Consider the following 142,833-nt stretch of genomic DNA (forward strand, 5'->3'; position numbering starts at 1 on the left):
TTATTTATTTTTGGTCATTTTTTAATACACAAAAATATGGTAAAAAAACAAACAAACAAAAACTATAAAATAAAAGTAAAATATCCACATTTAAATAATATGCAAAATAATAATAATAATAATAATTGTGGAAACGTTGATTAAATGTTTTACAAAACAGATATTGCTTGAATTATTCTGATGAGATACATTAATTTTAAAATACAATGGTAAAAAAAGGTCATACGACAGACAGAGGATTATTAAACGACTCCATAACCAAGATTCACCTGATTTCTTTCATACAAAAGTTCTTATTGAGAATTAACAGGTTTAGATTTGTACTGAAAATAATAAAGTTTGACATTACCATGATGGAGGTCAGTGTTTGCTTTAGTTGGGCTCTCGACTCTTGAGTTTGCTTGACAAGTTGTTTCTTTTGCAGTTGTGACTCTGCATTTCTGAAGCACATTTGTTATGGCAAAATAGTTGAAGAAACTCTCACTGGAAGAAGTAGACTTCATGTTGTGGTTGTTTCACAGTCTGGTCTGTGATTACTCTGTTATGTGTTGAGTTGTGATGATTTGAAAAATGTAATAAAGACATGTAGAAAATATTCTGACGGTGTATTTGAGGCACACACAGACATCAAGCATCAGTGTATGAATCTCAGCAATGGTGACAAAATATTCAGATCAACTCTGAACATCACAGAACAAGCTTTTTAAAGATTGTCACCACTGTTGAGATTCTTACGCTGATTCTTGATGTCTCTGTGCATCTAAATCGCACAGCCTTAAAATCTGAACTTCATGATGGTACAATGTTTCTCAATTTTTTGGTCTGAAAGTTACGGTACAATATTTCTACCATAAAAATGCAGCCTTTCATTTCATATAGCATTAATAATTCACAAAGCTGACCTCTTCATGATGTATTCTTAATGGCTACTTGCTGATGACTACAGCATCACCTGACGTAACTTTTCCTTGCATTTGTCACTTTAACAAACATACTTTAAAAGCACAGAGTTAAAGCAGCCAGAGAAAAACAGAGAAAAAGCACTTTAATCAAGGCTTAAGAGCGCAACTAAAGCAAACACTGATCTATATCATGGTGACATGTTTTTAATAAAACATCAACATCTGAAACTCTGTCATTCTTAAAATGAACTTTTGCATGAAATAATGTTTGACTGGTTTGTAATTAATGAAGATGTTCAGATTTGAGAGATCTGATAAAGTTTATTATTCTATTGCTGCAAGTCATATGAGTTTATTTATTTATTTATTTATACAGTAGAGGTGTTTGCTCATAATAGTTCACGAAATATCTGTAAATAACAGTGTTTGTTAAATTTTAAATACATTTTTTGCACTTTAAGTTAGAATATTTTACTTGAATTTTACAATTTTTTTTAGACAGTTGCTCCTGCCAGTCATGTGATCTTTACTGCTTTGTTGTTGTTGTTGTTGTTTTAATAGTGTGAGAAATGGTGCCATTTGCACCATCTGGTGGTGATTTCATATATTATTATCACCTTTATTTTCGGCATTTTAAATACATTTCTATTAAATTTAAGAAAAAAAGAGATATTAACTCTTTTTTTTTCTTTTGTTTGACATATTAACTCTTTTGTTAAATTGTTACAAATCTTAATAATTTTACAGTTTTGCATAAAATTTAAAATGACTGGGGAAATGACTGTTTATTTTGAAAATATATAAATTATGAATTGTTAAAAAATATATTTATACATTCAAAATATATTGTAAAAATAATATATATATATATATATATATATATATATAAATGGTCAAGAAATTTATTTGCTAAAATATGTTTCAAAATATATTTACATAAATATATTTACTACTGATGTATTTTTGTATATTTTTGAAAATATATTTCTACATTTAAAATATATTTTGAAAATATACAAAAAAATTGCCAAAAATATATTTGCTAAAATATATTTACGTAAATATATTTCTACCAATATATTTTTGGCCACATATAAATATATTTTAAGAAAATGTCTTTAAAAAATATAGTTTGACCTCTGTATGTTTCAGTCCAAAAAACGCATTTTCTTGCCACAGAAATACATTTAGAAATATATTTTAGTATACGATGGTTGATGTGAAACACATTTACTATTTCAAAAATATATTTCATTGAGCTTTACTGTGTGCAACATATATTTAGCATATATTTCAAGTATATTTTGGCCACAAAAATATATATTTTTTTTTACCATATGGGGGTTTTAGAGGGGTTTTGGCCAAAACCAGCAAAGGACCAGCATAAACCAGCTAAGACCAGCCGACCAGTTTTATTTTTCAGCAGGGTTTGCCACTGATTTTGCAGTGGTCCTTTGCTGACCTCTGCTGTAATAACCCTGGTGAAAAAAGCTGGTTCTTGACCAGCTAAGGACCAAAATAAACCAGCATCAAAACATACCTACCAGCATAGGCTGTTTTTTTCGACCAAAGTTCAGAGACTCACAGATCATATGAGACGAAACTGTAATGCTTGTGATACCGATGAGAGTCATCTTGTGATTTTACTAAGATCATCTAGGGATTTTTGACAGTGGTGTTGTAATATCACCGTCCTTGACCGGTGTTTGTTTGCTTCAGTCCAAACTTTCAACACTGAAATGTCAACACAAAGGAGATTTTGCGCACGCTTCGGTTTACTGGCGCACAATCAACAGTTTCTTTTTTACTATTTAGCTTGTTTCATTTCTGGGATTTTGGAGACTGACAGCACACATCTACAGTCTGTAAGTTAAAATGCTTTTTGTATAATCTCTGTCGTGTTAAATCTCTGCTGAAGCCTTAATGAATACAGAAATCAATCCTGAGTTATTAATTTGAATATTTATAACCTGACAAAAAAAAATGTAAATAGACATATATCTGTGTTCATGATTAAAATGTAAATGCAACAATACACACAGAAAAATAAGAAGTAAAAAAAGGTACAAAGATGTCCTATTGCTCCAGCGACAAGCTGTTGTCCCCCAAAAGGTACAATTGTGACCCCTTAGTTTTCTGTGTGTAGCCTGAATCATTTTAAAATGCATTTTCAAAGCAGTTTTTGCCAACCGCATTATAATCGTGGTGTAAGTGGAAAGATTAAAAGCAGACCGGTGAATTATCAGACATCAGTCTTCAGGAATTCGGTTACACAACCCAGGTATGAAACTTCTTCTGTTTGTGATAACAACATTGAAATCACTTGAAATGTAAGAGCTGTTGTACAGTACGACGAGACACTGCAATTACAGCGGATGTCATTTTAGGTTAGAACAGACGCTCTGCGGCACAGAAAAGCGATACGCAGGTGCAGTGACCCGACTGGCCTAATATCGCGTGCGGTCTCTCTTCTGGTGTCGGCAGGGGGCGCCAGAGCGACAATAACGGCACAGACGTTCTGAGAAAATCCGCGAACAATGAACGTTTTTGTTAGTTGGTTTTTCGGTAACACTTAAATTAAACGGTTGGCTACCTAGAAAACAAGTCCATTTATTCAAATGCGGAAACACAGCTGAAAATACATAACGACCTATTGGCTCTTGCACTGTTAAAATGATTGTAAGTGTAATTACTGAAAGTTGTCATAAAGTGGTACTCGTTTTTAAAACAGGAGAGGGAATGTTAGTACACGGGACTAGATATCCGACTTTAAGAAACTGTGTTAGATAACTTCATCTTTAACAGTCGCCTCTCTGGTTTTCTGAATATTTAACGTCACTGAGTGCCATAAAAAGATTGCATGGCATGGCATGTTTTTTTTTTTTGTTTTTTTTTTTTTTTTTTTTTTTTTTGCGTCGGTGATGGAAATTTTAAGGAGATAAAGGGGGATTTTTAGAGAAGCTCTTCTGGGAGAAGTAGACGCGGTTTCTACAGAAGCGAGAAACAGACCGCAAGGTTTTTTACCATTTCATTCTCTTCAAACGAAAATAGAGAGACAGAATGAAAAAGGAAACCCTTTATCTCCAAAACCCTGAGTAAATCAGTGATCTGAAATTTTTCTTGTGGTGAGATGAAGACAGCAGGTTAGTGCGTTCATTCATTTATATATCGGCTCTTCTGCCGTCGGTTAAAAGGTCAAGATTGTCAGAAGAAATGTTCAAGTTCATGCTCAAGACAAGCGCTGCAGCCTCAGACTGATGATGATGGTGTTTGATTAGATGATGGAAAAACAGCAAAGGACAGAGAGAAGGATGTGACAGCTAAGGTGTGACTGATGGAGGATGTAGCGGCTCTTTTTTCTCGTAAACACACTAAAATATATATGTGTGTGCGCGCGCGCGTGTGTGTGTGGTTTAGATATTTTGTGGTTCCAAGAAGAAACGAGATAACAGCTCTCTTGGACAATTATTCGCCTCATCAGTTGCTTTACTGTTTTGTATTTTTCAATAAATAATTAATAATCACCAATAGTTGATGCGTTCGCTGATAGCTGTTGTCGGTGTGTGTGTGTGTGTGTGTGTGTGTGTGTGTGTTCTTATGTTAGAGCCGTGGTAAAACCACAAATGTTTTTTTTTTTCCGACCTCGATCAGTAGATCACCAGTATCCATCCTGTTTTACTTTAGGCCTGCTAATCTTTATCTGAATCTCTTTCGCTTGTGGTTGATAAAGAGGTTATTTGGGGTTTGACTTCTTGTCAGAAGTTAAACTGGTTTAGTGTAATTGGAATTTGCGCCCGTTTGGTTTGCCAGCGGTCGTTACGAATGTTTTTGAGGTAACCAGAAACGCTTTTAGTGGCAGCAGAAACACACGCACACACACTAGGGTTTGAATCAGATGGACCTGATCAATAAACCAGACTAAACCAAACTAAACCACTCAGTCCTGCAGTGATGGAGGAAGCGAGAACAGCGCAGATCACCTGCTGCCCAGAACTTACTAAACGAAAGAATTTCTGCCTAAATCACACTGGAGTCACGGGCTCGTGTTTGTAGTTTTGCGCTTTTGAGTTTTCGGCGCATCTCTGTTGAATGACTGACTTTAATTGTGATTTAGTGATTTGTACTCGAGCTGAAAGGCAGTTGTGAAAAGATGTGAAAGTTTCTCTGGTTTCAGTTTCGCCGAAATCTGCGAGTTCGGGTCTCAAGTTTGAAATTGGCCGAAATAAATGAAAATAGCCCAACGAAACTGCGTGACCTACGTTCATATGTTCAATATTACAATAACTTCTTCACCATGTTGTTATGCAAATGCTTTTTATAAATGGACGCTCCTAAACTGGTTTATTTCTGCACTAACAGAGTTCGACTTTTCAACAGAATCACTGGAGAATCTAAACTGATTGTTAACGTTTTCATTGGTTTGATTTCTGTCACACGTCTGACTTTGACTTGCTGAGGCAAGTCTGTTAATTAACTAGCATTTATGTGTCATAACTTGACGAAAAAGTACAGCTTAACTGAAATGACACTTAAAAATGTTCCGTTTCAGTGATAGTCACCTCAATTTTGTCTGAAGCTCTTTACCAATGTTGTTTTCCAGGTAAAAGAAGCCCACTTGCTTCTAAAAAAAACCTGATTTAGTGATAAGCGGTTTTGATGTTACAGATTAAAATAATTTGTACAGGTTTTACGACCTGATCTGGCAAAAATGTACCCACACTGTATAACTAACTAGCTGACTCACTAGAGTAAGGTAGTAACAGCAAACGTACTGGTCATTTTCTGCTAGGGCATTTTCATTTTACCGACTTTCCATTAACCCTAAAACACAATGCAATGAAGCTCAAAATTCAAAACAGGTAAACACCTGTAAAAAATTGGAAATTGGAAAATTCCCTCATATTCATACAGCTCATTTTGCTGATTTTATTTACAGCTTATGTCAGGGGAAAACCACTAGATTCAGATATTATGAAAGAAAGTAACGTGACTCTTGGATTCAGTAGGACCACATCAGCGCTGGACAAATCATCATCACAACACGATCAGCTGCTCGCTGCATTCACACACTTTCACTCATGGCCGTGCACAGACTTTTTGAGAGGCATGTGCTGAAACTCCCCATTTTTTTGGTCACATATTAATGACAGACTAATTAACACAAAATAATAGTAGTCTCAAAGGCTTTAGATTTATTCACTATTAATAACCATAATAATAAGCCAGCAATGAAAAAATTATTACAATTTTGTGAAAAGTACAGTTGCAGTGAAAAGTTTACAGTGTACCAGAGCTCCGCTCCTAATCCTATATATATATATACAGGCTATACACAGAATATTACAATATTACAATATAAAGATTTCACTGTGATCTGATTTTGTAATGTTTTTTTTTTTTTTTTTTTTTTTTAAGTTATGAAAACATTACTTAAAACCATGTTTTACTACGTTTATTCATGTAAAGACGAGCAGGGAGTATAGAATACTAGACTATGAATTGAGCTAGCTAGAGAACACCTGCATCTTAGTGTAAACTATAAAAATATGGTTTAAATGGTAATAAATTAAGTGTATCAGCAATCATAAATCAAAGAAGAATTTTGTTTAGAAATATATTTAGGTGACGAGGATCACTCGGTCGCTTTGTGTCAAACTCAGATGCAGTTACGGGGTTTTTGACCAGCGAATGTGTGCGCATTTTGTCCTTCATCACATTACGTTTTACAAACAGGTTACAAAGTTTGTTGTAGCTATGGGTGCTCAGCTTTTTCTGTTGAAAATACATTTGGCCAAAATCTCATTTTGAGATTATTACACTATTTAAGTATTTTGGCTATAGACTAGATGGCAAATGCTAGCCCTTTCTCTCCGGTCCCACACGTCAGACCTCAAATACTTAAAATATGAGACTTTATAGACATAGTGTTTCTTGCCTAAAGAACGCGCTGTACTCATTTAAACAACAAGATCTTTATTTACCCTTGCAAGACTTTGGGGAACCTTGTTCATTCCATCAAGATAGAGGGGGTGGAGTTATGAGGTTTGACTGACAGTTTGAGCAGATCCAACCAGATTTAGTCATATGCTCATTTTAATAGCTCTCACTGGCTAAATATTTCTAAAACAGGCAGACAACGTAAAGGGTGACCAGTAGGCATTGATTTATTGAAGGAAAAAAACACTGCCACCAAAAAAAGGGCACTTCGGAGTGTAAGGAAAAAAAAGAAAATGTGCTCTGCACAGGTTGAGCTTTCACTGCTTTCACTGTCCTGCATTGTAACTGTAGTGTGTGTGTTTTCTCTCATGTCCACTCTCATCTTTTGACTCTTGATGATCAAACTCACAGTTTCTTTATTCCAGAGAGCATGTTGTTGTTTGGCTGTTTCTGGGCTTCATTGCCCTTTAAGACATGTTTCAAACTTTATTCACACACACACAATCAAAGCTTTCACACACACTATTAAACTCTCTCTTGCAATCTTGCAAACTACTAAATCATTCACACATGTGCTATCAAACTCTCACATGGTACATTTTGATACATTTTTTTTTCCAGTTTGAAATTAAATTAGAAGAAACAAGAAAACGGCCCCTTTATTAGTTTTTTCATTTGTTCAGAAAAACGAAAATACGAGATTTCAGCTAGATTTTTTTTTTTTTTTTTTTTGGTTCACGGGTAGAAAATGGATAAACGCCAAAATTTGCTTTCCACAAGTGGGTGACGTCATCAGCTGTTCCTCTGTTCCGTTTAACAAAATAATAGTCCTTTATTTATGTATTTTTATTCTTTTTTTAATTGCAATCTTTAAAACAACGAACATACAAGGGTGATAACATAAATTACATAAAAATAAACAAACACATATAAAAGCATTATAATAAATAAGGGAAAGCAATAAGAAAATCACATGTCCATAACAAGTACAAATAGTTACAAATTATTCAAGCAATAGATTTAAGGCTTTAAAATAAATTACAGCTTTTGTCACTTTATTTCTTGTTTCTTTAACGTATACAGGTAGTGACCTGTTTCTATTTAAAAATTGATATTTTTTTTCCCAACAAAATGATAGTCCTCTGACTGGGCTTTCTTCTGTGCAACCTAATGCATTTCACAGAAATATTTATTTCAGATATATTAATTTGCACACAGCCTGTTTTATTTTGCTGTATGGATTTAAATCTGGGTGGTGACACTGCTCTACCCACTAGACAGCGCAGAGAAGCACAGATCAATGTTCAGTCAAGTGTAAATACACAGCAGTCATAGCTTTTAGACATCATGCTCAGTTTTGGACAAGCGATGGTAAGTGCAAATACTGTAATACCAATCAGCTGAAGGTACCGAGGATGGAGAGTTTAATTTGTACTTTTCTGTATTTCATAGACATGGAAATATTTCATTTGGCCAAGCCCTAATCAACCACAAAAATATTCATGAACTAGCTAGATTTTTGCCAAAATAAAAATTCACAAATAGAATCATTTTTATTTTATTTTATTTTATTTTTCTTGTCTATTTGATTTTTAAATGTTTTCAATGACTTTTGGACTTTAGGCCTTCTTTTACCTCAGTTACATGTATTGTGTGAGTTTTGGATAGATTTATTTAACTGAGAAATAAAGTTGAGCAGAAATAAACATGGGCACTTAATAGTGATGAAAACAAAAGAAAATATTGCATATAAAATTATATTAAAGCATAAACTAACTTGTGCAATAGAGTAAATATTCTTACACTGCCCTAAATCAGTGAAAAAAAGTGTGCTGTCTCAATCACCCAAATGTTACAAAAAAAAAAACCAAAAAAAAAAAAAACCTTTTGGGCTCAGTTTACAGAAAAGTGTATGCCACACACTCAGGCCCCACCGTTCGGCATGTAATTAGCAGATTAATATGCCAATTTACACGTTCAGTCTATTTAAAGCAGCAAGAAGAAGAAAAGAATCAGAACTCAATTCATTACACGCGCTGTTCTTGCGCGCACAAGCGCAGAGACGCGTTTCAGCGCAGCATTCTGAGTTGATTCCTACATAGCTACGCTTGGGGGTTATGTCGCAATATTGGAAATATTTCTGTTTTAAACCACGAAGGTGAGCCAATGGATATCACACAAGCAACGTGCAAACTTTGCGCACTAGTTATGCCGGCAAAGGTCTTAACTTCAGTTAGTTCACTATACACACGATACATATTTCTATATTTCTAATGATGCATTAATGGCACATATTCTCTCAGAGACGACAAGAGACGAATCTATTTCAACATATGCTGATAACGGTGTACAACCGTCTAAAATTAGCGTACACATTAGAAGAAACAAGAAATAAGCTGTAAATTATTTTAATGTCATCACCCTTGTATGTTCGTTGTTTTAAAGACTGCAATAAAAAAGAATAAAAATAAATAAGTAAAGGACTATTATTTTGTTGAATGGAACAGAGGAACAGTTGATGACGACACGGGGACCGCACACGTGGAAAATAAAATTTTGTCGTTTGTCCATTTTCTACTCGTGAGCCAAAAAAAGAAAAAAAAAAAGAAACAAGAAAAATCCAGCCGAAATTTAAAAGCCAAAAAAGAGTATGAAATACCCGTTTAAATTTCATATATAGTTTTAATTATATTTTCAAGAGGTCTTAAAGTTGGGGAAAGTTACGGATTAAATGCGCTAGTCGTTTGAAGCGCTCGGATCACAGCTCAAACAGTTTACTAGAGCAGATGCGTTTACTCGCGAGCACTAAACAGCGCCGTGAGATTCGGACTGAAGCGCTTGAATTCGGTGAACAACACAATGACTCGGCCCCCGGACGGACCCCTCTAGTGGGATACACATCCACCCACCACTGTCTCACAAAATCTTACCATGTGACCATGTTGTGAGCCCCCACCCACCACCTTTAGCCCCTGATGTTTTGCTGCAGGCCCAGATGTTTTCAATCCTACAACTGTCCATGATCATAAACAAACTAAACTGGATGTGTGTCAGTATAAAGGTGCATGTATTGCTTTAATAATGTCACTCAGGGCTCTGCATTAAGTAACTCTTTGCTTTGGGTATTTGTGTATATTTACTGAAGAAGGTGCTACATGATCTTGATAAGCAGGTTGACAACATTGCAGTAAATATTTTGGTGCATCAAAAATCATGCTTATTAAAATACCAACAGACATGCTAATCTGGCACAAAGTCACCAAAGTGAAGTATTTAAACCTCATATTTAAACACAAAATGGGTGGGAACTAACATAAAGGTCCACTTTTTGAAAAAAAAAAAAAAAAGAGTCTGCTAGTATTAGAAAGCAGAAATCACACTTAGTCACACTGTTGATGTGTCATCTGAAGATCATAATCTGATGAAGGGAGACATTTAGCATGCGGTGTGGATGAACCCTGAAATATATGATTCCGTTGCATCATCACTTACAGATTGTAAAATAAATGTAAGCTCATTCTGTGCTGTTATAGTTTAACTACAGCATGTTTGTATGAAATAGAAATTATCAAGTTGAGCTGCCCGCTATACGTCGTTTCTTCTTCATGGCATCCATTCGGTGTGGTTTTAAATTTGACCTTTTAAGGCAATAACATGATGGTCAGAATGGAAAAATTTAAGAAACAGGCACTTGACTATTTCTTAGTTTATCCTCTGGATTACTTCACCCACATCCTGAAACAACCTATATGATGCCATCCTGTTAGTCACCTTTATTCCTGCAGCGCTTTTTATAATACAGATTGTGTCAGTGAGCTTGACAGTGACAAACACAACCAATTATAGAAACTCAGCTATGGAAACCGATGGTGTTGTAAACAGGGCCGTAACCAGGGTCTGAAGATGACTGAGGTCTGGGGTTCTGTCAAGAATTGTAATTCAATAACACCTACAAAAAAACAAACCTAATTTTACTCTTTTTAAAATAGAAACAGGAACCTGTACACATTCAAAGAAACAAGAAATAACAAAGCGACAAAAGCTGTAAATTATTTTAAAACCTTAAATCTATTGCTTGAATAATTTGTGACTATTTGTACTTGTTATCGACAGGTGATTTTCTTATTGCCTATTTTCTTATTATTTTTTAAATTGTCTTTGTTTATTATATTTTTTTGTAATTTATGTTATCACCCTTGTATGTTCGTTGTTCTAAAGATTGCAGTTAAAAAAAAGAATAAAAAAAAACGAAATAAAAGACTATTATTTTGTTGAACGGAACAGAGGAACAGCTGATGACGTTAAGAATTGTGCTTTAATAACACCTACAAATTCAACTTATTATTTACACTACATATAGAGTTTGGAAGAGACAGACATGTAGATGTGTGTAAAAGATGTTTTCTGTTTTAAAGGAATGCGCATTGTAAAATCAGACCTAATTTTATATATATAATATATAATATATATTATATTATATCACATTATATATATAATATATATATATATACATATATATATATATATATATATATATATATATGTTAATACTTTACTATAGGTTAGGGTGGATAGTTCTATTTTCTGGGTTTGTTTTTTTGTTTTTTTGTTTTTAATTCATGCTACAGTACTATAATAGCTTTCATTAGTAAGCATTGCTATATGAAACAGCACTTTTTTTTAAGTTTTCTCCAAAGTTTGCATGCCGGTAACTTAAGAAATTTTAATGGTATTTTAATGCGCTTTTAGATATTTGGTCTTAACAAATTTTCCTTTTGGCATCTTCATTTTTAAGGCCCTGTATGGTTCGGTTCCAGAGATATTGGAATTTCAATATGGCTCCAGGAGTAAATTGTTAAAATTTACACATTTTCAGTGGTCAAAAACCAAATGTGGGTGAGTTTGAAAAAATGTGATACTTACTTTCTTTAAAGAGCAATGTCTGAAGAACAAATAATGTTAAAACTAGAGATGTGTCTCATTTCCTTCTGACAAGACAATTGCATTGAACATGCCTGCCTGAGTGCCATAAATATTCTTTTTCCAAAGTTTGCGTGCCAATAACTCAAGAAGTACTAAAGATACCCTAATATGATTTTAGATTCTAGTTCTTCACGAACATTTTTTGGAATCTTAAAGGAGTAGTCCACTTCCAGAACAACAATTCACAAATAATTTACTCACCCCCTTGTCATCCAAGATGTTCATGTCTTTTTGTCCTAAGTCGTGAAGAAATTATGGTTTTTGAGGAAAACATTTCAGGACTTCATTAATGCCCCGAATTTGAACTTCCAAAATGTAGTTTAAATACAGCTTCAAAGGCTCTAACAATCCCAGCCGAGGAACTTATCCAGCACAGTCTTATCTACTGAAACAATCTGATTTTTTTTGGAAAACACAATTTTGTAGACTTTTTAAGCACAAAAGCTGGTGTAGCACAGGCTCTGGGATGCGCGTTCACGAAGCTATGTACTATTGAATCTCGTCAAAAGGTCATGTGGAACTACAGACCCAGTGTTTACAAGATTAAGAAAGACTAAGAAAGTGCAAGTAAGTCAAATGCTGTTTACAACAAACAAAACGGTACAACGATGTCCTCCTCTCAAGTTGTAGGAGAAAACAAGATGGAGTTTTTCACCACACTCAGTACACAGACGATGAACTTAGACATGATTCGTAGTAGTGATGGAAAGTTCTGATCATTTTACCGACTCGGACCTTTGAGTCTCGTTCAGCAAAAAGAAAATGAATCTTTTTTCTAACACATCTACTGCTTACACAAACGTTGATCACACTACAAACAAGAAACAGAAAAGATTCATTCATTGTTTACCTGGGTCTTCAGTCTATGATTAGCTCACCTCACCTCTTATCTGACAAGTTTTCGGGTTTGAGTCGTTCTTTCATCACGTGACGCCCCATAAGGTGAACGAACGACTCAAAAACCCGAAGACTACAAACAGGTGAACTAACTCCAGTACAGAACCTAACAGGATGTTGCGCATGCGCGACTGAACGAATCACGGTGGAGGCTGCGCCCGCGCCCACACTCACAACTCTCTCCAGCTCCATCGCATGAATCGCTCTCCATCATTTTCACACCACGGACGCTGAACAGTCTAAACGTTCTAAATTGAATTATACATGCAGACATTCATAGGAGGAGTTTGAAATGGACAATAAATCATTCAGAGTACTTCATATTTAACAGAGGTTCAGACCTTGGTGACCTCCTGGCTACGGCTGTGGCTGTAAAGCAGCTCTAAAAGACAATAATGTTATTATTCAGACCAAGTCAGTTCAGCGTTGGTTCAGTTCAAATCAAGTTGATTGAATTCAGTTCAGCGATGAGCTGTGTTGATGAGTAACTAGTTACTTGTAATGGAATTACGTCATTTAATTACAAAATAAATGTTAACTCTAATTAGTTACAGTTACTGAGAAAAAATCTGTAATTAAATTACAGTTTCTTTTGAAAATGTTAATGATCACAAAGGGGGTTACATCTGAATTTTTTCACACACACATACAGATTTAATTGACTTCTTTCATAAATTGCATTGACTGCTCTAAAATCAAACACCAATGTTTCAGGAGTTTAGGACAGAGAATAGCACACATGCTTATTCAATAACTCGCATGCGGGCGGATCCATCTGCATAACTTGACTAGACATGGTCAAAAAACAGGCAGGGTCAGACACGGGCAAACAGGTACGTAAGAGCAAGACAAAAGAGGAATCGGTAAACAGGTGAGGGTCGATCAATGGCAAACGTATTCCGGGGGGCTAGGCAAAAAGGGGGAAATCCGATAAGACATGCGAGAGATCCAAAGGCCAGGCAGCGAAACAGACAAAACGAGATAACCAGGCGAGAATACCAAAACTCAGAGAACTACACAGGTAGCTAGGGAAGGCTCCGTACTAGGGATGCACGATATTATCGGACTGATATCGGAATCGGCCGATAATGACTTCAAATGTAAATATCGGCATCGGCCCGATATGAAAAATTATGCCGATATGTTTTGCCGATAAGATGAATATGTTAACTCACATGTGCTAAGGGTGTGCTAGGGATTAGATCACGTCAGCAGTGTGGCTCATTCTTGAAGCAAAGTTTTGACTGAATGAGGAGTAGATTCACTGTTTTGGATCGCTGCATTTAAACTGAGAATACACATACAAAATGATGCATAGCAATAGCACCTGCAGTGGCAGCAGTGGCTGTAGGAGAAAACGCGCCATTGTTCCATTTGGGATAATTTACTGTTGCCTGTTTCATATCCATTCACTAGATCGCTAAATGCACATTTTAAATGATTTTATGGTGCTCTTTGTTGTATTTTGAAACCCAATGGCTGTGTTTGCACATGACATGATCTGCATTTAAAATAAAAAGTAATTACTGCGCGCGGTCAGTGAATTCTCTTTCTTCGGCGGCGCAACGGCAAAACACACTGTTGCTCATATGAAACATTTTTCGTGAATATGACACAAGTGAGGTACAAAGCATTCTTTATAAGTTAAATAATTGGTTAGCAGGCAAATGTTAGTAGCGACCATACTTTTGGATTCATGCCGTTTGAGCCAATACATTTAAAGCCATAAGCGGCTGTGTGTCCTGTTTTCCCGGTTGGTCACGAATTGCCACAAACTTAATAATATTTATAGTTTCTTTTCACAAATCATCACCGTCTCACCCTTTAATTTCGCAGGTTTGTTTTCTTGTCATTTACTTTTAATCCATGTTGTCGTATCATTTATGCGGGTAAACTGCGTGTGGGAAATAAAAGATTTCGTGGCAATAAATTAAGAATTCGTTAATACGACTTTTTAATTCGTTCCCTTATTTTACAAATTAATAAATTAATAAAACGTAGGAACGAATCAACAAGTTGTAGGAAATAATTATGTTCGTGTCCCGCAGCCCTATAAAATAATTAGAAATTATAATTAAACATGACTTAGTGACTACATTTCTATTACTTTCTTTCCATGTTGAATGCCTTTGTACTGCAGGGCTCTAGACTGATCAAAACTGTCACTTTTTTTTTTTTTTGTAAATGTGCAAGTTAAAATTTGACGTGGTCGCACTGCTCCATACAGCGCGGGTTACAGAGTTACAAAGCCGTGGCATATTCAGGATTTCACTGATCACGCGAAGAGTAGTTTTCGTTGTGAGCGCTTCGGGTGTAGAGCCTGGTTTGTATTTGTAGTGTCAGCACGAGCCAGGTGGTGACGGCAAAAAGGACGCGACTATTCTGGAAACGATGGCGGACGGAGGATTTGGTTTTCGAGTAGGGTAAAAGACCGCTTGTTAAACCAGAGAAGGTAAACATGTTGGTATTCTTGTGCAAAAAAAGTGTACTGTTTTGCCAGTTGGTCACGAATTGCGACATAACTTAATATTTTTATTTTCCCAAATCGTCACCGTCTCACCCTTTAATTTCTTAGGTTTATTTTCTTGTCATTCACTTTTAATCCATGTTTTCGTATCTCTTACTGTGATAAATTGCGGGTGGGAAATAAAATATTTCGTAATAAATGGAATAAATTAACAATTCGTTAATACTACATATTAATTCATTCCCTCATTTTACAAATTAATAAATTAATAAATCATAGGAACGAATTAAGAAATTGTAGCAATGAATTATGTCCTGTTTTTCCATGTCCCGCAAAGCACCCTCACAGTCACCCAGTTTAGTTCTATTTTTCTGTTTTCGTTTTGAAATGTTGTATTCAGATTGCGAATTCGAAAGTGAAAGCATCCGAAGTTCGGCTTATAACATAGCAAAAGTGAACTTAATTTACAAAATTCAGATCATAAATAATGCTAGTCTACTGATGAAAAAGAAGGGATTGAATGTAAACCACTCATTACTATTTATTTAATCCTAACGAATAAGTTATTGTTAAAAACTAACTTTCCAAATAAAATGATATATCGGTATCGGTTTGGCCAAAATTAGATGAAAAAAATATCGGCATATCGGATATCGGCAAAAATCCAATATCGTGCATCTCGACTCCGTACGAATGTAAACACAATACAATACAATACTCGGCGACATGCAAGAGGAAGTCCAAGGCTTATACAAAGTCTCTGATTGGATGCAGGTGATCAGCGCAACGGATGATGGGGAACATAGTCCGGGGTGTGGTGCAACAGTCTGTGTAATGTGAATGGCGACATCCGATGGTGAGCGGACCAAAGGTCACCGGCCAGATTCGTGCCAGCAACTGATTTCTTCATGAAAGCTTTGCGTTTAAATATTTCAACTCAGATCAGTGTTTTGTGTCTAATTATTTACTTTTGTGGCAAGCAGCTGTGTAATAAGTGAGATAATGTACATCCAGCCAGTTGTTATCGCAAAATAAAGATGTATATTATCCCTTACTTATTATGATCTTAATTCAAATGATAAAGGATTTTGAAAGTCTGACAGTAATCAGTGTGGAGTGCTACTGTACGGTTAACTCTGCCTGGTTTAAAAATCAAAAAGTAATCAAGTGTAAAAAGTTACATTACTTTAATAAAGTAATTGGAAAGTTACACTACTTATTACATTTTAAATAGAGTAACTTGTCATCTGTCATTACATTTCCAAAGTAACCATTATTCAGCTTCAGTCAGTTCAGCGATGATTCAGTTCGATTACAGTGGTGACGGTACACGACTGGCTCTACAGAGGATGATAATTCAGCCTGATTGCATTCATGTGTTTGTTCTCATCTGAGGGTGTCAGTGTGCTCACATTATCAGAAAACGTAATGTGGCTGGCGTATGATGTCATAACCGATGTAGTGGTACTACGATCTTTCTAAGAATACCAATGACATTGAAGAGGAAATGTATCAAGAAGGCTGAGATCGCATGTGTGTTTATAAAGTCTGAATGAATTTGTGTCAGATGTTCCTCTCGAGCACGAGAGAGTGTTTGGAGCGAGTGGACACGTTAGCTGTACTTCCATATTAGACTGATTGACTGGAAGGAGAGCAGTCGTCAAGGTAAGGGAAAAACAGATCCGAGCTGCCGCACAAAGAGAGTCAGAGATCAGGTGAGGGTTAAGATTACAGTAGCGATGCTGGAACCGTTCTCGTGTAGCTGATGGGAGCAGATGTTTGGTGAAGAGCTCTTGTAGTGTAAAGCAGCTGTTTGTGTCTCCCGCAGCCTCCCAGGCTTCTTTCTGCATTATTATTACTGTTTTTCTCAGTCGCATTTCTCAGATCAGAAATGAAATTGATCATCTTGTCTCTTGTAATAGCAGTTTCTCATTCTTTTGAACAAGTTGCGATTGCTTTGGTACATTCATGCAGCTGATCATGTACATTTGTGACCCTGGACCACAAAACCAGTCTTAAGTCGCTGGGGTTTATTTGTAGCAATAGTCAAAAATACATTGTATGGGTCAGAATTATCGATTTTTCGATTTTTTGAAGTAAAGATCATGTTCCATGAAGACATTTTGTAAAGTTCCTACTGTAAATATATGAAAACTTAATTTTTGATTAGAAATATACATCGTTAAGAACTCAGATTCCAGGTTCTAAAATAGTTGTATCTCGACCAAATATTGTCCTATCCTAACAAACCATACACCAATGCTTATTTATTCAGCTTTCAGATGATGTATAAATCTCAATTTTGAAAAATTGACCCTTATGACTGGTTTTGTGATCCAGGGATCCAGACTGGTTTTGTGATCCTGTCCAGTCTTTTTCAATCAATATCCCACATACAGTAATGTGTACATTTGTACTTTTGAAATGGATATATGGCACACATACGAAGTGCAGCCGTCTGCATTTCAATACAGTAACTGTCATGCAAATTGTTGTTTTCATCAGGTAATACTAACAGAGTGCACTGTTATATTGACAACATGACGTTTCTTGGTTGTGAACAATGACACAAGGACTTTTCATTCTAACAGCACTGAAATGCTCATTGCCATAAACACTTACGTTTGAGAGACGAACTAAAGATTTTGAATAAGTTACAGGCTTTTGCAGGTAATCCATTGTGTGGTGCTATTTGTACAAATTGTTTTGAGAAATGCACATACTTCTTTGCAAATATTAAGAATGATTTGAGAAAAGCACCAAAGCGACTGAAAAAACTGTATTGTATGAATCTCAGGATGGCAGCATATACATGAGTAGAGGCCGTTTATTTTTGTGCTGCTGAATCGATAAGGCCGTTGGCTTCACAGAAACATTCTACGCTAACAGAGGAAATGAATGAGAGGTTTTCTGAATAATGAATCTGCTTATCTGGAACTTGCATCAATTGATTTCAGCATTAACTGACATGGTCGAATCATCCAGCTACTGATGGACTTTTGTTTTTCTGAAAGAGTGAAATGAGAACAGCACACCTGTTTGTGTTGCTCAGAAAAAAAAGAAAGAAAAAAAAAAAAAAAACAGGTGCAGCCCCTCAGATGTGCGGCAAACCTTCAGCAACAAAAACACAGAGATACAGAACATAGAACGATGAATGATAGAATGATTGATAGAACGATAGAATGATAGATAGAGCAATAGATGGAATAATACAATGATAGAACGATAGATAGAACGATAGATAGATAGATAGATAGATAGATAGATAGACAGATAGATAGATATTTACTAGAGCTGTAAAGGGGTTTCAGGAACACAACCACAAACTGTGGTCACTTCTCTCATTTAAAGCTTCTCAGAAATGTGGGGCCCTGATAACACACACACACACACACACACACTTACACCTGTTTGTAGCTGTGTCTATACACATGTGTGTTCTTTGATGTGATGGACAGGAGTGTAAGTGTGAGTGAGGAGAACGGCTTTTTACTCCTACACAACGTCTCATTTCCTGCCCTAAACTTTAGAGTAAATGTCACCACAGCAGCCCAGCGCTGGTTTAATCCATGACCTGTTTCACTACCTGTGTGTGTGTGTGTGTGTGTGTGTGTGTCTGACAGGAAGGACTACGTTTGTGGAGAATCGCTCTTCTCTTTTAACTCTGCGGTGTGTGTGACCAAACTCACAGAAGGGAACATGAGCTAGTGACATCGCGAAGCTCAGCGCTGGAACGTCTCAACGCTACACACGTACGTAACACGCTTTTATTCACTCTGAGTCTCTACACACACCTGTCAGCGCAAAGATTCTGCTTAATCGCTTGAGTTTTTAGACAAACTTGTAAACAGGCTTGTACTAACTCTCTATACAAATCTCTTTCTTGGTGGAGAGGATGATTTGAAATGAATGAACATCCGATAGTGTAGTAAAGAGGCATCGTCATCATTACGCACATTTCCCTTCAGCGGTGTTTAAAGCTCAAATATAAAAAGATAAGATCATTTTCAAGGTCTGAACGTGAGTGTGAATGTGTTGATTTATTCGTGATGACTGAGTTTAAACACTGAAGTGCGGACACTTTCCTTGTCTTCTCGATTTTATTGATTATTAATTATCAGTATTATTATTTATTATTTGTTACGGTTTATTCAAGCAGGAGGAGAAGGAAAGCAAAGACCCTTGAACGCACACGTCGGTAATTATAACGTGTCCGTTGTGTCGCGCTCGTTCGATCGTGTGGTTAACGGCGTTTATCGGTGTTCTCGCGCTCTGATCACACATTAGATACTGTGAGTCTCATATCTGTGAGTCTGTGGGTGATGATCTGTGTATTTGCTCTTTCTGTCTGTGGCTTTGGGTTTTTCCACCTGACGAGTGTGTGAGCGTTTGGGGGAGGAAAATGAATGCCGAAGCTTTATTTGTCATGTTCTGTGCCTTTGCCGAGAAAACAAGCAGCAGTGAACAATGAACGAAAGTCTCTCTGTGTCCCGCAGATTTCCAGATGCGTGCTGGGAGGTAAACGCCATCATGCGGACTCTGGCGATGATGAGGATGATGATGATGCTGATGATGATGATGGCATCGTCGCATTCAGCTCTCGCAGATCAAAGTACGAACTCCTGACGGGCTTTGTGTTTGTGTTGTGATGTGTCTGTGTGTGTTTACTAAATTTGTCTGTATGACTTGTTAGCAGTAAAAACAAACAGCTACAGAGCTGCTCAGGGTAATAAAAAGCAACGGTCCTAGTACTGAGCCTTGCGGTACACCGTACTGAACTTGTGTTCAATAAGACGCCTCTTCATTTACCTCTACTAACTAATAGCAGTCTGATAAAATATGATTTGTTAAAACTGACCTCTTTTTTAATAGAATAGAATGAATACCAGACACTTACATAAAGTAAATGTGTGTTTTTTCACTTAAAAATAAAGGTTTGTCAATTGGCATTGATGGTTCCGTGAAACACCTTTAACGTCCAAAAAACCTTTCCATTGCTAAAAAGAAAAAAGCTTTTTAGGATCAATAAAATAAAAATGATTCTTTCACGAACTGTTTACTGTATGTTTCTTTGGGGAACTATAAATGGTTGTTGTGGCTTCACTGTGAAAACTCCCTTTTGCAACCTTTATTTTTAGATTGAACCGATCAGATCTTGCTCTTTTCTACAGGTTTGAAGTGTTATAATGATTACCGGAACAACTTCACATGTGTTTGGGACACCTCAAAACTGGACGTGATCCCTCCGGTCCGACCCGAGACCAACTGCTGGATTCATGTAAAGGTTCAGAAGCGGTAAGGAAGATTTTATATTCCTTTCTCTTAATTCTACTGATTCTAAAAGTAGAAGAACAATACAAGCTAACTGGTATGTGCTTCATTTTTATGATAGTCTCTCTGATTGCAGTACATTGAGTGAAAAAGACATGAAGATGTCTGCAGACCCGACGCAGCCTCACATACGCTCTGCCACCGTGACTTTCGAAAGCGAGGTGACTGCTGGCACATGTTTGAGTTGGTTTGACATGTTAAACTGCAGATTCACTGACTAGTAAACCCAACAAACTTGTGACGCGTCATACTGATGAATGATTTCTTTCTCTTCTGCTGCAGCTAGGTGTGATAACACCAAAAGCCAAATTATTTTACGAAGTCTACTGTGAAAACTACACAAATCCTGTGGCTGAAATAGCAAAACATTTTGCAAGTGACAGTGGTGAGTCCAATATAATAACTCATCACTAATATTTACACGTGTGCAGCAGGAGTTCACGAGTGAACAAGACTTCTGCTCCTCAAAAACCTGCTCTGGCTCCATTCTGACATACTGATCAGCACTGATATCTGTTCGCTTGAGTGATCATGTTGTGTATTTGTGTGCAGTAGTGAAAGTGCCTCCTCCTCACAGAGTGGAAGTTCATGGGATCAATGTTTCTTGGAGTATGGTTTCTCCAGAAAAATATAAGAAGCATGAGTATGAGGTGCAGTACAGATCTGCTGCTCAGAGCTGGAAGGTGAGCATCTCAACCTCTCTCATCTCAGCCTCAACTAAAAAGTTAATTTTTCCAATTGCTTATACATGATTTCTGAAACGGTGGCTTCTTTCTCGAAGCTCTACACAAAAAAACACACACAACATGCAAAACATCACACATCTCTTGCAACTTAACGCACACAACCAACAAATGCTTAGCTCACACACACACACACCAGTTTCACACGGATGACAAACATCCAGGAATCTGTGAACGAATGTGTATTTTTGAGTGGCACTGTTTTCCAGAACTCATGAGCTGTCAGTGCTGAGTGTCTAATGTGGAGAAAAGAGTTTAGTGTATTGCAAAAGAAAAAAAAATGTTGTTTTACTGTTGCAAACTGATAATGTGCTTGCAGTTTTGCAGTCTTGGTTAAGCGACTGTAAAATAAACGGTAATGGTTGAAGACAGAGGATGTTTAGGTGATGTGCATCTGAACGCAGATTCAGAACCGTCTCACTGTTCTGTGTCTCTATGTGACATTGAATGCATCATTCTGTCAATGTCTGTGCAGGATGAGGAAGATTCGATTGCAAAAACTCTAGAACCTCATTTTAGTCTGCCAGAGGACCGTCTGCTCTTACATCAGCAGTACGTGGTCAGGGTGAGAGCCAAGAAGCAGGATCTGCCCAATGCTGAGTGGAGCGACTGGAGTGAGTACAGCTGGACGTCTGCTGTGGGTCAGAAGCCACACACTTCAGGTAACACACACCTGTCTGACGCACACTGACACAGACACATGCGCTGATGTGCTGCCATACTCTAACGCTCTCATCTGACTCTATAGCGATGCCCCCGGTGGAATCGTCTGTGGCAGGAATCACGTTCACGGGAATCACTCTGGCCACCGTATTAATCTTCACCATTCTCATCAAGTGCAAGAGAGTCAAGAGGTGAGTGTGACGCTGCTGATCTCCCTGTGAGGAGTCTTCAGACACATTCACAATGACAACTATAACAATAACTTTGATGATAACTACAATAGTAACCACTGTAATAATAAGTATAATGACAGCGATAACTATAACCATAACTATCATGATAACAATAACAATAATGACAACGATAACAAAAACTACAATGATGACTACAATAGAAACGATAACGGTTATGTTAATTATAATGATAGATATAACGATAACTAACTATAAAAATATCTATAATGATAACCATAATGATAACGACAACAGTAACTAACAATAACGATAACTAACCATTACAATAACTATAATGATAACTATAACTATAGCTAAAATGATGATTGCTAACAGTAAAGATAACTAGAAAGATAACGATAACTATACCGATTAATAAAATGATAATGATAACAATAACGATAAATATAATGATAACGATAACTTACAATGATAACTATAATAGAAACAATAACAGGTATGTTAACTATAATGACAACGATAACTATAATGATAGCTATAAAAAAAATCTATAATGATAACAGTAACCAAAAATAACGATAACTATAATGATAACGATAACTGTACCGATAGCTAAAATGACAATGATAACTAACCATAACAATGACTATAATGATAATGACAACGATAAGTGTAACAATAGCTAAAATGATAATGATTACTAACAGCAACGATAACTATAAAGATAACGATAACTATACCGATAACTAAAATGATTATGAAAATTAACAATAACAGTAACTAGAATAATGGTCACTTATAATGACAGTGATAATGATCACAGTAACTATAATGGTAACGATGCCAATAACAACAATAGCAATGACTGAAATTACAATGGCTATAACAATAACGATAACCACAATAACAAAAATATCTATAATAGTATAAAGAAATGATAACACTAAAAACAGCTATAATAATTATAACAATAACTGTCTATAAAATAACTCTATAGTATCTAGAACAACAACGATAACTATAATAACAAAAATTATAATGCAACGATAAACAAAACAAAAAACAATTGATTTAAATGATTTATTTCAGTGAGAACATGTCAGGTTATGCGAGAGACATTACATTTGTTACCAAGTGTGTATTTGAGCACAGAATGACAGTCATGAGCCACAGGATTGTGGCTAGTTCATCTTTCAGGGTCCAGAAGAAAGGTTCCACGTATATTCCTGATCCCTCCAAGTTCTTCGGTGATCTGAACTCGAGCCACGGAGGGAATTTCACGGTGAGTCCCGTGCATCAGATAATCAGACATACGTTAGCTTTCGTCCTGTTCTGTTTGTCGTGACGTCACGCTCTCTTCTTCAGTCTTGGCTGGGTTCGATTTTAACGCACGAGAGCTTCATCAGAGTGGACACCGAGTTCATCAGTCCAGTCGAGGTCCTGAAGCTGCAGAACTCCTGCGATTCCGGCGGCACGAGCAGAAACAGCGGCGCTGTGCAGGACAGATGGGACGGCACCGTCAAATCCTCCAACTTCTCAAACTCCACCTACTTCCTGTCCCAGAGTTCCAAGGGGCCGAGCGACACTCTGGAGCCCTGCTCGGTGCACTCCTCCTACGGGCCGGCACGGGGCGGCAGCGGCTCGGAGACGCTTCCGGAGCGCGCCGCTGACGTCGCTCGCGCCGCTGAGGAGAAGGACGCCAAAGAGCTGGAATTGTCTCTGAAGACGCTGGAGAAGCTGCGGCAGGACACGCAGAGCCCGGATTCGGGGTTCGCCGGTGGCGCCGAGGACAGCATGGAGGAGACGGAGCTGCCCAGTCCTCTGAGCTTGAAGCTGCCGCCTCAGCTGCCCCTGGACCTGCCCGCGCCGCAGCCCAGCAGACACCCGCTCCTGGGCTTTCAGCACATGCATCTGCTGCTGGGACCGGGCTGCCCGATTCCCGGATTAGACATGGACGTCCTGAACCTGGACCTCCAGAGCTCCTGTGGGCTCATTGAGCCCTCTAGTGGCGATTACATGCCGGTGAAGAACGTGCAGAGTTAGTGTTGAAAGACAGACCGCCGACTATCACAGCGGATATCACGTTAACGGTTACACAGAAATAGACCAGATTAATCTGTGACTGCAACAAAACGAAAAAGCTTGAGAGCAAATTTTGCGTTCATTCTGTCATCGCCTGCTCATCCTCATGACTTTCACACGGCGAGATGTTTCTGCTGGAGTGTCTAGGCTGCTCTTGTCCATCCAGTAAACCACAGCTGTACAGAAAGAGTTTCAGTTCAGGCTTCACACACAAAAGCATCACTGATTTTGAAAGACTTATCATACTTACATATCATACTCAACAAATATGCAGTTTGTTTTGCTTTGCACTTTCACTGCACGGAAAAGAGCAGCGTGAACATTCTGCTAAACATCTCTGTTTGTGTTCCACAGAAGAGAGAAGGTCATACAGTTGCTGGTTGCACAAACCGCTTAGACTTGTCTTAAAAGTTAGTCGTTTACGTTTTTAAAGGTAGATTGGACTAACGTGAATCCGAAAAATAAGACTGATTGCCGCTTGGTTTACTGTTAATTGGCCAAATTAGTTCTTAAGACAGTCTTACCCTATGTTTGTCCATCAGGAGTTTGGAAGGGAAGGGGATGGGAGAAGTTTAATTTTTGCCTGTATATCACTCACAGTAAAGTCTTGATGTTTGCTGTGGTATACTTTGGTTACTGCATGACTAATGAGTTAGTGAAGGTGGTTGACATGACCGGATCTGCTGTTGTTCATGCAGGATTTGTGTGACGCAGATACGGTCGCTCGCGTCACTCAGAACAAGCACAGGATCTGCGGGCGAAACCAGGTGAAACACAAAGGACAGCTTCCTGTTTCTTTTCACTAAAATTCTACTGCACCGTTTACATGGCAGGACTCAAAAGGGAACTAGCTGTTTAGAAAATGATTCGTTTCAGATGAGACGATTTATACCCCCTGAATGTTATCATAATATATAATTTCTATTTATAAAATGGGAGATTTGTTTGAGTGGGTTGCACTTATCGCAGTTATTGCCATTTCATCTTGTGTCTTTAATTTTTGCATTCAAATGTATGCGTTTAAAGTGATGTTTGCTATTTTGATGAATGTAAGAGATGCCAGTAGTTCTCAGCCATTGCAATTTGCTGCTAAAATATATATTAAAGCATATTTGTGCTCAGAGTGTTTCTGATCTGCTGACTGACTCTAGCTATAGCTGGTCAGTGTGGGTCAGGTAGACCAAATAACGCTGTTCTAAAAGCATTTTTATGGACTTTCAACAGCATCTGTTGGTCAGCGGCTCTGAGACGAATGAGAATGACAGTGGATAGATTTATAGACCTATGAGTGTTATAATATAAAAATGTTTCACTGTTTCACTAGTTTCACTGCTGTGCGTCAGATACAATATGTGGTATGCCGTAAAATGCTTAATAATAAAATAAAAAATCTTAAGAAATGTGAGAAGCAAAAATAGGTCTTTCTTGCAGCAAATGATGGGAATTTGGTGAAAATTTCATTTGAGGGATGGATATCATGACGATATTGCTGCACTGCAGTGGTGACTGTTGAACAATTTTTGTTTAAGATATTTCTGAATTTAGGTTTTTCTGTTCCAGCATGAATTTCTTTCACTGGGAGATAAAAAAGGTAAGGTGCGCTGTTAGTTCACCTGTCTCTCGTAACTTTACATCACTCCTATTAGACGCCCACAGGTCTTTGAGAGTTTTACTCAGATCGTTACTGTTTGAGGTGCTGTTTTGTCCTTCAAGAAACCAGCTATAAATGATTCACCACAGCTTGAATCTTCTCCGTTTTGGATGCCTGTGGTTCAGTGGATCCCAAGAACTTCAGAAATGGCTTTCCAAACCGATGCATCCCAGCAGTGTTTTTTTCTCAGCCGTTCTGAGATCAAGTGAATATTAAAAAGTGTAATCAGCTGATGCATCTTTGTTAAAAACATCAACAAAATGTGTATTGTTTTATTCATTTAAATGTTTGTATCTTTTTCTTTCATCATGGGAATGCCTTTGTTGGTCTGTCCAGCCTCCTTGCTGTATTATAACAGACATTTTATATGAACCAAAATATGAAGAGCTTATTTGCAAAAACTGTTTTTTTTTTTAATCTTCAAAAATCATGTTTAAGGTTATCACGTTTTTATTGTGTTATTGTCTTCGTTAGCTGTATTTTTTAGTTAGTTTTTAGCTAATCAAAATAACCCAACTGCAGTTGAGATTCATTGGAATGCACAATGAAAAAACATGACTGGAGTCATCTGTTTTTGCAAATGAACCCTTAAAATGCACGAATTAAAGTGGCAAAATGTAACACTTAAACACATAATTTGTCCAAGAGGATACACGTAAGGGAAAGGCCGTATGTTGATCGTCATCCGCGCACAGGTGAGACCCGACGGACTGACGTCACGGGCGCCGCGCAGGTGAGCGCGCGTTACTGGGCGTTGACGGTTGTTAAGAGATCCGTTATTCATATTCTCACACAATCTCAGCACGTTAGCGCGCATTTCAATGAAAACCGAGGCTGTCCATGGACTGTCCTCAGACCAGCAGATACTTCACTCGAGCCGATTATTGATCCGCAGCGGACTTTGAACTGGCAAACACAGCGACTCGCTGAGCGATTCCCTCAGAACATGTGAAGAACCGAACATGCGTGTCCTCTGAATCCTGGTAAGAACCACCGAACCGGGACCGAGAGTCTGAAGAGAGCCGAAGATGAGCGCGAGGTAACGGTTCAGTTCGTGATGGAGCTCGGGAACGGATTCAGATCGGATCCGAATCGAGAGAGCGACACCGACACCGACACCGTGAGAGAGCCGCGCGAGCGCAGTTTAATTAAACGACACAGATATCACTGCAACAGCTGAGAAATATTTCTGTGAAAGAGGTTCGCGCAGTGTTTGTGCCAGTATTCGTGTGTTTTGTGTTTACCACAGATTCCTCGCGCCGATCCGGATCCGACCCATAAAAGGAGGAGGAGCTTCCCGAGATGGCTGATTGGCCTCATCTGCACCATCATCCTCCTCATCTTGGCAGGATCTTCATCTCTTCTCTGGTATTTTCTGGGTGAGGAAGAGAGTCCCACAAGCGTTCAGCTCAGTCTAGTGTCAACGCTGCCTAACTAAAACTTACTAGTGAACTTACAAAAACTTACAAATGAATAATTTACCCAAAAATGAAAATCCTGTTATCATTTTCTCTCCCTCGTGTTGCTCCAAACCTGTATGAGTTTCACAAAAGAAGACATTTGAAGAATGTTACTAACCAAACAGTTGCTGGCGGCCAGTGTTGGGAAAAGTTACTTTTAAAAGTAATGCGGTACAATGTCGGGTTACTCCCTAAAAAAGTAACTAATTATGCTACTTAGTTACTTTTTACGGAAAGTCCTGTGCTACGTTACTTTTAAAATCTGGACAGGGCTTGCTTGTTTGTCTTTAATATAAAATTTCTATTTTTGGCAAATATAAAAGCCTTTTCACACCAAAAGCTTCAGGATGAAGGAAAAGTAAATTCACATCTGTACGGTAGAACGCAAAAGAAGAAAGTTCAGCACTGTTCAGCAATAAAAAAAGAACAAATGTTAGTTTATCTTGAGTAATTTTTGCTTCGTAAGGCTCAATTGGCGCATTGAAGGCCAGCAGCAGAGACGTTGGTTAGTAAAATGGTATTAAATACATAAAGGATATTTGTATTATTTAATTATTGCAGATTTGCGTCATATTCTTGAGTTGCATATTTATTTATTGGAAACCATGTCATTACTGTAAAATACTAAATCAAAAAACTGTGTATAAATTTGTATAAATGTATAAGTTTTGTATAAATTAGTGCAGAAACTGAATGACAGTGACATCTTTGACTGAATTACATAATCCCAGTCAATGAGATTCAGCTGATGTGCACCATATAACCGTATGAATTATGTACAGGCCTGAGTTTCTAATCCCAGTGATGGCATAATAGAGATGCAATATGAATCCACACTGAATTGTGTGTGTGTGTAGAGTACAGGGTGTGGGTTCTGGAGCCGCGGCTGGTTCAGCAGTACACGGCCAGCGTTTCCATACTGAATCAGAACTTCTCCGTGAGTCTGTCCAGTCACGAGAGCTCAGAGTTCAGAGCGTCGGCTGCGTCTGTGCAGAATATGGTGAGTCTGGAGTAATTCAGCTGTGTTGTTGTCATTTTTCTTTTTCATTTTTAAATATGTCTTTCTAGTTTTTTTTTTTCAGTTAAAAATGAAACAAACATTTGGCATTTTTAACATTTCTGTTAATGTTTATTTTAAGTAATAATTCACATTTAGTTTTACCTTTAGATAACTGTAATAACCCTGATCTTGAGGATTTTATAAAGAGTTGTAATACACCCATACATACAGAACATGGTTTATTATTCGTTGGCTCTGACAGGTGGAGAAGCTGCTGAAGTCCACAGACCTGTCCAGATACTTCAACTCCAGCGCGGTGTTTGCGTTTGGGTGAGGAGCGTCGCTCTCCGTCCGTCTGTGTTTCATGAGCTGAGATCTGCAGGATCTTCACGTGTTCCTCTGGTGTTCCTGTAGGAACGGCAGCGTGGTGGCTCATTTCTGGCTGCGTCTGTCGGTTCCTGGCAGTCACGCGGAGTCGGTGAGCGTCCGGCGTCTGAACGAGAGCGTGTTCAGAGAACTGCAGCGCTTCAGCGACGCTCGGCAGATCAGCAGATTCGAGGGTTTCCATCTGCTGCTGCCGTCGCTCTCCTTCACCGGTAACATCGTCAGACGCACTCACATCCGCTTCACTGTCCCACACGTGTATGGTGCCTTCTCCTGTGTTTTTGTTCGCTTGTTTGTACTGCTTTGTGTTGATTAGTGTTTTTTACTTTTCAGAAACCAACCCCAAAGTTATAGATCTTTTTCGAGCTACATTTGGTATGATTTGGGTTTTCTTTCTTTCTTTTTAAGTTTGCAGGGTGGTTTTTAAAACGATAATTCCAAGGTTTTAATTCATTTTCATGCATTTTTATCACATCCTCTATATCAGTTTTGAAATAAGAAAGTGGCACTAAACACTATTAAATCACACTGGGAAATGTCTGAATCTGATTTATTAGGTCACAAGATTCACATCAGATGTCATTCACTATAAGGAAGGGTGCACAAGCTCACTTTAAAACCAGAACATTTAATTTGTTGGGTTTGAACTGCAAAATCAATAATGTAATGCTGAAGATGAAGACTGATTCTGTTTGTCTGTGGTTAGTTAGCAGATAATATTGATAGTTAATGTGATTCTCTGTTAAGTGAATTGACTTCGTACATCCACTAAAAACCACCAAAACACCAGCTGAGTTTGTTTATTCATCAGATTTGTAGAAATGTGTCATTCCATCACTGTCTCACCAATGGATCCTCTGCAGTGAATGGGTGCCGTCAGAATCCAAAGAGTCCAAACAGCTGATAAAAACAAATCACAGTAAATCACAATAATCCACAAGTGATCCACACCACTCCAGTCCATCAGTGAACAACAAAAGCTGAAACAAATCCATCATTAAGACATTTCTAATCCATAACAATGCTTCCTCCAGTGAAAAAGTAAATCTCCTGTTGTCTCTCACATCAAAATCCAGCCACATGTTTAGAGCTGTTTTTGCTTGTAAACGGTGCTTTATCTGTGCAGATTTCTCTCCTGATTCAGACCAGACCACTTTTTCACTGGAGGAAGTGTTATTGTGGATTATGGACTTTGTATTTTACTTAAAAAACGTCTTAATGATGGATTTGTTTCATCTTTTGTCTTGTGAAGATGACAAGAGGATCCATTGGTGAAATTGTGATGGAATGACACATTTCTTCCCATTTTTATCACATCCTCTATTTTTATCACATCCTCCATTTTTATCACATCCTCTATTGGGATGTTTTTATTAGCTGTTTGAACTCTCATTCTCACGGCACCCATTCACTGGAGACGTCTCCTGTGTGCGACTCATCCGTCCTGAGGGTTATTTCTCCTGAAAGCCTTTGTCTCCTCACAGACTGCTATCGCTACACGTCTCTGGTCTCCACCGAGCCGGTGGTCCTGGAGGGGCCGAACACGCAACGCTCGTCATGTCTGTGGCACCTGAGGGCCCCTGCGGGCTCCCGGCTGGAGCTCAGGGTGGAGTGGCTCCTGACCGAGTGTCGCGACCGTCTGATCATCTACGATTCGGTGACGCCGACAGACTCTCGTCTCATCACCTCGTGAGTCTCGCGCTCATCTCTGGTTCACATCACGCGTGTCAAACGCACGCTTTCTGACCACGTGTCTCGTGTCTCTCTCAGTCTGTACGGCTGCAGTCGGTACGAGCAGACGGTGCAGTTGCTGTCGTCCGCTGACTGGATGACGGTGATTTGGAAACAGGGTCTGTACAATTACAAGGATCCATTTTCACTGAGCGCACGAGCCTGGCCGGACCAGGGTAATCCATCACTTATTAATATTGGCTTATACTCAAAATTTTGAATTATGCATTGCATTTTGTTGTGTTTTAGGGTTAAACCTGTCACATTTTCCATTTTTCTACAGATTTTTTTGTTACAGTGTAGAATTGATGCAGAACAGAGATTTCATTACATCACCGTAATTGTTAAGCGATCCTGCGGTTGCGTTTTTGTGTTGCAGATTGTTCCTACAGTATTGTGTTAGAGCAGACAGACGACATCCAGGGCATTTTACGGACGCCCTTCTACCCCAGTTATTACCCTCCCGACACCAACTGCACCTGGATCTTCACTGTAAAACTGTCATCAGACAATTCACTGCATTTAACTGGACTTACGTTTTTTTAAAGTCGACATGAATCAGAATTTACACTATTCATTTTCCAAAAGGGCTGAAATTTAGATTTCCTGTAGCTCAAACAGTAGAGTGTAGAATGACGTTCTCTCAGAAACTGCTAGTAAATTTCACAACTAATTACAAAAAAACAGCAAGTAACACTGAAAGTAACACTTTTTAACTTGTTTTTAATGTGCATGAGCTGTAAATGCATATGAACCGGCACAGTGTTGAAGTCTCTGCATCTTTGTGCGTTCAGGTGCCGTCGGTGGAGTTCGGTTTGACTCTGTCCTTTGAAGGATACGAGCTGAACCGCGCCAGTTACAGTCAGACGTGCACGCAGGGCAGATGGAGCATCCAGAACCGCAGGTCAGTCCATCAGACCCCGTCACCGCATCCGGCAGCACGTGTGTGCGTGTGTCCAAGCGTGTGAAGGCAGTGTGTTTGTGCACAGGCTGTGCGGCGTGCGAGGTTTACAGCCGTACGCCGAGCGGATCTACCTGCTGTCGAGCACCGTCACTGTGTCCATGATGTCAGAAGTGTCGCTCACCGGCCCGGGCCTGCGGGTTCACTACAGCATCTTTAACCAGTCCGATCGTTAGTACACCTCTACGTTTCATTAACTGTGTGCATTCAGCTCTTCTTAGCACGTTTGACGGAATCATGAAATGCATTTTCACATTTTTGTTTCTCAAAGTTAGTTTACACCATAATGATTGTAAAAGAGATATTTTTTTGGACAGAAGAATAAAAATAAATAATGCATAAACTAGGGAGTTAGAGTTATAAATTTATGAATGCAGTATGTTTTCACTGTAGCGTGAGCTCTCATGTGTGTGAAAGTCAAGAACATTTTGATTGTCCATTTCACTTCATCTCATGTGTTGGTCAGCGTGTCCCGGTCAGGTGCTCTGTAACATTAACGGTCTCTGCGTGCCGGCGTGCGACGGAATCGCCGACTGCCCCAACGGACTGGATGAGAGAAACTGCGGTAAATCCCCGTCTACGGTGCATGCTGCTCGAAAACTTGTGTGACTAATAGCAAATGACATTTTCTACCAAATTCTAAAGAAAGGAAGTGAGGAAGTGAAAATGTGATCAGAGTGTGGGCAGAGACACGAATAACTCAGTAAATGAGTCACTGAAAATATGCAAGGCAAAAGAAAAGCAGCGTACGGAAAAATCACCTTACTGAAACAAGCAAGAGCTCCAGCAATCATAACTAATGATGTGTGAATGTGTGTGCAGTGTGTATCGCTCAGTTCCAGTGCTTAGAGGACAGTCAGTGTGTGGACTACTATAAAGTGTGCGACCAGCATCCAGACTGCATCGAGGGCAGCGACGAGGAGAACTGCACACACGGTACCTCACACAACCACTGCTGCTTCTATACGGAGCTGAAGATATTTCCCTTGACCCTCAAAGAAACACATACTTATTTAGATATTAACTAAAACAATATTTATAAACAACAATAAACCTGTTTTCTATGATATTTGTTTCCTGCGATGTAAAAAAAACTCCCTCCCTCACACACACACACACACATGTATTCCTATCGTTATGGGGACATTCCATAAGCATAATGGTTTTTCTACTGTACAAACTGTATTTTCTACGCTCTTACCTTAACCTTACACCTAACCCTAACCCTCACAGATAACTTTCTGTAACTTTAGGTTTTCAAAACACTTCATTCTGAGTGATTTATACGCTTGTTTCCTCATGGGGACCTAAAAAATGTCTCCTAAGGTCAAAATTTACTGATATTACTATACCCATATTACTATGGGGATATTTGGTCCCCATAACGTAGTGAATACCAGCACACACACACACACTCATCTATGGGTGAAACAAACTTTTACAAACAACAAAAAACGAAGATCAACTAAATAATATTATTTATTTTCTAATTATTTATATTAATTAAAACAGATTTAACCCCTAAAATTCTTATGCAGGAACTTTATTACAGTAGAATAACTTTTATGTAATAATGTACGCATTTACATAAGCAGTACAAAAGTATGAAAACAATGTACAAATACTTGATATGTACTATATATAATTTCTACATTGTTTTAATTGCATGTTTAATTTCTATAATCTTCATTTGTGAAATTAGTATAAATATATACATACATATACAAATATATATATATTTATAACTAGTGGCATATATATATGTATATATATATAAACCATTAAGTCTGTGGAATGTGCCCATTTAGATATCTAAGTAAATGTGTGTGTGTGTGTGTGTGTGTGTTCAGGTGTACCGTGTTCTGACAGGACATATATATGTGGAGATGGCACATGTCTGAAGAAGCCAAACCCTGAATGTGACTTTATCACAGACTGTCCTGATAAATCTGATGAGAAATACTGCGGTAAGTGTGTGTGTGTGTGTGTTAGCATGTGTTATGTGTAAGCGTGTGTGTATATGTGTGTTTTGATCTGGTTCTCTCTGTAGACTGTGGCCTGCGGCCGTTCAGCAGTCGTGTGGTGGGCGGAGCTGATGCAGTGGAGGGGGAGTGGCCATGGCAGGCCAGTCTGCAAATCAGTGGGCGGCACATATGTGGAGGGGCATTAGTCTCCGCCCAGTGGGTGGTGTCTGCGGCTCACTGCTTCTATGACGACGGGTGAGCGTCTGCGTGTCTGTCTGTCTGTCTGTCCGTGCTCCTCCTGTCCCGCTGACCGCGTCTGTCTGCAGGTACTTCTCTCCGTCCGTGTGGACCGTCTATCTGGGCAAACTGCGTCTCTATGGCAACAGTCAGACGGAGGAAGCCGTCCGCGTGTCGCACATCCACCTGCATCACTACTATGACGACGAGACGCACGACTACGACGTGGCGCTGCTGCGTCTGGCGCGGCCCGTGTGGTCGGGCACTCTGGCTCATCCGGTCTGTCTGCCGCCCCAGACGCACCAGCTGGAGGCAGACGTGCTGTGCTGGGTGACGGGATGGGGCGCGCTGCGGGAGGGAGGTATTACCTGTACAAACATGCTCTTTTTATGAGCCTTTGTTCCTTGTACACTTTTAAAATGGACAGTTCTGGCTCCAGATATAATCGGATGAGCTGCGGTGAAGTGTAGACACGTCCATAACGAACACGTAGTCTGCGTTTCAGTCCATTATTTTATGCCCTTAACTTTCCTCCGTCTCGTTTACTCTGATGTACGTCCTTAGCTGTTTCCATCCACCTACTGTATTTGTATGCACATTTTGGAATATTGCATAAAAAATGCAGGCTTGAAATGCATAAAGATGTGCATAAATTCTAAAAACATCTACACACAATTGAGTAGGATAAACTTTCTATCTGAAAAGAAATTAAAAATTTGCACATAAGCTACGATGGAAACACATTTATCAAATAAATTCCTCAATGCACATTAAAAAAGTCATGTGACTTTGCACCATGGGACAGGATAACTTGAATTACCAGCGGACCCATCTCATTGCACAGCATCAGAAATGTTGTTTTGGTCATTCTGAAATGCCTGAGCAACGACTCCTGTGGTCAGACTCGAGGGGTCGAGGTTCTGTCCATATAAACTTCCTCTTCCACTTCACAAAGTGGAGCGCACTTCAAAATGGCAGCGGGGATTCCCCTGAGGGGACGTGTTTAGGGAAGTTCACGAGCGCATGTCTAGAAGTGAAGTGGAACGCAGCTATAATGCACCTTGTAGGGCCCTATTAAAACCGTTTTATTTTTTTCCAAAATTCCGTTTTTTTCCATTTGAATTTTTCTGGATTCCGTTTTTTTCAGTTTTAATTTTTCTTAACTCCTTTTTAATGGTAAATTAAATTTCATTACTTAAAGAGCATGCCTAATTACTTAAAAACATGAAACTTACAATTTCACATCAATTTAATAAAGGTTTAACAAATGTTTAAGGCCCTAAAATGTTTTATTTTTTCTCACCATGTTTTATTGTTATCAAATTCAAACTTAATTTACCTTTCAATTTTTTTTAACGGGTTGCCATGTCTACCTTTACATTTCTGTAGTTTTCCTAAAATGGAACGGTCAAATTCTGAAATCACAGCGAGCGTCTCGCGCACTTCCGTGTGTAGTAAACAAAAGCGCTCGTCTGCTCCGTTCATTAAAACAGAGACACGCAGAACATGCAGTGTGTTTTAAGTGTCATCACCTACTTTTGATTAATTCATTTAAACTTTGACAAAGTCTGTGACATTCCATGTTATTCAGTAAATTCCGTTTTATGACTGGATTCCGCGATTCCGACCGCATTTTCCACATTGCGATAATCATAGGGCCCTAACACACACACATACTGAAGACTTAAAGGGACAGTTCACTTACAAATGGAAATCCTGCCATCATTTACTCACCCTCAAGATGTTCCAAACCTGTTTGAGTTTCTTCCTTCTGTTAAAAACAACAGAAGATATTTTGAATAATGTGTGTAGCCAAATAGTTGATGGCAGCCATTGACTTCCATATTTTTTTTTTGTATTTTTAGTATTTTTAATGGGTCCCATCAGCTGTTTGGTTACCAACAGTCATTAAAATATCTTCTTTTGTGTTCAACAGAAGAAACTAACTCGTCCTCAGTAGACTAGCTGTTAAGATGTGGGCGTGGCTCTCAAACCATATGCAAATGAGCATGAGTTTGCAGGGGTGGAGTTTAAGAGCGCATAACGATTGGAGAAACGCTGCATATGTCACCAGAGAGAAAACTAACACTTCACTGAAAGATCCAGTTTGCTCCCCCCAAAAAAAAAAAAAAAAGTAAAAATAAAACAATTTGCTGTATGTAGTATAGTTTTTTAAAATTTGTACATATTTTTAGGGGTTCAAGCGGCCTGACGGGGGGTGCTACAGTGATCGAAAGTACGAAATCACTCATAACTCCTGAACCGTCATTTGCAGCCTCCAGTGTATTATGTTGTTGGTTTCCTTGGCTCATGCCGGACAAAAAAATTTACAGGCGAAATTTACAGGTATTTCGCATGTTTTGCAAAACCTACTTTTGCAAACCAGTCCTAGATTTTCGCCAGATTGGAACCAAACCAGTGCAGAAAGATTCTCTGGAGAGTGAATATCAATAGTTATCAAAAAAAGAAAAGTTAAACTTTCAACTCTCCGTGGCAAAGGGATGTCGAAACGTTCGAGGGGGCCGGGGCCACTAACAGCAAAACGCCTGTAACTCCTGAACGGAATGGGATATCTTCACCAAACTCGGCACACTTGTGTAAGAGCTCAAGCTGAGGTCACAGGAAAAAAAATGCCAGTTGGCATGGCTATGACTAGACAACCGTTTGTCCTATCAACATGAAAATTGATGTGCATGGTGCATGGAGCATCCCAAAAAAACATGGCCGCTATTGGCCGATTAAGTTTGAGCACCGATTAGACAAGGTTAACGGAGGCCGATCGGAACGAAACTCGGAGGGCCCGTTTGACTTGCAGCCCCAAATCTGTGACAAGTGTGAAATAATTCGGCCACTGCATTTTTTGAGGGCGTAAGCGATTGTACATCGTATGATAGACCTCCTGGTTCCGAACAACTTTGCCTCTAGAACCGCTGCTGTCAATCAAACCGTTTTTTAAGTGATTGAGATGTTAAGAACCTACTTTTGTGAACTCGTCCTGTCAGTCTCGTCGATCTGGAAAAAAAAAACACCACAGTGCAATTCTCTGGACTTCCTAGGTCAAAGACATGTTGAAATTTACCTTCTGGGAAGCTACAACGGGGTCCTTTAGAAAAGGGGCCTGCCCAAATATACCCAAAAGCCTTTTAAAGCCTAAATGACAACTCAGAACTTGAGCACATGTAACAGGTGATTCTGAACAAGCATGCCAAGTTTGAGGGAGATCGGACCACAGCTGGTGTTATAGCAGTCATAAATGTTATAAAAACATCATATTTCTATGGTAAATCACTGCAGTTCGAAAAAAATGTGTTTTAATAATTGATTAATGAGGTGGTTACAGGCTTGCTAAATAATTCTTTTTCCTTATGTACTTAAATACCTAAAGCGCTTGAACCCCAGTAATCGCTGCTTGCAGCTCTATTTTTTAATGGTTGTTATTATAGATGAATATATTTCATTAAAACGGGGGCAAGTCTAGGGTCTAGGGTGAGTTTTTCCCCTACAACCCTCATACTGTAAATCCACATTTTACACTGATATTGTGTCGCTGGACGGGTCACATCCTCGCCACCTTTTTCACGCTGGTGCGTTTGCATCCCAGGGTGACAAAACATTAAACCACTAAAACTGAAATATGAGGAACAGAATCACGACGTGACATTATTGTGTTCAGTAAGAGTAACTCCATTGTTCTTGAGGTATAATGTGAGACCCTGAAGATCGAACGCGATTAGAGGTCTAAAGTCTCTGTTCTCTCACTCTCAATCTGTCTATCAGGAGCGGTCAGCGACGTCCTGCAGAAAGTAGACGTGCGACTGGTCAGTGAAGACGCCTGCGTGCGTTCCTACGGTTACATGATCACGCCCAGGATGATCTGCGCCGGTTATCGCAGCGGAGGGAAGGACTCCTGTCAGGTGAGCCGTCACCACCGTATATGCTGCGAGCGCGATCGCACGCGCAGGGCCGTCGATTTACACGCGTGTTTCTCTGTCAGGGCGACTCCGGGGGGCCGCTGGTGTGTCAGGAGCCGTCTGGACGCTGGTTTCTGGCCGGCGTGGTGAGCTGGGGCAGAGGCTGCGGACGGCCCGATTATTATGGGGTTTACACACGCATCACCAAACTCACCGGATGGATCAAACGCATCATCTCCTCCTGACAAACACCTCAAGTCATCTGGGGACATTAAAACGAAAAACCTCCCCAACCCATTTCCTAGCATTCAGTTCCTGTGCTCTAAACGTCACAGGAAGTGTGGTTTGATGATGAAATGATGTCAACTGGACTAAATATAACCTCATCTAATATCCGCTGCTCTTCAAAGAACATGATCTGATCATTTTATGCATTTTATGCATTTGTAATCAATTAGACTAAAAATAGCCCAGATTTTTAGGTTGTAAGATGGTTGATTCAAAACTGAAGCTTCTGTCATCATTTACTCACCACTTTTGATCTTTCGTGGAAACCAAAGTGAGAAGTTCTGTAGAATGCTACAGCGGCGGGCAGTGACGACATGAGGGAGAATCTATGATGACGCAGATTTATTTCGCTTTTGAGTTCTTTTCCTGTAATGTAGTGCATGTGAACCGAAAACTCTCTCTCTCTCCTCTCTCTCTCTCTGAACGATGTTCAAAGCGTTTTTGTAGAAAAGCAGTTAAGAGCTGACAAATTGCAAGCAATGAAATGAATGTATAAGCAACACAATTTCATATTTGCTGGACCAAATAAAGTCTTTAGTTTTCTGTAGTGAGATCTCGAGTTTGAACGCCGGAATGTCAGCGGCTCAATACTGACGCCCCCCGCGGAATCACACGGAAGAGTTACATATGACGTCACACAAACGCGCATCAAATCCCAGTGATGCATCCGAATCTACTCATGCACGGATGAAATATTAGCGAGTTGACATGACCACAATCTTGCAGGTAAACATTAGAAGTCTCCTGTGTTCATTAAGTCTGCATTTATTTCAACAAAAATACAGAACATTTATCATGTGAAACATTTAAAATATTGGCTTTCTATGTGAATTCGTGTTAAACTGTAATTTATTTCTGTGATGTGCAGCTGAATTTTCAGCATCATTACTCCAGTCTTCAGTGTCACATGATCCTTCAGAAATCATTTTAATATGCTGATTTGCTGCTCAACAAACTTTTCTGATTATTAGCAATGTTGAAAAACAGTTGTGCTGCTGATTTTTCTTTAATAATGGCTGATACTTTTTGAAGAATAAAAAGTTAAAAGAGCAACATTTATTAACGGTTTAAGTCTATATTGTAACTTTTCTTTTTAAAATCAATTTAACACATCCATGCTAAATAAAAAATTGCACTGACCCCAAACTTTTGAACAGTATTGTTTTAAAAGATTTATATTTTGAATGAATGCTGTTCTTTCTAACATTTTATTCATCAAAGAAAAAAATATATATTGTGCAGCACAACTGTTTTCAACATTGGTAATAATCAGAAATGCTTCTTGAGAAGCAAATACGCATATGTGACCCTGACCACAAAACTAGTCTTAAGCATCACGGGTATATTTGTAGCAATAGCCAAAAAAATACTGTATGGCTCAAAACGATAGATTTTTCTTTTATGCCAAAAATCATTAGGATACTAAGTAAAGATCATGTTCCATGAAGATATTTTGTAAATTTCCTACTGTAAATATGTCAAAACTTCATTTCTGATTAGTAATATGCATTGCTAAGAATTTCATTTGGACAACTTTAAAGGCGATTTTCTCAATATTTTGATTTTTTTTTCTGCACCCTCAGATTGCAGATTTTCAAATAGTTAAATCTCATCCAAATACATCACATCCTAACAAACCATAAATCAATTGAGAGCTTCAGCTTTCAGATGACGAATAAATCTCAGTTTCAAAAAATTGACCCTTATGACTGGTTTTGTGGTCCTATGTCACAGAAAGATTTCTGAAGGATCATGTGACACTGAAGACTGGAGTCATGATGCCGAAAATTCAGCCACGCATCACAGAAATCAATTACTTTTTAACAGATATTCACATAGAAAACATAGAAAAGTTGTTTTACATTGCAATAATATTATTGTTTTCTCCCTGTATTTTTTTTTTTATCAAATAAATGCAGCCTTGGTGAGCCAAAGAGACTTTATTAAAAACATTAAAAATCTTACTACAAACTTTTGATATGCATATATAATCAGCTCAGTATAAAAACAAGAAGTCAGTGGAAAGTCCCTGGGAGGATATGAAACCATGTTTGTTTGAGTTCTAATTTGAGACTGATTTTGTCCTAATAGAAGAATGTGGGAGTTTTAGAGGTTAAAGATCACTGGGCTCTGTTACAGCAAACACAAATAAAGAGAGAGAGAGAGAGAGAGAGAGAGAGAGAGAGAGAGAGAGAGAGAGAGCTGGGTCAAAGGATCAATCTCTGATTTCATGTTTCGTCCCACTGCCGTCTAGAGAAGCAAACGTATCATCAGCCCCTCATGGCTGAACTTCCTGCTTGTGATTCATTCTGCAGCCCAAGGCCTGTGGGTTTTTCCAGAGTTTGGAAGCGTCTGGGGAACCGCCGCCTGGAGTAAGAGTGAGGACGGGGGAGGAGAGATCAGCTCTTGTTCAACTGCGAGACGTGTGTGTGTGTGTGATGAAGCTTACTTTATTAATCATGCCAGGAAACACCAACCACAGAGAGAGTTTAATGGGGAACATGTCAGATGTGAATGACATCTGCTCTGAATATGTTCATCTTCAGCTCAGACTTCGTTTCAGTGAGGTCAGTGTAAACGCAAACACATCACAGGAACTCCACTGCAGAACATTTACACATAAATTAAACAGATTATTGAAGCTTGTTTTACAAAAGAAATAGCACTTTCTACGTGAAAATAGTTGAAAAGCCACCACATTTTTTAATGTATACTAGCAATATGTGCCATAGGGGAGAGCGGGGACGGTTGCAACGAAGGCCAGTTGCAATATGGCTTATTTCTCCAAGCAGGAAAAAGCTACAGTGACGATATTCATACTGCACATGCTTTATTGGCCCCCTCATCCTTCCTGGAAGAAATCAGCCACATGTGACCATTCCTTCTACTAAAAATCATTTTCATGGTAAGAAAAATAAATCAATTTGTGTGACGCATTGTAAAAGCATAACGTGTTAATCAGTGTTTTCTGAGCTTCTAACAGGCATAGCTAGCGTGTGTCAGTGATAGTGTGTCAAGCCGATATACCAAGTTTTATCACAGCTATCAGTGTAGGGACAGCTGCAACCGTCCCAACATGCTGTCCCTTACCACAACACTGATTTAAAAGCCTGCCATAAAAATACATAATTGTAATTTTACGGATTAATAATGAAGCCCTTTCGATAGTTAGGTATCTCTCCTTTTGTATTTAAGTGAATAGGTTAAAAATGTTCTTTGGTTTTATACAGCCAGTTTACCTTTTTGAAGACGCTGTCTGTACACAAATCAAATAAAGAAACTGCAAAATGATATTTAAGAATGATTAAGACGACAATGCACAGCAAAAACTCACGTGACTCAGCAGATGATGTGTTCGGATGACTGTTCTCTGATCTCATCGCACAGCATCTCAAATGTTCAAATGTGATAAATGCCTGAGCCAAATTCCGTCCTCAAAACGATTTGGTAATAATCACCTCCCATAACTGTCTCACAGGCATCTGGTTGCAAAATGATATTTAAGAATGATTTAATTACATTTTAATGAACGTTGCAACTGTCCCCTGTTGTGGGCACACTTTGTCTACATTTCACTTTGTCTATTCGAGTGTAAATTGTACGTATATTATCATATGTACACATGTTGCAGCAATGTGGGTGAATAGCTGACAGATGTGGCTTTATTGTATTAAAATTTTGGCTTTCTAATACAAACAGTCTCTAAGAGTCTAAACGAAATGCAAAAACGTGTTGCAACCGTCCCCTACAGCAAATCTCAACTGCTTGATGCATGAAAACGGCATGGAAATTTTAAGATATTACACTGTAAAAAACAATTTGTTGAGTTGACTTAAAATAATTTGTAACCTGGCTGCCTTAAAATTTCAAGTTCAGTCAACTCAAAAAAAGTGTATTCAACTTGAAATGTTAAATTATACTAAGTGACAACTTAGATATTTGAGTTGAATCAACTTCAAATTTTAAGGCAGCTGGGTTACTTACCCATCTGTTAAGTTTAGCAAACACAAATATCTAAGTTGTTATTTAGTCCAACTTAACATTTCAAGTTGAATAAACTTATTTTAGTTGACTGAACTTAAAATTTGAAGGCAGCAGGGTAACAAATTATTTTAAGCTGACTCAACAAATTGTGTTTTTTATTTAACATCATGACATACGATTGAAAAGTATTGTGAAAAGCACTATACAGATAGAATCGATTGACTTGCCTCTATTGTTTGTTGTGGATGGTTGCTAGGGTGTTCTCTTGGTTGCTAGTAGTCGTAGGGGTCCATGAAGAAGCTTCCATTGAACGTTTCCACTGCACAAAAGGTTCTGTGATGAAATGTTCTTTAGGTTTTTCAAACGTTCTTCTTTCCAGAACTGATGGCGGGTTCCTCTGGCATCACTTCTAGATCAACACATCAACAGCACTGATGATGTGAGGCGTCATTCGTGTCTGAACGAGTCTCCCGAGTGTGTGTGTGTGTCTGACAGAAGCAAACACATTTCTCTCTTCATTAACTGGCTTGAGTTTGATCCTGGCAGGGTTTCCTCAGCATGGCATCGGAATCTGTTTACCCACAATGCCATGTGTCGTTTACAGTAGGGCTACGCATATTTACAGCACAAACTGTGGCCAATAAATATAATAAGCCGGATGGAAGCGCTCCTCATAAGGTCTGCTGTTTGTCTGATGAGACGCGCACTGATTTACCTGCTGATTCCCGACAGAACCGCATCTGAATGAATCCTGAGAGATGAACGAGCAAACACAGCTTGAAACACGAGGATCAATTACAGGCACGAGGAGAGGAGAGAGAGGAGAGGAGAGGAGAGGCGGGAGAAAGAATAAAGCGGTTCCTCTAGGAAACTCCTCCTAACGTAAGAGAGAGCGAAGGAACGAGAGAAGGAGTCGCCGAAGGTGCTCGAGGACGCAGCGGTGAGTTTCAGCAGATTCCTCCTGTTTGTGCAGCAGAGCTTCAGTCAGACAGCAGTTTGGCTGCGAGAGTCACCGGGAGACCCAGGCGAGGTTATTCATGTCATTTCTTTGGACAGAGATATAGAACTGTATGTGTGAGCATTGTGTGATGAGATGGATCATTTGTGTGAGGACGTGGCTCTTGTGCTCTCTCTCTCTCTCTCTCTCTCATCTGGTTTTCATAAGGGGAACACACGTACAGCTGCTGCGTCTCAATGAATCATTCATGTTTGCTGAATCTTCTTTAAAAGCGAAATGTGCAGGATAAAGTGCAGACAGAAATGATGTTCCACACACTTCTATAGAGAGAATAATGCGCTGTGTTGAACACTGAAGAACAGAAAGAAAGAAAGAAAGAGAGCAGCTTTTTTCCATGTGTGATTGAGCCAAAGAGGAGATCCATAAATGTCATTTTTATAGCAGTTTTAATCCTTGTTGTTCTGGAGACTTCATTACTGACACACATTTAACCTCAGGCTCCTGCTGCATGATGGGAACATCTCTCATATGTTTTTTTTATAAGACAGGGCGGTTTATTTTAAAAGGGATCATTAATGATTATTAGACTGGCAGTATTTTTTATGGATGTTAAGATCATTCTTTGCAGTTTATAAACTTACTCGCAGAGCTCACTCACTGTTGGACATGTCTGATGATCAGATCGAAGTGTGAACACAACTTGAACCGAATTAAGCTCGATGATGCACTGTTGGCTGAATTGATGTAGTATTGAACTAAACTGAATTAATATTGAACTGATTCCAAAGTGAATAACAAATGACATTCTGCCTTTTGTAGAACTCCTTATAGTTGGATTGAACATAATTGTTGAACTTCACACTGTTATTGAACTGATCTAATTGAGAACACTGTTGTCTTTTAGAGCTGCTTTACAGTTGAATCTGAATATATTTCCATAATTGAATGTTACTTTCTGTTTGTCAATAGCTGTCTCCATCTTAAAATGCACATCAAAAGCTTATGCATTCAATTGAGGCAGATGCATTTTTTTTTTTTTTAGCAGATAAGACGACATGCAAAATGCACAGCAAAAAACTCTTGTGACTCTGCCTCAGCAGATGATGTGTTCGGATGACTGTTCTCTGATCTCATCGCACAGCATCTCAAATGTTCAAATGTGTTAAATGCCTGAGCCAAATTCCGTCCTCAAAATGATGTGGTGATAATCACCTCCCATAAGTGTCTCACAAGTTTGCGTTCCCAAACTTTAGGCAGCTGGTTGCAAGATTGAGTGTTTGTTAATGTGTTTTGTGACGTGGAATTTTTGGTTAATAATATTGTGATTTTGGCCAATTACTTTACTCATAAATATAGATTCTTTAATTGATCCAACACACACACTTTCTTACTTTGTCAGACAGATTTAATGATCTACTTCAAATCTTTAAATCTCATTCGTCATAAAAAAAGCCCTTAAACTATGTAATCTTTTGAAGGTATGTTTTGGTGATTAGGCCCCTTGTATTGTATTTTATTTCTGTATTTATCTGTTTTTGAATTAATTTTTCTCTAAAATTTTTCTAATTTATGTTTATTTTGTTTCTTTTTGTTATGCTGCTATTTGAATTTCTTGGAATTTTATTAAGATTTTTCTTGTTGTTTACATGGTATTTTCTATGTTCTCCTCAAGCAAAACGCATAAATAAAAAAAAAAATTCATGTGTTTTTTGTGGCGCAGGTGTCGTGATGTTGGCCGTGTTTTTGCTGCTGCTGCTGCCCCCTGCGGCGTCCGTCCCCTCCCCCTCCAGGCCGACGCCCAGGTACTGCCGCAGGTGCTGCGATCACTTAGACCCGCCCCTGAGCCCCGCCTCCCAGTCTGCCGCCAATCACACGCCTGAGATCCGCACCATCATTAACATGACCATCCTGAAAGGTGAGATGGGGTTTGACTGACACTTAGGCTGCGTCTGAAATCACATGCTCTCTGAGTAGGTACTTATTTTGAAAAATCGCAACCATCAAAAAAAATTTTCTTAAACATTCTCATGTGTGTTTATGGAACATTCTTAACATTATTAATGACATTATTCCTACTTGATAAACGTTCAGATAATGTTGAGAGAAAATGTTCTTAGAATATTATAAATAAACATACAAATAACATTATATTTTGGGTGAAAAATCCACATTGGTCATCAAAATATTGGGCTGAAGTTTACTTGTGCGAGAAATGAGAAGAAAAATGTTACGATTGAGGAGCGTGTTACTGTTTATTTAAAAAAAAATCCCAAACACAGAGTTTATTGTCCTTTATCAACACTGAAATGTATTAATAACTTGACAGATTTTGTGGTTTAGGGCGTCCGTCTTTCATCTGTGTGATTTGAGTCGATTCTGTGACAGATGAATTATTGCCATAACACGGTGGAGTTTGACGGACACACAGCCTTGTTGTTGTGTTTTCTCCTGAGTCTATTTTGCTGTTGTAATTATACATAATTATATGTTTGGTTGCAGTTTTAGCATTTGTTTTTTCTCGCTGTGACCCAGTTTTGTTCAGAAGCGCTTCTCTACAGGAGCAAACGAAGAAATCAAAAGAGAAAATCATGACTTTTGTTTACGTGTTCTATGGTAGTGTTCGCTCTTCAGCCGCAGTGGACAGATTGTTAGCGGTCAAATCCATTTCAGTTCAGAGAGATTCCTGAAACCGACCACAGGTGGCCTTGCCATTGGTCGCCGTGAAGTCATGTGACCACCGTTTATTTCCTTTGAGCTGCGTAAGGGGTAATTTTACTGGTGGTGAATAACATCTGCCGACGGGCAAAAACCACTGCTCACTGGAAAGCATTTTAGTCTGCATGTAGTCTAAAAGACAAAATACAGACAACAGCAGAAACTTTTTACAGAAACAGAACATTTTTACACTTTCCAAAAGACATTTGAATGGTGCTTCATATTGAAATACGCACTTTATTGTCATTTAGTAAAATAAGAGGGATCTGATCACTTACTAGTGTTACATGACTCTTAAAGCACAACAGACAACAAATCTGAAGCGAACGGAGTCAGTAACACAAAGATTGCAGAAGTTTCATGAATTTCCAACCAGTAGGTGTCACTGTCCTGAACCGGTTCCACTAGTCTCAGGTCACACTAGGTGTTTACATGCAGTCATTTTCATCAATACCAATGAATCCAGTCCAATTTCAGATTCTTAAAGAGTCTGATTGAGAAAATAATTGGATTCAAGCATTTACCTGATTTTTCCTGCTGGTCGGATTATTTCAGTTCTACAGCACCTCGTTCAGTTTGACCTAAATTTCATCGCGGTCAAGCTCAGTGGATTTGATTGAGGTGTTTATAAGAAGGGCTGAGCTGTTAGTCTGATTATAAATGGGTTAATTGGGTGTTTGCAAATGTAGCTAATGACACTTCCTCAGTAAACCAAACCAAAGAAAGCATTTAAATCCAAAATCATCAGCAGAGAATATGGCCCAATGATCATCCGTCTGAAGATCACCCAGACACTGGTCGGAGCATTAGTGAACAAAAAATGGTTAAAAATCCACAATGGTCATTAAAGTATTCAGATCCCAGCCAGAAGTTTTAAAAGCAAACACAGTACTGGCATACACACTTTTGCCGCTTGACCCTAAAACTGATTACCATTTGCATTACTTGTCACCTGGGCTGGGCTTGCTTATTTAATTTTAATAACAAAAAAACCCCAAAATTCACTGTTCACACTGTTGGTCAACAAATGGGAAAGCAACGTAACTCGCATTACTTATTTGAAAAAGTAACTTTAAAAGTAACGAGTTACCAGTTACTTGCAAAAATGATCTGATTATGTAACTGGTGTTACTCGTAATGCATGACCCGCAACATAATGACTGACATCACTGACTGATTGTTGACAGGGGAAAAAGGAGAGCGCGGGGACAGAGGGACGCCCGGTAAAGCCGGAGTGGACGGACCCTCCGGACTCAGAGGAGTGACGGGGCCCAAAGGCAGCAAAGGAGACACGGGGGCCCCCGGAGACCCCTGCAAAATCCAGCAGTCGTCCTTCTCGGTGGGCCGACGCAAAGCTCTGCACAGCGCCGATTACTACCAGGCCCTGATCTTCGACACGGTCTTCGTGAACCTGGGCGAACACTTCAACATGTTCAAGGGCAAGTTCTACTGCTTCGTCCCGGGAGTCTATTTCTTCAACGTCAACATTCACACCTGGAACTTCAAGGAGACGTACCTGCACCTGATGCACAACGAGCGGCAGCAGGTGATCCTGTACGCGCAGCCCAGCGACCGCTCCATCATGCAGAGCCAGAGCGTCATGCTGCCGCTGGAGCTCAACGACGAGGTGTGGGTCCGGCTCTACAAGCGCGAGCGGGACAACGCCATCTACAGCGACGACGTGGACGTCTACATCACCTTCAACGGACACCTGGTGGCTCCTAAAGTCTAGGAGGAGGGACTGCAGTATTTGCACAGTGTGTGTGTGTGTGTGTGTGTGAATCTTTAGCTTTTCAATTGAACACTCTGCTGTTGCCATTCACCTCATTTTAAAGAAAAACCTTGAAAGGCATAAAGACTTTTACAGTGTTTGATTTGAGCTGCTGAGCAGCCTGCCAATTAACAGTAAGCAGGACTTTTAACTCTCATTCCCATAGACGTGTTCAGCGAGCACAGCCGCTCTCAGATGAGCTTTACTTCCAGACGAACGGCACTCAGTTTCAGAGTGAATCAAGTAAATCCAGCAGGATGTCATTCATTCTCCTCCCTCATTCCCGGTGATCAGTGAACATGACTTTGACCACTTCTGCGCATTAGGAAACTGATGACTGCATGTGGCACGACTGACATAATACACACTGGAGTTTACACTGCGTCAGAGAACACTGGGAATCCAGACGCTGCGGCACACGACACTGACCAAACAATAGAAAAGAAACATTGCGGGAACTTAGTTTTTTAATGTTTCTAAAACGCTGAAACGTCCAGTTCTCTTGTCATGATTAAAACATTATTTAAAGGTTCTACTAGCTTTATTCTCATTAAGATTATAACATTATTTAAATGTTTATTTTTTTTCATATTTTAACAATGTTACAATCTCTAGATTTCTTATTACAATTAGAACATTATTTAAAGGTTATAAAAACATTAGAATGCTATTTAAAGTTTTTTCAACATTTTGCTGACTTTTGCCCAAAATATAACATTATTTGAATGTTCAATTTTAATATTCTAAGAACATTAAAATGTCCAGTTTTCTTGTTCTTTCAATTATGTTGTTTCAAGAACATTTTCTTAACAATATGATAACGTATAAATCAAATGTTAATAAAATCATGTTACATAAACATTTTTAAAAACTTCAGTTAAAGCTGTGAGAACATTTCCTGTTAGCTGGGAATAAGTTAACCAACATATTCCCATTTGATTTGGAAATGATCCAACTTGATCGAACTAAACTCAAAACTCATCTTACACACTGATGTCAAACTGTCAGTGTAAACTCCAGGTTGTAATATCACCAGAGCGATGTTACAATGCTGTCATGTGTTTTGTTCATGTTTCTCCACTGTAGTTGGTCAGAAGTGCGGCAGCATAATGAAATATGTGATAAATCACGAGACACATGATGAGCGTTCCAGCACGCTGAGGAACGGGGCTGTCAAGCATAAAAAAATTAAAGCATAAAATAACATTATTAAAAACAAGTTTACAGTAAGTCAGTCATGGGACAGACCACCGATCGATCCTTTTCGTTTAAACCACTGCCATTTAACACTGGTTTCCGTTGTGTAGCTGTTCTGAGATCAGTGTTGTGATTATCGGTGTGAATCTGATCTGAGTTCAGAAACACTTCAACAATATCCAGCTTTACTGGCTTCCCTGTGAAAGACGGACGCTTCTGCCTGAGATTCAGTTTCAGGGAAATAAAGTCCTTCGTTGGACTGATGAAACTCATAAAACTGGGAGGTTTTTGTATTTTTTCATATTCATTAGGTGCCTAATATGACCTTGTCAAGGTTTCTCTGAGGTTCTTCCATGAACTGGTGCTGCAGCTCCACGAGCAGGTGCTATAGACGTGTGCACTTTCTGCAGGGGAAATTTCTGTGTTCTGACTTGTTTTTTCTCATTTTGAACCATGTATGTTTATATTGTTTCTATTAAATTCAGCAACAAAATACTCAACTGCTCAGACTCGTTTTTCATTCAGTTCAATCCGCTGACCCAAGTATTTTTTTTTAGAGTTGTAGTTGACTGTGACTATTATATCACACTTCAGAACATTAATTTCTCATTTCGCCAGCTCAGACTCTCCATCCTTCATCTGCTTGTTCTGAAGAGCATTTCATTCTAAACGTGGATCATTTCTCAATAAGGGACAATAATAACCATCATCAGAAACAAATGCTCAGTTGATTTAAAACTAGTCATCACAGTACACCCACTATGTAGTCATAACATATAACTCAAATGTTTAATTGAAATTACTACTCATTCGTAATCCCATAACATCTCTCAATAACACACAGGTTATAAGTGGTTGTTTATGTTCTCTTTGTTCAGAGGAACTTCCTGCAGTCTATGTTGGGTTCAGTAGTGTGTGTGTGTGTGTCTGTGTGTGTTTGTGAACATATGCTGCCCTCTAGTGTGCACTCAGTTCACTAGTGAAGTAGGTTTGAATACAATATGGAAACTAAAGAGTATTTAAGTATTAACAAGATCTCTCAAGTCAACATGTAGAATTTCAATTAAGAACCAGTTTTGTTTGAATGACTTGTGTTAAACAGCATCATATTTATATATTCGAATCACACACACAGAGTAATTTACCACAGTAAAACATGTAACCCACGACAGCCTTAGATTTCATCTTAACGTGTCAGTGGAAACGCAAACTGTTTTTCAAATTAATTTATTATAGTTTCTGTCATAGAATTTGTTACTTTTCTTGAAGGTTAACATATAGCCATTCATATACACAAAACAAAAAGGATTGTATAAACTCATTAATGTACACACTCCTCCTTAGCAGTGCAGGAGAGAATTCAGGGGATTCTCTGCTTTTCAAACATGTTCACTCTTTTCTCACTGATACGTCCTTCATCTGACTGCGCTTATTAGAGAAATTATTCCATCTGTGAACCAGTATGAGAAACTCTCCCACACACACACACACACACACAGAACGTGATTGGAGGAGAGGGAGAAACGAATGGACGTGATTGGAGGGGAGAGAGAGTGAGAGTGGACGTGATTGGAGGAGAGCGATCACACTGCAGCACATATAAAGTCCAGATCACAGGGGAAATGAAACCGAAAACCCATACAGTGCATCAATAATAGTGACAAACATGACAGAATGGCCTTTGTGTTATATGAGGATCGCAGCGTCTTAAACGAGATTACACATTAAGATGATTAAGAAATGTTAACTTCACCCGAACATCTAACGAAAGAAAAAACCCTTCAGTATATAGTAAAGCAGAACACACTGAATAAGTTACGCTAAAAAAAAAAATCATAAAATGCAGTGCAGATATGAACAGTTCGACAGCACAGGAGATTCTCAGCTCGTGTCCAGACAATCACAGGACGTTCACTATTATTTCCGGAAGGATCACGTGTGTTTGTGGAGACCTGAGCGCGTTTGACGCTCACGCAAATCATCTCATCTTCAGACAGCAGATGAAGCTGATGACGGCGCCAGGAAGGGCTCAATCATGTATATATGCTCACATATTTAATATCCAGGTGTTGCGCGCATGTGTCCGTATGCCACCTCATGATGAACGTCATCATTCCCTTTGATCTGTGGTGAAACACCTGCTCTTCCGCTAGTTCTTTCATTCCATATAAAAGTTGTCTCGTATTTTATATAAACGTTCGCGTTCAACCGTTTATCACAGAACAAAGGGCACGTGAGCTGCGTGTCTGTGGTGCGAGCAAAGCTCCCTGATAGACGATAGGACACCGTTCACAGGTGAGTCACAAAAAAGGCCAGATAAAGACCAGAATCAAACTTAAGGCAAGTATGCGAACGGAAACGTGCCGGAGATCAATTTACTGCGCATGCGCACTGCGTTCTCAACCGTCAGTAGCGGACCGGTCGCCTACCGCGGTCAGTTTTCTCTTTCTGTCATAGTGGAACACGAGATTTAGAAGAACCTTGTTAAAGGCCGGAATACTTTACACAGATTTTTACACAGATACACTTGTTTCAGATTTCGAGTCGAGTCGGGCTGCAGATGTCAGAAAATCGCGTGGTGTACGGTGAGTACAGACTACAATTTTTTTCTCCATCCAGTCAGAAGATTTCAAAAGTGATATTATTACACCATTTTACCATGTTATGTTTGCTATTTTGCGGATTTTGTATGCATCTGCATGAGTTTTTTGTTGTATGTGATTTTCGGTCCTTCAGTATATGATGCCCATTTTGTCTGAAACGATTTAAAAATTGGCAAGTTTATAATGTCTAGTGTTTTAAAATCTGTTACGACTTTAAAAGTCGAGTCGTGTATTCCAGCCTTTAAAGTCAGTAACTGAAAAGAAAATTCTAATTTACCAAATTCTAATTTATTATATTCAAATCCAATTTTTTCTCCCTTTTCTCCCTTTCTTATTGAGAACAATTTATCTTTCATTTGCACTCTTTAATCTCGTTTAATTTATACGTTTTATCTGACCGGTGATGTAGGCAGGATTTGTCCAATCATTAAGTGCTCTTTAACTCCGCCCCCCTCACCACTGAAATAAAAGCCAAAGCACAAAACCAAGCCTTGCCCTGCATTTTTCTTTTTCTGATAATTTGTTTCACTTGGGTGTACGTTTAAACCTAAAAGAAAGATCTGCAGCTATTTCTGTTTCATTTTGACTTAAAAGTTGAACTGTCAAGATATTTACAGTTAGCTATTAACATGTCCAACTCATCATCGGCACAACAGCATGTGCGTTTGCATACTAGCGTAAAGTGTTTCTGGCCAAGTGACTTTCACCATCATGTTTAGGACGAATAATATGGCGCGAGAGGACGGGATGGAGGGATGACGTGGAGGAGAGAGACGTTTCAGTCTTTCATACTGAGTCAGAGAAGAACTTCTCTCTCCTCTGACAGATTGATCTTCCCTTTTCTACACATAAACAGGATAGTAATAAATAAGATAAATAATGTAAACAGCAACAACATTTACAACAGCAAACAACACAAAACAAAAATGACAATAAGTCCAAAACAGTGAATGTTTGTCAGCTGAGAGAGAGAAAGAGAGCGAGAGTGATCTCCATCATCTAAAGCAGGCTCCTGATCTACAGCCAAACATCTCAACGATTTCACTGAACGAAACGATCATTAAATCCAACACAACATCTCCTCTGAGCACCTGCTGTCTCACAGGTTCAAATCAAGTCAAACGTTCTTCTAAGCTAAATGTGGCACGGCGGTTGTGGACGGACGGATCTCGCCCTGCAGATGTGAACTCGGATATGAGTCTGGCTCTCCTGCCTGTAAAATATGATGTCAACTCATGAGGTCATTCATAAGGCCGTTAATAAAGATATTCCTGCTCATGTAGGCTGCTTGATATGCAAATGTGAACTGTTGTGATTCAGTAAGAATGAAGCAAACTCCAGCCTGCTCATTAATGCTTGAGTTTCAGGATCAGAATGCAACTGAACATTCCAACTGTACTCCCAAGTGGAATTCACACAGATTTGGAGACATCCGTGCGGACACGTTTGCATCTGACGCGATCTCTCATTTGCTGCACGCATAAAGGCTGACGAAGGTCACGACCGCACCGCAATCGCAGTGGCATGAAGCACATCTGAGATCCTAACAGATGAACACTATAAATGCTTGTGGATGGAGTATGAGCACCTGTTCCTCTGCTGAGATCTCTTCAGACATCTAAAGTTGTCTCTATCTTTAGCCTGTTTATAAAGTGCCGCTGTTTGGCACTCTTGGGCACGATCAGGCCACATGGATACGTTTAGTGTCGCAGCTGACCGACCTTTTGCACAGACACTAGTGAGTAACCGGTGAAGTCATTTGTAAGCACGAGTTCATGACCCTTGACTACTGGTGATATATGTTTCACCATGGCAGTATTTTAATCCTCGCCCAGATACTTCCTATATCTGGAGACCTGTTTTTAGCAGCATGCCTGACACACAGATAACATCCTTTGGAAATGACTCCATGTCTGTGGGAGTTTGTTAATGGCTGATCTGGTTTTGAAATGACAAAACATTGCATTTTACTTGTATTTTTGGAATGAAACAGAAATGTAGGATGGGATTTTTTCTATGATGAAATGATCTCTATATGAAGATGGTTGATAAAAAAGAACTTATGATGTCATCTGTATTTCTTCAGAATATTAATGGTGAATCATTCTCAATAAGACAGGAAGATGAATTAAGAGAGTCAATGTCGATTTCATGTTGACGTTAACAGCCCCAGATGCAAAGACAGTCAGTAAATGACAGAATTATCCTAAAACAATCCCTGCGAAATCATCCGCGACTCTTCAGATCTCTGGTGCCGCTGTGTAGATGTAATTCCCCACAGATCTCTAATGCGATCAGATGGCTTCGCAGCTCTGAGAACCGGGAATTTCCAGCCCAGTTTCATAAGAAACTGTTTCCTCCTCTGACTTAAAATTAAAACACGAGAGAGCCAAGACCACCAAACACTACATGGCTTTGTTCCAAAACACAGTGAGACGCATTGCTGATTCTACTTGGTGCTAAGCTAACAACGCGACGCTCTTAAAAATGCACATTGGACTGAACTGTTCATATCAGAGCTTTTCATTGCATTTATACTCAGCAAGTCTTTGTCTGCCATCTTGAATGGATATATTTTCAAGTAGACTGACAATGCTTTCTTGGGTCTTGCCTTCTTTGGAAAAGATGACTTTGGCCAAAAGATGGTATCTTAGAAGGCAGTACGTGATGTGGAACAACCTTTGTGTTGTCTGTGCTGCCTTACGTAGTCATCTAACTAGTCTGGAACAGAGCCTCTGTCTGTCTTATTTTTATCTGGCGTCTCTCCATTCCTGTGCACAACATGGGTGGTTCACATGAACGCCTGTTCAAACAGACTAAATATCTGATCTGGAAACAGCCCTTTTCCCAGCTATAGGATGTTTTCCGCAAGGATTTCTCAAACAGGAAGCTCATTTGTGTTTTCTGAGCAGACCTCTCTCGCTCGGCACAATCTCGCGTATCGGCTCCATCGGAACCCAGCGGAGCTCAAACAAAGCTCCGTTTCTCTCGAACGGTCTCTTTCTCTCTCTCGTCCACAAACTCATTCAGAACAGCTCACAATGATACACAAAGATTTTGTTCTGACCGAGGAAAAAGACGTTTGAGTTCGGAGGAATTTACAAGCTGTCGACAAACCCAAAAATGTGGCATTTGTGCAATGAGTTTTCTTATTTTGATTCTGAACTGCAAGCAAGAAAGTCTGTGCACCAATGAAATTCAGTCTGATCACACACACATTCACTCTCTCTCTCTCTCTCTCTCACACACACACAGTCTTGTACAGTGAACACAGGAGGCATCTGTCGTAGAGTCTCTCAAAGAACGCTGGGAATCCTTCATGTAAACATCGACCAAAACAGAAAGGTTTGCTGTTGGTCTCTGCAAGGCCTGTGCTCACATGAAGCGTTTAGCTATCGGACGGTGTGGGATGTTGGGACCAAAGAGGGAGAGAGAGGAAAGAGAGGAACAGGACGGCGGTCCCTTCTCTCCCTCTCTGTTGTCCTTCCTTACAGTCTTCAATCACACCATTTTTACAAACATTCTGCCCTCGTTCTGCTTTACGCACCTCCCAGCTTGGACTGCTTGGCATAAGGGTTCTCCAACAGGTAGCGGTAGTGATCGTAATTATCCAACATGTATTTGGGGGCGTACATGTGCTCCTTAGGGTCCGAGGGTGGGTACTCCTGCACAGAGCCGTCGAACCAGCCCCCCGTTCGGATCAGCTCCCTTATGTAGTTGAGATCGCGCTTGTCCTCGTAGTCGCCCCAGCGAGGAAAGTCCCCGTTCTGGGCTGAAATGAGTTTGAAGTGAATTCCTTCCGGTGTGAAACACCAGGAGCAGTGCCAGCCTGCGAAATGGAACGGACTTCCGATCGACCACTGCACCAAGATGTGGCCGGTGTCGTTCTCGTACTTCCGGAATCCCGGCATGGTGTAGTACTCCCGCCGCCGAAGCCGAATGCCATCGTTGTCGTAGACGTCCCTCAGCATCCCGACGGTGCACCCGGACACCACCTCGAGGGAGCCCAGCTGCTTCCAGAAAAATCCATACAGGGACTTCCGCATGTGGATGGCAAAAGGCTCCGTCCAGCCGTCAAAAAGCTTCAGGAAAAGGACTCCTTCCTGAGCCGGAATTTCGTCAGCATCGTTGATGAGGAAAACGTCATCGGACCGCACGCCCACGATCCGCGCCATGCCGTCGCGAGTCAGAAACGTGCGCAGGTAGTCGTCGGCGATCCATCCGTCTTGTCGGCCGCCCTCTGGGAAGTGGTCCAGGAAGACGTAGAGGATCTTGTGACGCACGTAGTCGTACGTTCCGTTGAGCAGCAGATGCAGGAATCTCAGCGGACGCCTCTCCCCGTACGCCGTGAAGTTGGACTCGCACACGAGGAAGAGATCCACGGCCTGGATGAGCTCGCGAAAGCGCACGTGCAACAAGTCGAACTCGTGGTTCACGTTGATGGCGTTTATGACGCGCCGTGGCGTCTCGCGGGGAGTCAGTCTCTCTTTCGTGGGCAGATTGGAGTGGTACACCATAGTGGGCACTCCGCAGTAAGGGCCGTGCCACCCCGGGCGACACACGCACTTCACCAGCCGCTTGCCACGCTTGGGCTTCCCTCGAGCTGCGCCGGACTCCTCCACTGATTTTGCTGGAGTCTTTGACTCGTCAGGCTTCTGCAATATTCTCCGCTGGCCGATTCCAGCTATGCTGGGTCTCGCTTTCAGCGTCTCATCTTTAGGCGGTGCCACCTCCGTCCCCTGACGGAAGCACAGAGCGCCTGCTTTGGTGCGGACGAAATAAGGGATGCGGTCATCCTGGAGGACGTGGGTGCGGCGGTGCAGGTCGCCCAGGGATTCCAGCGGGTCTGGAGTCGACGCGTGACGCGACTGGAGCTTGTTCGCCGCAACTCTGACCGCAGAGTCTCTCTGCAGGTCGGGCTTCTGGTTGGTCGGGCTGCTGGGCTGCCAGGCGATCAAACCGCCCTTATGGACCTGATTAATGAAAAACAAGCCCCATAAGAAGACAGCAGAATCTGGACAAAGTTTCACTGACTCAGATAATTAATCTTTTGTTTACAGCGGGACGTGGTCTAGTTTTGTTGAGCCGCTCGCTCGCAGCGACTCCACCACGTTCTACATTTCAAGCGAATGGCACAGCATCAAGAAAATCCACTTCTGTTTCAAACAAAAGTGAAACATCTGACTGCTGAAAACTTGCTCATTATAAGTAATTATTGTGAAAAACTTGAGGCACAATGGGAGTCTAATACTGTAATCAGCACATTCACAATTAATTGTGGAAGCAGTAATCATAATCTTGAATATTTATTAGCCCCAGTGATTGTTTAAATACCTCTCAAAATTCAAAACGATGTTATGTATATAATTATTTTATGTCTTACATTATGTGTACATTCTTCTCATTGTCTGTAACATGTCACAACATCGATCTCTTTGTTTGAGCAACCCCACGTCAACTTTTGACTGGGGGTTAGGGTTAACCTTCCCAGTCACACACGTACCTCTGTAGTCCCTGAGCTCCTGCGCTGCGGATCTTCAGGTCTCTTCCACGGCTGTGGTGCTTCAGGTTCTTGTCCGGTGTCGAGCGCCAGGCCGCCTCCGCCTCCTCCGGCCCGGGGCTTGCTGTCCGACAGCCTGTGGACCAGCGGAGGCCCTTCCTCTGGGGAGGCGCTGGACAGCGGGGTGGTGCCCTCCTTCCAGAAGAAACCAGTGACCATGATGAAGGATTTGATGTTAGGGTAAGGTGCAGACAACTCCCTCAGCAGGGACACGTAGTGGAGAGCCTTGTAGTAATGCAGGAAGGAAATAACACACAGTCCCACCGTGCAAATCAAGAAAACCCTGTGACGTCTCATTTTCATCCTGAGAAACAGAGAGAGGGAAACAGAGTTTAGAGAGATTTAGAGAGAGTTCAGAGACTGATTTGGAAGTGAAACATTATAAGCATACACAGTCATATTCAAATGTTAAATTCAGTGTGATATTGATAACCGGTGTCATTTTAAGTTGGTCCTGTTGAGCTAACTTCATTTTACATGGAGTTTTTCCTATACATTTGACAGTTTTTCAATAAGCTCCTGCAAATATCACACAAATGACTACAGAAAAGCAGGAATTTGGGAATTGGAAATGCCATCAACAGCAACAGACTTGGGATTAAATGAATGTGAAAACAAAACAAACCCAGGCAAATCACAATGGAGGTAAAGCAATCTGATATCAACGTGCTTCTCAAGACAACTTGAGTTGATTTTGAGTGCTTCATAACTGCATCAGAAATATGAAAGTGCATTTTGTGGCCTTTTCCTCACTTTAATGCAGTATGTGATTGTAATGTAAAGTGCTCAGTGATCACGATTAGATGAAACGCTCATGAACGGGTTTCTCTCCAGCCTTTCAGAGCAGCTAAAGACCAGAAGCTCCTGTGTTTGACTTTCCAGATCATCAGTGATAGTGAGAATGTTCACTGCAATTATTCCCATCACAGTTAGATGCCAGACATCACAGACACTGAAGGCGCTGTTGTGAACTCAAGACAGAGTTCAGGACAGTATTGTGTGTGTGTACATCCTGAAACTTCATGCAATTACATCAATGCAAACACTTCTACTTGTGCTTCATTTTGTTTGTGTTGCATTCTCTGTTTGCTGCTGCCAAGCCCTGGGGTTTGTCACCGTCAGACCAACTCAAAGAGCGCATGTGAAGTGCGTTGAACTGCATTTGTGTACGAGTGCAAGAATGTGTCCTGTGAAACATCCTCTGATTCTGTGCTGCATGAACTGAGAAACTACTGTCAGAATCCAAAGCAAATAAACAGATTTCCTGGACGTGGGAGCGGAGCAGAGACATGTTGTACAGGAAGAGGCTGAATTAGCAAAGCAGCTGTTAAATACCCAGCTAACCGAGTTAATGAGAGGAACAGAGCGCTCGGCAGCGGCGCGATTGGCCGATCGGGTGTTGTGACGCAGGAAACGCGCTCGAATGACATCACGCGGCACAGCGGGGTCCGCAAGACGCAAATAAACCGACGCGTTATTGTGGGAAGAGGAATAAAAAGTGCAACAACCAGCAGCCAAATTGGATTTAACACAATCAAACTCCTACACACACATTTCTCAATTCACAGCATTTCAAACCAGTCGAGGTGCAGCCTGGATTTGAATTTTGTGATGGATTATGGGAGATTCAGGTGGAACCGTGTCGTTAGACAGGATGGTAACTGACGTTATCACGCTCGCGCATGACGGAAATGAATTCAAGGGTCTTCAGATGCATTTCTTAAAAGTTGAACTATTTCTAACATGAAATAGCATCTTAAATATGCTCACAATCACAGACGTCCATGTGACGCACATCTTTGGTTGTCAGTTTCTGTGTCACTGGCTGTACAACATGTGGAAATGATCTGATTCCGAAGCTCATATGCAAAATATAGTGCTCATAGCCCTAACACTAATAAAAGCAACGAAAGCACACGATAATAAAAATAAGTGTTAAACCAGTGATGCACATATTTTGGTGTTTCACTTCCCTATTTCAACAAATGCCAAGATGGGCTGCCAAATAGTGCAGAATCTCTGCTCAGACTCTTAAAGGACACTTTGTTTCATGCCTACAGAAGCTCTTTGACCAAACGCTGTTATTTAATGAAGGTTTGACATGACAGCGCGTGGGATGATAAAGATAAAACATCCACAGTCACAACAGATCTGCTGAGTCACATCTGAGACCTTAGAGAGCAGTTCAGATCACAAACACACACACACAAAACGTGTCTCTCCTGTGGAGTAAATCAGCTCATGTCTATCTGCTGCCCGTCTCTCTCTCTCTCTCTCTGATACGACTTTGATTTTTCCACGAGAGGAAACAACAGTCAGCGGTCACATCAGGACACTCGCTGACTCTCCTTCAAGAGACTGTGTTAGTCTCAGATCTACAGTGCACACACACACACACAGCTCTGCTGAGCTCTAGATGAAGTCCTTTCATTGTTTTTACATGAAGCTCATTAAGGAGAAACACAAACCCTCAGGGAGGTTTGTCAGATTCAGTTCACTTCTGGGAACACATCTGTGACCCAACTACAGCTAATACACACACACACACACACACACACACACACACACACACACGATGCATCCTCATCTTGCACTGTAGCAGGAATCGATCTTCACACGTGTTCGGCTCAACATTGCAGCTCGCTCTGGATCAGTCCAGTCTGGATTCTGTGATTCGGCTGCAGCAGAGCGTTTCTTATTCTTTACGAACGAGTGTTCTTGAAGTCCAACACGATACAGCCACGTTCATGGACCTCAGCAAACATCTGCTCAATATAAACACACAGACACTGCAGAGCTTCACAAATTCACAGGTGTTATCAGCAGAGTTTATGTGAGTCAGGCAGACGATATTGGACTCATAAACACACTAAACCACTGTGACCTTATATTTGACAAATATGTGTTTTTCTGGGCTAAAATATATGTAGAACATATACTAAATACAGTGTATGTTGTAAACAGAACAGCTTGGAGAAACATTTTTCAAATGTAAAATACATTTCACTTAAACCTTCAAATTCCAAAATTGATTAGATAAAGTACATTTACAATCTTAAAACACATTTTGGGTGCATGTAACGGTAACACTTTACAATAGGGTTCCATTAGTTAATGTAACAATAAACAATACATCTGTTACACTATTTATTAATCTTTATTAATGTTAATGAAAATACAGTCATTCATTGTTAGCTCATGTTAATTCACAGTGTATTAACTCATGCTAACAAGCACAACATTTGATTTTAATAATGCATCAATAAATGTTGAAATTAACATTAACTAAGATTAATAAATGCTGTAGTACTGTTCATTCTTGGTTCATGTTAAGTAAAGTAATTAACTAGTGTTAACTAACGAACCTTATTGTAAAGCGTTACCTTATTTACTTTGAAAATACATAAAAATGCCCAAAAATTTACATAGACAAACACTTACTAAAACAAATTATTTTATATGTATTTGTTCATTTTGTGCTAGAGAATGTCACTATCTGATCAGCATCTACTCATATAAACGTGTGACTCACTACAGAAATATCAACACACACACACACACACACACACACACACACACACACACACACACATTTCCGGCTCAAGACCTGTGAGAAGCAGCAGTGTGTTGTGTGAAGTAAGTGTGGACCACAGACATCACTGACCTGCCCCAGTTTCCGATTAAATGACAACAAATGTCAGCTTTTCTCAAGTCTCAGATAAACAGAGTTCATCACAGCATCCGTCAGACTGACGGCCCTCGTTCTCACTCAGAACAAGCTCAGTTCTGCTGTACTTATGAAAGCCTGCGTACGGCCCTGTTTACCACTGCTCATTTTTGCTTCATTTTCTGTGCAAACCGAGATCAACTCAACTACATCATTACTAAGTCGTAAATCCTGAGGAAGACGTAATGTATTAAGAGTTACACCAACTGTACAGAAGGCTGAATCTTATGAATCCGGTCAAGAACATGCATTATTTATCCATAAAAACAAGAAAAAAGGACTCAAACTCTAATTTCCATAATGCAAAAACAAAACCAAACAAAAAATGATCAGCACTATCACTGATGATTCTCATTATTGTAACACTGTCTTTAGTACCATAAAGATGTTTTAAAATGTATACATGCACTTGTTTCGGCATTACGGTAAAGGGAATGTTTATGTGAAAATATTTCATGATTTCAAACCAGATCTTGATGTTCCTAAATCAGGCTTCATTTTGTTCAAGCGAACTGTAATTTCCTATCATATTTGAAAAACAAACACTTACTATGAAGATCTACATTCAGATCACACGCTTCAGTTCTGAACAACACCCAAGAAACATGATCTGCCTTTCAGCTGCACTTTCATTTCCTGTCACGAGAGTCTACGTGAGGAAACCAAACACATTCACACATACTGTGTGTGTGTTTGTGCATCTATGTGTGTTTCAGGTATACCCTACGTTACACCACAAAGATGTCAATATCCAAAAATCTTGTTCTTGACATGTTTTGGTCCCCGTGAGGAAACGAGCTTTTAAATCACACAGAATGAAGTGTTTTGAGAATCTAAAAATGCCTGTAGTTTTGTGTGAGGTGTAGGTTTAGGGTAAGAGGATGGACAGTAGAAAATAACATGACACCTTTGGAATGAACCCACAAAACATGGAAACTCAGTGTGTGTGTGTGTGTTCAGGTCATTCGGTGCATGTGTGGGTCAGAAAGCACCGTGTTGGACACACTCCCAAACAGGATCTGTTACCAAGCACTGAACTAATCGACTGATTAAACTCCATGAATTTTGGATAAGAGAACGGAATTCCTCAGAGACACAACCAGATGAGACAACAACCCTCCACACACACACACACACAAACGGCAGACATAGTGACATAGTGAATCAAATGCCTGTTTTCTGCATTTACTTACAGTCGGTGTGTGTGAAGCGTCGCTCTGCATCTGGAGAAAACCATAGAAAACAAGAGAAAAGTGAAGCTGAAGAGAATGAGCTGAAAATATCAGAACCGGCAGCAACTCGGACAAACAATGAACACAACACACCTCCTGTGTGTGTAACCATAACCACAACAACAACATATACAAATCAGAGTCGAACTTACATTCAGTGACAACCAGAATGTCACTCTGTGTGTGTGAGTGTGTGTGTGTACACACGTAACCATATTTTGGGGACAAATTTGCATCTAAAAGTAAGCAAAGCCTGACAAAATCTCCAAAAACCTCCCTCATTTGTAAAACGTGTATTGACGTATACTTTTTTTTTTAATTGTAGAAATGCAGAAAGTTTTCTGCGAGAGTTAGAGTTACGATTATCTTATAAAATCTATAACTGTATAGAAAAAAACAACAGAAGTCTATGTAATGTCCCCAATTAGAGAGAAATCAAATGTGTGTGTACTTTTAAAAAATTTGCATGTTCTTATTTTGCATTTTCTGAACAATGGGCTTGTGATGCAAAACCCATGAGTGTGACGCTCTGCTGCTCTGTGCTTTCTACAGGGTTCTGAGAGCTATGAAGAGCTGCACTGTGGTTGCTAGGGTGTTCTGGGTGGTTGCTAGGTTTGTTCTTCCTGTCTGGTGTTTTGGTGTGCCGCACACTCATGTGTCAGTGATCTTCTGGTGTGTAGATGTGCATCACTCACTGTGCGTCTGTGGGTTTTTTCTGCTCCAGCAGGTGAAAACTGTGCACGTGAACACAGTATGAGCACACATCACAGTGATGAGCAACAGCCCTGATCTCCAGACACCGTCTGTGACCCATCTGAGTGTGTGTGTGTGAGTTGTTCTGGCAGACTGAAGTGCTCTACAGTCTCCCGCTGCGTCACGTATGTCACCATGGAAACGTACATCACACGTCATGTGTCACTGAAAGTGCCAGACTCAGTCTTGGACAATGTGTGTGTGAGTGTGTGTCTGCACTGCAGTACAATAGAGCTCATTCTCCAGCCACTCAATATCTGTCAGGGCACACAAACACTGGTTGTGTGTGAATGTGGGCGAGGAACTAACGCTCAAATCTGAGACTTTACAGAAATAAAATGAAGCATATTTTAGAAGCATTAAGATTTTCCTGCTTTGTGGCATTATTTTCATGACAATAAAACACATTTCACCCATACGGATTCATGACTGTGAACAGACACTTTACTTTTGGATTTGTTTGTGTTTCAAATGATTCAGTTCTCATTATTGTAATAGTGATCTGCTTATTTAAATTTGCATAAATTAAAGTCAGTAAAACAAACATGATGAACATTAATGGGTGTTTCTAACTTTTATAAAATAAAATAACCTCTTTTCAAAAGTCCTCATTTATCAAATCATGTTTGATAAAGGATATTTGAAGTGTCTGGAATAAAAAGGCAAACTCTTTTGGTGCGGATCGCCTCAATGGTGTTCTAAATACACAGTTAAATACTGAACATTTCACAGATTTTGCATCATTGGACAAAATGCTGGACTGGGAATGCATCAACTAAAATATTCTGTTCACATAATATTTAACATTTTTAATCTTCACTTCCTCCTTCCCAGCTGAAAGGGAGCTTTCTCACAACATTTGCTAACGTTCTTTTTAAAAGGATAAATCATTCTTAGTAGTAAAGTTTATGGAACGTTTTTATAACTATATACATTCTTATAATGTTGAGAGAATGTTCTTGAATCAACTTTCTCAAAACGTTCTTGTGATGTTATTCGTACTTGACTGTTCTAAGAAAAGTTTTTCGTATCTTTTATATGTAACGTTTGAAACACAAATCACGTGGCGTTTTAATGTTCTTGGATATTAATTATAAATGTCTGAATAACATAATATTCTGGGTTAAAACAGGGTTAGTAGAACATTGTAAGAAATAGTTTTGTAACCTTTATATAACATTCTAATAGCTGGACATTTCAACCCCTAGTGAAAAATAAATATACTAAAATGTATTTAAAATACATTTAGTTCATGCTAAGTATACAACAAATACATTTGCATATTATTGCACTTTTCGTATATTAAACGGGTATATTTAAAGTCTGCTAAATTGGAACAACTAATTTTGTACTTAAAGCACTTTAATTGTGCAGAACTAGTGCTGAAGTCCAACTAAACATATACTGAAGTATATTTGATTGTGCTAAAGCGGAACTATTGCTAGTATACTTTAGGTACACTTGAAATATTTTGCATTTAAAGAGCGATATTATGTAAAGATTACACAAACTTCATCAATAGTGACATCAAAACATTTTAGGCTTAATATTAAGAACTGTGCGTCGTGCACAAGCAGTGCTCCAAATGAAGCTGAATTACAACTTTTTAATAATTTTTATATCAGTAAAACTTCTCGAGCAATATGTCAGTAATAGACTTGAATTACACTTAGTTTAAAATAAAAAGCATTTTAAATCTGTTACTTTTTAACTAGGGACATTTTGGAACTATTTCAAAACAATGTTCCCACAAGACTTTTATAACCCAAGTTAGTTACACAATTACCCTTATTAGGCATAGAAACTTCACTGCAGTGGAAATAAGGCCTCAGGTGAGAAACGGGCAGCAATGAGGATAAACGTGGCTTTGCGTCGATCACAATGAACACAACAAACACACCTGATATCAGCAGAAGTCGCTCTCAACCGCCTGAGACTTCATCAAATATTTACAGGCCCGATTTTTAAACAAGTTTGCATCATTATTACTCTTTACTAGTGCTGATGTTAGAAACCTCTAGCAGTAAGTGTGAATGATTGCTCACACCGTGTGTGCGTGCTGATGCTGCTCTCAGTGATCACTGGAAAAATCCCACAGACGCTGACTGAAGGAGGAGCATCTACAGAGCAGAAGATCAGAGACTCCTCACACCTGACAGAAAGAAACGCCTCAGATGAATGCAGCAGCGCTTTCCTCGGGCTGGTTAATCGTGTAGCGCACACTGTAACAGCTGATCCGAGAGCCAGTCTTCTCATGTTCCACTGCGGGAATCAAACAGCCACATTCACAGAACTGACGCCGCCTTCCCATGAACACACGAGACTAAAGCCGGCGTCACATCAACATCGCAAAAACACCGAACGCACAGAAGTGTGGATTCAGCCCGACGCGTCTGCTACTCACAGATAAACACTGATTACGGTCCCGCTGTCTGTCTAGAGTCTGTCTGGAGACGTTTGTTTGTGCTCTAGTTAATTTCAGACAATTTTAACCACTTAATCATACCCAGCTAACAGGGAAGGTTCTGGAAAGAACAAATGTTCCTGCAGTAACGTTTGTTCAGAGTTATCTGTTTTTTAATAAAGTTCTCAGAATGTTAGCACAACAACAGTATTTACACATCATTCATGCAACATTCATGTTGCAACTTGTTTCAAAGCACAAGTCAAAAAGTAACATTCCAATGTTTGCCAAATGATAAAATGGAATGTTTCCCTGACATTTGCAAACTAAGAGGAAACATCTTAAAAACCAGCTGTTGTTAAGGGAACATTAGCAAAGATCCCTGTAAGCCGATCCACTATCAGTCGCTCCAGAGGAAAACAACAAAGCAACACGTGATTAAAGCGAAGCTTCTCTTCCATGTAAATCTGATGTTTTTCGTTATAACGCCGTGACTCTGATAACGGACAGGAAACTCAGAGCTCTATTTCTGTCATGTCACATTAGCCCCGCCCACAGTCTGATCCGATTGGCTCCACGCACTAAAAGCATTAATATGCACTGTGATTGCCACTCAAACACACAAACGAGTGTGTTATGTGTGAAGCAGTGAATGTGTTATTGCTCTAACTGGTCTGCACAGAGGATCTCAGGAGGCTCTGGCACAGGAAGCAGTCATCAGAGAGGAGGAAGCACACAGCTGGAGGAGTGTGCGTGTGTGAGTGTTTGTTTGCGTCTACTGGGCGATCCCCCCGCTGACGGGAAGCGAGTGGAACGTTCCGTCAGGCGTCGCTCGGCTCACACTCAGAGGTCACAAACAGGTCAGCACCATTTCGGCTGCAGTAGGTGTGTTCAGGACGCAGCTGTAAGGAGACACCGACCCACACAAAAACACTCTCACGCAGATCGCCTCAAATATGCCTCAAATAAAATCATTCTGGACCAAAACACGGTCCAGCCCTACTCGGAAATCGGTAATCGTTTCTCATGTGGATGCCTGTAAAAATAAATTCCCATGGCACCTCAGCGATAAACTCATAGACTCGGATGGCGACTTCTGTGATCCTACAAACCCGGGAACGCTCTGCTCACGTGGCCAGTCGCATGATTGTCTGAATAAATTCATATTTAATAATATCCTATTCATTATTTGATTATTTACATCTCCTGTTCATAAATATGAAAATAGACTCAAAACAATATCATTAAAAATGTGGAGATTAGCAGAAATAAGTTTACATACGGTCAACATAAACCTGCTTATATGTTTATCTATATAACTGTATATAATGCATGTTTTATGCTATAATAATGACTCTGTGTTTCTGTGCTTTTCTTCAATTTCCTATTTTTATTTTTAACACTCGCTGTGGTTAAAATATTGTTATGAAATACTGTTCTTGTAAATGCTATCCAGCATTTCGGTAACAAATGCAAATTATGGTGAAGCGCAACAGTTACGGTAAAAGTGATTTGAATCTATTTCTTCTTGTAAACTCAGAGATTTGGATTTGGACGGCAATTAAATTACCACACAACCTCAGTGTTCGTCAAAAAACAGTAGGAAATTCAGCCAGGGTTTTTTTATGCTGGTGGTGAGAGAAAAACACCAGCGTTCTGGATTTGGACAGCAAAAAATTCACCGACTAACCCCTGTGAATGCCGAAAATCACTTACATCCCCATAAGAAACAATCACATCAGTTGCATCATCTACAGCGTGTGCATTACAACAAAACACAACTTTTATCTCCATTTGAGATTTTCTTTCTGTGCCCTGGAAAATGTTTGTTTTATACATTTACTTAATTAAAATGATCTGTAGCAACACAACAGCTCAACATTTTATCACGATTTCAGTAAGTAACAATTAAGTTAAGACCATATGAATTTTGTTGAACTAACTGCAAATGCATGGGCATGCTTTGCAAAGGGGTTTGGGAGAGTAAAATGAAGTGTTATTTTATGCATTCGTGAGTGAAGAGCTGTCAGCGTTTGGTGTTGGGTTTTGCTGGATGGTATTGGTGCTGTTGATGCTTTTGTGGTTGTCGCTGAGCTCGAGGTTGAGCTGATGAACATGAGCTTGTTGCTTCATTTGAAGACTGTGCTCATGTTAGTGCAACGGCAAACTTAAAATGTATGTCTAAAATTAAGATAAATCAATGCTGTTAAAAAACTTGCCTTAAAAAATGAGTAAAATCAGAAAATGTGAGTAAATGAACTGGTAGAAGTTCACTTTTAGCTGAGTGTGGAATTTAATGTACTGATCATTTTTTTTTATTTAAGTGAAATTTACTTTACAAGTATGAATGTAAAAAACTTGTAAAAGACCAGTTTTTTTTCAGTGTAAATCAAGCTTAAAATTATACAAATTTTCATCTGGCAGCCACTTGCAATGTTAATCAAGTGTTTTTTAGCTAAAACCAGTCATTATTTAGTCTTTCATGCTCATCTCTCACACTTACACATGTATCTTTAGGACGTCTTCATGTACATCCTCTGCTCTTCACATGATCAGTGACTAACAACACTTCACTGCACTTGAGTATCACTACACTTCAATAATCAAGACATTCATACTGAAACACACTATTGAGAGTAACTCTGTCTATTTGCAGTTACTCTCTCAACAGAAATGAATCCAAATGAAGCCAGAGCAGAATCGCAGCACGTCTCAGACACACGTACAGACTGACTTTTCATTCCGTGAATCAGTGAGCAAAATGATTCATAACTATCAAAACAGCATCTGTCCTCCTTCCTTCTCGCAGACTCACTGAAATATGTGTGCTTTATGTGTGCATATGTTGAATAAATTTGTGCAAAAGAAGAAGCGTTGAGTTCTGAGTGAATACGAGCTCAGAAGATCAAAGAAAGTTTGTTTTCTGATTTGAGAATTATCATACACAGAACTGACCATCAACACGTCCAGCTCATCCATCAGCCTGTTCATTCAGACCTGGACCAGACACACACACACACACACACTGATCCTGTGATCACACAGTCCTCCGAATGTTGACTTCATCAGCTCGTGGTGTTTGTCTGTTATCTTACACACCATATGAGCTGAAGAAGACAGGAGACTCAACATCTGCTCACCGTGTTTTCAAACACACACACACACACACACGCCGCCCTTCACATGTCATTGTGTTCTCATCTGTGTTGTAGGTCAGTCACCTGTGAGCTGAAACTCAATCCACATCATTATCTAGAAAACAACCAAGCAGAACTGGAGCAGAGAATATAGACGGCCTGATCAAACACAGACCTTCACCTCCGCTATATCAAACCCAACTGTCCACGAGAATCACGAGAAACTGCCACAGTTCAACCCTGATGATAGAAATATGAAAACATATAAGAAATAAAGCCCATTTTTTAGCTTTAGGGTGATTTGTTTCTCATGCCATTTTCATGACAAATAGGCACATTTCTAGAAAATTCTCATTAGTGTAATGCACTTTCATTTTCATATTCGAATGATCTTTAAATCACAAAGTCTCTGTACAGTCTAATAATGTGTGAATTTAAAAGTGTATAACACTGTTACATGTTATTTTTTATTTTTCACATAACGAGAATCGAATGATAATCCGCTTTTGAGTATAATGAGAATTTAGAAGAATAAAACCTACAAACTAATACGTTGTGACGTTCAGTAAAGAGAAATCACTATGAAAATTACGTCACAATCCAAACCATGCTAAAAACAGGCTTCACTTTTTTTTGTACAACATTTTCTTATTTTTGGGTTTTTGAGTCACACGTTCTTATCACATCTAGGCATCTGATATGATGCTTCCACACAGATCTGGAGTCAAACCACATCAGGATCTGGATTGTATCTTCAAAGGCCTGCAGGGTTTCACCAACAAAATATTTATATCACACATTTACACGCATCACTGGAGATGCAAAACCAGCTAAACCATGATATTTGGCTTTGACAACAATCTGCAATGTCAAACAGCTCGTTCTGAACACAAAACCGCATCGGATCTGAGTGAAAGCGAATCAATATCAGTAATAAACAGCAGCAGTGACTGACCCTGATCAGCTAAAAACAGACTTCATTTTCTTAATTCTATGCCAAATACATGTTTTTTTGGGGTGGTTATTATGAATCAGACACATTCCTATCATCTGATATTATGTTTCCACACAGATCTGGAGTCAAACTGCATCAGAATCTGGTTTACAGGCCTGCAGGGTTTCACCAACATATACTTCAGTTACGTATTTAAATCATATTTACTCGTGCGATGAGATGCAAAACCCTGAACCCGGATATATGGCTTTGATAACAATCTGATCTGTAATGTCAAACAGCTCCTTCTGGAAACAAAACCACGTCAGATCTGAGCAGAAGTGAATCAACATCAGTTAATATTAACAGCGGCTAAAAATAGGCTTCATTTTCTTTATACCCCAAATATATTTATATATTTTAGAGGTGAGTTTTGAATCAGACATGTTCTTATCACATTCAGGCATCTGATATGATGTTTCCACACAGATCTGAAGTCAAACCGCACCAGAGTCTGGATTACAGGCCTGCAGGGTTTCACCAGCACAATGCTTCAGTTAGATATTAAATTCATATTTACAGGCCTGGCGTGATGTTTGGCTTTGATATCATAATCTGCAATGTCAAACAGCTCGTTCTGGAGACAAAACCACATCGGATCAGCATCAGTAATATCAATAATAGTATCAGCAGCGGCAGCAGCGAGTGTTTATTAGACGCCCGTGACTGCGGCTCGTTTAGCCGTTTCTCTTTGACCGAGCAGATGCTGCTCCCCATCCACCGACCCGTCTGTCTGTCCGTCCGTGTAAGAGTGTGTGTGTGTGTGTCTCACCCATCGCCTGACGCTCCTCTAGATGTTCATTGCGGATGGAGGCGCTGCGGTTGGTCAGGGTGGAGGTGAATGCGAGGCTTTTGTTCGCATCGGAGCGGTCGGATGTGTCGCGGAGGGCGGATGATGCTTCAGTGACGCTCGGCCGGTGATGCGGGCGGATCGCGCTCGGGTCGGGCGTCCGCGTGTAAATCCATCCTGCTGCGGAAGAAAGACAAAATCACTCTCGATGCGCGTCGACGGCTCGATCCCCGCTTGATCTCCGTTAACGGGAGCACTGAGCCCGTCCGCGCTGCTTCCCTCTCGGTCTGTTTTCTGCTCAAATGACGCTCTTCCGCCCAGCAGTGATCGGTGTGTCCGTCGGTACCGGGGGCGCAGAGACCCGCAGCTCCGCCCTCCGGACCACCGACACAAACACAAACACACACCGAGTGCGACAACCAGCGGATCACTTCAGCATCATGCAGCTCTTCATCCTCCACACGAGCACATTATTCATCATAAATCATCGCTGATTCATCCGACGAACGTTTCAATCACGTTAATATCAAAAGGCGACGAGATGTGAGCGTGTTCTGAACGTCTGCGGCTCGAGTATCAAACAGCAACCGTGTTTTGTTCAGCTGACTATATTTTAGCACAAAGTATCAAATGCACATCTCAGCAGACAAACTATTGTCTCACATTAAACGAAGTCGCATGAAAACGAATCAGTTTCTCAGCTAACAGGGAACGTTCGCAGAACTTGAGCTAACGTTCTGGCAGATTCTCTCAAAGTTATTAAGTAACACTCTACCAGTAACATGAACAGAACGTCCGCCTAAATGTTCTGAACGTTTGTACAAAAATGTTATTTATACATCTATGGAACGCTTTTGAGTTCTGTAACATTTTCGTCAAAAGTAACATTTCCATGTTTGCAAAACAATACAATGGAACGTTTCCCTTAATATTGTCTGTAACATGACGAAACGTCTTTTAAACATTTCACAAACTGGATGTTTTGACCGTCCTGAGAACAATTAGAAACATTTTTTTCACAACTAAATGGGAACGTTAGCAAAACGTTCCTTGAACATATTTAGAACAAATGGAATGATACATATTTACAAAAAATGTAATTGTGACACCCAGGAAGTGACATCATTTGAAAGACTAGTAAATCTTCTCATTTACTTTCACTTTTTTTTGCAAATTGAGACTGACATTCATCAATATCAGTCACTCAACCCTGTTACCAAATGTGTTGGTCAAACAAACATTTTGCATTGAAGAATGCAAAAGAAAGATTAAAACGGAGAAAATGACAAATAAAACAACTAAATCATTTTCATTTTGACCTTTGGTGGCTGACAGTCAACACTGACCTTCATGGAAAGATTCAAAGCAGTCGAGTTTGAACAACCTCTCCATTTTTTGGTGGTGCGTTTCCCGAAAGCAACTATGGTCGTTGCCAATAGATTTCAATGGAACTAACAACCATAGTTAGCTAACGATGCTTTTGGGAAACGCACCCCAGATGACTAATTTCTGTTGGTGTTTATCATATAAGATTTACCGGACTTCAGTTTTGCTTTGTGTCAGACAAACCGCTTTTTAAATGAAACACATGATCTTAATTCACAGCAGGCCCAGTCTCTGACCCGCTCTGAGCTTCTACCATCGTCTGCTCGCTCTATTTCTGTGTGCAACAAGATATCAAAGAAGGAAAGGCTTGATTTACATTGACTGGACGGTGTGAAGCGTCTCACGATCAGCACATGCCAGTGAATCTCACACAATAAAACCAGACATGTCTGATTTCATAAAACTTTCCTATCTGAGTCTCTTGATGCTGCATCATTACAGTCTCACGTGTTTTCCAGGAAATTTGAATCAAGTCTGAGAAATCAGTAAATTCATCTATTATAGCGCCACCTTGTGGTTAAAGCTAAGCCCAAAACTGGTGAAAGACTTCTTGATGATCAGGCATTCACAAGCCATCTTTAGATTTTTTTTCCACATGTTATGTCTGTAAAACTGGAATAAAAGGACTGGTTTTTAAATATTGTTCATTAGGGTCCCATGATGATGGGTCACTCTGGGCTGGTGAATTTTAGGAGCAAAGCATCATCACTCAAATGTGCTGTCATTATCATTTGAAAATGACAAATCGGCTCTCATTTACTTGAAATAATCTGAACAAAACAGCAGATACAGTGCACGACCTGGACGCTGACTCCTCTCATCATTTTCCATATTTAAAGCTGAAGTGTGCGATTGTATTTTGGAGGCGGGGCTGTCTGTCTGACCAATGGCAGACATGCAGGGCTGTTTAAAAATGTCACAATTCAAACCAATTTGTGATAACTGATCCTGAACCACTGGGAGAAGAGCTGCTGTAACCTGTGTTTATACAGCACCGATGTTAACTAAAACTATTAAAAATCTATTTTAAACAGTGTTGAATTCAAATAAATCTAAAATTATCCTAAATATTATGTTGAAAAACTTACAAATTTAAGTGAAAATTAGAACTAAAATAAGGTTAAATAAAAATAATGCTAAACAGAATTACATAATTACTTTATTTGGATTTTTTTTGTTATATTTATCTTTAAAAAGTATATTTTTAAATAGATTTCAAAAAACAAACATACCTAACAAATAAACATTTACAGTGAACACAAAAATATACAAATAAAAGTTAATTCAAAGTATTAATAATAGAAATCGTGCTAAAATAACACTGTTATACAGCACACGTTTCATTTCTGTCATTTTGAAACAAACAAGTCACAGTTTTACCACATAATAATGTGGTAAATGTCTGTCACAAACAAATACCATTTGATTCATGTGTGTTGAAAGACAGAGCGGAAATAAGCCTGACTATAACTGAGTGAAAATGCTCATTGCAGCAGCACCTGTAGCGTCAGACGACTCTTCAAACTGACACAAGAGAAACCAAACCAGAATGTGGATCTGAAACAAGAGCTGTTTATTATAGGAAGACAACAAAAACTCAAAGAACACACAAACACAGAAAACAGACAGACAGACATATATACGCAGCTCAGCCGGTTTAACCACACTGTGATCTTACAGAGACGTCAAACTCCGCTGAGGCAGAAAGAAAGAAGCTGAGAGAAACACGAGTGTGCGGAGCTGTAAAACTCAAGGACAGCAGGCTGATCATAACGTGATGCTGGACCGTAAACGTCACTGTGAACGAACACAACCTGCTCCTGTGACGCTGGCTGATGATTTTCTCTTTGTCAGAGTCAGAGCTCCTCCATTCATGATTACAGTCCGATAATACAGTTCAACGAGATCGCAGATGTGAATAACATTGTGTAGGCGAGTCACCTGTGACTGCAGAGGGCCGATGGGACGGGCTTCACGTGCGACTCCTCACTGCGGCCCCAGATCTGCAGACAGACCCTGGCCGTCGCTGTGGTCGGAGCCCCAGAGCCGGTAGAACTGCGTGAAGTCGACGTAGGGCGGCACGCGTCCCGTCTCGTCGGGCTGCGCCGCCTGACTGCCTCTCTGCCGGAACAGGCTGCCGTCTCCGGAGCTGGAACTGGAGCTCTGCGTGTGCGTGTTGGTCGACTGCAGCGTCGCCGTGGGGCTCTGACTGATGGGAGGAGCACAGACACACAGAGGGGCGGGGTCAGAGGGAGAGGGGTGGGGTCAGAGAGAGGGGCGGGGTCAGGACTCTCACTGATGGGCTGTAAGGTGTCTACGGTCAGGGGAATCAGAGGTGTCAGTAGACTACAGTTAAACGGGGGGCCGCGGAGAGAGATTTATGCGTTATTCATATAGTTATGATGCATTCAGCTGTAGGAAACATCATTAGCTAATGTGATTAGTTAACTAAAATTATTTGACATTTGAAATTGAGAACTTTGAAATATTTTCTTAGTTTAACCTAATGTACTAAAATATATATATATATAAAAAAAAAAATCTACTAAATTTAACCTAAAATAATTAGTTTTATATATATATATATACACACACACATACACTGCCGCTCAAAAGTTTGGTATCAGTAAGAACTGTAATGTTTTTTTAAGAAGTCTCTTATGCTCATCAAGGCTGCATTCATGTTATTACAATGTAAAATGTTATTACAATATAAAATAATGTTTTTTTATTTTAATATACTTTAAAATATAATTTATTTCTGTGATGCAAAGCTGAATTTTCATCAGCTGTTACTCCAGTCTTAAGTGTCACATGATCCTTCAGAAATCATTCTAATATGCTGATTTATTATTAGAATTATCAATGTTGGAAACAGTTGTGCTGCTTAATATTTTTTTTGGAACCTGTGATTCTTTTTTGTCAGGATTCTTTGATGAATAATAAGTTAAAAAGAACAACATTTATTCAAAATTTACATATTTTCTAAGAATGTAAATCTATGCTATCACTCTTTATTAATTTAACACATCCTTGGTGAATAAAAGTATTAATGTCTTTCAAAAAAAAGGAATAAAAATTTACGGACCCCAGACTTTTGAACAGTAGTGTATATTGTTAGAAAACCTTTCTATTTTAAATAAATGCTGTTCTTTTTAACCTTTTATTGATCAAAGAATCCTGAAACAAAGTATCACAAAATTAAGCAGCACAACTGTTTCCATCATTAATAATTCTAATAATAAATCAGCATATTAGAATGATTTCTGAAGGATCATGTGACACTCGGAGTAACAGCTGATGAAAATTCAGCTTTGCATCACAGGAATAAATTATTTTTTAAAATAAAAAACATTATTTTATATTGTAATAACATTTTGCAATATTACTGTTTTTTCTGTATTTTTAAACAAATAAATGCAGCCTTGATGAGCATAAGAAATGTCTTTAAAAACCATTAAAAATCTTACTGATTCCAAACTTTTGAGCGGCAGTATATATATATATATATATATATATGTATGTATGTATGTGTATATACTCACAAACACAAACCAAATGATTGAAGTTTAAGTGAAGCTAAAAAAAAAAGCAAAGGTTGTGATCTTCATGATCACTCTCAGTGCTGCTGTTACCCAGCGGTCGGCGTGTCTTCCCCCAGCGTGGCCGTGGTGTTGGAGCCGTTGGTCAGTGTTCCCTGAGCCGGCATGACCAGAGAAAGCGTAACGCTGGTTTTACTGGTGCTCTGATGGTTCGAGTACGGCACAGACACCGGGTAGATCCGTCCTCCTGCACACACGTTACATTAGGACACATTGATCACTGAACTCCAGACACGCTCGTCACACACATTCTGTGTTAATGCAGCTGGGAAAGCCCACACAATATACTATTAATATTTAATAAACTATTCAAAACATTAGTCATTTTAAAAATGACATTTATACTTATTCTACATGACATTTGCCAAATTAGAAAAAATCATTTGAAAATGAATCAATGTAAAAAATGTACTGGAAATTCAAAGACTTGTTTAAATGACATAGATGATTAACTTATCAGACAGAAGTGTTCACCACAGTAAACTAATGAACCTTGTGTGGGCGTGAGCGATCCGTCTGCGAGCGTGTAGTTAATGACTCTGATCAGCAGCGTCATGTCTTCGTGTCGGGCGCAGTGCGGCGCCCTCTGTCTGCCGCTCACGTAGGCGTCGTGATGCAGACGTTTGACGCGCTCCACCACCGACTGCGCCGCTACCTCCAGACTGCTCTGCTGCGCCAGCTCCGCTGCTACCATGGCAACGATCTCCTGGCGGGGAACATGGGAAATGCAGTCCACGGATATCAGAACGAGGCTGCACACGAGACTGTACTTCAGCAGCTCTTACGACTCGACTGACAAGTTATAATCCATGTTAACTGGCAGATGAATCACCTGGTTGACCTGCTCCGGTCCGTGAGCCGACTCCAGGGCTTTTATCAGCCCCTCTGACATCAGCAACAGGAAGCCCGTCACGCCCTCCAGTGATTGCCCCCCCTGGATCTCAGGCTCCGAGATGATTGGCTTCTGCTTCGCCGCACTGAATACAGACACGTTATCAAAAAAAGTGCAAAAACGTTTAGATAATTTACAATTGCTTGAGTTCATGTTAATTTTTTAGCTTTTGAGAGAAGCTTTTTGTTTACCAGTTTTCATAATGTCAGTGTATAAGATAAATGTAAAAAATCAGGAAACCTGATATGATCAAATAAACCCTGCATATATGTGCTGACGCTCTCTTGAAATGCGCGTATATGAAAATGTGGTATTTCTAAAGTCAAGTCACCTTTATTTATATAATGCTTTATACAATACAGATCGTGCCAAAGCAGCTTTACAGTAATAAACAAGAGAACAGTGTTGATAACGCAAAGGACAATAGCGAACACTCAATTTTCTGTTAAAGTCAGTTCATCTGACTTTAATGAAATAGGGCTGCATTTTAATCGTGATCATGATTTCTGCTTCTCTTCATTTATTAAGCATCATCATCTGTGATATTTGCCTGCTGGTTTCATTTTAATTTGTCATTCTGCACTGCTAACAAGCTTCCACAAGTCTGTTTGTTGTGATTGCCAGATGTCAAGAGTTTAAATCCCCCAGTCTGTTTTTTTTTTGTCCAGTGTTATAATTAATCTTCCCTATCTGGCAACCAAAATAATCATAACCACGGAACCCATTATGAAATATAAAAATAATTTTCTGAAATAACAACCGTAAGCAGTAATTGTAATTATAATTTTGAGCAAAATGACTAAATGTGGCTAAAAGATGACTAAAATGACATGAAACTCAATGAAAGAGATTTCACTAAAGTTTGAACGAAACTAGACTGAAATACTGAATACAGAAGAATAAAATGCCCAGACTTTTAGTCAAGTAAAAAAAGACAAGACCAGACTAATTTATAAAATACCTGAGCACTAGTGCAGAACCCTGATTGATGTGTGTGTGTGTGTGTGTGTGTGTGTTTCTGTCCAAATCTCAGACCTGCTAATGTGAATAATATCAATCATGGTGAGAAGACAAAGACAAAAGCAATAGTGCATTTTAGGACTGCTGATTATATGAAATAAATCCAAAGAGGCAATTTGGCAATTATCAAATAGCAAAGGTTCAGAGTGAAGTGTGTCACTGTGTTCATTTATACGTGCGTAGCTCATGATCTCAAAATGCTGCTGATGTAGAGACAGCGCATGTGCACGGTTGCCAGGTTGGGTAGATTAGGTAAAACACAGCGTAGAAACAGATTGGGGGATTTAAGCTCTTGACATCTGGCAACCGCAACTATGCAAGCTTGTGGAAGCTTGTTAGCAATGCAGGATGACACATTAAAATGAAATGCCTTTGGGAGTGTAAGTGTGTGTGTGAGTGTGTGTGTACTGTATTGAGACTGTACGATGATAAACACACGTGTTTCGGAGAAAAGAAGAGTCCCTGAACTCTTAGAGCGCAGAGATCATAAACACACCTGAGCACATCGATGTCTGTGTAGTTGAATTTGACTTTATAGTCTCCGATCCGTCGAGTGCTGCTCTGACCTGAGATCAGTCCAGTCTGCTTCAATCGCACCGGATCCAGACCTGAGAAACACACAATCTCAATCATTCACACGCTCGACAAGCTCAACTGACACACAATCAACACTTACTGATAATACATATTCAGAAATAAGAACAGTTTCAGCAGGAGCATACGCCACGCAAGGTGTTAGGAACCACATAAAAACTCAAGAAGGCACAAAAGAACATCTAAATCAGACACATTTCAAATTGCAATTGTATCAGGAAAATGCCAGTTACAATAAAGTCCATTTATAATAAAGTCACATTTTGATTGGACATTGTATTTAATGCATAGGTGTGTGTGTGTCTGACCCAGCTGGGCGAGTCTGGACAGCTCATCGTCGTTGTCGGTCGTGTGCGCTCGTCCGATCTGGATCACCTGGTTCTGCCCATCAGTGGTGGTCTTACAGAGAAGAGCCCGATTGGTTCCTGAAAACACAAAGAAATAAAGAAAACGACACTATTAGCACACAGCGTTTATGCTCCAGACACGACTGATTCCTCGGATCGTGTGTGTGTGTGTTTGTGTGAGTGAGTGTGAACATACCGACATTGGCGATGTAGAGTTTATTATTGAGTATCAGAGCGACTATGGCGGTGGCTCCACCTGAAACCTCCTGCTCTAAAGCCTTCAGCCGCTCCGCAATCTTCTGATTCTGAGCCGACAGATAGACGCCCTGACAGACAGAGAGCAGACAGTCTTATCCAGAGCAGAAGCAGTGATCTGAGTTTCTTCATGCATGCGTCTCACCTCAGGAAGCTGTGTTTGGAGGCTTGCTTTCTCTGCAAGAGCATCATCAATGGTCTCAAAGTAGCTCTTCTCTACAACATCAAAAGCCTGAAAGAGCACAACAGAAGATATTTTTCTATACTGTTTTATTTCAATCTATTCTTTATTGCCATCCACTTTATATTTTTTGTCATTTACACTGTTGTTTTGTACTGAATTTATGTTGCTTTGCTCTGCTTTAAAGGAATAGTTCACCTAAAAAATTAAAATTTGATTTATGTATTTTGATCAAAATGAGTTTGTTTCTTCATCAGATTTGTAGAAATGTGTCAGTGCATCGCTGTCTCACCAATGGATCCTCTGCAGTGAATGGGTGCCGTCAGAATGAGAGACAAACAGCTGATAAAAACATCACAATAATCCACAAGTAATTCACACCACTCCAGTCCATCAGTTCACATCTCGAGAAGACAAAAGATGAAACAAATCCATCATAACTCAAATATGAGATATTTTGGACTGTTTTAGCTTGTAAACGGTGCTTCATCTGTGCAGATTTCTCTCCTGATTCAGACCAGACCACTTTTTCACTGGAGGAAGTGTTATTATTGTAAATTATGGATTATGGAATTTTATTCAAACATGTCTTAATGATGGATTTGTTTCATCTTTTGTCTTCTCGAGATGTTCACTGATGGACTGGAGTGGTGTGGATTACTTGTGGATTATTGTGATGTTTTTATCAGCTGTTTGTCTCTCATTCTGACGGCACCCATTCACTGCAGAGGATCCATTGGTGAGACAGTGACAGAATGACACATTTCTACAAATCTGATGAACGAACAAACAAACTCATCCTAATCTTGGACTGAGCTCATTTTCAGCCCATTTCAAAACTCACTCAGAGGTTCAGCTCTGGTACCTGTGAGAGGATTCTGCGCACGTCTGCGTCCGTGTGACCGGCGCTCAGCTGACCCAGTAACAGCTCCGCCGTCAGACGCTGAGACACGAAACTGGCCACGCGGTTGCCGTCGTACCCGTTAAACACGCCGTAGAGGAAGCAGCACTCAGTGCTGGGGAGGAAACAGAATGTGATATGAGTTTACACCGATCGGAGTCTGCGCAGACGTCTGCAACGACTGTGAGCGACTCTACCTGAAGCGGAAGTGTCCGTCTTCGTTCGGGTGGCTCTGGGTCCCTTTCCCGTCAGGGCCGTACACGCAGTTTGTGGCCGAACCGACGCCACACAGCTGACACAGAGGAAGAGCGTCCGTCCAGCTCTGATGCTGAAATCACAGCAGACACATCTGATCAATCGATCGCTCCGATCGGTCATCGCAAAACCACCCGATCCACGCAGACCTGAACACTCTCAGCACTGCACAAAATATTCTTGTGATCTTGTTTTCCAGAGCAAAAATATAAAACAATTCTTAAATCAGCACGTTTACTTTAAATACAAAATGATTTAAGATATAAACCCCTGTTTTCTGAAAAAGTTATGAAAATTATGTCACTTAATACCTGAAACAATAACAAATATTTACCAATACAGTCAGAAAAGTAAACTTGAATGAATAAAAAATAAACATTACAAAACGACGTAAGATAAAAAGACCTGTTTTTTTCTGAAAAAGTTATGAAAATGATGTCACTTAATACCTGAAACAATAACAAATATCTGCCAATACAGTCAGAAACACTAACTTAAAATGAATTAATAAATACGTAATAATTATAAACAATTATAATAAACAATACAAAATTATGTAAGATTAAAGACCTGTTTTTTTCTTGGAAAAGTTATGAAAATTGTCACTTAACACCTGAAACAATAATAAATATCTGCCAATACAATCTGAAAAGTAAACTTAAATTGAATAATTAAATCAGTAAATAATATTCATAATAAACAATCTGTATAGCAGTTTTCATGCATGAAAAATATGAAAGATAGAGGTATAAAAATAAACAGTATAAAATAAATAAACAATACAACTTCAACTTCAAATACAAAGTTTGTTTTTCTGACCTCATCGGCAGACATTTATTCTTGTTTTAAGCTTAAAACCCATGACATTTTTATACATTTCTATAACACGAATGACTTTTAAATGTGTTGTTTACATGTTGTCCATTTTCAGGCAAGATTTGATCAAGCCTCATTCAGATAATGAGTAACTCAGCTTTGCTGTTCTATGTGTGTTTATTCATGTAGGTTCAGTGGTTAATCTGACAATTTGTGTAATAATATATAATAGAGCAAAACTTAAGACCATCAGGTTGAACATAACAGTGACACTCGCTAACTAATAAAGGAATGAATGCATTCGATGACGCTGAACGCTGTACACACAGAGCTTTACTGTGGTAAATACAGTGAGTTCAAACTACTGCTGATCTTCTGCTGTCGCAGATCAACACACGGAATGAACACTAACGACTGATTCATTAAACCCTCACGACCCTTCTAATACCCGTGTGTTAATCTACACAGGCAGCCCTGCAGCAGACGAGTAATAAATAGTGTTGATAACGAGAGAAAAGCACTTTCTTACGCTCTGCATCAGACTCCTGCGCTGCGCCGCCATCTTTAGCGGAAGTTTGCGGCCTCAGATCTACAGCTCATCTGCGCGCATGCGCGACTCGGCTTCAGACCAGCTGCATGAGTTTGAGATCAGTCCGGTGCAGTCCGCTCTAGACCGATTCACGTTCGCGTACGGTCACCATAGCAACCGCTAGATTAAAAAATCTAGACATTAACATACAGTCCACTTACATAATGTTCACAAAACATTAGCACAAAAATGTTATTTTATACATACAGTCAGGTCCATAAATATTGGGACACCGACACTATTCTAACATTTTTGGCTCTATACACCACCACAGTGGATTTGAAATGAAACGAAGAGATTAAATGCAGACTGTCAGCTTTAATTTGAGGGTCTTTACATCCAAATCAGGTGAACGGTGTAGGAATTACAACAGTTTGCATATGTGCCTCCCACTTGTTAAGGGACCAAAAGTAATGGGACAGTTGGCTTCTCAGCTGTTCCATGGCCAGGTGTGTGTTATTCCCTCATTATCCCACTTACAATGAGCGGATAAAAGGTCCAGAGTTCATTTCAAGTGTGCTATTTGCATTTGGAATCTGTTGCTGTCAACTCTCAAGATGAGATCCAAAGAGCTGTCGCTATCAGTGAAGCAAGCCATCATTAGGCTGAAAAAGCAAAACAAACCCATCAGAGAGATGGCAGAAACATTAGGCGTGGCCAAAACAACTGTTTGGAACATTCTGAAAAAGAAGGAACGCACCGGTGAGCTCAGCAACACCAAAAGACCCGGAAGACCACGGAAAACAACTGTGGTGGATGACCGAAGAATTCTTTCCCTGGTGAAGAAAACACCCTTCACAACAGTTGGCCAGATCAAGAACACTCTCCAGCAGGGCCCGGTTTTTCAAAAGGTTTAATCTGGATAAAACTGATCCGGATTTAGTAATCCTTTTTTTTGCGATCCGTGATCACGTAATCCATCTTACTTTTGAGCCAGTTTTTCAAAGCAACATCGGATTGGATCAATCTGATCCGGATAGGAACTGTTCAGGATCACCAAATCTGGATAACCAGTGCTCAAACAGGATAGGAAATCACAATGTAGAACTATAGATATGTAAAGAGCAACAAGTAGAATAGCCAGTGTGGGGTCAATATAAGTTTATTTTTATTTGAAATGAAAACACACACATTTAGAAAAAACAAAAAACAAGAAAAACCCCACCCCATCCTCTTCCAGCAGTCCGCTCATCTGAGACCTACAACACAAACACTGTACACTGAGGATATTTATAACAAGTTTCAAATATAGATGTATTGAATAAAAAAAAAGACTTAATGTCAAATACTCCACAATAATTTCAGACTTCCTCATCTGATGTGGAGAGACCAGCTTGTCTGAGCGTAGCCTTTAGGAGGCGGATCTCAAGTCTGGCCTTGGTTTGCTGCAGTTTGGTCAGAGTCAGTTGTTCCTCTGCCAGACGAAGCTGTGCTTCTGCCCTTTCAGTCTCTTTTTGCAGAAGTGCCTTGTAATCATCATCTTTGTTTGATGAAGGGCGCTTCAAGCCTTTCCTCTGAGATCCTGTGGCAACTACCACTGGCTCAACCAATGAGGATCCAGCTTCTTCCTCAGGAACAGAGCTGAGATTCAATATAAATACGCTCTCTGGATCAGCCTCAGGAGGAACTGGCAGATTCTCCTCCTCCTCCTCAATCCAAGGCTCGCCATCCCCTACAACACCTTGAATACCATGGAGAGCTTGCGACTTCTCACCTCCAATGATGTCGAGGACCACATCTGTGTAATCTCCCCTCTAAAAGGGCTTGTTGCCTGTTTGTGGGTTTTTGGCTTCAGCATGGTCCTTTGTTGCCCTGGCCTTAAGATTCTTCCACCGCAATTTGATTTGGTCTGTGGTCCTCCTCTGGCCAGACCCTATGGCATTCACATTTTCTGTGATTAAAATCCAAACATCATTTTTCTTTTTGTTGGTATCCTTAGCAGAATTAAAACTTCCCACTATTGTTCCATAATGGCACCGAACACCCTCTAGTAGTGCATTGGTTTCAGCAGCAGTGAAGTTACAGCTTCTTGAGACCATGGTTCCGTTGCTTTACTATAGTGAACATTGTTCATCATTTATAGGCCTTGGGTCCAATTGCCTCAATTGAACACAAGCCAAAACCAAATCGGTTGTAATAGGTGTGTTTGAAAAGAACAATTACACAGCCATATAAATCAGCCTTTCTCAGAGGATTCACAGAGAGACAGTGAAATGGCAGGTGTTGTCCACCGCCACCACCACTTTGCCAGGAGAGGATACCGTCAAAGGGTGTATGTTGAACGTACCAAGCCACTGGAGCAATACACCACTGAGGAGCTGTATGTCCGGTTTTGCTTTGGGAAGGCTGATATAGAGTACCTTGTGAACCTTCTCTGGCCAAAACTTCAACACAGAACCCAAAGGAGTCACGGTCTGTCTGTGGAAGACCAGATCCTCATTGCTCTCCGATTGTATGCATGTGGGACTTTCTATCAAGTTGTTGACTATATGGGAGTGGTGAAATCAGCTGTGTGTGATGTGGTGAGAGATGTGTCAATCGCACTGGCCAGCCTGGTCAATGAATTTGTTTCTTTTCCAAAGGACAACCAGATTGCCCAGGCCAAGCGCAACTTTTTTCTTTTGGGGAATATGCCCAATACTATTGGAGCAATCGACTGCACACATGTGCATATACAAGCACCTCGTGAGAATGAATGGGAGTTTATAAACAGAAAGGGGAGGCACAGCATCAATGTCCAACTTGTGTGTGATGCTGACCTCATCATCACCAACTGCGTTGTCAAGTGGCCTGGGTCTGTCCATGATGCACGCATCCTGAGGGACAGCGCTCTATATGGAGACCTTCAAACCAACCGACCGGATGGCATAATATTAGGAGACAGTGCCTACCCACTCCTACCATGGCTGATGACTCCTTTTCTAACAGCAAATACACCGGCGCAGGCACGCTTCAACACTGCTCATTGCAGAGCAAGATGTGCAATTGAGCGTTTAAATGGAGTTCTTAAGAGGCGCTTTGCATGCCTTAACTACCTGAGAGCGGAGCCACAGAAAGCATGCAACATAACCCTTGCCTGTATTGTCCTGCACAACATCGCTACTAAGCGCAATGTCCCTCTCTGTGCTGACAATGATGCACCTGAGCCCCTTGGAGACCCTGACCAACCTCCTGCATTCTGCCAGAACGAGCAAACAGGACGTGCAACAAGGGACGCAATAGTTAGACACTATTTCTGATTTGGATTTGTTTTGGATTTCAAAAATCTGTGATTGCCATTCTTTGCATTTTTTTGGTTATTCTGTAATCATTGCATGCATCACTAATAAATATTCTAAAAACAAAAATATTTTTGATTGTGATGAATATATATATCAGTTAGTGACAGAATAAAATTTATTGTTTTTGGTCAATTTTGACAGCTGTTTGGGGGATTATTTTATGAGGCCAAACTCTTTCTACTTTGCTGTAGGCCTATACTGAAAGGCTGAATACGTTAAAGCCTACCTAATCACTGTAGCCTGACGGATGAACAAATAAAATTAAAACCTTATGAATAAATAGGATATCTTGTAAAATACTGCATGATCCAAATATAGTATTATTTGATACATTTTTAAAGTTTTCATTACATTTTGGGCATGAAATCCACGCTGAATCCACCCTTCTGATGGGATCAGTTTAATCCAGATTTTTTGGATCAAAGTGATCCAAATCCTACAAAAAAGTTCTGAAAAACCCAAACTAAAGGTTTGATCCGGATCAAAACCAAGATTGGATTACGTGATCTAATCCGATTATGTAATCCGTTTTTTCTTTTGAAAAACCCATTTTCAAGATTTGATCCAATCCGTTATCCAAAATCCTAGTGGATTACTTTTGAAAAACTGGGCCCAGGGAGGTGGGTGTATGTGTGTCAAAGTCAAGGTTCACCACAAGATGTAAACCACTGGTGAGCCTCAAGAACAGGAAGGCCAGATTAGAGTTTGCCAAACGACATCTAAAAAAGCCTTCACTGTTCTAGAACAACATCCTATGGACAGATGAGACCAAGATCAACTTGTACCAGAGTGATGGGAAGAGAAGAGTATGGAGAAGGAAAGGAACTGCTCGTGATCCTAAGCATACCACCTCATCAGTGAAGCATGGTGGTGGTAGTGTCATGGCGTGGGCATGTATGGAACTGGTTCTCTTGTATTTATTGATGATGTGACTGCTGACAAAAGCAGCAGGATGAATTCTGAAGTGTTTCGGGCAATATTATCTGCTCATATTCAGCCAAATGCTTCAGAACTCACTGGACGGCGCTTCACAGTGCAGATGGACAATGACCCAAAGCATGCTGCAAAAGCAACCAAAGATTTTTTTAAGGGAAAGAAGTGGAATGTTATGCAATGGCCAAGTCAATCACCTGACCTGAATCCGATTGAGCATGCATTTCACTTGCTGAAGACAAAACTGAAGGGAAAATGCCCCAAGAACAAGCAGGAACTGAAGACAGTTGCAGTAGAGGCCTGGCAGAGCATCACCAGGGATGAAACCCAGCATCTGGTGATGTCTATGTGTTCCAGACTTCAGGCTGTAACTGACCGCAAAGAATTTGCAACCAAGTATTTAAAAAGTGAAAGTTTGATTTATGATTATTATTCTGTCCCATTACTTTTGGTCCCTTAACAAGTGGGAGGCACATATGCAAACTGTTGTAATTCCTACACCGTTCACCTGATTTGGATGTAAATACCCTCAAATTAAAGCTGACAGTCTGCAGTTAAAGCACATCTTGTTTGTTTCATTTCAAATCCGTTGTGGTAGTGTATAGAGCCAAAAATGTTAGAATAGTGTCGATGTCCCAATATTTATGGACCTGACTGTAGTTGGAATGTTTTATTTTTGAAATATTTTAGCTGGGTGTTCATCTAACGCTTTTTAAATGTTACTACTACTTGTTTCAGTGAAAAGTCAAAAGTAAGGTTCCCATAAAGTTAGCAAAAATGATAAACTAGAATGTTTGCTTAATGTTCATAGCTATAACCAAGAAAACAAATCTTAAAACTGGACATTTTGAACGTTTAAAGGATGTTCAGAAATAATGTTTTTTTCTCATGTGAATGTTAGCAAAACGTTCCTAGAACGTACTTCTGTAGCTGGGAACATGGCAAATGAATCAGGAGTATAAATGCCATACATGAAACTTCTATTATTGTTCATGAACATTTATTTAGATGTATATCGATTTACATACAGCGGGTATATTGGCATGAACAGTTTTTCTGTTTTGACACAATTCAACAAATCCATAGTGGAAACAACTGACATACGAACTGTGTGTCTTCAGTACCTGAAAGTTAGCGGTGTTTTACAGTAAACACAGAACTCAACAGCTCTTATGAATATACTGTACGAGAATTTCTTCACAAATGCAGCTGATGTCATGTTTGAAAACGCTTAATCATCCCTTCATCCAACACACTTCACCAAGATAGCGGATGGCGTCCGTTTTGTGTTTGTTCATCAGAGCTCATATTTTAGTCGTTTTTATGAACACCGTTTAATTGTCATTTCATTGAGGTACACACACACACACCGCACAGAACATCTGAAAATATAACATAAGATTCAACACGAAATCAAAGCCAGCTCAGTTTACTTCCTTCAAACGAGTCCCTTGTCTAGTAAATAATTCGTCATTCTAGATAATAGTAAGTTTTTCCGCATAATTCTATCAGAATGGAATAACTCTTTTCCACCACTCAAACAACTTTCCTGTTCAGTGACGTCATCGATCCCTCGTGTTTGTGTGAACGCAGCCACAGCCTCACCATCCAGTCAGTTAAGTACAAATGCAATACTTTCCTTTCATTAAAATTTTGGAAGTAAAACAAGTTTGGCATTTCACGTCGATTCTATCGGTCTGCTGTATGAACGCAGGCGCTCAATCACAGACAGTGTCAGCTCATCTGCTGGAGCTGAAGGCAAACCGGTTTATGATCAGTGAAACTCCCTCCACACACCTGCACAAGACTCAAGAAAACAGCTGCAGCGCTGATAAAGGCCTGTAGAATATTCTGGAAAACAATGAAAAACTGAAGCGTCTGGAATATTTGGTCAAACCTTCTGCTGCAGCATCAGCTCTAAAAAAATCTGCTCTCACACTCTTATAAACACAGGTTCCAAAAGGGTTTTCACAGCGACGCAATAAAATAACCGTTTTGGTTCCCTAAAGAATCAAGCTTTTCATTTTTTTCTTGTTTCTAGTCAGAATATCTAAAAGTCTTAAATTAAGATGCATTTGCTAGATAAGCAAAACAACATTAGATATTTAGTCTTGTTTCCAGGGGGACAAAACTAAATTAAGTTAATTCTGATTATAAGAAGACTAAATAGCTAATGTTATTTTGCCTATCTAGCAAATGCATCTTCATATATTTTGACTAGAAACAAGACACAAATAGTAAGAATAATAAAGTAAAACAATATATAAATTAAATAAAATATTTTTTCCAGTAATACTAACAGAATGTTAGTATTGTTCAGAGTTATCTGGTCTTTAATAAATGCTAGCACAAAACATGATTTATCCATTGTTCCTAAAAGTGTCATCTAATGTATTTTAAATGTTCCATCTTGTTTCAGAATGTTCAGAGAACATTCAACATGACAACCCAGATAGCACACGTACTCAGAGATGTCTGTTTGACGTCTGCATTTACATCTGCAAGACGTAGTTTGCTCATCTGCAGTACGTCTATTGGACGTTTCCTATCAGATGTCAAATAGACGTCTATTAGATGTCTTTAAAATACTGACTTTAAGTCAGTGATCAGTTCTTAAAAGCACTTTTTTATAGTGTTAAAAACATTTGAATGAACTAAAGAATGTTTTTTCAACTATAAAGGACTTTTCATTCAATGGGAAGATGCCATGGATGTTAAAGGTTCTTCATGGAACCATCAATGTCGGTAAAGAACCTTTATTTTTAAGAGTGTGAGCACATTAATGTTGAGGTGCAACTTTTTCAATACACATCAGTCCATCTGTGTAGCACGGACAGTTTTACAGAATATTCTACCGCTCGTCAGAATGGTGTACGGCGGGTCAGTTGGTGCCGTGACCCTGCTGTGGTTCAGTACTCCTGCCGCTGGTACCCCGCCGGCCCGTCAAACACGCTGTCTCCGTTCTGCTGGTAGGATCCGGTTCCTCCTGGACTCTCCAGGGCGTCTCCAGCGCTGTAGGAGCTGTACGGCACGGCGCCGGCGTCCTGGCTGGGGTCGGTGTAGTCCTGAGAGAACAGGGCCGAATCCGCACCCAGTTTATACCTCTGATACGCCAGGAAGGCCTGAGCGGCCTGGATGATGCAGGTTCGGATAAAGGAGGTTTTTAACATGGGGATGATGGATTAGGGTTCAATAGAGCAATAAAAAAAGAGAATTTGGGGAAGGATGAGGAAAGGAAATATGATATGAGGAAAAGAGAGAAAGATCAGATTCAGTTTGATTAGTCAGAAAATCTACAGGTTATAGTAACGACGTGATCATCAGCACACATCAGCATTACTTCTGACTTGAATATCCTGTTTGACTTGGAAATAAGCTACATTATGGAAACTAAATGGGCTGTGAATGTTGTTTCACTAACACACTTCTGCCAAAGATCAATACTATAACTTTCCTCAGTGCAGAGCAGATCTGAATCTGTGCTCAAGTTCTGATGGCTGAAAACATGCAAGCATCAGTAAAGATCTCAGCTACATGTAAGTTAATTCAGCATCTCAGTTCTCATTCTGAGTCTTTAATGAGCGTCTGAGATGGACTCATTCTTCAGGATGACTCACACACACTCGGAGGGAACGTGTTTATTCATGTGTGTGTGTGAGGTTGCTGGGTAAAGAGTTCCTCATACTCCTCTTCAAAACACACCCGTTTGAGTCTCTCCAGAGAGACCAGCGTAAGCGCTCCCTGAAACACACGCCAACACACCTCAAATCATCAACACAGCTCCAGCACAACACTCGTGTGTTTAATTACAGCAGGTACAGACCCAGGTGAAGATGGAGAAGAAGGAGAAGGTGATGGCGGCCCGTGCCGCGTCTCCGCCCGCCCGCAGCGGGTTGTCCTCCGGTTTCGCCACCTGCCACTGATTTGCCAAGAAACAGAAGCCCACGAACCAAACGAAGGACCAGAACGCTGGAACAGACACATTACAGTCACTGGAAAATGAGTTTTTCAAACTTGTATGTTACAGTATGTTTTACAAGAAAATACTATTTCAGATTTTCTACTTCAAAATGTAGTGTTTAACATTTCAAAACGGTTTATACAACCCACAATATACAATATACAAGTTTTGTACAAACATGAGTATTACAGGTCATGTGTGAAGATCTACCTGACGCGCCCACGTCGGCCAGCACGGCTTTCTTGCGGTCTTTGACGCTGCTGATCTGCGGGAAATAGGCGTCTAAAGCCAGGAAGACCACGCAGCACATGAAGGCCAGCGAGCCCATGCCGACCGCGTAGTTACAGGCGTTCTGGTTCCGGTTAAAGATGCAGAACTGCTCGACCTCATCAGGCCTGTTGATGTAGCCCTCGTTAGCGATACAGCCGAAGATCACCAGCGAGAAGAGCTGAGGACAACAGAACACACCGATCACAATTACAAACTCTTCACATGAGTGTTATTTATTCATTAGTCATGCTGTTATTTCTGTTTCTGACAGTTACAGGATGTTTTCAATGAACTCTTGAAGTCAGAATCTAATTGAAACTACAGAAGCAATTGAAAACTCTTGGCATCATTAAATGATCAAAATGTGTTGCGGTTTAATATAAATAGAAATATAGAAACAAGCTTAAAGCAAGTGAAACGGTTTGTCAAAAACGGAAACACACAGGTGTTAAAGACTAAGCAGAAATACACCCAACTTCCTTTTTTCACTTTTAAGAAACCAAGTGTGCTGAGCGTCATAGTGTGAATCTCACTGCGGTCAGACGGTGTGAACTAACGACTAACTACTGGAGTAATGAGCAAGCAGAACGGTTGTGTGATGATGTTTTACAACAATTCAAAACACAAGAGTATAATAATATTCAATAACTTCTCAACAACATTTTAGACTGTTTTTGCTCTACCAAAAAAAGTCCAAAGTCACCGCACAACCACTGCAACACAAGTTGTTTAGTTTCTGAATGAATCCTTGTTGTTGAATGAGTCAAGTAAACAAATGATTCAATGACTTCAGTTATTTTGTTGCTAAATGAATCAGTGTTGCAGAACAAATTGAATGAATAAATGATTCAGTGATTTATTCACAAAGGCAGTCAGTTGTTTCAGTTTGAGTTAGTAATGTGGAACACAATGGTTGAATGAATGATTCAGTGACTCATTCATAAAAACAGTCAATTATTTTGTTTTTAAAAACGAACCTGTGTTGTTGAATGAATTCAATTGAATGATTCAATACTATTTATACAGTCACATATTGCCACCTACTGGTATAACTATGCAACTTGTAGAAAGAGTCTGTGTACAATCTCCACTAAATGTACTGACAGTCTGCCTGGAACAATCAAAGTCCCAGTGCTGTCAGACTGTTATATCAACACTCCCAGCTGACCAATCAGATTCGAGAACTGGAACTAATTGCTGAATAAATATTATCTTTCTACGAGATGTCTTCACTAATGTATAATTCATGCACTCATTAGCAGCCGTTCACACTGGACTTGTTCTCTTCTATTGTGTTTTTCATCATCGTCTCGTGTCACAACCGTTACAGGACGGCATGTTAAGTTAAAAGCACAAGACGTCGCATTTTGCGCTGTCCGGCAGGTCTGAACACAAGATCCGTCCTGTGTGAACGAGCCTCAGGTCCTGCTCTGATGAGATGAGATGGTTGGATGGACAGACGAGCAGAAGAACGGAGATATTTATAGACACTGGGACTCTCTGCTCTGGCAGGAATGGAAAAGAACAAGCTAATTACATCACAAACACAAGCATAAATTATGTACAAAACAACAACATTCAGCTTCTGAACGTGTTCTGCACTTTAAAACATACTGATAAGTCTGTACTGCTCATTACATTTCTAATACGACTGAATAGTCAACAGTAGGGCTGCACAATTAATCGAATTTCTAATCGTGATTACAATTACGGATGCCACAATTATGTAATCGTTCAAAGGCACAATTACAAAAAAAAAAAAACACTTACATTATTCTGCTTTCTTCAGATGTGTGTGTGTGTGTGTGTGTCAGAGAGAGTGTGTATTTTTTTATATTTAAAGAAGAAACTATATATACAAATGTGGCATGCAGTTGCTTCAAAAAATGGTATAAAGCTATTCAAAACATCATTCAATTTAAATTGTGATAATTGTAATTAATAATCGCAATTAGAATTTCAAGGGAATAATCGACAATTATGATTTTTGTCATAACCGTGCAGCCCTAGTCAATAGTCATTTTTTAAAGCTAGTGTTACAATTACACCCAACCACCAAACCTCATCAGTATTCATATGGTGTCAATACAGATTGTTTCAAAGCAGCTTCACAGTAATAAACAGGAAACTACATACAAACTTCACCAAATATGAGACAAATACAAATATTTCCAAAAGACAATAATCAGCTCAAAAGTCAATAAAAACATACTATAAATATGAAAAGACAGTCTGTGAAATCTGTCATGCATGGTGACTTTTAACCTACAGATAAAACAGATGATCTGTAAAACAAAATGATCTGAATATTTTAAAATATCACTTTTTATTCTACTGAGCATGTGCAGAATTTATGTCATCACTCATAACTTGAGTGTGACTGATAAAAAAAACAAAACAAAACGTCCAACTGAACTCTAACAGACAGGATTTGGACTCTGGATATGGTTGTGTGTGTGTGTGTGTGTTTGATGATGCTGTTGTGTTAGTAATGGATGCAACTGCATATGTTACAGCATTTATCATGTTATTCAGTTCAGTCAGAGTCAGCAGCATCATGTACACACACACATTCATTATATATGAGGTGGAGCAGATCAATATAGGGATCAATCCATATAATTTAGCAACAAAACAGTGTGTTTTTGCTGACATGATGGTCAGATGCAATAAGTTCATGTTAATATGTTTACATGTTGTGCATGATAACTGGATGCTGCCAGTTGGTGAGAGAAACAGAGAATCACTGTACTGTAAAAAAAGCAGTAACCTGCAAGTCTCATTTCTACCTTATAAAACAAATAAAATTTAGTTCTGACGGTATAAATTAGTGTATTTAGGTTGATTCAACAATACTTGGCCTAAATAATAATTTCGACTTGAATAAAACCAGATACATTAGATGTTAGGTTAACATTTTCAATGTACAGAAGGACTAGTCAGTTGAGTTCACATGTGTTGGGGTCAGTTAAGGTTTTGTGTCAGTTTGTCAGATGTTGAGAAGATCTAAACACCAAATGATTTCCAACACAGACCAATTAACGTCACACAGTGAATCTCCATTAACACACACACACACACACACACAAATTTGCACATCACGCAGTTTCCATTGACGTATATTGTTGTTGTACTAAGCTAATGATATTTTCTGTCCTCTGAAGCGCCACACAAACCCTTTCTAACACCTAACTAGTTGCGCTTGAATGCAATAGCATGCATTTAAATCAAAAGCATCATTTAGCGCATGCACTGCTCCGGTGCGCGACTGCTGTGTCGCTCGCAGCATCAGATGTGTTTCAGCTGCCTGTGCTGTCTCTCACACACTCATGATAACGCTAACGGTACGTACCCAGGACACGATCCGGAGGCCTGTGTGCGGCTGCTGGATGAACGTGAGCGGGTCGAAGGCTCCACCGGCTCTGCCCGCGCCGTACGCGCCGCTGCCCTGCTGCATCCCGTCCATCAGCCGCCCGCGCGCTCCCGCAGCCGCCGCGCTCCCGATGACACTGGCTAATCAACACTAATCACAGACAGAAGCTAATTACAGCTCTCTGTCTGTCGGTCGGTCTGTCTCTGTGTCTGTCGGTGTGTGTGAATGTCTCCGCTGATTCTCGCCCTCACGGCTTCGAACGCGCGCTCTGGAGAGGAGGAGAGACCGTCGGGAGCGCGCGCTGGCGTGTGCGGCGCGTACTCGTGAGGGTTCGAGATTCAAACTTTGAAGGATCGATACAGATGCAGCGAACACATCGACAAATTTACGGTGTAACGACGCGCTACATTCGTATTTGCGCATATATTCTATCCGTTTCTTAGAGAGCGACGTTGTTCTTTTTTATTTTACTGAGTACTAAACATATTGCATATAGAACAGTAGATTTAATCAAACATATCAGGAGTATATCTATATAAAATAGGGCTGTCAAACGATTAATCGCATCCAAAATAAACGTTTTTGTTTACATAATATATGTGTGTGTACTGTGTATATGTATTATGCATATACAAATACACACACGTGCATGTACATAGGCTACTACAGAAAAATGTTGTTTATATATTAAATATATTTTTATATATAAATTATATGAATATACATATACATGTAAATATTTTCAGAATATATACTGTGTGTGTGTGTGTGTGTGTGTTTATATATACATAATAAATATACACAGTACACACACACACACACACACACATATTATGTAAACAAAAACTTTATTTTGGATGTGATTAATCACGATTAATTGTTTGACAGCACTAGAAACATATACATAATTACAAAAACGTTGCACACATTCACATTAATCAGCTGCAAAGTTGTCATTGCTTTTTTTTTACTTTTGGATATTGCTCTCAAATATTTTTGTTTAATGTCAATCAATTAAATCAATCAATTCAAATGCATTTTCATTCCGTTTAACTTAATGAGTTGTATTTCTTCTTAATCTACTTCTAATCCTTACATTTTAATTCCAAATTTATTTATTTAAACTGTTCATTCATTTATTTTTCAAAGTTAAGTTTACACGTAAAATGATTTTTCAAAGCTGCATGTAAAACAAAGATTATTGCAGTATGTTTTACAAGGAAAAAAAAATCATTTTTTCTTCTTCAGAATTCCACGTTTAATTCAGTGCCGTTTCTTTATAATTGCTTCTACATCACTTTTCCTTTATTACGGTAAAATCATCAGGCATATGCTCTTTGAGTGCGTACAATGCTGTTTTATAGGTTTGTTTGTTTGGATTAAACCAGATCTCTTTTCTGTGTGACTCATCGCCATCCATTGAGCTGTTTAATCTTTTAACAACACTCGTGTTAAATAACAGCGGTTTAAACTCACTCACTCAGTAATTCTTACATAAATGATTATGAGGGAATAAAGTTATTTTTAGCAGCGCGTGTGAAGCGTGGCCTCTAGTGGTGGATTTCAAAACCGTTACGTTAACGTCAGAGTGACGTGCGTCTTTAGCGTCAAGCCGTTCAGCCAATTGCAGAGTTCAGATTACTAGCGTAAAGCGTTTAGACCAATAGCAGCGCGTTATTCAGTTGCTTAGCGACGCTTTAGGCTCAGGTTGCCGTGGCGGAAGGAAGAAACGGTTGCGGGATAATCTACACACGTTCAGTTTTATATGTAATCGATTAATTATTATTCAGCTCTGCCTAATGGTGAAATTAAGAGCCAGATGTGTGGTCGTGGGTAAGAGCGCGTTCGTTCGCATGTGTGTGCGCGCAGAATGCTGATGTGAATGATTATATGATCTGATACGAAGTATCATACAGTCTAACGAGTGACATGTAACAGAATGACATCATTTAGTTACAAAATAAATGTAACTGTAAGCTGTTACAGTTACTGAGAAACAGTGTGTAGTTAAAGAACGATGACAAAGGGGGGTAACATCTGAATATTTTTACACACATGCACACATTTTACTTTCATAATAATAATAATTATTCATTAACTGTTTAATTTCCTATTTGGGTTTTTAAATCTGTAATTAATCTCGGAGCGATTTTAAAGTAAAAATAGGTGTTGAAGTATGATTTTGTCTGTGCTTTAAAATTAAATTATTATAATCTTAGTTCAAGTGATGAAGGATTCTGAAAGTCTGACAGTAAATCAGTGTTGAGTGCTACTGTAAGGTGAACCCTGCCTGCCTATTAACATTTGGAAACATTAGACATTTAGAGAAGTATTCAGAAAGTAATTAAATGTGGTCAGTTGAAATGTAACTATATTTTTTTAATCAATTAATAGTAATTGAAATAGTTACACTAGTTATTACATTTAAAACAGGCTAACTTGTGATCTGTAACCTATTATGTTTCCAAAGTACCTTCCCAACACTGTATGAGTGTGTGTGTGTGTGTGTGTGTCCAGGAGATGCGGCGGTGGGGAAGAGCTCACTGTGTCAGATGTTCCGCAGTGATGGCGCTGTCTTTCAGAAGAACTACACCATGGTAAGAACAGCACACAACATCAGTCAATAGAGGTACTGAGATGAACTGAATAGAAATGATTGGAGCATTAGAGCAGGAGTTTGCAAACTGGGACCCGGGGACCCAAAGGGGCCTGCAAGAGAGTAACATTAGGACAATGGAAAAGCTTGGACAAAAACAGAGAAAACATTTAATAAATATAAAAATAAATAATAATAATATTTAACTAAATAAATAAAATTAAAATTAAAATAAAAATTAATTAAAATAATAAATATTTGATAATAAAAAATACATCTGTCAGTACAGTACTACAGTCAGTAGAAAATAATAATGTTAATAATTTTCTAAAATAATAATATAATGTAATAGAAACTTTTTCACTGTATAAATTGGGTCTTTATGCATGAAAATATACAGCTGCCTTGTCAGTAAACTAAAATATTAAAAATGCCTGCATTACAGTGAGAGAGAAACATCTCTCAGAAATACATCTATTTCATTACTTGCAGCAAACAAACAGGCAGACAGAGAGATGGACAGGTGTGGATCACAGCACATCGACCACTGAATGAGCCCATCATCAGCATCAAACCCTTTAATGATGCAGATGACTGATCGATTGATTTGATCAGAAATGAACTGTGTGTGTTTTGCAGAATGTTGGTGTGGAGCTGCTGGAGAAATCAGTGTCCATCCCAGATACCACTGATGCTGTGGTACACACACACACACACTCTCATCATACCTGTTATTGATTGATCAGTACATTGATTGATTAATTGACTGTGTGTTTTGTGTCTCTCAGGAGCTCTACATCTATGACTCAGCCGGACGGGAGCCGTTCGCAGACACCTGTGAGAACATGGTGAGGGTAATAAAACAGCCTGAATACAGTCAGTGTGACCCTGATGTGTGTCTAATGATGTGTGTGTGTGTGTGTGTGTCAGTGGAATCAGCCGTCGGTCATGTGTGTGGTGTTTGACATCACCAGCGAAGCCTCGTTCACCAGCTGCAGCCGCTGGCTCGACAGGGTCAGATCACACTGCAACGGGCTGCAGGTGCCAGGTCAGAGGTCATGGACACACACTCATACACACTCACATGCACAAGTGCCACCAGCATTAACCACCACTAAAAATAATTTACAGAAATCAAATAAAAATTGATCTAAAATATTAGGTGAAAAACATAAACAACTTAGACAAATTAGAAATGTTAAGATTTGTACATTTTAACAAAATGACTAAAGTTAAACTGAAAATATAAAAATAAAAGCTAATTCAAAATATAAAAAATTCTAATAGTATATAAATGATGCTAAAATAATTCTGTGCATCTCATTATCATATTTTTATCATGTTTTGTTGATTTTATCAAACTGATTTTGTGTCATTTGATCAAATGGCTTCAGTGTTTTAACCAGAAAAACTTCTAAAATCCATCATTGATAATACTCACTGCTGTTTCATACTGATGATGATGACATTCAGGAAGTGGCGGTGGTAGTGATGTCAGTTGTGTTTGTGTTCAGGTGTGCTGGTGGGGAATAAGTCTGACCTGTCGTCCAGGAGGGAGGTGGAGGCCGACGCCGCTCAGTCGTGGGCTCAGAGTCACGGGCTGGAGTATCACGAGACGTCCGCTGTGAGCCAAATCACCCGCATCTTCATCATCATCATCGCTATCTCTCACTGTCTGCACATGTGAACTGAATCTGTGTGTTTGTGTTTTGCAGAAGGAGATCGGACAGTATGAAGCTCCGTTCGTGAGTCTGGCTCGAACGTTTCACTCGCTCTATCAGGATCAGATTCAGATCATCCAGAGTCTCGTTTAACCTCGTCAGCGCTCGACTGGACAATCAGTCATAAGTGTTTTGTACTGTACATTTCAGTGTGTGTTTGTCTTCTGTGGTCTGAACTCAATGAAATAAAACTCGTCCTCTAAACTCTGCCAAACATGCTTATGTCTGTGTGTGTTACAGTTAACATGTTATACATTGATCTTGAGTCATCTGTGACCCCAGACCACAAAAACCAGGCATAAGGGTCAGTTTTTTGAAATTGAGATTTATACATCATCTGAAAGCTGAATAAATACGTTTTCAGATGATGTAAAGTTTATCCTATCCTTTGTTAGAATAGGACAATATTTGGTCGAGATACAACCATTTGAAAATCTGGAATCTGAGGGTGCAAAAAAAAAATCTAAATATTGAGAAAATCGCTGTTAAAGTTGTCCAAAATGAAGTTCTCAGCAATGCATATTACTAATCAAAAATTACGTTTTGCTATATTTACAGTTGGAAATTTACAAAATATCTTCAAGGAACATGATCTTAATATCCTAATGATTTTTGGCATTAAAATTTTTTTTTATAATTTTAACCCATTCAATGTATTGTTGGCTATTGCTACAAATATACCTGTGCAACTGAAGACTGGTCACAGGGTCACATTTTAGTTATAAGTTAGTAATTTCATGATATGGTGTGTTGCATAATTACATTCTGAGTACATATGTTTTTAACATATAACATTTTAACATAATAAAGATGTTTTTGTTCTTCATTAGGTCAGGGACAGACTGTCTGCTTGAGTGGACGAAAAGACAAATCTTGCAAACCATTGACATCAACAAGGCATCAAAACAATCATTTGTTGTGAGAGAAATAACACAATAAATCACACACATACGTCTACACACAAACACACATACACACACACACACCGTTTTTATGAATTGTGTAAATACAAATTTGTGTCCTGATATGTCACAAAACACACACACACACACACTGTGTGTGATTATGTGACGGCCAGCAGAGGGAGTCAGAGTTCGATCTCTGTGTCGATATTTGTGCTGAAGCAGATGTGAGTCTGTGATGCTTGAGTGGGATTAGTTGGTCTTATCTGGTCTAGTCTAGCGACTTGAGAGTTTTTTAAGATTGTTTGAGAGAACACATGCAAATGAGTCGACATGAATCCAGCTCTTATTACCCATGATGATTTTATTGACTTCTGATTTGCTCTTTTATTCTTTTTTTGTCTTCTTGAATCAAGAAGTCTATGTGTGGTTTATTAACAGATGTTCATATATTCATGTATGTATCTTTTCTCATATTTATATATATAGTCATGTATCATTAATACGTTTATAATGACATATAAACCGCGGCCGGTTTGTGGGATCGTTTTCTCTTCCCTGGGTTCACAGCGGCCACGAAGGTTCACAGTATTTATGTGCAACAAAATGAAATGAACATGAAGAAAAGAGATTTCAAGAGCTCTCAGTCTAAACGCCGTCGAGCCTTCGCTCTCTCGTCAGCTCTGATTCATCACGTGATTGAAAACTTGTTAGTTTATGGAAGATAAGAAAATCATGCATTTCACGTTTCTTTTTTGGACTTCGACATGTAAACTGGTCATCATCATCATCATCATTAGTGTTAGAAATGAGTCCGCCCGCGAGTGGAGCGACGCTCCTCCTCACCCGTAGGGGTCGCCGTCTCTCATACAGGCGTGGTGCGGCGGTTGGCGTCCTTCGAGTCTTTCTGGATGCAGTTGTGCACCTGTAGGAAGTCCGGCTCTCTCTCGGAGTTGTACATCGGAGGCGTCCCGTGCGGAGTCTTCAGCGTGTCCCCGCCGCCGCGGCCGAGGGTGTACATGGAGATATCAGTGGACGGCAGCGCTCCGAACGCCTTCAGTCCCACGGGCGAGGCGTCGCGCGAGTGCGACGGGTCGGTGGAGCGGCTGGAGGAGCGCGAGCGGCGCCGGTAACGGTAGCGGTAGCTGGGGATTCTGGTGATGGCGGATCCCTGCAGATAGTCTCCGCCGCCGCCTCCCGTCCGCGCCCGAGCCACGCGTAACTCCCGATGGCGGTCGATGAACATGTGAACGGCCAGAACGCCCACCATCTCCGCCATGATGAAGGACAGCGCGCCGAAATAAAAGCTCCAGCCGTACGAGTAGCTGTTCTTCTTCGAGTCGCTCTTGGACGGGTCGCCCGCGTTGGCTGATATGTACACGATTATCCCGATGATGTTACTCAGACCTGAGGATCGACACACACGGAACATCAGTCACACGCGTGTGTGTTCAACATCAGAGCTGAAGAAATAGATGATTCCACACTCAATCATGGCCTCATCTTACTACGCCTTTGTTTCATTGTTTGTTTTGAACATTTGAACAAAAATTACATATTGTGCCTTTACAGAACAGACGCCACTGGATCACTACAAAAGTTTTCCACTCTAAGGTTCTTTAGGTACAGCATGTGAAAAAAGAGCTGGTTTACATAATGATTTCATTCACATTGAGCTCAAAATGACCAAATTACTTTCTTAGATTTCTGGAGAGCTGCGCGACCGAAGCGAAATGGAATTAAGTGAATTGGCTGTGATACTTAAAGCTCGTGATGCGCGCTCACCCGCAGATACGAAGAAGATTCCTGCGCTGAGGATGATGTTGTGTCGAGTCTTGTAGAACTCGCTGGCGGCGACACAGAGGCCGCCCATGAACAGCAGGATGACACTGAGGATGGGGAAAATACTGGAGGCCCGAACCGCACCTGAAACACACACATCACGTTATGAGACGCCGGACGTCTGGAGAGAAAGTGTGTTCTGACCAGGATCTGCCCTCTAACAGTCAATCAAAGGCCATCAGCCAATCAGATTAGAGCTTGACGTGGGCGCGTTTCTCATGCGATCAGGCGTTGAGTCTTTAGGACAGGCTTATTAAAACATTGACACTATTAAAACATTTTTCTTAACTAAAATAAAATATAAATATCTGATGAAAAACTGAAGGAAAATTAGACCTTGACAACTACCTGAAACAGGTTTAAATCAAAGCAAAAAAATAAAAACAAACAAAAACTAAAACAGAAATAAAGTAAAAAATTAAAAAACAAAAAAACAAAAAAAACAATCATAAAATAAATTAACCAACAAATTACAAAAGCACATAAAAATGACTAAAATGTACATGAAATTAAAATGATAATTATAAATATAATAATAAAAGTGAATTCAAATGTTAATAAAATTAATAAATTGATAAAAAATTATAACAGTATATAAAAAATGGTAAAATAACACACTGGCCACAAACTAAAACAAAATTATTTCAAATAAAGCTACAATTAAATATTTGAATGTTAAAAAAAAATAAAAGCACATAACAAAATGACTAAAACCGAAAAAATGAGTTAAAAGTATTCAAATTTTTCATATGTATACAAATACTACAGTAAAATAGAAATAGCACAAATAACTAACATAATAGACACTTTGATGCACTCAGTGGGAGGAAACGATAAACGCACACACACTCGTACATGACCTTCATCGGTGCATCTGACTGACACACATACTCGTCTCTCCTCTCCTGTGTGAAGTCGTTCGTCTCTAAACTCTCTCCAGTTTCTCTGCTCAGCGTTTCTGTGTGTTAAACTGCTGATTCCAGAAACAAACTTCAGAAACAGACTCGATCTCTTTCTGATTCATGATAATGTTTGTCTTCTGTTCAGTTCATCTGCCTCTTCTCGGCTCAGTTCCTTCATCATCATCATCATCATCATCACACACTCGACTGTCCGGATTATGTGTCCTTATTATGTGACTCTGACCTCTAATCAAGAGAAGTATAGTGTCTGTGTGTGTGTGTGTGTCATAATGATTGATTGACTGATGACATCACGGCATGAGGTCACCACTTCCTGTCAGTCACATGACATCACTCAGAGCCCATCGATCGGTCAGTTCAGCAACACAGAAGTGATGAATGACTGACAGGAGCTCATCACAATCTTCACAGTCTCTTCATTCTAAACATGCAAAGTGCAAAGTGTAGTGTGTGCTTTACAGAACAAGCGCGTGTGTGTGTGTGTGTGTGTGTGTGTGAATATTACAGCATCTCTGTCTCTTTCATTCTGCATGGATGAGGAGGAGAGGATGAAGAGCGCAGGGCATTTCAGAGTTTTGACCCATATAAACTGCAGTGAAATATTTATAGAAATAAGTGACCTAATTAAAGACTTTAAAGAGCAGCAGCAGCTCTGAGCAGCAAACCATCATGCTCTCTCTCTCTCTCTCTTTCTCACACAATCTTCATCTCACCATCATCATCATCACACACACATGCACATGTTTGACTTACGCAGGAAATACTCTGACGCGTCGGCTTCATAGTCGGCATCTTCAGGAAAGTGATCGATGTGTTTACACATGCCTTTAAAATTACCTGAGAAACAGACAGAGACAGAGACATTAGTGAAGCAACCAGTTGTTCAGCAATTATTTCTATTTCTGCATGTATGAGCTTAGAAAAACCATCATGTTTAACAGCTGAATTCTCAGTCTAGAACTAAACTACCCATAATACTCACATCCACCAATCAGAGAAGATGCAGTTACCATGGAAACATAAATTATGGCAAAAGAGCTCAATAATGACCTTAATGAAATATTCTGAATGACATCATCCGGTCCCTCTGCACTCTCCAGCTACTTCAGTAAGACTTTTGATCAAATAAATTGATACCTTCATCAAAGAGGCTTTAAATTAAAAAATCAGAAGTGACAGTAAAGACATTTATAATGTTTTAAATAAATGCTGTTCTTTTGAACTTTCTATTCATCTGTGAATCCTGAAAAATAAAATGCATCACAAAAAATTCCACAGAAATATTGTGCAGCACAACTGTTTTCAACATTAATAATAATCAGAAATTAAGAGCAGCAAATCAGCATATTAGAATGATTTCTGAAGGATCATGTGACACTGAATGATGCTGAAAATTCAACTTTGGTCACAGAAATACATTTTAACAGATATTCACAGAAAGCAGCTGTTTTATTTTTATATTTATTATTATTATTATTATTTTATTTATTTATTTAATTTTTAAAAAACTTTACTGTATTTTTAACCAAAACGTTAAAAAGTCTTACAAGTCTTAACCAGATGTGGTTTCTTACTTCATATTACAGTCAAGCAAAACACTTAAAACTAAAAATATCATATTAAAATATTATAATATATATATATATATATATATATACATATTTAAAAAGTATTTATAAAAAAAAATCAAAAATAAAAAATAAAAATATATAAAATATTATTTCTCTAAAAGGTGGGGCAGGCCAGCTTTATCATTCTCCCTTCAGCCCTAAACAATGGCCGTTTCGCAAACGGAAAGCTGCATCCTCCCTAGGTCGCATTTGTAGGCTGCATACGTCATAAAGAAGATCTTATTTAATTATATTAACAGTTAGAAATTTGACCATTATTCTTAGTGAAGCATAAATTGTTGTGATATGCTTATGACTCACGAATGTAATGTTCAATTAACTGAAATAAACCAGGCTTGATGACGTATGCAGCCTGCAAATGTGACCTCCGGAGGATGCAGCCTTTACTAAATAGTATGTGAGATTACAATAAGTGTGTCCCAAAGCATAGTATGCTGAAAAGAGTATGCCAAAAGTCACCGGATGGTCTACTACTTCAGGTCGATTTTTGAAGTGTGGATTCGTGCACACTCCAATGGCTAATATTGCCCACAGTCCATTGCGCTTTGGCAAAGGTTTCGGTCCAGGACTCCAAATAAAACCCATTAAAAAACTACAAACATGGCGGATGTGCGCGGCCGGCGGTTAGGTAGAGAAGTTTAGAAAAAAGGTTTTAAGTTAAACCCAATAATCAACATTTAACCTGAAAAAATATTTATTTAATGTTATCTGTGTAATATTTCATCTGCAACAGCAACATGAACTTTTAGAAACATCCGTTTGGTCGTTAACTTTTAAATGCATCATTACGCAGAAAATACGAGCAGACTTGAAAATACGTGCTACTTCTTTTCTCTCCAATATGGTAGAAAGAAAGAAATTAAATTAAATGTGACCCTGGACCACAAAACCAGTCTTAAGTCGCTGGGGAATATTTGTAGTAATAGGCAAAAATACATTGTATGGGTCAAAATGATTGATTTTTGTTTTATGCCAAAAATCATTAGGATATTAAGTAAAGATCATGTTCCATGAAGATATTTTGTAAAATTCCTACTTTACATATATCAAAACTTAATTTTTGATTAGTAATATGCAATGTTAAGAACTTTATTTGGACAACTTTAAAGGTGATTTTCTAAATATTTTAATTGTTTTGCACCCTCAGGTTCCAGATTTTCAAATAGTTGTATCTCGACCAAATATTGTTCTATGCAAACCATACATCAATGGAAAGCTTATTTATTCAGCTTTCAGATGATGTATAAATCTCAATTTGGAAAAATTGACCCTTATGACTGGTTTTGTGGTCCAGGCTCACAAATGTGGAGGATGTTAACTGTGACAAAATGATTGACAGGTCAGTTTACTGTGACAGGGTAAAGACGCAGTTGTGTGACGTGATAGTTTGTCCCAAAGCTTGCCTTCTCTTCTACTACACACTCAGAAGTGTGCACTTTTTCTGCTTTAAGGGCATAGTATATGTAAGCACATTGGGACACAGCAAATGAGTGTTGTTTCTGATGATTGTGAGCGCTGAACCTGCAGCTGACCTCTGACCCCTGACCTCTGACCCCTGTCACATGATCTCTCTTCCCCTGTAGGATGACTGTGCTTCTCTGTACAGACTCTCTCTCTCCCTCTGCTGCTGCTGTACGCATGTATGTTGCATAACTGCATTACATAATTCACTGTTCTCCACACGTGAGTGTGTGTCAGTGATTAGGAGTGTGTCTAACAGGATTACCCTTATTCCACTGATCTCTGAGATGGGCTCACCCTCACACACACACACACACACACACACACACACACACATGCACGCAAACGTCACTAATGACTGCAGGATGAAGGAGCCTGTTTGCCTCATGGCTTTAGTGCTGTGACATCATCGCCATCATCATCATCAGATACACAAACATTGTGAACATTCTCAGCATTTGTAAGGAATCACACACACACACACACACACACACACACACACACACACTCCATGGCCCTGTGTGCTACGCTGTGGACTGTCATCACCTTTCAGCGGGTGTGAAATGTTCTCAGTGGAGCTGGAAACGTCTCAGTACCCGTCTGTCTGTCTGTCTGTCTCACACTAATAAACACAGCCTCACCTGTCCAGATGGAAAGTCTAACTGACTGTAATAATTATATGAGAGTCTGAGGGGAAACACACACACACACACACACACACACACACATATTGATCTCTAGTATCCTGTAACTGTGAAACATCTTCAGCTCACAGACTCTTTTTTTCTTCTGACATAAATGTGGTCAGACTCATTTTAATCTGCTCTCACAGGAACAGGAGGAGTTCTTACAGACCCAGAAACACAGAACAGATCAAATGAAGAGCAGCACTACATCACACACATATGTGACTGTCTGATGACTGAGCTACGTGAATTAACGGTTTACAACATTCTGATATTACAACTGTGACAACTGATCGATAAAATCAATTATGAAAATATTTGACAGGAAAACCACCAGTCATGTCATATTACAGCACTGAATGAAGCATTTCTGTGGACAAAAGGCACCAGTAAATCAGCAGAGGACACTGACTGAACTGATGCAGGAAAAGAGAATGCATCATATTGAAGTCAACATTAAAAAAAATTCACTCTATATATTTTTTAAATGCATGTTACAGACCTTTTTTTGTGAATAATTGATTCATGCATGAGTTTCATTTTTTTCCTCATACTTTGTAATAAAATGCAATGTCATTCTTCTCTCTAGTGACATATGCAGGACTTCTCCAATCATTTAATGCTCTTAAACTCTGCTCCTGCAAGCTCACACTTATCTGAGAGCCACGCCCACATCTCAACAGCCAATCAGCAACCAATGCTCGGATGCTTGTCACAATACAGCAGAAAAGATCTGCTGCTACTTACGTTGTATCTTTAAAAAAGAAGTCAACTTCCAGAACAAAAACTTACAGATAATGTACTCACCCCCTTGTCATCCAAGATGTTCATGTCTTTCTTTCTTCAGTTGTAAAGAGGAAAACATTTCAGCATTTTTCTCCATATAATGGACTGATATGGTGCCCCAATTTTAAACTTCCAAAATGCAGTTTAAATGCGGCTTCAAACGATCACAAATGTGGTTGTAAACGATCCCAGCCGAGGAAGAAGGGTCTTATCTAGCGAAACCATTGTTGTTCTGGAAGTGGACTTCTCCTTTAAACACACAGTTTAACTGAGGTATTAATCTTGTCTGTAAATGTTACAGATTGAAGTATTTCCATTTTTAATAAATTCTCATCTTGTATTTGTATTTATTATTTCTAAAGCACATTTCAATACAACCGAGGTTGCTTGCATCTTGAATCTGATGTTCAAACAAGTATGATGATGCTTTTAATTTATTTTCATTATATTGAACTATCACAGATGTGTAACCAAAGGCATTTGTCACGATGTCATTGTTTTCACACCAGTGTGATTCTCCTGTGATGATGCCGGTAATCACCTGTTTGGATGTTAGTAGGTGATAACAGGAGTTTTTTCATTGTGCAATAACCTACACAATAGAGTAGCTTTCTTTCTTTCTTTTTTTTAACTTTTAACTTTTTTAAAATTAAACCAAAGAGAGCTAGTTTCTACAGCTCAACTGGTTAAACTAGGCTGAACTAGATCTGATTGAAAGACCTGATTTTACACCATCAGACAGTATCTACAGCAACCAGAATAAGAGCCGACCCTGAGGGGTCAAAGGTTAAAAGCTTTATCTGTAAATGAAACCATGCTGAGATGAAACCATCCTGATCTCAGACCTGCTGACAGACAGACGAGCACAGAGCAGAGCAGCACATGGATCTGATGTCATTCTAATGAAATGATTCTTCTGCTGTAACTCACTGCTTGTCATGAGCGTTTCCAGATCCTGCTGCTTTTAAAAGCTCCTGAATCCTAGAAGCTGATTGGCTGGTTCTCTCGCTCATTTACAATCAGGCAGAATTACATGCAGATGATTCAAACTCAGTCACTATTGCAACAACACATCATTTACAGAGTCAACAGCTGCCAGGATATATAATTCCTCATGTAAAACTTTAATGTTTTCAAAAGGAGCCTCTTCTGCTTACCAATGATTGTAATATTATTACAGTTTAAAACAGCTGTTTTCTAAGTGAATATCTGTTAAAATGTAATTGATTTCTGTGATCAAAGCTGAATTTTCAGCATCATTACTCCAGTCTCCAGTGTCACATGATCCTTCAGAAATCATTCTAATGTGCTGATTATTATCAACGTTGAAAACAGTTGTGCTGCACAATATTTCTGTTGAACTCCGTGAAACATGAATAGAACGTTCAAATGAACAGCATTTTTTTGAAATAGGAATCTTCTGTAACATTATAAATGTCACTTTTTATCTTACTGACCCCAAGTGCGAAACTGCTCTTCAGAGTTTCATCCATGTATCATCTATTCAGAAAACATTACAGAGTAACCATAAATCTAAACCAGACTTTGTGCTAATATAAAAGATTAAATCCTGTCCACACGAGACTACAGAGGATGTCAGATGGTCCAGTGAGATCACAGAGGTCACAGAGGTCACAGGTGACCGCTGTGTCTGGACGGTGACATAACAGGCCATCAAACGCCGCTGTCTCCTGTTCCTCCTGCCCTCCGGACAGACCATTGATCCTCCCTCCATACAAGTGCCACAAAAATAGTCATCAGGAAGTGACATGCACGACAGAACATGAAAATTAGCAGCTGATGAATTTGTGTGCACTTACAGATGGACGCTGGATCATATTTTAGAGTTCGGTTTGTCTGATCGTCACCTGTACGTGAATGAGGCGATCACACAGGGTTCACGTTAGGCCGGGCTTCACTAAAGACACACAGCAACAACTAAAACAAAGGGAAATCCTGATGCCGACTGCAGCTGCGTAACTCTGTTATTAACATCACTGCTCTACAGCCATCAGTGTGGAAATAAACCCATGAATTATTCACTGCATCATTTCTGCTCGATCGGTTTCGCACATTAAATAAAGTGTTATTTAGATTGGTATTTGAAGAACTAAATATAAAGGCAGAGGATGCACGGCCACAGAGAGTCACCGAACTCCTTCATTAATACATTCCCTCAGACTAACCATTCTGGAGATACTCCATAACCTAAATATCAGTCAGGAATTAACGAGAGGCACTGAAGTCAGGCCTCACTGGATGAATTGATCAGCCGTTAGCGTCAGATTCATCATATATCACAGCTGTTTAGCTGAAGTCATATAAACTGCTGACTGGAGCACAAATCACTTTGTTCTCAATGCGTCTCCAGATCACTTCAGTGAGGAAATTCAAAGCATTAAGACTTTATTGTAAAAACTACAAAAAAAGACTATATAGTAACATGTGCTTTTCTGTGAACAGGATTTTTGTTTTTATGGATTTTAACATGACAAAATGTGTTAAACAGGCAAATACTGTGTTCTTACTGCCAAAAAATCTTACTTAAATACTTAAAAACTGCGTAATGGCTCAGCCACAGTCCGTTCACAAACTTGACCCAAAAATGAAAATGTGCTGAAAATGTGCTCACTGTCAGGTCATCCAAGATTAGAATGAGTTTCTTCATCAGATTTGTGAAAATGAGTCATTCCATCACTGTCTCACCAGTGTGAATGGGTGCCGTCAGAATGAGAGTTGATAACAACATCACAATAATCCACAGGTAATCCACACCACTCCAGTCCATCAGTTCACATCTTGAGAAGACAAAAGCTGAAACAAATCCATCATTAAGACATTTTTAATTCATAATAATGAAAAAGTCCATCTCCTGTTGTCTCTCACATCAAAATCCAGCCACATATTTGTTTAGAGCTGTTTTTGATTGTTTTGGCTTGTAAACGGTGCTTGATCTGTGCAGATTTCTCTCCTGATTCAGACCAGACCACTTTTTCACCGGAGGAAGCGTTATTATGGATTATGGACTTGGAATTTTATTTAAACATGTCTTAATGATGGATTTGTTTCAGCTTTTGTCTTCTCAAGATGTGAACTGATGGACTGGAGTGGTGTGGATTACCTGTGGATTATTGTGATGTTTTTATCAGCTGTTTGGACTCTCATTCTGACGGCACCCATTCACTGCAGAGGATCCGTTGGTGAGACGCTGATGGAATGACACATTTCTACGAATCCGACGAAGAAACAAACTCGTCCTAATCTCGGATGGCCTGAGGGTGAACACATTTACAGCACATTTTCTTTTTTTGGGTCAACTATCGCTTTAATACAATCCTGCAGGAGTTCAGTCTGTGGGGAAACAAAGCTGATTTGATACGATCGGGGTCAGACCGAATCTGACCTGAACAAAACTAAACTATAAACTCATGCAGCTTCATCCTGCTGCTCCTGAGAGTCACAGTCAGCTGTCACTCACATATGCGTTTTTGGACGTGAGTGTGAACACTACGTCATGGTCATTTTTTCCATGGAATACAAAAATACAGTTTTGAACAATCTTTATGCAGCTCTTCATAGTGATGGCGACGGAGAAAGACAATAAAAGCATCACAAATGTAGTCCATCTGACTTGTGCGCTTCACTCTTAAAAATAAAGGGCACAATCTTAGTGAGCCATTTATTTTCTTAGAGTGTTTCCATGGGACCTTTATTTTAAATATAAAGTCTTCTGGATATTTTCAATGAATAATGGCTTAAATTTGGATCCGTTCTTCACTGTATGATTTTGGAACACAGCGCACGAGTCATATGTGATGCTTTGATCGTCACTATGAACTACGAAGAGTTGCATGAACGTTCTTCAGAAGTTCTCCGTCGAACGTTCTCCTCGGAGCTCCTACCTTCCAGGCAGCAGGTCCTCCACAGGCCGGAATGGGTCATCACCTCCTCGTTCTTCTTGCTGGTCTCGTTCTCGTTACTAGTCTTTATTTTGCAGACCCCGCGCGAGTACAGCCAGTAGTCCGTTCCCACCGCGATGGTCATCAGGCTGAAGGCGGCGAAGGCGCCCACCGTGGTCAGGAGCATCTGCACTCCGCGCTCAAACACGCCCATGTTGCCGCATTCTACGAAAGGGGAGCCCCCTTTCCTCTTGATGTATAGGAAATAAATATTTGTAGATTTAAGGGGACAAAGCAAGAAAGAAACGCGGGGCCCGAGAGAGCGAGGGCCCTCGAGGGTTTGCGAATCGAACGAGAAGGAAGACAAACGGCAGGCCGCTTCTACCTGCACCTACATACTAATGCAACTCATTAGTCTGATTATGATGGACTTGAGTGACACTCCAGACGTTAAACGGGAAACGGAACGTGCTGGCAGAAGATAAATTCATCTTCACTCAATCTGGCCTGTTCTCGATCTAATGGCATGAGAGAGAGACTGAAGGCTCCTGGTGAAAATGTGAATCCTTCACGTTCCCGAACCGCTGCCGGTCGAGCAGTCGCATCCATGAATCTAATATTCCAACAATGGATTCGGGCGAGTGATTAAAACCGATGCGTTGAAATCAAGAACAGTTTGGGGTGAAAAGCGTTCAGGGTTGCGACGCGTCAATGAAATCAATCCATCCTTGCCACTATCAAAGAAACGGGCGGATAAAGAAAAAAAAATGAAACGTAAAATCACTCGCTTGCCTTTTTCCTAAAATTCTGGTCTCCAGTTTCCATAGGTGGCCTTTATTCCGTCGAATGCTTCGTGCGTAAAAGCGCAAGCGAGCATCACGCGATGGGAATCCGCTCGGAGGAAGCGACGCTCCACAGCAGCCCTGCTGTTCTCCTGTCCGCCGAAGCGCTCACATCACACCCGGTGCCCGATCCGCAGCCCACCCGCGCCATCAACCACACGTACAAGTGAAAAAAAAAAACCGAATCACGACGGATGAACAAAACCCCCTCACCGAACGGACGAGCGCTGCTCCTCTCACGGACGCCGGAGCAAAGCGAACATCTGATTACATTCCGTCTTTCTGCTCGGTGTCGGGTTCCAGCAGATGGAGGTTCTCGTCTGTCTGTCCTCCTGTCTGTCTGTCCGTCTGTCTGTCTGCGGTGCCGCTTGTTGCTGCGAGACTCTTCAGTCGCGCTTTAATTTGGCGTCAGGAACCTCGCGCTTCTTCAGCATTCCTCGAAGAATAATTCTAGCGCGATGCGGATGTTATTCCTCCAGATGCGTGAGGAACATGTTCAACATCTGGAGCTGAAGGCCCGGAGAGTCTCATCTCAGTCTCTAAAAACTCAAATCTGAGCAGAATTTGGGGTTAGGTCACATTTTCGGTTTCACTTCATTGAAACTATATAAATCTGAGCTCTGGCCGGTGATATTTTGCAGCACCGGAGGAGCGGTTCACCTTAGACTGATGGATGTTCTGCAGCTGGTGCTGAAGCTGGACGGATTCTGCTGTTACCAAGGCGACTGTCTCCCTCTTGCGATGGATTCAGCATTGGAGATGTTTGAGCATTACAGCACCCGACCATTAACCTTCGTTTACATGTCAGCGGCAGCGCAGCCCTTCACGCATAATGCTCACGACAGCCGCGCACTGTAATCACTGCATTACTGCTCAGATCGTCTCAGTGAGGTCGGGATGAGACAGCAGGAGCCACTCAGGCAGATTAGCCTTTCTTTTTTTTTTTTTTTTTTTTTTTTTTTTTTTAACAGACAGCGCTGTTCCAGAGCAGAGCAGAGGACACACTTTACATTCAGGACGGCGAGCGCGCCGGAGCAGCAGCCAGTGCGGCACAGAGAGCGAGAGATCAAGAAGATTTATGAATTTAGAATACAATGCGGTGACGTCACGCGAAGGCAGCCTCGCGATTGGCTGCGGCTCTGGCCGATGGTGCTGCAGTTGATGTGTCTGTGCTCCTCATGTCTCCATGTCTCACATCACACACACACACACACACACACCATCAGACTGAACACAAGCAAAGCAAAACACCACAGGCACGTTCACGTCACTTACACAAGCAGAAAAATGAAGGAGAATATGGAAATCAAATTTGTCACATTTTTTTTAAATAAAATGCATTAAGAGAGAGAGAGAGAGAGAAAAACAATTTAAGTAAATAATGCACTAAAAGGTAAAAGTTCAACACTTCATTTATGGTCACATGCTCTGAGAACACATATGTGACCGCGGACCACAAAAACAGTCGTAAGTGTCAATTTTTCGAAATTCAGATGTATACATCAACTGAAAGCTGAATAAATAAGCGTTCCATTGATGTATTTGTTAGGACAATATTTGGCTGAGAAATCTGGAATCTGGGGGTGCAAAAAATATTTTGATATATTTATGGTAGGAAAAATATTTCATGGAGAATGATTTTCACATTTCACATTTCACTTTTAAAATGTAGTAGCAAAACACTCATACAGGCTCAAATCAATTCTTTCTTCATGACACTAGCAAAGTTTTTCACCCAATACTTATAAAACAATGATCTAAAAAACACTGATAACAGTAACATTACACAATGTTTGCTTTTGTAAAGTTTCTTTACTTACTCTACTGTTCAGAAATGAGATAAACCAGAGAAAAAAGACAGAAAATCTTCTTTTGGGGACATGATGTCCTTGTTTGTGAAAACATAATATACAAATGTGACTCTGGATCACAAAACCAGACGTCATTTTATAATCAACTGAAAGCTGAATAAATAAGCTTTCCATTGATTTATGTTTGTTAGGAGAGGACCGTATTTGGCCAAGATACAACTATTTGAAAATCTGGAATCAAAATATTGAGAAAATCACCTTTAAAATTGTCCAAATGAAGTTCTTAGCAATGCATATTACTAATCAAAGAACAGTTTTTGTTTTGATATATTTCTGGTAGGAAATTTACGAAATATCTTCATGGAGCAAGATCTTTACTTAATATCCTAATGATTTTTGACATAAAAGAAAAATCGATAATTTTGACCCATACAGTTTTGGCTATTGCTACAAATATACCCGTGCTACTTAAATGTAACACAAATACGCAGTCAGTTTTCTGTTCGAGTTAGAGATTGTATTTATAATCACTAATTAGATTAGTAAATGTGTGTGTGTTTGAGTGGCTCAATCAGAGTATCTGGCAGCTCTCACATGCTGCTTTATTTGCTCGTTCTGTCATCAAACACACAATTCACAGCAGCCATTAGACAGATTACAGCAACTGAGCAAACACCTGTCTGTCTGTCTGTGTTTGTGTCTGTCTGCTTTTTCCTCTCAGCATCACTGATAATTCACCATCAGTGTCACGTCTGTCTTTCGGTCAGTGTGTGAGTGTGTGTATGAGAGCGTCTGTGCTCAAACCTGAAGCGTAAATGGAGCATTTTGAGGTGTTCCTGCAGCTCAAACAGCACATTGGCAACCCTAAACTCAAGGTTTGATTCTCAGAGAATGCATGAACTGATCAGATGTGGATAAAACATTCTGATAAATGCACAAATGAAAATGATGCTGTGATATTCCACACACACATGCACACCGTGTTCCACAGCAGTCAGCTGAACATGTGAGCGCAGGTGTGTGTGAGTTTGACTGGAGCAGACAGGAGGCTGCAGATGTGCTGACTGTCCAGTTTCCATGGGAACATCTTCATCTGCGCAGCACTCGTTCATTCATGTGTCAGAGCGTGTTCATGTGTGTGTCCTTCACTCCTGCACCCGTCTGCATGCGTGTGCGTGACTAAACAGCCTTCATGAATCAACAGTCAAGACTTAATCAAGTTTGCAGAACACTAAACAAGCAGAATATCTGAACCTGCCTTATAACATTAAATCTAATATTAAAGACACCTTACACACTGTCTGACTCTGCACGCCTTGTGTTGTGTGTTCTCTTGCCATTGCATTGAGAAGAATATAAATGAATATTATTCTTTTGCATTCTGCAGATGTCATACACGTCTGGAGTCAAATGAGAGCAAGTAAATGAAGACAGAAGGATTAGTTTTGGAAGAGAATCACCTTGAATCTTAGATGCATCTTTAGACCGTTAGTTCAGCTGTTTCCAAATCAAGAACGACTCCTAATTCACTAATAAATGAATGAATGTGGAAAAGACACAGCAATAACTGCACAGTAAGCTTTGAATGATGAACAAACCAGTAGAAACACACGTGGGAACATCAGTCAGGATGGAGGAGCAGCGCTGCCCTCTGCTGGACACACACTGAACCTCCTCCATCATCTAAACCAGGGTTTCCTGTTCCTGGAGATCCACCTTCAGAAACACACGTGTGATGGAGCAGGTTTGATCTGAACACTGTACACAGTCAGAAACAGGACTCTAAACTCATGCTTTGCTGTAGATTCTCATCATGGAAATGACGTTTAGTGAGAAAATCACTACAGAGGCTTCAGAGACGAACATGGTGATGGAGGATTCTGCATCACGATTAAATCAAGCTGCAGACTTTCTATCAGATTAACAATGGGAGGGAAAACACTATTTGAAAGCACAATTAAATACGTGACCCTGGAGCACAAAACCAGTCTTATGTTGCACGGGTATATTTGTAGCAGTAGCAAAAATACACTGGATGGGTGAAATCTATCGATTTTTCTTTTATGCCAAAAATCATTAAGATATTAAGTAAAGATCATGTTCCATGAAGATATTTCGTAAATGTCCTACTGTAAATACATCAAAACTTAATTTCTGATTAGTAAAACGCATTGCTAAGGACAACTTTAACAGCGATTTTCTCAGTATTTTGATTTTTTTGCATCCTCAGATTCCAGATTAAAAAAATAAATAAATAAAAATCGTATTTATTCAGCTTTCAGATGATGTATAAATCTCAATTTCAAGAAATTTACACTTATGACTGGTTTTGTGGTCCAGGGTCACATACAGTGTTTTATAGACGACAAATAGATGTTTAAAAAACACAAACAAAATAGGTGAAAAAACTAAAATCAAGAAGAAATTTTAAATGAATTCAGCTGCTAATGAAAACACAAGAATCCTTAAATCACTTCAGAAGCTTTATTAACAGAAAATAGAATAAAATAGAAACTGTGCTTGAAATGGCAAAATATGCAGGTTGGGACAACAATAAGAGCAGCACCATGCATTAGAAATGCATTGACTTTACGCCGGTTCGAACCGCCGTGCTCCACGCGGCTGCTGATCCTGGAGATGTTTCCTCACCGTCTGTTCATCTGAAATTACAAAAACACATAAATATAGGAGCAGAAAACAGGAGAAGAGATTTGATCATGACCTGATCTACATCTGAACTCACCTGGACACGAAGACTCCAGATCACGGGTCTGATGACGAGATCTTTGAGATGTTCTCCTCATGGACATGCAGACACTAACACACGCATGTGGCTGTCATGTTCTCATGTTTGTAATCTCACATTTGTTCAGGTTACAGCAGTGCAGCTCCACGGCACACGTGACCCGTCCACACGCTTCAGCGCCGCCATGATCTGAGAACACAGGACAGAACTCATGAAGATCCTCATCACAGCAGCTCAGCTCAGATCCGTGATCATCAGTCGGGCTCAGACTGAGATCAGCACTGCTCTCTTCACGCTCAGGTGCGTCTCTTTCGCACGTCAGTTTGCGCAGTGGACTAGTCATCACTGACCGCTGATCACACGACCACCGCACAAACACCACCATGACCAGCACTAACCTGCTACTATTGGACTTCTGTCAAAACAGCATTATGGGCAAATCCAAGCCATCTTTTTCTACTTTAATAAACCCTTGTTGATAAGAGTCTAAACATCAGAAAAATATCAGTCTATGCATGAGTTTTCTGTTAAAAAAGAAATAATCATGCGTCATGGATGTGGCAAATAAAGACACAGTTTTTAAGAGACCACATACTTTTTAGGATTTCTGTGAATTAAAACGCACAAACCAGACGCAATAATACCCAACAAATAGAGAAGCGACGGCTCTTCACAGAACATATAACTGTTACTTTATTTTAATTTTGATGTGTCCATTTATGGATGTGACAAGCCTAAAAATAGCACTAACCAGACTATGGAAAATCATGCACTATAAAAAAAAAAAAAGCTTTAAAAACTTTAAGAGAGACCTCAATGGGTGTTTAAACCACCAAATGTTGACATCTGCGATATCAGTATAGTAAAAACCTTTAGTAAAAACTTTGTTTTTCATGGTAAGGTTGACATTTGCATGGAATTTCCCTTATCCAGAATACAAACTGCACATTTTAAAACAAAAAAGTGTCCTTTTTAAACTGCCAACCATATTATTCTGACGTCATGCATCATGTAACTAAATTACTGACAAGTGGATGTTTGTATAAAAAAATTACCGTATTAAACTACTAATAAACTTGCGTTTAAGACTAGTAATGCTAACTACCAATGATACATTTAACTATTCCCATGAGATCAGATGATTATCATGAATGAACTATCTGCTCAATAGCAGCAGTGAGTCAAACAGATTCAATGAAGTTAATGGCTGAAATAAGTTAATATTTCACACCGATGTGCTGCATGTGTGTCTCGGGTTGGTTTGAGAGGAGTCAAATATTCTCTGGAGTTTTGTGCGGTTGTTAAACCAGGCAAAATCAAACGCTGAATTTGTAAAAAGTGATATTTCTTTACCTTTCGGCGCGAACTCGGCTTTCTCACACGCGGCTCCTCTCCGCCGGAAGACACCTTACGCAACTTCCGTTAACAACACCGTTTGCGACATGTGCTTCCTTTATTATTTACAGTGCTTTTGATGGTTAAGCGCTACTTCTTTAATATAACACTCTTCCATTATGTTTATATTCAAATTTCTGTTTTTATTTTCTTCTGCTGAATCTTGAAAATAAAAGGTAGACAAATAAGAACTTGCGTCAGTCTTGAATTCCGCTGCCAGAGATGTTTCTGTTATGAGGAGAGACCAACATCCGGTGCTCGGCCATTAACGGAAGTGCAGCGGACAGCTTAATTTAAGGCGACGCACTGCAGGTGAATAAAAAAACCCTAATATTTATCGCCTTACTTACCCAGTTGATTGATTACATTGATAATTGCTAACATTTTTGTATTACAGGTCTTCTATGATGTTAGGTTTAAATATGCAAATGAGTCATTATTTAATGAAATATGCACTAAAGTCGTTTTTTTCTTTCTTTTTTTGACATATTAGAGTTAAAGGTTTTTACATTTTTCTCATTTTTGTCAGTCCATAACTCAGAAAATACTTAGAACAGACAGAAAACAATATATTTTCACTTTTTTTTTTTTTTTGTTTAAATAATCAAGCAAATTATATACGAACAAATCCCCAGATATAGACAGGAATAAAAATGTTTGGTGTGGTGTGTGTAAGTGCCGCTGAAGTGGAGATTCATGGCTCAGTGTAGGAGAAAAAAATAATTTTTGAGAAAACGGCCTTTAAAAATAGGTGCTGTAATTGAAATCTATTGACACAAACAGATAATGTGCTATAAAAAGCAGTGTTTTTGCCTGCAGTGTCTCCCCTTAAATGTAGAGAATTAAGATGGGAATTACACAATGTACTCAGTGTTACAATCATAGAAGCATAAAAGGAAATAGAAAAAAGTCAAAATAGGGAATATAAATTAACAAAAGCAAATGGTTATAAAAAAGTGTTTTATATATATATATATTCTTGGTATCTTTGTTTCATCTTGTCTCATTATAATGAATTAGTTCAATCGAAAATGAAATAGTTGCATCTTTGAGCCAGTTTACATTACAGTCTCTCCTTAAAGCGGCTCTGGCAGTGTTGCTGTCACACGACAGTCGCGGGCGCTTTACGGCAGAGCCAATGGCTGCGAGGTGAGAGCGACATGCTTGTTTTCTTCATAAAGCAGCAGAGATGCGGATTTAATGACAGATACACAGCGTTTAAACGCAAAACGGTTCAGCTCGAGCTCAGAGTTTCACTGCACACACGTTTAATGATCAGACTGACACGAAGAGCATGTGTCAGTGTGTCCTCGCAGTCCCGAACGCTGTCAGTGTTTTTCTGCAGCTGTTTTTCCAAACAACATGATCAAAAACTCAATGAAAACATCATAACAGCAGTTAATATCACTCATGCATTTTATGCTGCTTTTTCTGACTATGAAATGTATGGAAACGAGCTGAATGAAGATTCATAAAGTAAAACATGTTTTAGAACAATGCAATCAAGGAAATGATAACAGACTAGTGACTTTAATCATCAGACTCTTGTGTTTTACCTGCACAGGTGATGAGATTTGATCTGGCTGCTGTCGGAGCGCTGAAGCTTTGCTGTCTGGTGAGTGTTTGTGATGTTGGACTGTTTTCAGTGTTGGGGGTGACGCACGTTACGTAATCAGATTACTTTTTCAAGTAACAGTAAAGCAGTACATTACGTGTTAATTTACAAGAAAATATCTGCTTTTTCAAATAAGTAGCGCTAGTTACTTTGTTTTCCCATGTATTGACTGCCTTGTGTTGCCATGTTGAGAGAAATCAGGCGTAAGTGCAGAGTCGTTGTGTGCGCTGTGTGAACATGATGTCACTGTAGTTTAAGACTTAATGTCAACATGCTCATCTCATCTCACCTGCACGAAAACAGATTCAGGATTCCTCAAAAGAGATAAAAACTTTGAAATGCAAACTCAGAATGTGATGCAAACATGCAATAATTAAACAGGTTAGATAACAGACGTGTCCTTCGTGTATGTATTTTTCATTTTAGTAATCAGCTGACCTCCGATGATCCAATTCAGCCATACTAATGAGCAAAACTGTTTTTTATTGCTAAAAAGTGTAGAAACTCCTTCCCCTACATCCTATTCTACATGCAAATCGGGGGCGCATTTCCCGAAATCATTGTTAGCTAGCTATGGTCAGAAGTTCCATTTAACTCTATTGGTAACTATGGCACTACCATAACACACCCCTGACTGGCAGCACAGCTGAAAGGTTTGTTTGAGCGGCGCCCTCTACAGTAAAAATGTGACTTTACGTTTGCTTCAGCCTGAGGCTCATTCATTTCGCTTTTGGAGTGAAGGGTTTTCACAATAAAATATAACTTTTTTATTTAATAAGCAAATTCAACCCAGATGAGAAAAAGTAACATCCTTTGCATAACTTCTCATAAGAAGAAACTAAGTAACAAAATTAGTTTCTTTTTTGTGGAATGATACAATATTGCAGTGCATTACTTTTAAAAGTAACTTTCCCCAACATTGACTGTTGTGATCATGTGTGTGAGATGATTGACTGTTCCGATGATGTGTTGAGTTCCCCGAATAACCCTGTTAATGTGTGTGTGTGTGTCGTCAGACGGTTCTGCTGGCTGTGTTGATGCTGCCGGTGCTGCGGCGGCTGGGATTGAGAGCTTTCTCCATGGCATCAGACTCATACTCATCCGGCACACACTCCGCGGCCTTCGTCACCTGCCCCAATGACACGGTGGCCAAAGAGCTGGCCAGGTAAACACACCTGACCTCATGACCTCAAATCAACACTCACACAAATAAAATAAACCTTACAGCCAAAGCAGCATTTCTCATTTTGATTTAGTTTAACTGGATGCACTAAAAGACTGAAATGAAAATTAAAAACTATATTGGCATATTTAAAAACAAATAATGACAACAATATTCAACCACTAAAATGTATCTGAAAAGAATACATGCCCAGTGAAAAGAGTGTATTTTGTGTTTTTGTCCTCAGAGGAATCGTGGAGAAGAAGCTGGCGGCGTGTGTGAACATCGTCCCGCAGATCACATCTGTGTGAGTGTTTGAATCATGTGTGTGTGTGTGTGTGTGTGTGTGTGTGTACTAGGGCTGAACGATATGGACAAAATTTCATATCTCGATTTTCATGCCAGATATCTCTATATCGATACGATACGATATGACTACGGGTTCGGTGAAAACCAAGCATTTCTCAGAAAAATAAAAACAAAGCCTTTTTTTGAGACTGTGTACACAGGTACCATGTCTTTTGCAATGTGGTATGTTATAGCGTCTGTAATTTCTTTGTGTCTGGTGGACGTCGACTCGTACGGCGTAACGCTACTGAACGCGTCAGCAATCAAACTTTGCTTTGGCTTATTTTGGGATGCCTGAGAAGTCCCCGGTGTTTCTCTCATTGTCATGCACTCTTCATGCAGCACGCGATGGTGTTGTTTCAGGTGGTGAAACATGTTTGTTGTGCTACCTTGCTTAGTCGCAATTTTTGGTTTACATCGTCTTTTCTGAATCCAAAATACCTCCAAATAATGGAAGATGATTTATGTTTTGGCACCAAGTCAGATTCTGCACTACCACCGGCCGCATTATCTCCCGCACTCATTTTCTTTCTTTTTAATTTCTCCGCTGTCTCTGTAGTGTGCGCGCGCTGTCTTTAGCGGTGCATTCAAGGGCATTCGTAAAACTGATGTTCGTTGTGTGACTGCCAGAGTTGTATGCAGGGCGGGGCGAGCGCGGAGAGGGGAAATCTATATCGTCTATATCGTTGCTTTTTTCGATAGTAATATCTTGAAAGTTCATATCTAGATATAGATATGATAACGATATAGCGTTCAGCCCTAGTGTGTACTTGTTTTTGCTACATTGTGGGGACCAAATGTCCCCACAAGGATAGTAAAACCTGAAATTTTCCGGCCTGCGGTCCCCACAATGTTAAAAAATGATTAAAAATAGTAAATGGTGTTTATCTGAAAGTGTAACGATGCAAACATGTTTTCTGTGCTAGGGCTAGGTTTAGGGTTAGGGTTGGGTTAGGGGATAGACAATATCGTTTGGTCAGTATAAAATCTATAGAAGTCTATGGAAAGTCCCCACAATTCACAAAAACAAACGCGTGTGTGTGTGTGTGTGTGTAAGATGTGCTGGTTCTGAGGTGTGTTTTTGTGTTTGTGCTGCAGGTACGAGTGGCAGGGGAAGATTGAGGAGGACAGTGAAGTTCTGCTGGTCAGTTTCAACTCTTCTGTTCATTGACACATGTTAAATATATGATAACACAGCAATTGTGAAAAATTGTATTCATTTACATGAATTCATGTACATTAATATGCATTTTCAGAGATTGTATCATCATGTGACAAATATAGATTTAATGACTAAACAAGTGTTTTTACATGTTTTTTGTTTTAGATGATTAAGACAAGAAGTTCAAAGATTCCTGCTCTGGCTGAATATGTCCGGTATCAGCTACAAAAACACTCTGGTTTTATTTGAAGCATTTCTCTGCTACATGCAGAACCAAAATAATAATCAGTCTGTTTGTCCAGACAAACCAATGAGACAATCTGTTCATCCGCCTTAATGAAACTCATCGTCATCATTTCAGCAGTTGTGTTTGGTTGCGCTAGTGACAGAAATGACATGCTTCAGCTTTCATCTAAAAATACAGCAGAGTGTTGAATAAGTAAAGATGAGCGCGTCGTTTGTTCTGCAGGTCAAATCATCCGTACGAAGTGGCCGAGGTCATCAGTTTACCCATCGATCAGGGAAACCCGCCGTATCTCAAGTGGATCGGAGACATCGTGCCCGAGTGAAGCGACGTGATTGTGCAGAACTTGTTTTCATCATTTGATTTCTTTTTTTTTTTCAAACCAAAAAAATGTACTTTGTAACAGCAGGAAGTGAACATCAAAGACTCAAACCAGTTTGTTTCATTTGATGTAACAGGGCTGGCTTTGCACAGTTTGATCTGTATTAAAAGGTTATAAACCACAAAATGCATTTGATTGTGTCTCTATTACATGAGTATTGCTCGTGGAGATCACACAGTGTGGGTGTGTTTGAGTCAAAGTAAGTCCTTTGTTCACCTCACTAAAAATAACACAGCAGTGACGTTAGGAAAGAGAGTCGAGCCTTACCACAGATTAAACCCTGATACACAGCTACTTTTCAAATTAATAAAAAGAGATGAATTATTTATTGTGAGTGTAGCTGGTTTTATTCTGCAAGCAGAATGTGGCGATACGAGAGACGTGAAATGAGCGGAGTGATGGTGGAAACCATCTGACTGTCAATTACGTCTAGAGTCATTATACAGAGATAATAGAGCACAGGATGACACCAGTGACCAATCACAGTCCACTAATGATCAACAATAGCTTTTCATGTAAGATGCATCTTCGTTTCTCATCTAGCGCATCTGTGTGAGGAGAAGAGCAGCGCTGGGTTCCCTTTGAGCCCTCAAATGTCAGTGAACAAACGCACACACACTCGCATACACTTACATGCACAAACACAAACACACACACTGGCTGCAGTTTCTGCCCTTCAGCTAAAGAGCAGAGAAATATGTTGATCTGTTAAAAGAATCTTAATCCTGATCATCAGGAAACTTGACAAACGGATTCACTAGCTAGATTTACATGCACCCCAATAATCCGTTTATAATCAGACTCACAGCTCAATTGGAATGAAACACATTAAACACCTCATATGATTCGGCTGAGCTGGGAAACAATCCCAGGAAAAACAGGAACAAAAATGAAGCATGTAAACGTTGAAAAACTATTTTTTGTTTCTTGGGCAGTGCACAATGATGCATGATTTCACACATTTCACATTTTACAAACATGTTTTACGTCAAACATCTTAAGAACTAGTCAGTGGAGGAGACTGAATTGTTACTAAATATTTGTTAAAAAAACAGCCTACTCTTAGCCTACTTTTTGACAATGTTATCTATGCAAAAACAACTTTATACTGAAGGTAGCTCTACTGCAGTGGATTTCTCCAATTCTAAATGCATCGACTGATGCACTTGTACTTGCGTTAAAGGAGAAGTCCATTTCCAGAACAACAGTTGACAGATGTCATCCAGGATGTTCATGTCTTTCTTCAGTCGTAAAGAAATGTTTTTTTGAGGGAAACATTTCAGCATTTTTCTCCATATAATGGATTGATGTGGTGCCCCGATTTTGAACTTCCAAAATGCAGTTTAAATGCGGCTTCAAACGATCACAAATGCTGTTGTAAACGATCCCAGCTGAGGAAGAAGGGTCTTATCTAGCGAAACCATCAGTTATTTTCATTAAAGAAATACCATTTATATACTTTTTTTTTTAACTCTCAAACACTCACCTTGTCTCGCTCTCCCTGAACTCTGTGTATTCTGGCTCAAGACAATTAGGCAATACCCTGTCTTGAGCCAGAATACACAGAGTTCAGGGAAAGCGAGATAAGATGAGCGTTTGAGATTAAAGCTGGGATCGTTTACAACCACATTTGTGATTGTTTGAAGCCGCATTTAAACTACATTTTGGAAGTTCATAATCGGGGCACCATATCAGTCCATTATATGGAGAAAAATACTAAAATGTTTTCCTCAAAAAACACAATTTCTTCTCAACTGAAGAAAGAAAGACATGAACATCTTGGATGACAAGGGGGTGACTACATTATCTGTCAATTGTTGTTCTGGAAGTGGACTTCTCCTTTAAGTTTTGTTCAGAATGCATTTAATGCACATGTAAACACATATATAAATCAAATTGCAACATTTAGGGATAATCTTAACAGAGCTTTCAGAATCTGAAATCAGATTGGATCCATTTAGAAAATTAGTGCATGTAAACATACTGATGTTTTCCAGTTTCTTGGTTAGCGAACACCTGCGTTTTCAGTACATGCACCCTTATAATGCGTCATAATGAGACAATATTGCAATGAAACATTACCTCATCTTAACACATATTGGGGTGTGCAAATAATATGGTATATTTTTAATACATATAGTACATTTTTATAACCTGGGATGTATGAATGAAACCATGAGACTGTAGGTTTCATTTAGGCTTTAGGCCTTTATGATTTGCACTGTTCAGCAGTTCAATGATATGAAGAAAACAAAAAAAACACAAAACTGCACCAGTCACCAGATGGTCCAATATTCAGCTGCTCTCTTTGGTTTACATGCTGTATGCTCTCCATTAGTGTTTTAGATCATTTTTTTTTTTAATAGACCAGTTGGTGGTGCGCTTCCATCAAAGAAAATCCAAGCAGATAATTGTGGCAGACAAATAGGTGGTTAATTGTTAGATGATCTGCAATCATCTTGACTGTTAAACCAATTAAGTCTGATTTTGGCATCTGGAACTTCTTGACTCAAGAGATTCTTGTGAAAAACAGAGAACAACAACGGCAGTAAAATAAGCACACTTCTTAGCAAATAATCTGAATAATGAGAAGTGCATGCAGATGAGAGTGAAGTGGTTTGCTTGTGTCATGTAAACCTCGATTAAATCCTTACTCTGATTATTGGAAATCACATTATTGGTGCACACACAGTCAGTGACATCACAGACGGACATCGAAATAAAGAATAGGAGCAAAGGTTGTGTTTTTTTTCCGAGCTGATTGGTCACAGTTGGCGGTGTTGAATGGACCGTGTTGCCAAATCATCTGCATTTAATAGTCATAAATGAACATTCACATTACTCATTACAAACAGCTGATCTCCAGAACGGAGCGTTTGTCGTCACCGTTGTCCGGCAGGTGTTTGTGCGTCCGCCGCGCTCCATTACGGACAGCTGCGGGGTCAGAGGTCGGGCTGATGGAGTGCTCGCATCGCCCGTCCGTTCCTCCAGCGGTGGCGTCCTCGTGACATCCGTTCCGGAGTTTCGTCATCTCTATTTCTGCGTTGTGTTCTTCTACTTCGGTCACCTTCAGATGCTCCTTTGGATCCAGTTCTCTTCGAATCTCCTCTAGCGGTAACGCAACCATTCCCGTTCCCTGCTGCTGTTCCTGGTTTTCCACACGCCTGGAGGATCTGCACAAGGCTTTCCGGAAACCTCTTTTGAAGTTATCTGAGAGAAATCCATACAGAATGGGATTTGCACAACTGTTGGCGTACGAAAGAACCACAACGAAGTAATACAGCCCTCTGAACTCTCCTGGCAGAAGGACCAGCAGATTCACAATGTTTAACACGTAGAACGGCAGCCAGCAGAAGACGAACACCGCCACGACGATCACCACCATGCGCGTGATCTTGCGTTCGGACTTCCGGCGGCGAATCGACGTGGCGCGGACTCTTCGTCCGGAGCTGCGCACCTTCACCACGATCAGCAGGTAGCAGAGACAGATGACCATCAGAGGGCCGAAGAACCCGACGGTCGCCGTATAGATGATGAACGCCGCTTTCCAAACCTCCGCTGGCTCCGGCCACACGATGCTGCAGTTCCCGTCGTCCTGCAAAACGTCAGCGAACACCACCACCGGTAGGACCACTACAAAAGAAACGCCCCATACGGTGGCGTTCACTGTTTTGGCCACGCGCGGCTGGCGCCACCTAGAGGACCGCAGCGGATGCACCACGGCCAGATAGCGGTCGATGCTCATCACCGTCAGGCAGAAGATGCTGGTGAACTGGTTAATGGCGTCTACGGTCATGACCAGGCGACACATCAGGGATCCGAAGGGCCAGGAGAGCAGGCCGTTCTGTACGGCAAGGAACGGCAGACCCAGCATGAAGAGTTCGTCGGCGATGGCCAGATTCAGGATGTAGATATTGGTCACCGATTCTGTTTGGGAATATCGCAGCACAATGTGGATGACGAGAGTGTTTCCGATCAGGCCCACGACGCACACGGTGATGTAGATGAGAGGGATGAGGATCCCGGCGACTCCTGGAGCGTAATCCAGAGCCCGGCCGTCGGTCCAGTTCTCAGTCGGAAAAAGAAACGGAGGAGAAAAAGTTTGGTTAGGAGTGGAGGAGGATGCATTAGTCCACACTGGAGCTTCTGCTGTGGCGGGAGGTGGAAGTCGTCGATGTACCTCCATCAGTGTAAGAGAGATTGAGCCTTACGGTGATCAACTGCTGCCCATCTGATCTAGAGTGAGACAGAATACTGGTTACTCAATGGGCAAGGACAGACAGATTTAAGAAAGAGAAAGAATGAAAAGAAAAGAAAGAAAAGAAAGAAAGTGATGACATATTGTACTCAAAATTGGTCCTTTGCATTTAACCCATCATGAGTGCACACACACAACTGTGAGAAGTGAACACGCACGCGCACACACACTGTGAACACACACCCGGAGCAGTGGGCAGCCATTGCTCCAGTGCCCGGGGAGCAATTGGGGGTTCAGTGCCTTGCTCAAGGACACTTCAGTCATGGTTCATGGTTCAGTCAATTCCTGCTGGTGCCCGACTCTCTAACCATTAGGCCATGACTGCCGCAATGGGTTTAATTATTAAGGAAATAATTAAACCCAAAAATGATCCTGTCATTTAAAGAGGTCATATGATATGGTTTCAATGTTACAAGCTGTTCATAGATATATAAGATCTGTAGGGATTTTTTTTTAATAAAAGTTAAGACTCAACCACGCCTTCCTAAAATGGCTCATTCAAACACGCCCCCACAAATCTACGTCACAGTGTGGGAAGATCTGCATAATACCTCCAAAATGTATACACAAACAACGAATGCGTAACTTTTATTCTCGCTATAGTAGTAGTTGTTGCGTGTCGTGTAGACGCTGTGAGTTTCGTTGCGAAAGTGGAACTACTTTGTTTGGCCTTCCAAATAAGTACACAACTAGAAATCAGTGGTTAAGTTATATTTAACACTGTTCCAGAACACTACAATGCAAATATTCGAGTGTGTGCAGTGCATTTTTTAGGGAGGGCTGTTTCTTAAACCTGGGAGAGTAGCCTACAAAGCCGCCTGTGCACACTATAAAGTGAGGCAATTCCAACGTTGCAAGGACAGTCTGGTGCTTCTGACTCACAGCCTGTAAGTACGATTGAATTTTAAAATAATTTGCTACTGACTATTCAAACGCAAGTTTTGAGCAGTGTAGAGCAGTGCTTGTTGTTGTTTCTATGATCACAAATGCAGACATGTTTACGCAGCGCAACACAACACAACACAACGCGTAAGAAGACAGTATAACACGTGTCTACTGCATACGCGAGTGGTGTGGTGTGACAAAATACAGTAAACCCCATTATAATCAGTAATGCTGTCTACACTGGATACGGCAAATACCCGCCAGTAAACTGATTCTATTTACACGTTCTATTTATGGCGTGCACACAGTAATTATGTCCTTACTGGATGTAACAAATGCCTCATTAATAATGGGTTTTATTATTTTTGTCTTGTCGTGCCGGGACACGGCATCACAACATGGTAAGGGGCGTAACATTACTGTCAGATGCTTGAGGTATTCGGCCAATTGCAACACAGTGACTAATCAGACTAATCAGCTGACTAATCAGAGCACACCACACTTTTCAGAATGATGAGCTTTGTAAAAACTGACGCGTTTCAGAAGGGCGGGGTGGAGAGGAGCAACAATAATGTGCAGTATGTGGAAAATGATGTGTTTCTTAAACCATGTAAACACATTGCATTACACCAAATACACAAAAGAATGTTCTTTTTACCAACATCATATGACACCTTTAAAACATGACTTTTCTGTACAATAGCAAACAGTGACTGTTAAACCAGATCAAAAAAAAAAAAAAAAAAAACATCACAAAAAAACTGGTTCTTTCACTTTTAAGAGGTACACTTTTGTTCCTAATTTATCAAAATTGCATATTAGTAGCTTAAAGGTACATTTTATTACTGACCCAGTGACAGCTTTTGTCTATTTTTCTGAAAGTGCGGGGTTGCCAGAAATTCACCATAAAAAATAGTTACAATGTTTAAAGTTTTATGCGATGACATATAGGTGGCTGTTTTTTAACTTTTAATAGCACGATTCATTAAGTGATATATACAAATCTTATGGAAGCTTGTTTCTGCCACAGAATAAAAATATAAAACACTTTAGACTTTTTGCATAATTGCAATTCTACATTATAAACGTGTAACTGCAAGTTTGCATGTCGCAATTTTGAGTTTATCTCTCACAATTTTATTGTAATTCTAAATTGATATCTCACAGTTGTGCTTGTTTGTGTGTTTCCACCATATATAAAAAAGGTACAAGGTTTTATATCACAGTTCTGACTTTATATTTCACAATTCTGAAGAAAAAAATGAATTGTAGGATAAGAAGTCACAATTATCTTTATTTTATTAGATTTTTAGTAGCTTCCATACATCTATTTCAACTACCAAAATCTGCTTTTGAACAATAAAATATACTAATAACCACCATAACAATACAGTTGTCACAATAGTTCATCATTAAGTTAATAAAACATGGGCAATACTTACATAGGCAGTGTAGAGAGTCAATTAAAACACACAAAACACCAACAGAGCAGCACAGATGACATTAACTAACAGAAAATGTAACACAAAATAACCTAATGTGTATTACTATAAATGAAAATGTAAGAAACAAAATAATTTATATAAAAAGAATCATATGCGATGTGCCATGCAGGAACTTACAAGAATGTCCATTCATCTGACAGTAAAATGACATCTAATGTGATTTTTGCTGCTGTATATTGTAAAGTAACTTACAGTTAACCAATAACAGGTTTTACTTGAACATTTTTAGTGTTTTTCTCTGTAAAATTAAAAGTCATGTTGCATATGATGCTTTGTGTGAAAAATAGAAATGAAAGTCAAACACTTTTCCTGCATGTGATGTAAAAGTGTGTAAATATGAATGTATCTTGTGTCATTCTGATTCAGTGATATGCGTGTGAGCAAATAATGACATGTTTATTTCTGAATGAATTATTCCTTTAATACACAGCTGAAGTGGACTTAAATGTTTTCTGAGTTCATCTTATTTATTGCTGATTCTATATAATTACTGACTCAAACACAAACCTGAAGCCTGCGTTATAAATCGAGCGCAGCGGCGCAGAATCACGTCTGCGGTAGGGGAGCGCGATCCTGGACCCCGACCGGGTGGGAAATGAGCGGCAGATAGAGAATGGCGCGTGATTATATTTGTTCTGTCAGGTAGCGTTGGCTGATGTTGTTGCTGAGCCGCGTCTCTGCTAGAACACTAATGCGGGATAATTAGTGCACTACAGCAGCGGCAGCGGCGCAGACCGACCCCGTGAGCGCGTGGCTCCAGCTAAAAACCACTTTATTAGGAGCACAGGAAGAAAACACACTGTCTCAGATTTGATATATAGATGAAGTCTATAGATGTCATCGGCTGCTTCTAGTTCATCTTCTGACTGAGCCACACCAATTATGATACAGAAATCAAAGCTCTGGATCATTATTTGGCCTCTTCTGGTCTATTGTGATGTTGTGCTGCTGTTAGAGACACACTCGTATATCTCGATAAACAGGCCTGCCAGAAAACTCTGAATGATCATTAATAATAGAAAGCATGAGCTCATTGACCAGCCCAGTGAAAGGGACAGTCGCTTTATGTTTTATTGGTCACTGGCCGGAATAAATATCTGTCACATAACGGTTTTCTGTTAATCAGCACGGTGAATCTGCGCGACAAACTTGAATTTGAGTGAAATCTACAAAACTCACAAAACCGTATGGAAGTCCATTTCCACCACATAAGAAAAAAAAATGCTTTGGTAAGCCATAATGATCAGATGAAGAGTCAAAATGATTTAAATTATGTTTTTAAACGTCATAATTATGGCATACTAAGTCAAAATTATGGCCTAGTGAAAAATATGACAAAGAGTCATAATTATGAGATTAACATATCAAATTTCATAATTTTGACTTTTTAATCCCAACTGATTTATGTCAATTTTGACTTTCAATGTCATACGGTCAACTTTTTATTGCATAATTGACCTAGTATGTCAATTTTAACGTTTAAAGTCATAAATTCGAATTTTAATCTCATAATGGATTTAATATGTCAAATTCAACTTTTAAAGCCATAATTTCAACCTACTATGTCATAATTACAGATGCTTCCAGAAGGTAATGATCAAAGGCCTCACTGATCTGAGCTTATGCACGTCGGTTTTTCAGTGAACATTTCCAAAACTTTTTCAGCACACAACAGAGGTGCAAAAGCTGAGATCAGTGAGGCCTTGATCAGCTTCCTAAAAGAAATATAAAATCTGTGCTTATTAAAAGAAAACAAAAAGATTGAATCAAAGCTTTTTAGCACAGGACTGGCTAAAGACTGTGTTGCATGTGAACTATGTGGTGTCTGCAGTCATTTAGAGTGGATGATTATTTATTTATTTATTTAGTTGTTTATTTAACAGGGACAATGCAGAATAACATTACAGATGCTCTACATACAGGCTTCTAGCCAATGGCTAATTTGCAGCCCCAGTCCCTGGTTAGGCTTTTAAAATACAATTAAAAAAAAACAAAACAAAAAAAAAACAAGTACAAATTCAATAAACATAACAGAAATCTAAGACTGTGTAACGCCATCAGTGTTCACAAACCTGTTTTTGTTTTAACCATTTTTTGATATTTTTCAGAAAAATGTTCAACTCTGTTTGCATTTTCAGTGCAAGTGACAAACTGTTCCAGAGCAGTGTCCCTTTGACTGAAAATGTGGATTGAGCAAATTTAGTTTTTCTTTTAGGCACTGTACAGATCTGTGTAATTGCACCTCTTGTAGAGATCCCTCTACTACTCTGTTTTACTATTAATTGGCATATAACATCTGGAGCAAGCTTACTGACACATTTAAAAAAACAGTTTAATAAGAGACAGATTCATAAAATTGTCAAAACTAAGCAACCTGTATTTTTGTAAAATGTTACAATGATGCCATCAGATTGATTTCTTATCTAAAATGTTTAAGGTTTGTTTATATAGGGATCTAACAGGTTTGATAGTCAGATGAGAGACCTGACTCCAGACAGTCACGCAATAAGACATATGGGACCCTGGACCACAAAATCAGTCATAAGTGCCTTTTATACATCATCTGAAAGCTGAATAAATAAGCTTTCCATCGATGTATGGTTTGTTAAGATAGAACAATATTTGGCCGAGATACAACTGTTTCAGTATATGGAATCTGAGAGTGTAAAAAAATCAAAATACTGAGAAAATCACCTTTAAAGTTGTCCAAATTAAGTTCTTTGCAATGCATATTACTAATCAAAAATTAAGTTTTGATATATTTACAGTAGGAAATTTACAAAATATCTTCATGGAACATGATCTTTAATATCCTAATGATTTTTGGCATAAAAGAAAAATCTATAATTTTGACCCATACAATGTATTCTTGGCTATTGCTACAAATATACCCCAGCGATTTAAGATTTTGTGCTCCAGGGTCACATATGTGAGAAGACCATTGCGTGCATATATAACTTAGCTGCTTTAAGTGATAAATATGGTCTAATCATAAAAAAAAAAAAAAAAAAACAATTCATAGAGAATCTAGAATAACACCTACAAATTTAAAATCACTAACTGTTTCTATTGCCTTTTGGTCGATCCTAATTGTAAAACCACTCATTTCTTTTCTTCTGATTGAGAAACACATTGAAACAGTTTTTGAAGAAAGTCAAACAATTCTTTTGCAACCACTGTGAAACACCAGTCATTTCATTTGTTAATATATCTGCTGCTAAGTGTGGAGACTGTGCTGATACATAAATAACTGTGTCATCTGCATATAACTGACATTTAGTTTCCTTACAACAGTTTGGTAAGTCATTAATGTGTAAGGAGAACAACAGAGGACCTAAAACTGATCCTTGAGGAAGACCCATCTCAATATTTTGTAAAGATGATCTTACGTTATTTATATTAACACACTGATCTCGGGCTTCCAAATATGATCTAAACCAGTTAATTGCCTGATGGGAGAAGTTGAACATATTCATTTTATGTACAAGTATTTTATGATTTACAGTCTCAAATGCCTTTTTAAGGTCCAAAAATACTGCACCTACCACATTACCACTATCTAAAGCTCCCTTAATAAATTCTGTGAAATAACAATTTGCCATTTCTGTTGAATGTTGGGTCTAAAACCAAACTGATTAGAATGAAGTAAATCATTTTTCTCTAGATAGTTGATAAGTTGTTCTGCTACCAGCTTTTCTAGAATTAAATCCTGATCCAGATCAGGAACACACATTAGGAAAGCACATTTTGATTTACTGCTGATTTTAGTGCCCAACATACAGACAGACATTTGAGAAACATCTTGGGAGCGTAAATCTGAGATTACGTAAGGACCGGCAAAGTTAATCATCCCTCCTGTGTGTTTTTGTGGATCTTTCGTGCGTCAGACTGTTTTCCTCTTTCCGCAGGTAAAAAGCTTCACCTCTTCCATCCATTATGATCTAAACGCTCTTCTGATAATTTACTCTGGAGTTCTGTGCATTATTTTCTCTACTGACATTTACAACTAAAAGAGTCGCAGAGACGTTAAAGGCCTCGTTTGATGACGCGGTTTAAAGGCGATTACTGCACACACACACACACACACACACACACACACAACAGGGCAAAAACATCTCGTGTTTGTGTTCACAAAGAGCGGAGAGAGGCAGTAAACTACGCAAACACCTTCATCATCATCACCATCGTCATCATCATGTGTGCATGAATGTGAATCTTGGTAATAAAGATTTACAGTGCAAAATTAAAGACCTAGTCATTCATTACTCAACACGGCTTTTAAAAATAATTTAGACTTTTCATATTTTATGTTTTCATAAATTCACTTTCATATGTAATTTTATGTTTAGATAGGATAGATTATATTTCAAAAACATTATAGAGATCTTCAAAATTGTTTCATATATAATATATATATTTTTTTATTTTTTGTGGCATTTCCAGGTCTGGAAACCCCCATTTTAAAATTTCACTACATTTTCAGAACTTTGATACCCTGAAAAAAGTCATTGTGTGTTTCTGTATTTGGTGTTTGTTTGAGTAATCAGACAAATTTCAGTTACTGAAATCACTCACACACACACACACACACACACACACAGAGTTCAGTACGGGCGAAGGGAAGGGCATCCTTGTCACCGTGGAAACAGCCTGGTCAGTGTCTGAAAGACCATAAAAGAATACAAGACAAAAGACGACGAGCACAAACACACACACACACACACACACACGAGCGGGCTGAGGATTGTGAGAGTGAGATTAGACCTGTTCATTATCTGAACACAATGACTGTCACTGAAACAGTTCAAGACTAAAGAGACGAGACGTTTTACAGCGCGCCATTAGCGTAAATACCCAAAGCAGGTGTTTGTGTGCGTTTACCCGGTTCAGAGTGGTTTATGCTGGTTCTGTGCTGGTCTAGAATAGTCAAGATGTTCAGAGGGGTCACTTACAGTGTTAGTAAACTGTCTTGCACCAAAAACAGCCATTGTTGAGTTTGCACTGGTCACGTGTCCATTAGACAACCTCTACTAGTATGCAGCTGTGAACGTTTTTAAAAGAAATGAATACCTTTTTCATCAAGGATGTGTTAACTTAATCAGAAGTGTCAGTAAGACATTTATATTACATTTATTTCAAATAAATGCAGTTCTTTTGAACTTTCTATTCATCTGTGAATCCTGAAAAACAAAATGCACGCTTTCCATACAAATATTGTGCAACAAAACTGTTTTCAACATTGATAATAATCATAAATGTTTGTTGTGCAGCAAATCAGCATATCAGAATGATTTCTGAAGGATCATGTGACACTGAAGACCGGAGTAATGATGCTGAAAATTCAGCTGCGCATCACAGAAATAAATTACACTTTAACAGATATTCACTTAGAAAGCAGTTGTTTTAAACTGTAATAATATTTTACAATTTTTACTGTTTTTTGATCAAATAAATGCAGCCTTTGTGAGCAGAAGAGACTTCTTATGTACAAGTAGTGTGTTCTTAACCAGAATAAACAGACTTTTACACTGATATGGTAAATTAGTAAAACTCTGAATTGAAGGCCTGTGATGAGTTAAAGCACAGATGAAGTTTTGAGGATTCGCTGATCTGAGACCAGCTGCCTAAATCATCTAACAGAAGATACACTGTAAAAAGTGATTTGTTGACACAACTTGACTTAGTCAAGTCATCTTGTTGCATTGACTTAGTTAAGTTTAGCAAACACTAGGTATTAAGTTCACTCAACTTATATGTAGTTGTTGAAATAACTTGCAGTAAATTGAGCCAACCTACTGTATCAATTAAAAAGCATGTTGTAGCCAATCAGAACTCATCCATGGCTCCCATCATGCATTGCGGCATGAATAAATTATGATCTTAACAGTCTTTGTAATTTCTTTTATTCTTACTATTTTCCTTTGTTTTTGTTGTTTTTATGTGACTTTTTAGTAGCTGTTTAGTGATGTTCAGAGTTGATCTGTTTATCTGAATATGCCGTTTGTCACTGTTGTTGAGATTCATATGCTGGTTCTTGATGTCTGTGTGTGCCTAAACAAATAGACTTTTTCAGAAAGTTTTTTTTTAATCACAACAGCTTGTAAGAAATTCTCCTAAAAGGTATAAAAAAAAAAGACAGAATCTTTTGTTGTGGAATCACAACGCTGACATTAATTACTCAAGACAATCTTTATTTGACTTCAATCACTTAAGTTGTTTAGAGACTAATCTCTAAGTTATATTTACAAGAAAAGAAATGTAAGTCAGAGATTAAACTCTAAATGAGTTCAAGGATTCAGGTCAAAAAATGATTACGTTAAAACATAACCATCACTACCTGATGACTTGTGCGCTTGGCTTGTCTGGCTGTTTTAACACAGTCATGACAGCCAAAGAAAATCTAAAGTTAAAAATGTAAGTGTCAAGAGCCCAACTAAAGCAAATACTGACCACTATAATGGTTGCCTAAAAATTGTTGCTTGTTAACATCAGGTGTCTTCAATAATGGTCAATTATCACTTAATTAATCACTAATTATCTGTGTCTGTCTCAGCTTCATTAAAAAAGTATGTCATCATGACGTAGAGTATCTGGCACATGTGCATTACACAGAAAGTTGATAGAACCTATGTTTTGTTGTTAGGTGAACATGTTATTTTAAGTTTTCAATTTCTGTTTAAGTTGGGGTTGTTCCAACTCGTCCTATTGTGTAGTGAGACACTGCAAGTTGACAGGACATGATTTAACTTGTCCACCTGACTAAAACTCACAATCATTTTTTTACAGTGTATGAATGTAGAGACACAAACCAGACATGTAAATGAAGAGATTAACGAATCTCCGGGAAAAGAGAAGTGTTAAACGTAGGATGGTGTCGGACACGGACACACGTCTCACTGACGTTCAGTCTAACATACAGACGCATTAGGATGAACAACACGATAAATCCAGCACTGAGACTCTGATTCAACAGATCAATCTGAAACACAGACGCTCATTACACGATTAACTGTGTGCGTCTCTTAATGAGAACTTGTGTGGTACTTTCCAACATGGACAAATTCAGTTTCAACCTTGATTTATAAGGATTTCATTAATGGTTTACAATATTTAGCTTGTTTCCTTAACATCATTTCATCCTTATTTCTAGTGTTAAACAACAGCTGACATTATTTACGTTTAACATGAAATCAGCACTGATTCTATTCACTGTTTTAACTGAGAATGATTCATCAGTGACGTCACTCTGAAAAAAATAAATGCCTTTATAATCTTTCACTCCAACTCAGAAATGACTTTCCTTCAGCTGACGTCATCAATCGCTCTTATTGATCAACCAGCTTCAGTTAGAGAGACATTTACCATCAACTCATCATGAGAAAATCACCTCCCATCATTTATTCTCATTTAACATCCTGATCAGTCAGAAATACATCACATTACAGGAGAAGAATGTCTGTTTCATGTTAAAGGGATTATTCACACAAAAATTAAAATCCTGTCATTATTTACTCACCCTCACGATGTTCTAAACCTGTATGAGTTTCATTTTTTTGTTGAACACAAAAGGAAATATTTTTAAGAACGTTGGTAAGTTGCCGGTCCCCATTTTCCTATACTATGGAAGTCAATGGGTTCCATCAGTTTTTTGGTTAAACATTCTTCAAAATATCTTCTTTTATGTTCAGCAGCTGAAAGAAACTTGAGGGTGGCTAAATGATGACAGAATTAATTTTGGGGGGAACTATCCCTTTAACAATTGAAAACTCAATTGCGAGCCGATGGAGGATCGACAGGAGCGAGGGCATCAGAGGTTAAAGCGGCAGCCGACTGGATGTTTATTGCTGCCGTTCTCCCTCCATCGCTCAAAGCGAATCGAGCGGCAGCAGTGTGAACGGCTGTGCAGGTTAATGTGGATTAATGGCACCTCTGGAAACAAAAGCTCCAGCCATTTTGATCTCAGTCAGTCTGCTGCCATTAAAAAAAAACCTTTCACCAGAAACCATCACAAACAGCTGCGCCGCACACGGGTGAAATGCCAGCGCATTCAACGACCGTTCATCACCGCGCAATTATTATTAGTTCATCTAAGCATAAAACATCTCATCTTCATGTGAGAATTAAGCACATTTGGGAAGGAATTAAGTGGATCTACTGTATAATGGAGAATAATCTGATTCTACATTCACATGCAGATATGTTTGCCTAATTTTTCACATTTAAACAGGAAATCTCCAAGTTTAACACAATCTGTGACATGCTGTCGATTAACACATAAAATCAAAAACATACACAATTCTGTTCACAATCATTCATTTACAGTGACAGTGAACCTTCAAACACACATCTTAATGACAGCAGCATTATTTTAAGTCAACATTAGACAAGTGTCATAAAATCACGCACTAACTTCATCTGCAGCTCCTGACATTACTAACATTACATTACAAACCTGGCAAATTTTGTAACTCGAATCAGAAGTAAATGTGGTTCAACTATTTAAAGCTCACATTTGTGCGCACAGGAATGAATCTAAGTGAATGAATAGAACACAAACATTATATTTCTGCATTTACATCCTCTGGAATGAGTTTCATTATACATCTGACCCTATAATAAACGTAACTTTAAATTGTTCCACAAATTGAGGGTTGAGATAAATCACTGAAACCAGAACGTTCGTATAAATCACAACACTCTTCAGTGCTCATGTAAGCGGTTCTGTGTGAGCTCAGGACAGACAGAAGCTGTCTGTCAGAAGTTCACTGATGTCGCGTGTTGAGTGACACGTGCAACATCGAACAACAGCATCTCTCAATCTCTCACACGAGATCATACATAGTTACAAAATTAGTTTAGTTGGTTTCAAATTCCTCCAATTAACAATTTCAGATTACAGTACAATTTTAAAGTAACACAGAAACTCACCGTTCAGAAACTTCACGGGTGTCCACCTGCACGAGCGACTCTGAGGAAATGCTGCCGCCGCAGCATCAGCAGCACGAGGAAACACAGCATCCCGTATCCAGGCAACCACAGCAATGATGCACTGAGAGAGAGAGAGAGAGAGAAAGAGAGACATTAGTGAAGACGCTCCTCTGAGATTTGCTCATGGAGTATATTCCTCTCATAAATGTGGGCGCATGTCAGGTCAGATGAACCTGAACTGAAATGGTTTGACTCTTGTGTGTGTCATTAAAAATGCAAGTAAAACTTTGATGGTAGCAAATGAGAATTTGTCTTTTTCAGGTGCCAAATCTACAGAAAAACAGTCAGAAATATCAACACAACACATGAATTATAAGAGAAATCATATTGAAGCCTGTTTTAGAAGCATGTAAACTGTAAATGCAATCGCTGTAATGTCATTAGGGATCAGTGTTTTCTTCATAACACTGACTCCAGAAGTGAATTTATTCATTTGGATGACAGAATAACACCATTTATAAAGTGACATAAATGAATGAACGGCAAAAAGAAACAATATTACTGATCAGGGTCTTGTCCAGGTCTTGTCAAACAGATGATGCTTAACCTAAATGAACTGAGAATGAATGATAAGTGTCTGATTTTAAATTCCGTTTAGATTGAGTTGCGTTGTTACTGTTAATTGAAACTAAAATTGTTCCTTGTTAATTGAAATAAAGCTGAAATAAAGTAAAATCAAATGATTAGATATAAAATGTACATAAAAAACTGTTAAATGCTACAACATTAGAAAAAACATTACCTTGGCAACTGACTGAAAAAAAAATGTTTTAATAAAGAAGTACTAAAATGAAAATTATTGACATTTTTAATCTAATAAAAATTAAATAAATTAAAACTAAAATAAAAACTTAATAAAAACAGGAATATTAAAAATGAGCCATTGCCTTTTTTATGATAATTTAGATTTTCTCTTTTTTCACCAGTTCTTTATCAAAACTATCGACCAGCAACTGCTCAATATAGATGTACCACAATTTGTCACATCAATAAAGCCCACTGAGACAGACAGAGAAACACAGACAGAGCTGCAGTGTTCCGCTGGTTCAGCTTCCTCAGTCACTGTAAGGCAAGAAAACAATGTTCACAATGCCCCAAGAACCTACTCAAGATGTCCTCAACATACTCTTACTGTAGAGTCTCTTCCACTCGTTTTACAGTCCAAATGAAGCTCCTGAATGATTTCAAACAGCCCTGCAGTGCAATAATTCAACAGCTCATTGAAGTTAAAGTGTCAGTCTGCTGCTCGTATGAAAAGATTCTGATTAGTTTTTAACACAGATTGGTTCTGCTGTCAGCTGGAGGCCTCGATCGGCTCGTCTCGATCTCACCCGCTGCGAATCTAGAATGCTGAATTTCTCAAAATAGTCACGAGAATCGTGCCAGGGATTGGTTATAACAGTACTCTGGTTTAGTTACTCTGTATCTCAGCAGGAGGCGCTCAAAAATGGGCTTCATCCAAGTTTGTAACATTGTCTTTGTTTATATTAAATCGATATCTGTCCATAAGTGCAAGATGAGCATACAGACTCCTGAGTGACGAGAATAAATAAATAAATAATCAGACTTTATAAATAAACAGCCTTTGGCACTGATCCTGTTTTGTGGCAGTAAGCGGATCAGTCTTGGCAGCTTCTGCAGTTATTAAACGCTCCCAGAGAGAAAAAACAGACATGTACAGGTTAATGGGGTTAATGCTGGTACTTGCTCAGGATGACCTACCAGCAGTTAAAACTAACCCACACAACCCTCCTCTAACTAATGAGAGGTGGCTCATATTTTTAGGACACCTATGGCACTTCGATATCATGCCACTGAATAATTTCCTTATTTATGTAGCATGGCATTGACTCCAAAAACTCATTACATTTAGTGTTCTTGTAAACGGTTGTTTTGATTCTCTTCCCGTCATGGAAAATGTCTTTACCTGAATTGAGTCGTTCACAACTTACCTTCATCACTGATGAGGTTTTTGTCAGTCTGTTTCAGATGAATGTATGTAATTATTTCTTCATCCTGTGCTTCTTTTGTTCTCTGTGTTCTTTAATTACCGCCAGGGTTGCCAGGTTTTGCAACAAAACCCGCCCAATTGCTACTCAGAACTAGCCCGTTCGCGTTTCGAGGGGGGTCCTCCAGAAAGAAAATCACATTCCAGGGGGTAAAATACACATTTTTTGGAGGGGTTCCCCTGGCACAGTTCACACTCAGGGGCTAAATATAACGGTATTGGGTCGCTTCAACCCACAGACATGAAAAACAGCCCATGGCAACACTGTTAAAGTAACCCAATTCTGTGGAAAAAACACAGACTTGGAAATACTGGTTACTGCTTTCTGTTTTACAGAAACTGCGGCTACTCAAAACTAGCCCAAAACTAGCCCAATCACGTTTAAAGGGGGGTCCCCTGTTAAAAATCGCATTACACAGGGTAAAATTCACATTTTTTGGCGGGGTACCCCTGGCAAAGTTCACGTTCCAGTGGATAAAAATCATATTTTTTGAGTAACCTTAACCCGCAGACATGAAAAACAACCTGCGGCAACAGTGTTGAAGTAGCCCAATTCCGCGGGAAAAAAACAGACTTGCCAACTGTTTCTTGAAGTAATATAAAAACAAAAAGCAACTGTGCCAGTTTAGAACCCACCCCAATAATAACAATAGATAAATAAATCAAAATAAAATGATTTTTTTTTACAATGATTTTGATGACACACCATTAAAAGCAGAATAAATCACTCATTTCTCAAGTGACTGTCTTAACATTGGACAAAGTTTCAGAGCAAAGTTTCTTTTTCCTTCCTTGCTTGCGTTCAGGCCATAAATCACATAAGAGGAGGCGGTGCCTCCATTGTGCTGTGATTGGCTGATCATGATGTCATTAATGTTTCTATAACCACTATTGGTCCAAAAATCTCAATAATCAAGAATATATGAGCGTTGAGCATCTGAAATGAGGAAATATACACACTGTTAAGTTATATTGTAATATAAATCTATTAAAATATGATGGTATAGAGCTTGTTGACCATCTCTGACCAAAAGTAAGACAAACCGTATGTTTATATGTTTCAGTCCAGAAATTAAAATGAAACATGAATTGACCTGATTTGAGAAGACAGCTACTGATGCGTCTCACTAGGGTTTGGATTAAAAGAAGTAGCGTAGAACACAAATACTTCTGATTGACAGGATATTGGCCGTACATGCGCTTTGAGAAGCGAAGGCATTGACTCACTGACTGCAGCACACTTGTGCCGAGAGAAACACAAGCGCTCTTTTATCTTCACTTTCAACTCGAAATAGATCTTCTAATGAATCTGAAGACGCTGTTTGTTATTTACTATTTTAATCGGAACACATTTGCATGTATGAGCCGTTGCCATGGCGACGCCGTGAGGAGAAGAAGAGCTCTCAAGACTTGTGTTTGTTTGGGCTGGTTAGTGTCACGGCACTTAATAAACTACTCAAGCTGACACAGAGCGCTCGTCTTTCTCGTGTGTCACATCACTGTGTGAGACCTGCTGCAGGGCTCTTCAGCGATCGTTCTGTCATCGTTTACTCATCCTCGTGTTTCTGCAAACCTGTATGACAAAAGAAGTTAATTTGAAGAATGTTGATAAGCAAACAGTTGACGGTAGCCATTGACTTCCATAGTACGCGAAAAGAAATGGCTACCGTCAGCTGTCATACAGGTTTGGAATGACATGAAGGAGAGTAAATGATGACAGGATGATCATTTTCAGGAGCCGCCATGATCAGCAGTGAATTCTTCACCATCTGGTGTTTTTAAAGTATTTTGTGCATTTCACAGAAACTGTTTGCTTTGAGATATTGAAGTATTGATGTTTGTACTAGAAAGAGCATACATTATGAACATACATTCACTCTGCGGGCGGTCTGATGTTTCAATCTTTAGTCCAACAATAAACACACATAAAGATGTGCTTACACATTCAAGTGAGGTGCAGAAGCAATTTTCGCTCAGAAAATGTTAGTAAATGCATTTATTTACAATTGCACAAAGAAACAGCCAGTAAAATAACTTAAACATGAGCTGGTTCTTTGTAGATTGAGAAGGTCTGGATATTTATTTTAAGTTCTTCAGATCAGTGTTGTTTAACATCTCTGTACTTTACAGCGATACGGAACGATCGTTCCTGTAGTTTGCTGGATTTTATGTCCCTGTGAAACAATACTGCATACTGTAATATTGTTAATCAAACTTAACAACGGAAATTTCATTTTGAAAAGCATAATTGTTAGCACCTAAGAATCACAGTAATTAAAAATAAATAAATTAATTAAACGGTAACACTTTACAATACGGGTACACTTATATGCATTAACTTAACTATGCTTAACTATTTCAAGTTAATGTATAACTCATGAAAAACTAAACCATTTATTAATGACTACTTCATCAGCAACTAATGAACATTCTATATGATTCATACATTAAGTAATCAATAAATTGTTATTAGTCAAATGTGTCATAATGTAATAATTCTCTAATTAATATTATATTAACTAATGAGTAAATTCATATGTTAATTACCACAGTGGTCAAAGCTATGTATTACATCTTCCAGTGTTACTTGTTGGAGCTATTAACTAATTGTTAAGTAATGTGTAATTGTGGTTATGGAATTTTAATAAGTCTGTAATGAGTATGGAAGACCGTTTCCGCCACTGAATTAAAAAAAACTAACAAAAAAAAAAAAGGTTATTTTGACTTGTTATCTCACAATTATTTTTTTCTCAGAATTGCGAGATATAAACATGCAGTTCTGAGAAATAAAGTTGCAACTGCATGATATAAACTCGCAGTTGTGAGTTATAAAGTCAGAATTCCAAGATATAAAGACACAATTCTGAGAAATGAAGTCAGAATTGTGTGATATAAACTGTCAATTCTCTAAACATATTGGTCTTTTTCTTTCTCCTCATAACTGGACTTTATAACAATTGCGTGTTTGTATCTCACAATTCTGAGAAAAAAAGTTGATATCTTGCAATTCTGACTTTATAAGAAAAAAGTCAGAATTGTGAGATAAAAAGTTGCAATTACCTTTTTTATTTAATTCAGTGGTGGACACAGGCTTCCACAAGTTGAAAAAACTTTTTGAAGCACTTGACAAATTGTTTTCTCAACTGCAGTTTGAAATATAGGTCAGTATTTATTTCTAAATGTTGAGTATTAGTTTGTACATTTACTTACTCTCTTCGTGACGCACATTGTTAACGTGTAAAACCATCATATGGGTTTTTGTTGAAGTTACATCGATGCTTCTTGTCTTGAGCCGTAAATCAAGAGGGAAAGTGAATCCAAGAACAAATGAAGTATTAGTCATAAACTTTACTTTCTTTTCCTCATATTTATAAGTCTTAACTATTAGTGTAAAACTAAACTGGTTGAGTCCGTTTATAATGGAAATGAAAATGAAAAAAAAAGTTCTTCCTATATTTTTTGTTAGCCAGTGGAGGGCTTCAATAAATGTCCTCCTATTCATCAGTCATTCATGTGTTTTACAGTGTGTCCATCACCAGCAGATGGCATCATTAGATTAGCCGAAGTCCTCTGATCATCTGTGTGTGTCTGTGTGTTTGTGAGGTCCTGCCCTGCTCCTCCTGCGGAAACGCTTTACTTCTGGTGTGAAACGGGTGTTTGCAGGGCAGGGCAGCAGCTGATAGAGGAACTCACACCATCTCCAACAAACATGAAGAACATCTGAGTTCAAACACACAGCAGATCAGCATTATACATATTTATAAAGTCACCATGACTGAGAGCTATAACACAGGTAAGACAGAGTTTAACTTTAACTCAACTAAAACAGACAGCTAATTCACATTCCACTGCAGGTTGTTCTTGCAGATGATTTATTGATTTGCTCTTTATATCATATTACAGTATCCAGAAAGAGAGATTTAATGCAGGTTATAGATGATGAACTACGGGTTATTCTTTATTATAACTGCAAAGTACTAAAACTACATCTTGCCTCTGTTGAGTTTTTTTTAAATTAATTTATATTATTATTTTTTTTTTTAAATAATGATGTTAGTGTCTTTTTGAGTTCTACTGAAGTGAAGTTTGATGTCTGTTTGGGTTTTATTTAGTCTGGATATGTAAATCTGTAGCCCAGGATCACTTCCACTCCCGTAACACGGCTGAAATATTATCTGACATACGGTCAAATACTGACCGCCAGCTTCTTTATTTCATATCTGCTGCTCTGGCTTTTTATAGATCAGCTCTTGTTTCTGTCCTCTGTTCTCTGTGGTGTGTTTGAATGCTCATATCTGAAGTGAAAACACACACACACACACACACAGAGACACATGCGTGTGTTCAGAGGCCCCTCACGCAGGAGCCATCGGCCCCCATGACAACAGATTTCCTGTTTCATAAAGCAGAACACGGCTCAGTGCTCGTGAAGTGCGAAGCTTATTGTTCCAGTCTCCACCTTTACTGGAGAATTCAGGAGTGTGATTCAGACGACTCTGATCTGTTTTCATGTGTATTTTGCTGTTGTCATGTTGAATAGAAACTCGCTGCTGAATCAACTCATGTTTATATAAAGCTGGATGTGAATCTGCAGAGCCGCACTGGTGTTTGTTCAAACATTCACTCGGGTGATTGTGTCTCATTAGATTTGACGGCGGAGGAGCAGATGGAGATCGAGCGGCTGAAGATGCACAAGCAGATCCTGCTGGAGGACATTGAGGTACAGGAACATCAGCTGCGTCTCTCACACACACACACACACAGAGAC

General features: G+C 39.3%; 12 protein-coding genes and 2 long non-coding RNA genes across 27 annotated transcripts in view; 7 read left to right on the forward strand and 7 right to left on the reverse strand.

Moving 5' to 3' along the window:
- The first annotated feature begins 2,608 nt into the window (after positions 1 to 2,608).
- LOC127166498 (interleukin-2 receptor subunit beta) lies at positions 2,609 to 25,612 on the forward strand. Of its 5 annotated transcripts, none has more exons than XM_051111811.1 (11): positions 2,619 to 2,767; positions 18,810 to 18,938; positions 19,683 to 19,798; positions 20,358 to 20,481; positions 20,579 to 20,678; positions 20,800 to 20,902; positions 21,070 to 21,200; positions 21,736 to 21,922; positions 22,009 to 22,114; positions 23,291 to 23,399; positions 23,483 to 25,612. In XM_051111811.1, the coding sequence occupies exons 3-11, from the start codon at positions 19,717 to 19,719 to the stop codon at positions 24,158 to 24,160; spliced, it is 1,620 nt and encodes a 539-aa protein (XP_050967768.1). In that variant the 5' UTR covers positions 2,619 to 2,767; positions 18,810 to 18,938; positions 19,683 to 19,716; the 3' UTR covers positions 24,161 to 25,612. The 5 variants fall into 5 exon arrangements, with proteins under 5 accessions (XP_050967767.1, XP_050967772.1, XP_050967768.1 ...); XM_051111812.1 differs by lacking the exon at positions 2,619 to 2,767 and adding an exon at positions 3,914 to 4,045; XM_051111814.1 differs by lacking the exon at positions 2,619 to 2,767 and adding an exon at positions 16,603 to 16,851.
- Positions 25,613 to 26,636: 1,024 nt separating this feature from the next.
- Positions 26,637 to 38,333, forward strand: LOC127166497 (transmembrane protease serine 6). The gene is made up of 18 exons (XM_051111809.1): positions 26,637 to 26,970; positions 27,100 to 27,229; positions 28,168 to 28,310; positions 28,573 to 28,640; positions 28,725 to 28,906; positions 29,028 to 29,069; positions 30,179 to 30,383; positions 30,465 to 30,601; positions 30,805 to 30,917; positions 31,220 to 31,329; positions 31,415 to 31,557; positions 31,853 to 31,951; positions 32,209 to 32,322; positions 33,237 to 33,353; positions 33,437 to 33,605; positions 33,677 to 33,948; positions 37,365 to 37,501; positions 37,582 to 38,333. The coding sequence occupies exons 1-18, from the start codon at positions 26,908 to 26,910 to the stop codon at positions 37,741 to 37,743; spliced, it is 2,406 nt and encodes an 801-aa protein (XP_050967766.1). The 5' UTR covers positions 26,637 to 26,907; the 3' UTR covers positions 37,744 to 38,333.
- Positions 38,334 to 39,299: 966 nt separating this feature from the next.
- LOC127166500 (uncharacterized) lies at positions 39,300 to 41,264 on the reverse strand. The gene is made up of 3 exons (XR_007827915.1): positions 41,121 to 41,264; positions 40,236 to 40,388; positions 39,300 to 40,153 (listed from the first exon to the last, which is right to left on the reverse strand). It is a non-coding gene; the product is annotated as an uncharacterized LOC127166500 (long non-coding RNA).
- c1qtnf6b (C1q and TNF related 6b) lies at positions 40,215 to 48,906 on the forward strand. Of its 7 annotated transcripts, XM_051111819.1 has the most exons (6): positions 40,222 to 40,353; positions 40,519 to 40,691; positions 42,150 to 42,209; positions 42,503 to 42,800; positions 44,449 to 44,643; positions 46,631 to 48,906. In XM_051111819.1, exons 5-6 carry the CDS (start codon positions 44,457 to 44,459, stop codon positions 47,173 to 47,175), a joined length of 732 nt encoding a protein of 243 aa, XP_050967776.1. In that variant the 5' UTR covers positions 40,222 to 40,353; positions 40,519 to 40,691; positions 42,150 to 42,209; positions 42,503 to 42,800; positions 44,449 to 44,456; the 3' UTR covers positions 47,176 to 48,906. The 7 variants fall into 7 exon arrangements, with proteins under 7 accessions (XP_050967777.1, XP_050967775.1, XP_050967776.1 ...); XM_051111820.1 differs by lacking the exon at positions 40,519 to 40,691 and having other exon boundaries at positions 40,215 to 40,353; XM_051111816.1 differs by having other exon boundaries at positions 42,150 to 42,800.
- Positions 48,907 to 49,621: 715 nt separating this feature from the next.
- Positions 49,622 to 70,345, reverse strand: mgat3b (beta-1,4-mannosyl-glycoprotein 4-beta-N-acetylglucosaminyltransferase b). 3 transcript variants are annotated; one of them, XM_051112002.1, is made up of 4 exons: positions 61,686 to 61,942; positions 61,495 to 61,524; positions 56,518 to 56,878; positions 49,622 to 55,987 (listed from the first exon to the last, which is right to left on the reverse strand). In XM_051112002.1, exons 3-4 carry the CDS (start codon positions 56,875 to 56,877, stop codon positions 54,554 to 54,556), a joined length of 1,794 nt encoding a protein of 597 aa, XP_050967959.1. In that variant the 5' UTR covers position 56,878; positions 61,495 to 61,524; positions 61,686 to 61,942; the 3' UTR covers positions 49,622 to 54,553. The 3 variants fall into 3 exon arrangements, with proteins under 3 accessions (XP_050967959.1, XP_050967958.1, XP_050967957.1); XM_051112001.1 differs by lacking the exons at positions 61,495 to 61,524; positions 61,686 to 61,942 and adding an exon at positions 69,594 to 70,345; XM_051112000.1 differs by having other exon boundaries at positions 61,495 to 61,942.
- A 2,208-nt stretch (positions 70,346 to 72,553) lies between these two features.
- On the reverse strand, positions 72,554 to 80,525 carry tab1 (TGF-beta activated kinase 1/MAP3K7 binding protein 1). Its single transcript, XM_051113546.1, has 11 exons — positions 80,390 to 80,525; positions 78,987 to 79,117; positions 78,754 to 78,904; positions 77,853 to 77,939; positions 77,649 to 77,778; positions 77,414 to 77,530; positions 77,008 to 77,119; positions 75,432 to 75,576; positions 75,092 to 75,305; positions 74,633 to 74,786; positions 72,554 to 73,206 (listed from the first exon to the last, which is right to left on the reverse strand). Exons 1-11 carry the CDS (start codon positions 80,420 to 80,422, stop codon positions 72,984 to 72,986), a joined length of 1,497 nt encoding a protein of 498 aa, XP_050969503.1. The 5' UTR covers positions 80,423 to 80,525; the 3' UTR covers positions 72,554 to 72,983.
- A 2,137-nt stretch (positions 80,526 to 82,662) lies between these two features.
- On the forward strand, positions 82,663 to 83,688 carry LOC127166662 (putative nuclease HARBI1). Its single transcript, XM_051112118.1, has one exon. It carries the CDS (start codon positions 82,663 to 82,665, stop codon positions 83,686 to 83,688), a length of 1,026 nt encoding a protein of 341 aa, XP_050968075.1.
- Positions 83,689 to 87,500: 3,812 nt separating this feature from the next.
- Positions 87,501 to 92,560, reverse strand: LOC127166987 (synaptogyrin-1). Of its 2 annotated transcripts, none has more exons than XM_051112730.1 (4): positions 92,247 to 92,560; positions 88,835 to 89,072; positions 88,487 to 88,632; positions 87,501 to 87,794 (listed from the first exon to the last, which is right to left on the reverse strand). In XM_051112730.1, the coding sequence occupies exons 1-4, from the start codon at positions 92,358 to 92,360 to the stop codon at positions 87,573 to 87,575; spliced, it is 720 nt and encodes a 239-aa protein (XP_050968687.1). In that variant the 5' UTR covers positions 92,361 to 92,560; the 3' UTR covers positions 87,501 to 87,572. The 2 variants fall into 2 exon arrangements, with proteins under 2 accessions (XP_050968687.1, XP_050968688.1); XM_051112731.1 differs by having other exon boundaries at positions 87,656 to 88,404.
- Positions 92,561 to 93,963: 1,403 nt separating this feature from the next.
- On the forward strand, positions 93,964 to 96,832 carry ift27 (intraflagellar transport 27 homolog (Chlamydomonas)). The gene is made up of 7 exons (XM_051112733.1): positions 93,964 to 94,100; positions 94,785 to 94,864; positions 95,503 to 95,562; positions 95,652 to 95,711; positions 95,794 to 95,911; positions 96,378 to 96,487; positions 96,579 to 96,832. The coding sequence occupies exons 1-7, from the start codon at positions 94,067 to 94,069 to the stop codon at positions 96,675 to 96,677; spliced, it is 561 nt and encodes a 186-aa protein (XP_050968690.1). The 5' UTR covers positions 93,964 to 94,066; the 3' UTR covers positions 96,678 to 96,832.
- A 1,012-nt stretch (positions 96,833 to 97,844) lies between these two features.
- cacng2b (calcium channel, voltage-dependent, gamma subunit 2b) lies at positions 97,845 to 110,621 on the reverse strand. The gene is made up of 4 exons (XM_051112729.1): positions 108,718 to 110,621; positions 101,005 to 101,088; positions 99,272 to 99,412; positions 97,845 to 98,893 (listed from the first exon to the last, which is right to left on the reverse strand). The coding sequence occupies exons 1-4, from the start codon at positions 108,926 to 108,928 to the stop codon at positions 98,352 to 98,354; spliced, it is 978 nt and encodes a 325-aa protein (XP_050968686.1). The 5' UTR covers positions 108,929 to 110,621; the 3' UTR covers positions 97,845 to 98,351.
- Positions 110,622 to 113,843: 3,222 nt separating this feature from the next.
- LOC127166266 (uncharacterized) lies at positions 113,844 to 115,754 on the reverse strand. The gene is made up of 3 exons (XR_007827883.1): positions 115,467 to 115,754; positions 114,111 to 114,302; positions 113,844 to 114,027 (listed from the first exon to the last, which is right to left on the reverse strand). It is a non-coding gene; the product is annotated as an uncharacterized LOC127166266 (long non-coding RNA).
- Positions 115,755 to 116,611: 857 nt separating this feature from the next.
- Positions 116,612 to 120,551, forward strand: LOC127166265 (protein CutA homolog). The gene is made up of 7 exons (XM_051111386.1): positions 116,612 to 116,657; positions 117,073 to 117,123; positions 118,140 to 118,288; positions 118,533 to 118,592; positions 119,732 to 119,777; positions 119,961 to 120,010; positions 120,265 to 120,551. The coding sequence occupies exons 2-7, from the start codon at positions 117,076 to 117,078 to the stop codon at positions 120,362 to 120,364; spliced, it is 453 nt and encodes a 150-aa protein (XP_050967343.1). The 5' UTR covers positions 116,612 to 116,657; positions 117,073 to 117,075; the 3' UTR covers positions 120,365 to 120,551.
- Positions 120,552 to 123,266: 2,715 nt separating this feature from the next.
- On the reverse strand, positions 123,267 to 124,607 carry si:zfos-169g10.2 (somatostatin receptor type 5). Its single transcript, XM_051112921.1, has one exon. The coding sequence runs from the start codon at positions 124,605 to 124,607 to the stop codon at positions 123,267 to 123,269; it is 1,341 nt and encodes a 446-aa protein (XP_050968878.1).
- Positions 124,608 to 141,703: 17,096 nt separating this feature from the next.
- The window catches only part of cyth4b (cytohesin 4b), a 9,410-nt gene continuing 8,280 nt past the window's right edge, over positions 141,704 to 142,833 (forward strand). The window contains exons 1-2 of the mRNA XM_051113319.1: positions 141,704 to 141,858; positions 142,712 to 142,785. Of these exons, the coding sequence (XP_050969276.1) occupies positions 141,837 to 141,858; positions 142,712 to 142,785 (96 nt within the window). The 5' untranslated portion in view covers positions 141,704 to 141,836. The remainder of the gene's footprint in view (positions 141,859 to 142,711; positions 142,786 to 142,833) is intronic.

Source organism: Labeo rohita, chromosome 6 (genome assembly GCF_022985175.1).
Source record: "Labeo rohita strain BAU-BD-2019 chromosome 6, IGBB_LRoh.1.0, whole genome shotgun sequence".
In the NCBI taxonomy this organism is placed as follows: domain Eukaryota; kingdom Metazoa; phylum Chordata; class Actinopteri; order Cypriniformes; family Cyprinidae; genus Labeo; species Labeo rohita.

Coding starts and splice junctions, on each gene's coding strand:
- LOC127166498 (XM_051111810.1), top strand. CDS start 19,717: ATGCGGACTCTGGCGATGATGAGGATGATGATGATGCTGATGATGATG. Junction 21,201..21,735: donor CTGCTGCTCAGAGCTGGAAG/GTGAGCATCTCA, acceptor ATGTCTGTGCAG/GATGAGGAAGATTCGATTGC. Junction 23,400..23,482: donor GCCACGGAGGGAATTTCACG/GTGAGTCCCGTG, acceptor TCTCTTCTTCAG/TCTTGGCTGGGTTCGATTTT.
- LOC127166497 (XM_051111809.1), top strand. CDS start 26,908: ATGGAGCTCGGGAACGGATTCAGATCGGATCCGAATCGAGAGAGCGAC. Junction 30,918..31,219: donor ACTGCACCTGGATCTTCACT/GTAAAACTGTCA, acceptor TTGTGCGTTCAG/GTGCCGTCGGTGGAGTTCGG. Junction 33,949..37,364: donor GGGCGCGCTGCGGGAGGGAG/GTATTACCTGTA, acceptor TCTGTCTATCAG/GAGCGGTCAGCGACGTCCTG.
- c1qtnf6b (XM_051111818.1), top strand. CDS start 44,457: ATGTTGGCCGTGTTTTTGCTGCTGCTGCTGCCCCCTGCGGCGTCCGTC. Junction 44,644..46,630: donor TAACATGACCATCCTGAAAG/GTGAGATGGGGT, acceptor GATTGTTGACAG/GGGAAAAAGGAGAGCGCGGG.
- mgat3b (XM_051112000.1), bottom strand. CDS start 61,538: ATGGTTTTCTCCAGATGCAGAGCGACGCTTCACACACACCGACT. Junction 56,879..61,494: donor ACGCTTCACACACACCGACT/GTAAGTAAATGC, acceptor TCTGTTTCTCAG/GATGAAAATGAGACGTCACA. Junction 55,988..56,517: donor GGAGCTCAGGGACTACAGAG/GTACGTGTGTGA, acceptor TTCATTAATCAG/GTCCATAAGGGCGGTTTGAT.
- tab1 (XM_051113546.1), bottom strand. CDS start 80,422: ATGGCGGCGCAGCGCAGGAGTCTGATGCAGAGC. Junction 78,905..78,986: donor GACGGACACTTCCGCTTCAG/GTAGAGTCGCTC, acceptor TTTCCTCCCCAG/CACTGAGTGCTGCTTCCTCT. Junction 77,531..77,648: donor ACTCTACATCGCCAATGTCG/GTATGTTCACAC, acceptor TTGTGTTTTCAG/GAACCAATCGGGCTCTTCTC.
- LOC127166662 (XM_051112118.1), top strand. CDS start 82,663: ATGGCAGGTGTTGTCCACCGCCACCACCACTTTGCCAGGAGAGGATAC.
- LOC127166987 (XM_051112730.1), bottom strand. CDS start 92,360: ATGGACGGGATGCAGCAGGGCAGCGGCGCGTACGGCGCGGGCAGAGCC. Junction 88,633..88,834: donor GGCCGACGTGGGCGCGTCAG/GTAGATCTTCAC, acceptor TGTCTGTTCCAG/CGTTCTGGTCCTTCGTTTGG. Junction 87,795..88,486: donor TCTTCTCCATCTTCACCTGG/GTCTGTACCTGC, acceptor TGCATCATCCAG/GCCGCTCAGGCCTTCCTGGC.
- ift27 (XM_051112733.1), top strand. CDS start 94,067: ATGGTGAAATTAAGAGCCAGATGTGTGGTCGTGG. Junction 95,912..96,377: donor CAACGGGCTGCAGGTGCCAG/GTCAGAGGTCAT, acceptor GTTTGTGTTCAG/GTGTGCTGGTGGGGAATAAG. Junction 96,488..96,578: donor AGTATCACGAGACGTCCGCT/GTGAGCCAAATC, acceptor TGTGTTTTGCAG/AAGGAGATCGGACAGTATGA.
- cacng2b (XM_051112729.1), bottom strand. CDS start 108,928: ATGGGCGTGTTTGAGCGCGGAGTGCAGATGCTCCTGACCACGGTGGGC. Junction 101,089..108,717: donor GAGGACCTGCTGCCTGGAAG/GTAGGAGCTCCG, acceptor TCTGTTTCTCAG/GTAATTTTAAAGGCATGTGT. Junction 98,894..99,271: donor AATCTTCTTCGTATCTGCGG/GTGAGCGCGCAT, acceptor GTCGATCCTCAG/GTCTGAGTAACATCATCGGG.
- LOC127166265 (XM_051111386.1), top strand. CDS start 117,076: ATGAGATTTGATCTGGCTGCTGTCGGAGCGCTGAAGCTTTGCTGTCTG. Junction 118,289..118,532: donor GTGGCCAAAGAGCTGGCCAG/GTAAACACACCT, acceptor TTTTGTCCTCAG/AGGAATCGTGGAGAAGAAGC. Junction 118,593..119,731: donor GTCCCGCAGATCACATCTGT/GTGAGTGTTTGA, acceptor TTTGTGCTGCAG/GTACGAGTGGCAGGGGAAGA.
- si:zfos-169g10.2 (XM_051112921.1), bottom strand. CDS start 124,607: ATGGAGGTACATCGACGACTTCCACCTCCCGCCACAGCAGAAGCTCCA.